This window comes from Theropithecus gelada, chromosome 7b (assembly GCF_003255815.1).
Source record: "Theropithecus gelada isolate Dixy chromosome 7b, Tgel_1.0, whole genome shotgun sequence".
Lineage (NCBI taxonomy): Eukaryota > Metazoa > Chordata > Mammalia > Primates > Cercopithecidae > Theropithecus > Theropithecus gelada.
The window spans coordinates 54,144,840-54,289,018 of NC_037675.1; the positions used below are offsets into that span (position 1 = coordinate 54,144,840).

The window sequence follows — 144,179 nt, forward strand, 5'->3', positions numbered from 1 at the left end:
TCACTGGCCTCCGTGATTTGTGACCTCGTATATAGAGACATCGCTCAATTATGTAATAAACATTTAGTTATTAAAACCCCCACCCCCTTTTTAAAGAATAGTTGCCTTAACAGATTGCAAAAGACTATGCCCCAGGCTTTTATGGAATCTATTTTGTTTTGCTTTTCAAATGCCCCTGGTTTGGCCGGGTGCGGTGGCTCATGCCTGTAATCCCAGCACGCTGGCGGGGGCAAGGCAGGTGGATCTGTTGCCCAGACTGGAGTGCAGTGGCATGACCTCTGCTCACTGCAACTTCTGCCTCCCTGGTTCAAGCGATTCTCTTGCCTCAGCCTCCTGAGTAGCTGGGATTATAGGCACACGCTACCACGCCTGGCTAATTTTTGTATTTTTAGAAGAGATGGGGTTTCACCATGTTGGTCAGGCTGGTCTCAACCTCCTGACCTAATGATCCACCCACCTCGGCTGCCCAAAGTGCTGGGATTACAGGCGTGAGCCACCACAACCAGCATTGTTTTTTTTTTTCCGAGATGAAGTTTTGCTCTTGTTGCCCAGGCTGGGGTGCAATGGCACCATCTCGGCTCACCGCAACTTCTGCCTCCCGGGTTCAGACGATTCTCCCGCCTCAGCCTCCCGAGTAGCTAGGATTACAGGCATGTACCACCATGCTTGGCTAATTTTGTATTTTTAGTAGAGATGGGGTTTCACCATGTTGGTCAGGCTGATCTTGAATTCCTGACCTCAGGTGACCCACCTTCCTTGTCCTCCCAAAGTGCTGGGATTACAGGCGTGATCTACCATGCCCGGCCTTTTTTTTTTGGACAGAGTTTTGCTCTTTCTCCCAGGCTGGAATGAAGTGGCGAGACCTTGGGTCACTGCAGCCTCTGCCTCCTGGGTTCAAGAGATCCTCCTGCACTCAGCCTCCCAAGTAGCTGGGATTACAGGTGCCCACTACCATGCCTGGCTAACTTTTGTATTTTTAGTAGAGATGGGGTTTCACCATGTTGTCCAGGCTGGTCTCGAACTCCTGACCTCAAATGATCCACCCGCCTTGGCCTCCCAAAGTGCTGGGATTACAGGCGTGAGCCACCGCATCCGGCCTCAAGAGCAAGTTTTACAATCAAATCTTACAGGTTTAGAAATCGTTTTTAAGGATCAACATAATTTGCTCTCAAGCAGTTCTTGGAAGTAGAGGAGACATTTTTCATTCATGTTGTTTGCCTCAAGAACAAAAACCAAAAACCCTCTAGAAGTTCGACATTGCATGAATTTGTCTTAACCAGAGAAGATTAAAGAAAACATCTGTCCAGTTTCCTCTGTAAAGATCTTCACAGGAGGAATTCTGGGCATGTGAAAGAGGTCAAGGTCACAGTGTAGGCTCCATCTGTAGCACCGCAAGGTCTGGAATGGGGCCTTGCAAGGAACTTAGTTCCGGCTTCCTGCTAAGAATAAGCAGAAGACATTTACTTTTCATTATGTGGTTGCTTTCCACAGAATCTATGAGAAAGTAGAAGGAAATGTCTAAAGTACTGCCAGATGGCGAGTACTTGGAGCCCAGAAGCTAGAGACTAAAGCCCAATCAGAAAGAAAAGTGACACGTAGGACAAGACAGGCTCTTTTGAGAATACCTGAAACTAAAGTATGATAAACCTTCCATGAAGACATTTAGGCTGATCATACAAAGATATTCCTTGGGTATGAGGTGTAGAAACAAAAGTCATATCTAAGTGACAAGGAGAATCTCAACATTAGCCTCCTATTAGCTACCGATTTGTTCTTGGCAAGTAAGTTTCTTCCTTGTTGAGGCTGTGTTTGAAGAGTTAGGGCTCCCTTTCCCCATCTTTGGTACAGATCAATTAGTATTGCCACTGCTGGTAAAAATTATGGCTTTTCATTCTAAATAAACCCTTGTAGACAAAGCTCAGGTGTGTCTCCTTTAGTCTATGATCCTCCTCTGCCTTTTCCATTTTCACTGAAGCTGCCCTGAGCTAGTTTTACCGAATATATGTGTATATCTTTAAGTGTCCTAATGGTTTTACGTACCTGTAATGACTGCTTCTGCTGGTCCGCTCTATATGAACCACGACCTTTTTTTTTTTTTTTTTTTTTTGTTGAGGCGGAGTCTTTTTTTGAGACAGAGACTTGCCTTTTACTCTCTACAGCAGCTTCATAGTTCTCACAGTTCCACTGGTGTGCAGTGGCACAATCTTGGTTCACCGCAACCTCTGCCTCCCAGGTTCAAGCGATTCTCCTGCCTTAGCCTCCCAAATAGCTAGGATTACAGGCGCCTGCCACCACGCCCAGCTAATTTTTTTTTTTCATTGTATTTTTAGTAGAGAAGAAGTTTCGCTATGTTGGCCAGGCGGGTCTTGAATTCTTGACCTCATGATCCACCTGCCTTGCCCCCGCCAGCGTGCTGGGATTACAGGCATGAGCCACCGCACCCGGCCAAACCAGGGGCATTTGAAAAGCAAAACAAAATAGACTCTAGGTGTTTTCAAGATTCTTTGCTATACGGCAGCAGTCTTTAACTTTCCTATACTGTTGTCTTCATGTTTATACATCTATAAAGCACTTTCAAATAGTGAAAGTGTAGGATGATTTCTTGAGAATCAACATCATTTTTAGAATTCCTATTTGATAAAGTTAGCATTTATGGAAGGCCTGGGTCTAGAGTACAGGAATGCCTTTAATATCCAGGCTGCAAGAGAAGGTGTCTGGTAAGCTCCTTGACTCCTCAGCCATGACTTGGGTCATTTAGTAACATTCGTATTGACCTTTTCTTTTCTTTTTTTTTTTTTTGAGACAGAGTCTCGCTCTGTCGCCCAGGCTGGAGTGCAGTGGCATGATCTCGACTCACTGCAAGCTCCGCCTCCCGGGTTCATGCCATTCTCCTGCCTCAGCCTCCTGTGTAGCTGGGACTACAGGCGCCCGCCACCATGCCCGGCTAATTTTTTTTTGTATTTTAGTGGAGACGGGGTTTCACCGTGTTAGTCAGGATGGTCTCGATCTCCTGACCTCATGATCCGCCCGTCTCGGCCTCCCAAAGTGCTGGGATTACGGGCGTGAGCCACCGCACCCGGCTGACCTTTTCATACAATGCATGACAATGCTGTGATCTGTATACTGACCAGATCTTTGAGCTTAGAGTTGATTTTCTAATAGAGCTGATAGGTCTGTTCTTGTCTATTGTCTCTTATGGGATTTACAGGATAGTGGTACAGCCTGTGAGTATGAAACAGAGAACAAAGCCAACTGGACCACAAGGGGACCGAACCCCTGACCCTGGGCTCATTACTCCATTCTTAAACCACGGCAGCTAAATAGTCAATTAGAAGTTCACTTGGCAGCAGAGGCCAGAGCCATGTGCTGATCTTATCCAAGCTCAGGAAAGCACATCAAAAGAGCAGAGTGGCAGCTGTCAAGAGCAAGACTCACGTCCATTAGGCTGCAGTGACTTTTAAAAGACACTAAGAGTCTTTTAAAATTACAGAACCACCAAGAGTCTTTTAAAAATACAGTAGTTTTCTACATAATAGAAAAAAATGTTTTTTTTAAGAAAAAATTTAAGAATCTTGGACATTAAAATAGTTTAATCATATTATGTATCTTCTGCATCTAGATGTTTTCGTTCAGCATCAGATTGAGATTCATCCGTGTTGTTTTGTGCATTGGCATTTTATTCATTGCTGTTTTGATTCCATCTTAGGACTGGATTATAATTTAGTCTATTGTTGAGACATTTGATTGTTCCTAGTTTCTTCCTGTTGTAACTTGTGTGCTTTGCATATTCTTGTGCTTGTCTCCTGGTGTGTATGGGCAGGAGTTTCCCCAGGGTGTTTGTAAACCTTGCAGTGGAATTTCATGGGGGTAGGATAAATATAATTTTACCAGATGATGTCAAAGTGTTTCTGAAGTGCTCTGTTCCAATTTGTACTCCCACCAACAATATGTATTCCAATGATTCCATACTTGATAGTCAGATTTAAAATATTTTACTAATATGGGTAGATCTGAAACTGTACTTTAATTGTACTTAAAATTTATTTCTCCCATATTTTCCAGAATACTAGTGAAGTTGAACAGGTTTTCATGTATTTATTGGCCATTTCAGGTTTCCTGTCTTGTGAAATAGCGAATGTTTTGTCCATTTCTCGTTTGATTGATCTGTGTGCGGGTTCATTTTCTGGATACCAATTCTTTGTCAATTATGTGTTGCAAATATCCTCTCAATTGGACTTGCCTTTTACTCTCTACAGCACCTTCATAGTTCTCATTAATGTAATCAGTTTGTGCTATTTGTGCCTCAACACAAAATATCTTTCCCCAATGTCATATAAATGATCTGTCATCTTTTAAAAGTTGTGTGGTTTTGCCGTTCACATCCAAGACTTTGACCCATTTGGAATCGATTTGGACTTCTACATACAGGTATGAGGTTGTAGTCCAAATTCTTGCTTCGTAAAGATAAGCACCAGCACCATTCACTGGGAAGCCCTTTTGTTTTGTCCCAATCTGCATGGCCAGCTCTGAGAAACCAAGTGTCTGTATGTGCGCAGATATATTCTGGAGTTTCTGTTTGAATTCTCTAGTTGTTTTATTGATTTCTGTGCCAACGCTACACTTTCAATATATTTTACACTACTTGTTATCTAGTAAGGCGAGTCCCCTCACCTATTGTTTAGGAATGTTTTGGCTATCCTGGCCCCTTGCTCTTCTGTTTTCCCAGTGTTCCTTCTAATTGGATTTATAATATGGCCAGCAAGACATAAACAAGGTTGTTTAAATACACCGACCCGTAAACCTGACAGTAAATGTGTTCACTTGAATCTCACTTGTCATAAAGGTCACAAAATTGAGATCTGAGATGAGAATTTTATGCTCAGACCTCCTCTTTATCATGCAGTATCTGCAAACCATATTAATACAGATACGATTTTAAACTTGTTTGGTTGGCTGTGCTGTTTTTAATCACAAATTTAATTAACATTGAACTTGGACCACTTCCCTGAGCAGTAAGACAGATAATGCCTGGCCAGTGAAGCCACATGAGACTATAATTAGATTTCATGAAACAATGGTCTCAAATTATTTTAAGCGCTTGTAATTTTTACTAATATGCAGGCCCATGAACAAACATCAAAAGGGAAACCCAATTGAGTGTGTGTGTGTGTGTGTGTGTGTGTGTGTGTGTCTGCTGATAACTGTTTCTTTAGGGAATTTTAATGTACACATTCAGCCTGGGAAACTTTGTACTGTTTATTAAATGAAGCAGAGAAAACAAGAGAGGATCAACACAGCAGGAAATAAGGTCACCAGATAAGGCTTTTTGGCTACTGCTTCCTGTTCTGGGTAGCTCTGCAATTCACTCTGAGAATTTTACTCCCTTTACCCAGATTGCAAATTTCCCATTTCCTGTCACTTATCTCTGCCACCTCCCTCATTCTTGAGCTGCCAGACCAAAACAGTTCAAACAGATAAAGGCACAGTTAATTTGTTGAAGAGAACAGAGCTCTCTAGTAAACAACTTTTTCCTGGATCTTACTTTGTAGAGATGACTGGAAATATATCAGCAGAGTAAGAGTTGGATCAGCTTATTGTACTGTGTTCATTAGGTCTACACCAATGTAGCAAGTCAACTCATCCTTGCCTTTCTTCCACCATTTATAGGACAAAAAGAGGTGACGATGCAATAGCTCCAAAAACATTTTGTGAGTGATGGATTTTTAACTCAGTGTCTATGTTTTTAGAATTAAGGAGAGATAAGATGGCAGCTGTGCAGGGTTATCCATTCAGTATCAGTGATGTGGTATGTCACAAAGGGATGGATTTCAGAAAGCCTTATGCTCAGACTTTCTGAATTATTGAAGTGATGAGTGAAGACGTTAACATGTTTTAAGTGATGAGTGTAAAACAGCTGTGTCATTTATCAAACTTAGTTATAAGGGTGGCTGTGCACAGTGGCTCATGCCTGTAATCCCAGTGCTTTGGGAGGCTGAAGAGGGAGGATCATCTGAGGTCAGGAGTTTGAGACCAGCCTGGCCAACAAGGCGAAACCCTGTCTCTACTAAAAATACAAAAATTAGCCAGGCGTGGTAGTGGGTGCCTGTAATCCCATGTACTCAGGAGGCTGAAGCAGGAGAACTGCTTGAACCCAGGAGGTGGAGGTTGCAGTGAGCTGAGATTGCACCACTGCACTCCAACCTGGGCGAGAGTGACACTCTGTTTCAAAAACAAGCCCAAAATGAAAAAACTTAGTTTTAAGGAATAGATATTATGATCTCACTGCATCACTAACTGATCATTAAAAGCATCTTAAATAAGATTCAACATTTTTTTAAAAAGTAGAAATACAGTATACAGAATAACAGTATAGTCTGTGACATACTTGCTTTTTGTCCTCTGTAAGAGTAGAGGGTCAAGAACGGCAAGTGGCTTTTCCTTGATAAAGTTCATGTCTCTAGCTCCTTGATTTTGAAAGTTCAAGGCATGTAAAATATAATTTGTACTGAGTTGAGATTACTGATTAACTACATCACCATCAGGGGCTTCCAGCAGGTTTTTTTTTTTTTTTAGATTTTTTTTTTTTAGATTTTTTTTTTTTTTTTTTGCACCACTGCACTCCAGCGGCACAATCTCAGTTCACTGCAACCTCCACCTCCTGGGTTCAAGCTATTCTCTTGCCTCAGCCTCCTGAGTAGTTGGGGCTAATTTTTGTATTTTTAGTAGAGACGGGGTTTCACCATGTTGGCCAGGATGGTCTCAATCTCTTGACCTCGGCCTCCCAAAGTGCTGGGATTACAGGCGTGAGCCACCGCGCCCAGCCAGGGGCTTCCAGCAGGTTTCTAACCTGCTGATTTAAGGTAAAAAGTTGGATGGGAGCTAGGTTGGGGTCCTGTCACCAGTGCTTTCATATCCACATGAGCTTGAGTCACATGGAGCAGAAAGCTGAACCTAGGTCTCTGAGTCCCAGCTGGTGTTCTCACAGACCTATGTTCTCTCTAGAGAGGTCACTACTAATGGTGTTCTCAGAATTCATGTAAGGTTTGTTTTTACTACTACTAGATAGGGAGATGATTGGCCTTGGCAGTAATCATAGATGTCTGACTTTAAACAGGTCAGTTGGCCTCCTCTAGCCTCATCTATAAAATGATGAGGCTGGACTGTATGCATCCTTGAGAGAATATGAGTACTTAGCATGCTTCCTATTGCATAGTTGGTGTCCAAAAAAAAGAGGTAGTTTGCTCTGTATTAAACTATACTGAGGCTACACAAACTCTTAGTTCTAATAATAATTCCTTTGGTTATTTGGTTTGGTTAATAATTTTGTTATTTCCAAAATAACCATCATTATATTCAATAAACCCATGTGTAAGTGATCCTAAGTAGGAACCATAGCACTGAGATCTAGTCCTCAAGGATGTAATGATTTGGATACTCTAGTTCCACAGAAGAACCAAATTCAACCAAATCCTCAAACATGTAATAAATTTGTTAGGGGCGACATGATATACTCAACCATAATAAGGATGATCACTCTTTAGTTCCACAGAAGGACCAAATTCAATGGCAGTTCAGAAGAGGAAGAGAGTTTTTTGGCTGCAAGGAAACTTGAAAGTGTTTATAGAAGAAAGAACACTTGAGTTTTTTTGTTTTTTTTTTGGGGGGATGGAGTCTCACTTTGTCACCCAGGCTGGAGTGCAGTGGTGAAATCTTGGCTCACTGTAACCTCCGCCTCCTGGGTTCAAGCGATACTCCTGCCTTAGCCTCCCAAGTAGCTGGGACTACAGGTGTGCACTACCATGCCCGACTAATTTTTCTACTTTTAGTAGAGACGGGGTTTCATCATGTTGGCCAGGATGGTCTCGATCTCTTGACCTCATGATCCTCCTGCCTCAGCCTCCCAAAGTGTTGGGATTACAGGCATAAGCCACTGTGCCTGGCTTTTTTTTTTTTTTTTTTTTTTTTTGAGATGGAGTGTTGCTCTGTTGCCCAGACTGGAGTGCAGTGGCACAATATCAACTCGCTGCAACCTCCACCTCCCAGGTTCAAGCAATTCTCCTGCCTCAGACTCCCCAGTAGCTGGGATTACAAGTGTGTGCTACCATGCCCAACTAATTTTTGTATTTCTAGTAGAGACGGGGTTTCACCATCTTGACCAGGATGGTCTTGAACTCCTGACCTCGTGACCCACCCACCTCAGGCTCCCAAAATGCTGGGATTACAGGTGTGAGCCACTGCGCCAGGCCCACTTGACCTTTTTCTAAAATGCTAGACAGATGAGGTGTAGACAGGTACAAACTGGACGAAGGTCCAGGACTAGACATTCCAGACTTGGGGAATGATAGGGAGATGGGATGAGTGCAAAGTGGAGAATGTGAGCTGCCCAGCTGGACTGCAATGCAGATTGTTGGGAGATAAGGATGAAAATGTGGGCTGGGAAACCATACAAAACCTCTGAGCACTTTACTTTGGCTTTTATCCTGTAGGCAATAAGAAGTCATTAGAGCTGAAATGCAGTCAGTGCTATGTTGGGGCTGGATTAATCTCAAAATCACTGGGAGGGCAGCAGGGCAAACTAGAGGTGGGGCAATCAGCACAGAGGCTATTCTCACTTGCGTGGAAGCCATGGGACTAGAAAGCACTTGAATAGGTGTGGTTTCAATGAATGTTTTGGGGCTTTCGGTAAGTGACATGCAAGTTGCTGAATATTCAAGTTGGTGACTTGCACAGTCACTTACTAAAGATGAGGAAAGGGAGTATATTTTAAAACGTTTAGTGGAAAGGTGCTCTTAAATTTTGGAGCAAGGCCTGTTATGGCTTTAGAGTGCAAAGAAAAGTCATGGAGAATGTGATCTCAGCCTTGTCTTAAGATGGTGCCACACTACAGCAGGCACAGGACAAAGAACTGAATTTGGATGATGGTGGCAGCAATGACAAGAGAAAAGATGCAAGGCTGTATGAGGGGAAAATCAGGAATTGGTCTACGTGCAAAGGGTAAAGGACTAAAAAGTCTTGAGTCTTGAATGATGACAGCAGTAATGACTGGCAGTAAATTCGTAAATGTATTTTTTTTTTTGTAAAACAAGAATAATTTTGTTATTTAAAACAAATTCTGCCACAGCCAACTTCTATTTATAAGTACATTTCTAACATTTAGGTATTACACATTCATTTTTAAGTGTTAAGAAAATGAGGGCTTTTCAATTGAGGGGAAAGACTATCTTTGAGATAAAGTGTGTCTATCTGGCGATGATGTGGAATACTAACCAGTTGTTCTCACAAAATAACAACATGTAGGCAAAGCATTTCCAAAAGGCAGAAGTTCATTTCTACTAAATTGATACTATGTAAACATTAAAAACAAGTACAAAAATAACTATTAAATAAAAGTTTTGCTTTTATTTAAAATAAAATGCATTTATACAGTCTTTGAACCATGGATTATTGAACAATACTGGTAACCCACCTCTCCCTCGCACCCTTTTGGGCTATGTGAGCTAGGAATTTTCTGACTAGCACCAATACAGATTGTAACAGCGCAACAGACTAGAACATGGCCAGTCCAGGCATTAGAGTTAAGGACATTGTGGCAAATCATCATAATGAAGTCATTCTTAATTTAGTAGATATTAAAACTGCACATTAATTATATCTCTTAAAGGCATTTAATTAATGCAGAGATGCTACATTTAAGCCATTTGCTAGTTGTGAGTAGTTTTTAAAAAACTGTACAATTTTATAAAATTTGTGTTTGTACATTAGTTACACAAAATGCATACTTCATAGAACTTTACTTCATATTGTAATGCAAAGAGTTGCATATTTTAGGCAGACAGTGATTATGCTGGTGAATACTAAAAGTGTAATACAATATGGTGTAAAAATAAAAACACAAGACAATATACATAACATGCTTATTCAAGGACAAAAACAAATCAAGCACGACAGACTAATAGCATTTTCCTTCAAGGTCAAACACAATGACATTATTAAACATCAGGCCTCCTGCAAGCCTGATTTATTTGGGGGTGGGGGGAAGGAATTAAATGGCTACCAGAAGTAGGATATTTTAAAACATGATATCAAATTAAACATACATTAAAACACATGCATTAGACATGATAAATAGAGTTCATATAGGTTAAGGCCTGGATAGCTTTAAAATAGATGGCTTGTTTCTTACAGTTTGGCTAGCTTAAATCAGTGATGGTCTGTTCCTGATTTGCCCACTATTTCAGTTTTAAATTCATGGCCCTAAGGAATGTGTGCCAAATTCAAGTTTATTATATCCTGATAGATTAATAGTCGTGCTTGTTTAGTGCACATATTAACTGGTCTGGTAAGGCAAAGAAGTTTTCATGATAAAATGATAAATTTCAAGCTTACTTTATTAAGCAGCATATAACAAACAGCTTTTAAAGTTAAATATTGTTATGGCCGTGGAGTTTCATTAAACAGTATTTCTATTCACACCCAACCACTGGTAAGTTTGTAGAACATCTCTTCATCTAAACTCTCATTTTGGTCTTTTGCACGTGTTGAGAGAAATATGTAGCCACCAATGAATTCATGAACCACTTTGCAATCTACTTCAGTACAAATGAAGGACAATCGTACTTCATCTGCAAACTCTACGGTGACCTGGAACAAAGACAAGAATCATCAGTGCTGTCCCGAATGCCAGGTGACGGGGTCCACACAAAACGACTCACACAACTACTGCGCTACTTAAAGCCTGTCCCATCACAAAACACTTGTTGATCCTCAAATAATTAGTCTGTTTAAAACCTAAACTAGTAATGCCTTTAAGTCCCAAAGAAGAAGTTAAGTTTATTGCCCTTCCCCTACCCTTTTTTAAGTTTTCATGTTCTGAAAAGGAAGACTAGGAATGCAAGGGTTTTAGGTCATTCAGTTCTCAAATGGTCTCTGGTGATTCAATTAACGAGAATGCCTCTCTTCAAGTCCTGGAGGAAAGCCTCCTTCCTGTGTTTTAATATTTGCTTCAGATATTTAAACTTTAGGTATCACGTTTGAGTATTTCAGAAATATAAGATTCTTTGAAGTAACATGAATTGATACAATAAATCCAATATGATCCTAAACCAAATGACTTATTAGTAAAAGATTGTTCAATTTAAATGATATTCGTGTACTCCAAGACCAGGGGCAACATGATGTACAGTGGTAAATGTGCCAGGTTTTTAAGCCTAAAGCATCTGAGTTTGAAATGACTCTGTAGTTACTTTGTGCGTGGTCACAGACAATGGTGGCCCTCAAGCCTCTATATTGCAGTGTCTTCATTTGTAACGTACGGTAATCCAACTACCTTAAAAGGCTGTGATGAGGCTTTGAGACGGGGTACTAATGTAAGCCTCCAGTATCATGTCTGGCACAGGGTAGGCATTCAACAAATAGTAGTTGCTATTTCGGAGTAGAAGGGCTTTATCCATTACAGAAAGACAAAAAGGGCAACATTCTAAACAAATTATATGCTTAGAATTTTAGTAACTGGGCTAATTATGAAATAGGCAAATTTAAGTGAGAAATGAATAGTCAACTATGGTCTGTCTGTACTTTAAGAGGTGGTGGTACAATCAATCATCAAAATTTATAGGCCTTTTTATTTCTAATGTGCTAATTTGTATCAGAAGAACTATATTCAAGTAACATTGTGACGAGTTTACCATTTTGATTTCCCAGTTGACATTCCACTGTTTCATGTTGCTGAAACGCCATGTTTTAATTGCATCTCCGGTGCTGGCATCCATCCGAATCAGTCTGTTGTATGCAATTCCAATAAGTTCTTCTTTTTTGCCCCCTTGGAACCTATAATATTTAAGAAAAGAACAGTTACAACATGTCGTGGGGGAACATGTTGGACTGCTTTTCTTCAAGGTAAGTGTTCTCTAACCCTAAAAGAGTGCTATTCCCTTAGTAGTAAAACAAACACAATTATCTTGAATTTTTAATGTAGAAATTAAAAGCTTACAAAATACATTCTAACAGTCTTTGAATTCTACTGTAATATGAGTTAATGGGTCTACATAGGTATGCTTTAAATGTTTAATATCTAATTACATGCCATAGATGAAGCAAAAATGCAGATTAAGGTTTACACATAGATGCTTAGAACCACTGACCTTGCAATGAAGTGTGTGATGCCAAATTCAGGTAATGACTGCCAAGCTTGAATAAATCTCATCTTGGCTTCAATTAGACTCATCTGAGCTACATTCTGATGGGCCTCCAAGATTCTCGCTGTTATCTAAACATGATTAAACATCACCTTTACCATTGAACATTATTCTCTCATGGGACAATCGAGACAAAAGATCAAAAGATTGAATTACGTACCCCGTACCCCAAAATCACATTGTAAGAGTTGAAATCAAAATATCTGAAGCTGGCCGGGCGCGGTGGCTCAAGCCTGTAATCCCAGCACTTTGGGAGGCCGAGACGGGCGGATCACGAGGTCAGGAGATCGAGACCATCCTGGCCGACACGGTGAAACCCCGTCTCTACTAAAAAATACAGAAAACTAGCCGGGCGAGGTGGCGGGCGCCTGTAGTCCCAGCTACTCGGGAGGCTGAGGCAGGAGAATGGCGTGAACCCGGGAGGCGGAGCTTGCAGTGAGCTGAGATCCGGCCACTGCACTCCAGCCTGGGCGGCAGAGCGAGACTCCGTCTCAAAAAAAAAAAAAAAAAATCTGAAGCTACATTTGGAAATTTTAATAATGTATTATATAATGATTTTTCAAAATAAGTCTTCATTTCAGTTTTCATATATCAACAAAAAGTACTATTAGGAGTACACAGTTGCCACACTTGAGACATATTTCAAATGCATACAGATAACGGTACTACTATTATAGAACAGCACATTCTAATCCACATATAGATGAGTTTTAATTAAATTTAGCACTATGTCTATAATCAGAATGAATACCTGGAATACAAGTTTCTAGCAGGATTATCTGTTAGCAGCTTTAAGGTACTTGAAATCACTGTAATCATTTTTATTTTAAATTTCACTACGGGAGTAAATTCTGAGGGAAGGTTGTGGCTATGAATTTTTTTTTATTCTTCTTTTTCTTTTTTGGTAAATATGGAGAACTTACCAAATCTCTTACATAGCCTGGCTGTAGATGGCAATGCGAGGAAAGAAAAAGGAAGCAGAAAGAAAAAAAAAGGCAATCAGAAAAAATGGCAATGAAGCAAAGAAAAAGTTGCGGTCACCTGCAAACCAAAATTCCAGCCAAAAGTCATGCAAAAAACTACTTTAGGTAGAAACCAAGCAAAGTAAATGCAAGAATGAAAAATGAAAATGAGGAAGCAGCAATTACTTTCCATTTAGAACACTGAGAAACACTCCACATTATTTTAGAATGTTAAATGTTACTAAAGAACCTAAGGGTAGAAATTTGTAGGGAGAAAATAAAAAGAACAAATATTTCTTTCCCCCTACATCATATACCCAGTTCTCACTGGTTAGGATAAAGCCAATTATTTTAGTAGCAAAATAAAAGTATTCAAAAGCCTTTAAAGTTTTCTCAGATTTAGTCAGATAATGATCCATGCACTGCTTTTCAGAAATAATAATTTGAAGGCATAAAATAAGTGCAGTGCCCATCTGTTTCTTTTCTTACACAAGAAAAGCAAACCCCTCAGTTACCATGTGTTTTTTGCATCCTTTTTCCTGGAAGGGAAAATAAAGAGATGCCGTATACTACATGAGGAATTTCGGCTTTATGGCATTAGTCATTTCCATTTAGATTAACATAAATCAACATATAGAATAATTCTTCAAAATTTAAAAAGCCAGTTTGAGAGTCATATTTGTTTAAAAATACCCATAGAGTATTTAGTTAATATATGTATAATTGAAGGGAATTAAAGTAGGTTAAATACAACAGGTTATTTTGATGGACCCAAAAGAAAACTACCAGTCGATATGCCCTGGAAGGGAAGAATGTCCTTGTGGCCTGCACATCTTCCTACAGACTCCAGAATGCAACTGGATATAGCTTAATAATTACTGAGCACTACGTCCAGTGTGACTAGTGTGGTGCCTGACACACAGTAGCAACTAAGCTTCTGAGGATCACTACTTACTAGGCGCCAGGGCAGTAATATCTGGAAACAATTTTCTCTTTTTCCTGAGACAGAGTTTCACTCTTATTGCCCAGGCTGGAGTGTGATGGCTCACTGCAACCTCTGCCTCCCAGGTACAGGCGATTCTCCTGCCTCAGCCTCCCCAGTAGCTGGCATTATAGGCATGCACACCACCATGCCTGGCTAATTTTTGTATTTTTAGTAAAGATGGGGTTTCACCATGTTGGCCAGGCTGGTCTCAAACTCTTGACCTCAAGTGATCCGCCTGCCTCGGCCTCTCAAAAAGTGCTGGGATTACAGGCGTGAGCCACTGTGCCTGGCCAACAATTTGTAAGTCTATTCCAGCAAAGTGTGGTGGCTCACGCCTGTAATCCCAGTGCTTTGGGAGGCCAAGGCAGGCGGATCACTTGAGCTCAAGAGTTTGAGACCAACCTAAGCAACATAGCGAGAGCTCGTCTCTACAAAAAATACAAAAATTAGCCTGGAGTGGCAGTGTGTGCCTGTGGTTCTAGTTACTAGGGAGGCTGAGGTAGGAGGATTGCTTGAGCCTGGGAGATGGAGGCTGCAGTGAGCTTGAGCTATGATGGTGCCACCGCACTCCAGCCTGGGAGACAGAGCAAGACTCTGCCTCAAAAATAACAAAATACACACCAAAAACCTAACCTATCACTCTGGTGAGAGAAAGTAGGGTTAAAAATGTGCATTTGATTAGATGGCAACATGAAAGGCAAGGCCAGAAGGATCTTTAACCATGGACCACACACAAACTGTCCTCCTGTCAGTTAAAAGATGAATCCTCATCTTTGTTCTCAGGAGAATTTTCAGTTGATAGTTTCTAGTCAAGAACTATCATTTAAAAGGCTTCTGAGAAAACAAATAGTTGACAGTGAAAACAATGTGTGGCAGTTCTCGTTTAAGCTCGTCTATCTCCCTGATACCTTACTGTGAAATGATAAAACTCGTCAGGTTTGAAATTGCTTATTGCCTTTGAAGGCAAATATATTCACTTTTAGAAACAAGATTCTGTATAAATAATTTTAAAATGAAATAACTACGAATATGAAAAATGAAATTAGCACTTGCTTTACTTTCCCTTTTTAACTTACAATCTACATTCCACACAGTTCCCCAGGGCAGCATTTCCTCCATTCCTTACTACTCCCACATCATATGACCATGGGATAAACAATTTCTAGGCTTACACAACCTCTGAGACTTAAAGACAAATACTCTGTGATTAAAACCTCTGAACATTCAGGTAGAAATAATTTCAGACCCATATAATCAATATTATATTTAAAGTTAAGGAATTAGTAAGTGTTCTGGGCATTTCATTGAGCCTTTTCAGTATGTTTTAAAATTACTCCTTAACAAAGATTAAAGCACAATTAGATAAAAACAAAATATTTATTTTAAAGGTCTTCATCTCCCCCCACCCCCAAATTGAAGCCTTTTCCTTTTATGGCATGATGTTCGGTGCAGAGAATACCAGGGCCTATCCCAAGTGAAATTCCCCTGTAAAGGACTTTTATGTTGTACCAAAGAACCGTTTTCCTAAGTAGCAACCCTTTTATGGTATTAATTTCCAAAGAAAAGAATTCTAAACAGAGTGGACAAAAGCAAATTTCAATGAAAATTTACCAAACTGTGTGACTATGTATAAAATTTTGGTTAGGTTCTGACTGATAATGTTAAGAAAAGACATGGCTAAAAATGTACTCTTGTAAAGTTTCATTCTAAAGTTGGAAAAGCCCATTTCAACAATAGTTGGTATTATGAATTTTGTTGGCAAATGCTGGCTGCACTTTACGTCACATTTACTTAATTATATAAGGAATAAAATTAAATAAATTAAGGAACACAAAGCATTGAGACCATATTCAATTCCTTAAAATGTCTGAAAGAACATCATCATGTTAACAGAATGATTTCTGCAAGTTGTTTAGAGTAAGTTCTCAACTATCCTGCCTCCTTATTAAAATGATAAAGATTTGTTTTAAATGACCAATTTAAACTTGACTAAAGGTTACTTTATTTCCTACAGGTTGAGTATCCATTATCCAAAATTTTTGGGACCAGAAGTGTTTTGGGTTTCAGATATTTTTGGATTTTGGAATATTTGCATTACACTTACCGGCTGAGGATCCCAAATCTGAAATCCAAAATGTGCCAATGAGCATTTGAGAGTCATGTTGGCACTCAAAAAGTTTCAGATTTTGTAGGATTTCAGAAGTTCCGATTAGGGATACTCTTATCTGTATTTTATATTCTAACCATCTGACATAATATTAAGACTAAAAAGTTTTGTTTAAGAGGGGAAAAACAAGGTCATGTATAAAATTATAAGAACCGACCAGCAGAAAACAGATGAAGTAAAATGAAGCAAGTACCTGCTTGTTCTTATACTTTTTTAGATAGCGGGGAGACACCAAACATTCAGGGTTTATATCAGTCGTGATCTGCTCTGGTATTAACTGAGGATCTGGGTTTAAATGCTGCATCTTCAGAAAGGAAAGAATATTTTGAACTTCTAAGTTGTAAGAACTGTCCGCCATGGTCTTGCCTTTGGAGGCTAATCTGCAGGCTGCCATCCAATGTGCATACTGTTTTTCCTGGAGAAAAGAAATAGTGATGTGTGCAATGTATCATGAGACAGGTCTTTCAAGTATAAAATATAAGGATGACTGGTCAACTCATTTAGAAATCCAAGAAAATTGAAGTGTATTTTTAACTGAAAGACTTACATTGTCACAACGAAGCCAGATTTCATTCATGCCCTCTGCAACTGGAATCAGGAGTTTAATGTTAAATTTTTGGCCCGAAATGTTTACATCTGGGGTAACTTCACATCCTGTAACAAAAAATTTTTAATTATCAAAATGGCTAAATTTACTTTTAAGAAATCTCAAGTCAATATAAGCAGCTCTCATTTTGTGGCATCTTAACATGTTGGATTTTGCCATAGTATTTTATGAAGGCATCTGCTGCAGAAGGTAATATATACATTTACTTGGGAAGCTGGAATGAAAATAAGCCGGGCATGGTGGCTCACGCCTGTAATCCCAGCCCTTTGGGAGGCCAAGGTGGGTGGATCACCTGAGGTCAGGAGTTTGAGACCAGCTGACCAAATGGTGAAACCATGTCTCCACTGAGTACAAAAAATGACTGAGGTCAGGAGATGGAGACCATCCTGGCTAACACACGATGAAACACCATTTTTACTAAAACTACAAAAAACTTAGCGGGCACCTGTAGTCCCAGCTACTTGGGAGGCTGAGGCAGAATGGCGTGAACCTGGGAGGGGGAGCCTGCAGTGAGTGGAGATGCGCCACTGCACTCCAGCCTGGGCGACAGAGCGAGACTCCGTCTCAAACAAAACAATACAAAAACAAAAAATTAGCCAGGCATGACGGTGGACACCTGTAATCCCAGCTACTTGGGAGGCTGAAGCAGGAGAATCGCTTGAACCCGGCAGGTGGAGGTTGCAGTGAGCTGAGATCGTGCCGTTGCACTCCAGCCTGGGCAACAAAAGCAAAACTGTGTCTCTTAAACAAACAAACAAACAAACAAAAAACTCTATTCAGAATTTCACTTTGTAGGAGGCTTTACGGAAGGCAGTGCAGATTTACTGAACTAGGTGTTAGATGATGGCATAACAGCTGGCATAAACAAGTAGTAACAGTATAATAAATACAGCAACGTAGAGCTCTGCAGAGACACGTGGGTTCCAGACTTTTCTTTGTCACTTATTAATAATTACGGGCCATTTAACTTACTTAAGTCTACATTTCCTGACCTTGAACTCTACCTCACAGGGATGATTTAAGGATAAATAACACACATGTCGAAGCTTCCTAAAGCTTATTCCAATTGTCTGAGAATGACATGAACAAAGCACAGTGTCATACGATCATGCAATAGGCTCGATGAGGAAAATTTTAAACTGTTAGTAGGGCTTGCCTTTTCAATTCCTCTTGGCACAGAACATAAGATCATACACACTCCATATCCAGAAGAATAAATGTTAAAATTGTCATTTTCCCCCTCTACATAAATATTTTAGTACTAAATAAAAACACTTTAAATAAAGGAGAGGCCCTCTTTATTCTCCTCCCTAGCAACTCGTACCATGAATTTGGTAGATTCCCCCCTGCCCTTTGTTTTCTTTTTAAAATATTTACTACACACAAATGTCTTCTTTTATATCTCCTTTTATACAGGCTTTAGAACGATGAGAATGTGTGTGACAAACTGTTAAACGTGCAAAGTTGAAACAGTTGTTTGAAAGTACACAATCTTTTGCACAAGTATCATTAATTCAAGAGGATTTACAGTATACAATTCCATAATAATTAGGCCTCTTTTAAGAAAACTAAACAGGGAGAGACAAAGTGGGTAGTAACTCAGGCACTAGTGTAGGCTCAGAGGCCTACACTGGGCCACATCTCAAACACCCATTCCATGCCACCTCAGCTACCTACTTCCACAGCAACCACTGGACTTCCTCAGTTACCCAATTAGTGTACTTCTGAAAGGTGAAATGCAAACAGCCGATTCTGATCACAATCTCTAATCCTAACTCTCATCAAACTCCTTCAGGAACCCTATCCTGCAACCCCTCCACTTTCTCCCCAACAGCGACAGAAGGAAGCAACAGCTCCCTCCTTCCCAATCCAGCCTGGACCACATTCACTGGACATCAACTCCAACGGCCGAGACTCACTGTCTTCACATTATACATTCTCCTAGTAAAATCTGCCCCCTAGGTAAATAAATCCCTCTATCTTTTCCTTGCCTATACTCAGGCTGCTTAGCACTGCAAGATGGGAAGGAGCAAGTAAAAAAGGTTTCACTAGAGATTCATGGATACCAACCTCAACTGGGCCCTTTATGCTTGCATCCTTCTGTGCTTATACAGACATTTTCAACAATGCCTACTTTAAATCTTCTCAGACATCCTACAATGTCACTTAGTCTCAAGGGACAACTCCACCTCTTATGTCTCCAAGAAAATGAAAGCCACCAGAAGTTAAGTCCATCCATTTCCTGCCACCCTAGAAGATAAACTGAGCTGTCCTTGCTTCCACACAGTGCGAGAGGCATCCCTCATCCTCCAGCTTTCCTATCCAAGTGGGCTGAGTTCATTACCATCCCAGGAACCCTGCTCCACCACCGAGATCCTCTCTCTCAGACACCAGATTTCCTTCTTCCTACTGCCACATTTCCATCAGCATTTAATTTCCTCGAATCTCTCCCATCTTATACCACAACATACCTCCCTTTTCTGTTACCCCTTTCCCCCTTCCTTGTCATAGATAAGGTTCATTAAAAAGCTTTGTCTCCTCTGTCTCTCTCTCTTTTTTTAAATAGAGACAGGGTTTCACCATGTTGCCCAGGCTGTTCTCAAACTCCTGGTCTCAAGCAATCCACCACCGGCCTTGGTCTCCCAAAATGTTGAGATTACCAGCATGAGCCACCGTGCCATCTCTTATCTACTTCTCAATGATTGTACTTTGGCTCCATACTCAATAAACCACTGAAGTCTACTCAGTTTGTTCTTATCAAGGTCACAAACCACATGGCTAGATACTATGCTGGCCTAACTACCTTACTTTACTACAGTATTGGACACTGTTGACTACTCTGTCCTTTTGAAATGACTTTTTTATGTTAGCTTTCATCATACCTCATTGCCACAGTCTTCCTATGCATTTTTTTTGTTTCCTTTGCAAGGTCCCGTTCTTCTAACCTGCCCTGTCTCTTAAACATGCGTGATCTGCAGGGTTCTGTTCTTCATCTTGTCTTCTCACATTTACAGACCACCATTCCAGTGGCTGCACTTAGCATTACTGCTAACTGCTATCCTATCAGCATCTGGAGCATGTGCATCTTTCCCCAACCCAATGTCTACAGGCTAGCTCCAAACAGATATCCCATAGGCACCTTAAATTCAAAATATCCCCACATTAAACTCATGTTTTCCCCCAAACCCAGCTCGCTCTTCTACATTCTTATCTCAGTATCACACTATCCACTCAATGCACAAGTCAGAAAAATGACCCCACTTCGACCTCCTCCCAAATAAATCACCCAGACTATTGACCAAACTTCCTCAGTATCTATTCAGTCTGCCCCTTTTCTCATCTCATGTTGATTATCTTAATTTGGATTACTATCATCTCTCTAAAATGACTCCTCTGCACCGTAACTGGTATAAATATGGATCTTGTCATTTTTGTGTTAATATTCTTTCAGTGACATGTCACTGCTGCCAGTTCAAAAAACAATCTCCTTACCATTTTTATCATCTAATGTCTGCCAGTTTCTTCTGCGACTATCTCTCATGTTAGCAGGAATCACATTCAATAGCTATTAAGGAAGTATTCATCCTTTCCCTTAAATTCTATATTCCAGCAGCACAAAACTCTCTGCAGTTGCTGGTGCTTTTCTTTAGGCTTTTTTTTTTTTTTGAGATGGGGTCTGGCTATGTTGCCCAGGTTGGTCTTTAACTCTTGGGCTCAAGTGATGCTCCCACCTCAGCCTCCTGAGTAGCTGGAATTACAGGCATGTGCCACTGTGCCTGGCTCTCTATCCCCAATGAAGTCTCTCCATCCTCATTGAAGGTTAAGTTATAGAGCACCCTTACCCCTTGCTCCTTTCCTTACTTTCCAAAGTACTATTTATTACGCCAATTGCAATTTTATCTCCCCAACATGCTCTAAACCATCTTGAGGATTGGGACTGTAAGTGGTTCTCCCTTGTATCTCTAGTACCCAGTAGTTTGTGGCACAGAAGTTCACTTAGTATTAGCTGAAATGAATTTTTAGAACTTTGCATTTTAGATCTCTATGAAGCCTTGGCATCCAGTCTAACACTCTCATTTCTCAGAAGAAGATATTATAGGCCCAGATATGCTATCTTTCCAAAATCACAGATCTAAACCAGGTGTAGTGGTGTACACCTCCAGTGTCAGCTACTCGGGAGGCTGAGGTGGAAGGATCACTTGAGCCCAAGAGTTGGAGATAAGCATGTACAACACAGTTTCAAAAAATGAAACAACAAAAATCACAGGGCTTGTTTAGTGGAAGAGCAGCATCTAGGCCATTTGATTCTTGGTCAAGGTGTTATCAGTGTGGTGGTGCCCGTGATGAGTGTGATGATCAGTGTGATGAGTCCTTTCAGAGGACTTGGGAACAGCGGGATGAAAACTGAGAACAACTTATAAACTTATTATTTCCATGCCAGGACTTGACCTCTCAGTTATACAGAAAGAAGGTTAAGAATGTAACAGGGACAGTGAGAACAGGGGCCAGAAGACAGATCTAGTCTCAAAGTCAACAGTGATCATTTATGCTGGTCCTGGGCCGCTGAAGAGGGAAGCAGGACAAGGCTGCGGTGGATCCTGAGGGCAGCAAAGAATGACTGACACCCAAAAGTGAAATGCCCGTGACTGAGGGAGGAAGGCAGTGAGCCTAATTAAGAGTTTCAGGTAAATTACAGAATTCCAACATGTGGGAACAGCAATTCTCTACCCAGGACTGAGTTTTTCTATTTTTTTTTTTTAATTTGTGTAACTTTAAAAGCAACAGTTTAAGTGACTACTAGGCAGAGCTCACGTACTAGGGTATAGATTTCAACACTGTGTTGAAATACAGTAAATCTATCCTAATGTACGATATACAGTCATACACTGCATAAAAGCATTTCAGTAAACAACAAACTGCATATATGACAGCGACAGTGCCTTCATAAGACTATAATGGAACTGAAAAATTCCTACTGCCTAGTGACACTGTAGCTGTCATAATATCATAGCTCACATCTGTGTAAAAACTATTCTGCTGCCAGTCACAGAAAAATGCAGCATGTACAATTACAAATAGTACATAATACCTGATAATGATAAATGACTGTGTTACTGGTTTATGTATTTACTATGCTATTCTTTTTATCATTATTTTACAATGTACTTCTACTTAAATAAAAAAGTTAACTGTAAAACAGCCTCAGACAGGTCTTCAGGGGGATTCCAGAAGAAGGCATTGTTACCAGAGGAAATGAGAGCTCCATGCTTGTTACTCCCCCTGAAGACCTTCCAGTGAGACAGGATGCGGAGGTGAAAGACAGTGATAATGATGAACCGGATCTCGTGGAGGTCTAGGCTAATGTGTGTGCCTGTGATTTAAGCTAACAAAAGGTTAAAAAAAATTAAAAATCTAAATATAAGGCCGGGCGCAGTGGCTCAAGCCTGTAATCCCAGCACTTTGGGAGGCCGAGACGGGCGGATCACGAGGTCAGGAGATCGAGACCATCCTGGCTGACATGGTGAAACCCCGTCTCTACTAAAAAATACAAAAACTTAGCCGGGCGAGGTGGCAGGCGCCTGTAGTCCCAGCTACTCGGGAGGCTGAGGCAGGAGAATGGCGTAAACCCAGGAGGTGGAGCTTGCAGTGAGCTGAGATCCGGCTACTGCACTCCAGCCCAGGCGACAGAGCGAGACTCCGTCTCAAAAAAAAAAAAAAAAAAAAAAATCTAAATATAAAAAAAGCATATAGAATAAGAATATAAAGAAAATATTTTTGTGTAGCTGTACAATGTTTAAGCTAAGTGTCATGAGAAAAGGGTCACGATGTTAAAAGTTGTTTCTAAAGTTACAGTAAGCAAAGGTTTGAAGAAAGAAAATTACTGAAGTTTTAAAATAAATTTCATGCAGCCTAAGAATACAGTATTTATAAAGTCTACAGTAATGTATAGTAATGTCCTAGGCCTTCACATTCACTCACCACCCACTCACACCCAGAGCAGCTTCCAGTCCTGCAAGCTCCATTCATGGAAACTACTTTATACAAGTGTACCTTTTTTTTTTTTTTTTTGAGACAGAATTTCACTCTTGTTGCCTAGGCTGGAGTGCAATGGCGTGATCTCGGCTCACTGCAACCTCTACCTCCCAGGTTCAAGGGATTCTCCTGCCTCAGCCTCCCAAGTAGCTGGGATTACTGGCACGTGCCACCATGCCCGGCTAATTTTGTATTTTTAGTAGAGACGGGTTGGTCAGGTTGGTCTCCAACTTCCGACCTCAGGTGATCGCCAGCCTCGGCCTCCCAAAGTGCTGGGATTACAGGCATGAGCCACCATGCTCACCCAAGTTGTACCTTTTCTAGATTTAAATATGTTTACATAACAAATACTACTGTGTTACAGTTGTCTACAGTATTCAGTACAGTAAAATGCTATACAGGTTGTAGCCTAGGAGCAATCAGCTAAACCATACGCCTAGGGTGCAGTCGGCTATACCCTACAGCCTAGGTGTGCAGTCAGCTATACCATCTTGGTTTGTGTAAGTACACATACTCCATAATACTCACACAATGACAAGATTGCCTGGTGACACAGTTCTCAGAATGTATCGCTACTGTTAAATGATACACGACGGTACCAAGTACAATTTAGAAATATGAATCAGGAAAAGCACCTTTGTGTTTTAAGTGTTAAATGAAATTGTTTTGGTAGTCATTTTTGTGAAATCAGTCTGAAGCCGTTTTCCTTGGTGCTGTTGTCCACATCTGAGTACTTCGAGTAAGGCATATACTGCCTTACCTACAAAAATATGTGTACGTACAATGTACCCAAAGAAGAGATGGGCTGGGCCACTAGAAATAACTCTGGACTGGCTTGCCAAGGGTGGTGCAACCTTTGCTATTATCAAGCTGGTGGGAAACCAGGAGGCTATGGCTGCAGGTGTTAGCTCCAGTGCCTAGAAATACCTCCTTCCTTTCATTTTCTTTGTCTTAACTCTATTCTGAATTCAAGTCTCCCATGAATGCATCTGACTAGGATCTAAGTCTCACTGGAAATGAGTCTAGAAAGTGTATTTTAGTTTTTTAGTCTTTGCTCTAAGGGAAGATACAGTAAGAGGACTATGGAACAGACAGTGAGGAGCCAGCCGATTGACTGCATCATCCAAAAGGCATGCCAGGTGCCAAGGGTGTGTGCTCACGGGAGAGTGGTCCTCAGGGGATACAGCTTTCTGGAGGAAGTGGTATCTAAACTGAAAGCGAACCAGGTGATTTTATTGAAAAGTATTACCCCAAGTGAGAGGCTCATTAACGCTCTGCAAAGAAATCACAGCAGCAGAATGCCATCTATCTGCAGAAGAACCAGACTAATCTGGAGAGGAAATTCGCCTACCATCTGAGCCAGGCCATCATCAGATGAAAAAAGTGAAGGAGAAGTACAAAGAACCAACAGAAGAAATCAATGAAATAGGAAATTAAGCTGTAGCTCATAGACCTTACTGAAGAAAAGGAAAAACAAAATCCAAAACAAAGCCAATAGCTTAGCCTTCATCCAGGCTTAGCCCAGGCTGTAGGAAGCAGGCCTGCCACAAATGCCCTGAGGGAAAGGAAATGAGCAACCCAAATACCAGCCCCTAGTTCTGAGATAGCTTTGGATTTGAAAAGACAGGACAAGAGGAAACCAAGGAGACTCAAGGTGTCAGCTAGAAGCCTCCGAGGAATATCCTGGAGTGGCCTCAGAAGCCAGGCTGAGAGCAAAGAAAAAACTGTGTGAGGAAGAGGTGTTGGGGAAGGGGAAGAGGAAGGGAAGGACTTGCCCAAACCCTGAAAGTGTCAGCGACCCTACTGGCGAGCCAGGAAAATTCAGAGGCTGAGGACCCTGAGTGTGACCAGCCTGTCATCAGGGAGGGTGAGGAAGAGCAGGATGTTGAAGATGAAAGCCCAGGGAGGACTACAACATGGCTGAAAATAAGGCAGAATCCAAAACAGACAAGGAGGCAGTCCCTGCAGAATAAGGAAACTCTAAATGTCCTTAATGCTGAAGCTGGAAAGACAACATACGCTTACTTGACAAGCTAGAAATGCAGAATCAGCTAGGTGTGGTGGCTCACACATGTAATCGCAGCACTCTGGGAGGCTAAGGTGGGCAGATCAATTGAAGCCAGGTGTTCGAGACCAGTCTGGCCAACATGATGAAACCTTGTAGCTGGGTGTGGTGGTGTACACCTGTAATCCCAGCTACTGGGGAGGCTGAGGCACGAAAATCGCTTGAACCCAGGAGGCAGAAGTAACAGTGAGCCAAGATCATGCCACTGCACTCCAGCCTGGGCAACAGAGCAAGACTCCCTCTCAAAAAACAAAAAGAAAAGTTGAGTCATACATTTCAGGTCAGGTCTGCACAAACAGATTACAACGAAATATTTATTGGAATTGAATACTTCAAAACTGTGAAAAGTACTATGTAAAAAAGACATATCTAAACATTTTTAAAGTACCCAAAGGAGTAAAGGAAATTGATTTTTAAAAAACCTGTTTATCCCAGCAAGTGGCTCATTGACTATTAGGCCAATGGGGATGCCACCATCAACAGCCGTGACAGGCTATCCTTACCCCTGAGGTTCATCTGATGAGCTGGTGTGCCACTGGATTCTTCTTTGCTCTTATAACAAGAAATGGATGTGTCTTTGAAGGTGCACCAATATTGCTTGTAACCTTTCAAAGTCAGCTTTTTTGGCCTATGTATCAAACAGAATTAACAACAAAATCACTTTGAAGTAACTTTATTGACGCTATATTAGCAAAGTTTCACAATATTAAGTCTGGGGTCAAGTTTTACACGTGCTGACATCGATCCCCCTTCGTCAGTGTCTTAGAGTCAGTGCTGCTGTAACTGGATGTGAGCCTCCCTTCTCAATCTACTCTAGAAGATCACACAAACAGCGTGCCTGTGTTCCAGTATTCTGCAGCCGTAGTCATCACATCTATCACTGACCAGGAGGTCACATGGGAAGGGCAGGAAAAGAAAGGTGAAGTAAATGTCAGTAATTGGAAGATTCCTAAATCCTGTAATTACCTGCAGGTTTATGGGTGTCTGCAGAGTTGCCTTGGGGCCTCTATAAAGATGCAAGTTTACCTGGCAGGACTGAAAGTGGGGGAAGTGCTGCTTTCTCCAGGGTAAATTCCAATGGTGACATTAACTTGCCACTCCAATGTCAAACACAGAAGGAAGATGACAGAGCAGTCATGAGGGTGTGTAAGGACCTTAAGGTGCAGGTAGATGAGAAATGTGTCAAGGGGGAAGGAGAAAGGGTAGGGTAGTGGCATCTGAAATCATGCCCTTATCTCAGAAATGTTCCATATTTTGAACTGTTGTTATGTTCAGCTACGGTAAATGTTTTATTCTAGAGTAGTTTTATCTTATATAGTAGAAAACAGTATTTTCCATGTCACCTCCTTTCCTTTTTCTCCTCTCTGCCTTAATGCCGAGCTCTCTTGATTCTGGGCAATGCAGCTGGATAGAGTGTTTACAAATCTTGATCAGATATACTAGAACTTCATATACAATGTTCCATGAACAAATGAACAGAGTTCAATAGAATCTTGCGCTCTGAACGAGGAAATAATCGCTGGCAGTAACACAGTTCGTTATGTACTGCTTCCAACTGAGGCCCAGAAGGGCTGTGCCACTGTATTACTGTTTCAGCATCTGTATGATGCAATCTAGGTTTCACAATCTTTTTTTAAAAGAAAAATGTTTATCTGATAAAAGAATGAGCATTGTGATTTTAATTTCGTAAAAGTGGTTATTTTCTCTCATGGTAATTTGGTGTTCACCTAACTGGTAAATCCGTTTACAGTAGATGTGTTAGTCAAACTTACAGTTAGTTTCAATGTGACTATGACTATAAAACTGACAGTCATTAATATTTGGAATCCCTCCTCTTTTTGTACTTACTTGAAAACTTTAATATAGTCAGCAAGTTCAGGAATGGAAGTAATGTCACCCTAGGAGAGAGTTAAATCCTTTTTTATTTTTTTTAAATATTTCAAATTCTTTCTAACATTTGGTATCTGATATCAAGAACTAGCTTACTTAATAAACAGAACGACATAAAATACAGATGATAAAGATTTTAACACAATCACATTACATGGTCTTATGGACCATATTCTTGGTACAAAGGCATTTTCAAATAGCATAAAAGGTTAACAAAATTTTCATCAAAATGGCGATTGATACAACTCATAAGAATATGTTATCTTTAATACCGCTGAAACTATAGCTGCATCTAAATCTGCACACTGTAAAAGGCCCAAAGTGTTTCTTCAGCAGTAACTAATCCCTATACTTAAAAACCAAACCCAGCATTTCACAATTTTCCCGAGATCTATTTTTTTCTTTTTGTAATATTTCAAATGTGCACATCACTAAGTGGATTTTTACCATGACTTGAGATTATTTTCCTCTGCAGAAATGTCTTCTCACCACTTGTAGAAGAATTTGCAGAGTATTAGAGTGTTAGATATATTCTAACTGTGTTGAATGCACTAGAGACGAATACATTATTACTTTAGAAACAAACAAACTTCCCAGCAGTGGCAGGAGCACTGCTTAAGGCCAGGACTTTGAGATCAGACTAGACAACACAGTCAGACCCCATCTCTAGAAAAATTAAAAATTTAGCCAGGTGTGGTGGTGCATGCTTGTAGTCTCAGCTACTCAGGAGGCTGAGGCAGGAAATGGCTTGAGCCCTGGAGTTTGAGGATGCAGTGACCACTGCACTCCAGCCTGAGCAACAGAGCAAGACCCTGTCTCAAAACAAAACCACCACTTTCCTCAAAGTTCCTGAAAAATTAACATCTGATTTCTCTCTCTAAAGCATTAAATATTTCTCTCCACCACCCCCCAAATACTTTGAACCTAAATCCACAAAATGGAATGCATCAATTCAAGCTAAATTAATAGGTAAAAAAAAGATTCATCCTACCAAAATTGTTGACGTTTTACCCCCTTCCAAAGTAATCTCCAGGTCTGAAAGGGCAGCATCAACTTCATCAACTTCTTTGTCACTGTTGTTCAAATGATTCTCTGACGTCATGATTGACAGCTTATTGATATGATACTGAAACCAGAATTATTTTATTAAAATAATTGCTATAACTGTAAAACTCTAAGATGAAATTACTATCTGAATCTATATTTAATGTTTTTCAGTACCTAATTGGAAAAGACAGAAGCGTCTGGGAATAGAATGAAAGGAAATAAAGGGCATGGCACCTGAAATCAATATCCTAAACCTGCTAATAAATATTTATCCAAAAGACGTAGGGTCTTTGGACACATACCAATGAATTCATCGTTTGGGGGCCCTTAGACTTAAGAGAGTTAACTGTCCTCAACTCTATTTCACATTAACAGAGATTTGACTTTTTTTTTTTTCATTGTAATCTTCCCTGTGTCTATAACAGGGCCTGTTATCAAGAAATATTGAATAGACATATAGAATATGCATAAGGTCTTTTGTAGAAATGGATGAACACTGAATGCTGTACATTGCTCCTATTACCCAGGAGAAAGTCATCATTACTATGTCAAAAGCTAAAGCTCCACCTTTTCCCCATCCTCGATTCAATGTTCTGTATTCTCATATGTAAGAATGTTTGTACATGAGTACGCACATGGATACCCACATATACGTGGGTGGGGAGGGGTGAAGAGAGAGCAGTCAGTAGTGGTGACTACTCGTATGTAGGCAGGAAAATTTTGGGATACAGAATAGTTATTGATTTTAAATATACTTCAGTAAGTGACTTAGAACCAATATTCATAATCTAATAGATTTTTATGTTAAACCTTAAGTCTTCTACAAAGGTCAGCAGAACCTTTAAATCTTAATCAGTTACCTTTCAAAGCAACAAATGGTGCTCCAAATGTCTGAAGTATTCATTTAATACATTCATTTCATGGGAGCATTTAGTGAACTAATCTGAGGCCACTTACCAATGTTCTTCTGTGTTTTAAGGTTTAGTGACTGGTAATGAATAGTCTCTGGCTACTTCAATTGTGCTGAAATGAGATCTTACAATGGTAGAAATGTCCATGTTCATAAATTACGGAAAATGAGGTAGAGGTTGAGGTCCTCAGGTCCCAAATGTCAGAGTATATTAAGAACCAGGTGAAGAACTGGTCAAAAATACAGATCCTTAGGTTTACTCCAGAGATCCTGATTCAGGAAGTCTGGGGTCCAGCCTGGAATCTGCATTTTTACTTACTGCTCTGGGTAATCCTGATGCAAAATGTCCTTATGAGTCATACTGGAGAAATCCTGGCTGTGAATGGCACTTAAAAAATCCAGCTTTGCTTTCAAAAGTGCAAGGGATATCTTAAATTTCTTAATACATACTCTGACCTAAATGCTTTAAAAACAATGTGACTAATTCATCTACTTTACTTTTTATCTCCACCTTCTTGTTTTTATTATTTTGCTTCTTTTTACTATCATAAATTTACTTTACACAATGATCCAGATGTCCCAAGGAGAGTATACTTCAGAGTACAGGCTCTGTCTGAAAGAAAAAATACTAGGCATCTCCTCCTCACCATACTTTCAGTTTCCTTATTCTGATACTAGATGGTTTCATACAACCTTAGGGTCAGTCTCTGAGAAAGCCTCTAACAACTCAAGGTATCTGTATGCCAAAATACTCTCATTAAATCTAGATTCTAAAATGGTCTTGGAGGGCTATGGTTTTGAGCCCATTCCACTTCCATGAACTGAAACCTATGGTCTTCTGAGGTGTTCTTTCTGTACTGATACAGAATGTCCACGATACATTCGGTGAGGTGGGCTGCAGAATCATGTCATTCTTGTGAGAACACAACTGTGTGTACTCTCATTTTACAAACATGTTTTGAGCACCGACTATGTGCCATGCATATAACAGGCATCTGTTGGTTTTAAAAACAACCATAAACATGACTATTTAATACAAAAATAAAGCAACAGTATATAATCTGTGGTCTTTCACACATATTTTACAGGTATTATTATTCTATCATTGGCAAAACCTCCACTAGAAAATCATGAGCCTGTATCAAAGTGAGAAGGATGCAGGAAGAAAGCCATAACCAGGTAAGGGAACTCCCAACAAACTGCTCCAGAATTTAATTCAAGAAATTCGCCAGAGAGTCAGAATTATCTGGAAACACAATACAGGATCCTAATTGGCTCATTAAGCAAGTTCCTAGAAAATAACTGAAAATATCTGTCACCTGGGATTTTCCTTGTCTACGCTTCTTTGCCACTCTTTTCATTACGTAAACTAAGGTGAAAATTAGCTGTTTTTGCTTTATTTTTTTTTTTGGCTAATCTCACTCCCCATTCTTGCTTTCTAATGGCAACTTTTTGAGTCACAACTGAAAACTTTTCTGGATGCATAAAAGAAGGCATCCAGAAGACTGAGAGCGTTTTTGTGTTCTAAGGAAAAACAAAATCCTTTCTACAGTGAAAAGTTCTTCAGCTGAATGTCAACTCTGCTTCCTGTACTTCTGTTATTTATAGAACACCAACTTCATCAGGACTTTAGGCTGAACCTAGAATCCCGTCATAACCAGGAATACTTGCCAAAGCATTACTCGGGTATCTGAAATTTAAGAAAGATGAATTAATTTGGTCACCAGACCTCAGTATCTGTAAGAATGTGGACGTGTGGATGCCACCTTAAAGTTATTAATGAAGTGGATAATTTTTAAATAAGCTCCCCTATAATTCTGAAGGAGGTGGCATGTAAGAACCACATATGAAAAAACTGGTTTAATCTAAGGAGGCTTGTCAGTTATCTACTTAAGAATTATCACTGTAGAAAAAGGTTTGGTTCCACTAGTCTCTCTAAATCTTATCACCTAAAAGTATTGCTGTGCTACAGCCCATTTTATCATGTGTTGTATCATCCCCAGCTATTTATGAAATCATGTAGGTAAGCTTCAGATTAGATTTCAGAAATCTGATTTTTAATAAATATTTTCTTTCCAAGGAAAAACTGAGGAGCTTTGAGCAGATATATATTTGGGGGTGAGAGGATAATTTTTTTCCTACAAAATAGAGAAAAGTACTTAAGTATACCACTAAACTCTTGGAAAAGATAAAAAAATCAAACTAAAATGTATTTGTTTTGCTTTCCTAAGTGTCTGCTCACTTTCTTAATGGCAAAAATTCTGTCTTGTGAAATGTTACTGGAATTACTATTCCACTTTACTGTTTAAAAATACCTCCCTACCCTTTACCCGAATAGGTCCCATTTCCTAGACCTTTCAACTACCTGCAGGGCTGCAAACATCATCATTTCTTCTTCTGTGCATTCAATTTCTTCCAGGAGAATGGCCCATTTGGCCTGCTCGTAAAGCTGATTGATTCTGATTGCATCATACTGCGGCAAGAGAAATAGTTATTTTGTAATATATAACCTTTACCATGGAAAAATTTCAAACTCTGAATATTCAATTGACAAGAAAAATTTAATACTTTTTTTTTCCTGGGATTTTAATTTACAACCAAGAATTTTTATTTACAATCAAGTATTATTAGAAGGATACCTATAGGGTCAGTCATGCATATATATGCCCACATCTAATTTTCTGTTAAAAATGACATTAAAGGCCAGGCACAGTGGCTCACGCCTGTAATCCCAGCACTTTGGGAGGCCGAGGCAGGGGGATCACGAGATCAGGAGATCAAGACCATTCTGGCTAACACGGTGAAACCCTGTCTCTAGTAAAACTACAAAAAAAAAATTAGCTGGGTGTGGTGGCGGGTGCCTATAGTCCCAGCTACTCGGGAGACTGAGGCAGGAGAATGGCGTGAACCTGGGAGGGGGAGCTGGCAGTGAGCCGAGATCGCACCACTGCACTCCAGCCTGGGTGACAGAGCAAGACTCTGTCTCACAAAAAAAAAAAAAGACATTAAAATATGACAGAGAATAATTGATTTTCCTGTATTAAAAGTAGATCCTGTATGTTATTTTTCAGGGAAATAACCACTAGACATTATAGCCTTTAACATAAGAAATCTAATTTGATGACATTAAAGTAAGGCAGAACTACCAATTATTTTTCAGGGTTGTTACTGCAACTTGCCATACTAAAATGTAATCAGAAAGCAAATTATTTTGGGGAACATTTTGTTCACTGTGGAGAAGCATACCCAGATAAAGTGGCAAGTCCGTGGAAACAGCAGTTATTTTAAGTATGCAAAATACAGGGCAAATATACTTGTGGAAAATGTTTACTTATATGTTATTCAATTATCCATTTAATTATATAAATAAAAGTCAACAGTAATGCCTTAAGAATACCATAGATTTGAGTATTCCTTATCCAGAATGCTTGAGACCTTCTGTTTTGAATTTAGAATTTGTATAGATGTTGGAATATTCCATTATACCAGTTGAGTGTGCCTAACATAGAAATCCAAAATGAGCATATCCTTTCAGCATCATGTCAGCCCTCACAAGTTTTAGCTTGTGGAGCACTCTACATTTTCAAATTAGGAATGCTCAACATGTGTTTTAGAATGTTGACAAAATACATCTCCACTCCCCTCACAAATGTTAACTATTCCCAAAGTAGCTTTGGCTTTACTAAAAGTAGATAAGATGTGGCCTGAAAATGAATTAAAATTATTTTCTATAATTTTATTATAGAGATTTTACTGTTGTATAAAGAATTACTTAAGCATATAATAAAAGATGATAAACATAACATTAAAATCTAGACTACAGTCTAAACATGAAAAGGATGAGAGGGTAGCCAAGATAGGTTTTTTCCCCCAGGCTGAAAGAGAAGTAGAAGATTCAAACCTCTGTGCCAAGTGTTTTCCACGGGGGAAAAAAGCTCCATATTTATAGCAAAGTTAAATCTTACCAGAAAAGTGAAGTACTATGGTAGCAGAGATAATACCAATCATAGTAAAGACAAATAACAGTGTTTGCCTGTTACAGAGGAAAAATATGTAGACCTAAGAAAAATTTGGCTGGGCATGGTGGCTCAGGCCGGTAGTCCCAGCACTTTGGGAGGCTGAGGCAGGAGGATGACTTCCGCCCAGGAGTTTTGAGACCGGCTTGGATGAAAAAGTGAGACTCTGTCTCTACAGAAAATAAAGTTAGCCAGGTATGGCTGGGTGAGCCTGCAGTCCCAGCTACTTGGGAGGCTGACGTGGGAGAATGGCTTGAGTCCAGGACTTTGAGGTTGCAGTGAGCCATGATCATGCCACTGCATCCAGCCTGGGGGACAGAATGAGACCCTGTCTCAAGAAAAAACCTTTTTTTTGAAGCAACATCTTTTGGCACGTAATTAGTAATCTAAAAGTAATTGAAAAGGTAATCTTTCTGAAACTTTTCTTTTACTTAAATAGAGTTGAAGAGAGGTCTTAAATTTTAAAAATGAACTTTGCCAATTCTTTTTTTGTTTGTTTGTTTGAGATGCAGTCTTGCCCTGTTGCCTAGGTGGGAGTGCAGTGGCACAATCTCGGCTCACTGCAAGCTCCACCTTCCAGGTTCAAGCGATTCTCCTTCCTCAGCCTCCCGAGTAGCTGGCATTACCAGCGCGCGCCACCATGTCTGGCTAATTTTTGTATTTTTAGTAGAGACGGGTGGGCTCTCAAAGTGCTAAGATTACAGGCGTGAGCCACCGCACCCGGCCTAAACTTTGTCAATTCTATAGTACCAAACGAGTACCTTTAAAATACAAATCATGCCACATTAAGAGCTTAGAGATTAAAAAAAACAAAAACAAAAACAAAAAAAACCAAAACCAAATCAACCAAAAGTTTCATTATCTTAATAACAACAATAAAAAAGGTTTAGTTATGCTGCCAACCTACTAAAATAGACGTACTTAAAATACAAATACCTTTGCCTAAAGGTTTGGGTTTTTAATAATTATTCAAGATTTCCTATATACAAATAATTCCTTATTCCACCAACTTCCAAAAACAAACATCCATATGAACAAAACAAATAAATGGGGGAAAAAAGATCCCTTTAAACCCTCGGTACCTTTGGATTCAAATCAAAAAAGCTGTAATACTTGAATCGGAGCAGTAAGGCCTCATTTTCCTTCACATCTTGTTCCATGAGAGATCTTGAGGAATCAAGCCATCTGGACAAATTAAGAATAGTGGAAGAAAACAACATAGAATTAAGACAACATTTCTACCTCTAGTTGGATAAAGAAATTCAATTTTATCTATATCTTAAAACTTACCCTTGGTTGATTTTTGCTTTATCAAGAAGAGCTTGAGGTTTGAACATTTTTGCCAAGATTTCTGGTGACGTGATTGGTTGACTGACAGCAAGTATACCAGGATTGCCTTCTGACAAAGCACTGTCACCAAACCAAGCAGAAGTTGGTGACAAAGGGCTTCCATCATGAGCATCGTAAGTGGGGGTCATTGTTTTACTATACAGTCCTGGGCTTGAATATATACTTCCTAATAAGTAACATGAAAAACAGGTAGTAAGTATGCAGTACAGAATCTTAGTTTTCAATAATAACACATACTATGACAAAAAGCACATTGTGAAACAAAAGTTTTATTCTGAAAGGAAAGCTTAGTATATTATTTTACCTGTTATGAGAACATGTGTAATTAATTCTCCTTTTATAACATTAAAATACGTATTAACAAAGCCTTAAGAATATAATTAAGTTGGCAGAAATTTTGGGGGAAAAAAATCAGTTCAAGAGAATTAGAAAATAAGGATATAGCTGAAGCAGACAGACCAACATTTTTTGTCTTTAAATTGTGGCAAGGCTCACCTTTCAGAGGGCCAATGTAAAGAACATCAGTGCCTACAGGAAAGGAAAGAAAGGAATTCAGAAGGTAAAGGAAAGGCAACAACAGAGGACAGAAACAAAAGAATGAAAAGAAAATGAGAAAAAGAAAAAACAGATTTTCCCTAATTGTGAATCATAAACTGAAATACACATTTCAAGTGGATTTCAGAGTACACATTTCAAGTGGATTTAAGAGAACCTTAGAAGCTACAACCTAAGTAAACCAGGTTTTTTTTTGTTCAACTTAAAAGAATGAAGTTGTGCTCTAGTCAAGCACATAGTGACAAACATGTCTACAACTTTTACCACCATTTGAAATCCATATAATTTTAAGGTAACACAATAGAACTGAATTCATTCATATAGATTAAAAATAATTTTATGGTAATGTCTTCTCAGTGAATAAACAGGTTTCAACAGATTTACGAATAAAGTATTTTTTTTAAGTTCTAGGATACAACAAATAAAGTATTAATGCAAAAGAGTAGATAAAAGTTTGCCCTAGAAAGAGTCTAACAGAGATATATTTAATAGTCAAATCCCAAAAGGAAGGGATTATTTATCTTCTGATTTCTTAGTATTAGGGCTAGGCATATAGTAGAGGCTACATAAATAACTATTTGTTACATTAGTCAACTGATGGTACGTGCTTAAACTACAAAAATTAAGGAGATGAATTTAAGGCATTTAAAAATGTTCAGAATGACATTAAGTACAAGCAGCTCCCCCAAGTCCTAGCTCTGTTAAATTATAATTCGTCCTGTAGTCATAATTTTTCAAAAGAAAATGTGTAATAGGTATAACACTGTTCAACAATGTACAGAAAATGGCTTTTCCATTCCCTAAATTTAGGGTTAAGCTTAGGAATCCATCTCCTTTACTACTATTTTTTTTTTTTTTTTTTTTTGAGACGGAGTCTCCCTCTGTTGCCCAGGCTGTAGTGCAGTGGCGCAATCTTGGCTCACTGCAAGCTCCGCCTCCCGGGTTCACACCATTCTCCTGCCTCAGCCTCCTGAGTAGCTGGGACTACAGGCGCCCGCCACCACGCCCGGCTACTTTTTTGTATTTTTAGTAGAGATGGGGTTTCACTATGGTCTTGATCTCCTGACCTTGTGATCCGCCTGCCTCGGCTTCGCAAAGTGCTGGGATTACAGGGGTGAGCCACCGCGCCTGGCCCTTTCTTACTATTTTATAACTCTTCTCCCCATGCAATGATAGAAACACTACCTGTGAAGAAGTGGTGCTAATGCTAGAGATTTTTGTAGCTGTCATGACCTAGTCTAGGAAGCAAAGGCAAAGTTAAAAAAAAAAAGTGTTTACTGAAAATATGTAATCTCTTGCTAGACACAGGATATTTGATTTGATGTCCCTGACATGTGTTCTTCCAATGTTAGTACTAAAAACACTTGTAAAATCCAGGCCGGGTGTGGTGGCTCACGCCTGTAATCTCAGCACCTTGGGAGGCCGAGGCGGGTGAATCACTTGAGGTCAGGAGTTCGAGACCAGCCTGGCCAACATGGTGAAAATAGGAAAATTAGCCAGGAGTGGTGGTGCATGCTATTCGGGAGGCGAGGGCTGCAGTGAGCCAAGATTGAGCCAATGCATTCCAGCCTAGGCAACAAAGAAAGACTCTATCTCAAATACAACAACAAAAAACCCTCTAAAATCCGAACACTGTTAATCCTAAAACACAAAGCAAAGCTGTGAACTCTTTATCAGCATTTAAAGAACACCGGGATCGTTAGTCCTGGGGCTTTAAAAGCTAGATCCTTAAACTAGACAGGTATTTTTCAAAATTAAAATTGTGTGACACCAGGCCGGGCGCGGTGGCTCAAGCCTGTAATCCCAGCACTTTGGGAGGCCGAGACGGGCGGATCACGAGGTCAGGAGATCGAGACCATCCTGGCTAACACGGTGAAACCCCGTCTCTACTAAAAAAAAATACAAAAAAACTAGCTGGGCGCAGTGGCGGGCGCCTGTAGTCCCAGCTACTCGGGAGGCTGAGGCAGGAGAATGGCGCGAACCCGGGAGGCGGAGCTTGCAGTGAGCTGAGATCCGGCCACTGCACTCCAGCCTGGGCGGCAGAGCGAGACTCCGTCTCAAAAAAAAAAAAAAAAAAAAAAAAAAAAATTGTGTGACACCTTTTGAAAGGATTAATTGGGCACCCCACACTTATAAATGGGTTCAACACATTACTCCAACTCAGTTGGGCAAAGGGTATTTCATGCTACAGTATATCTGCGCATGTAGATAAAGTGTGAAAAAACATTAACTTCTAGGCAAAGTCTTGTTTATTTCAAAGATCTGTTAAATAAATCTGTTACAAAGAATGTCAGAATACTGAAAATGTGCACCTGGTGTGCTTATAATTCCTATCCAAAACTGAGTCAAGTTAGAATGGACAATTTGCTTTATAAAGTTTCTAATATAGAAAAGATACTCCCCCTAAATCACTGATAATGGTTTGGATCTGTTTCCCTGCCCAAATCGCACCCCAATGTTGGAGGAGAGGCCTGGTGGGAGGTGACTGGCTCACAGGGGTGGAGTTCTCATAATGGTTTTGCACCATCCCCCCTTGGTACTGTATAGTGAGTGATTTCTCATGAGATCTGGTTGTTTAAAAGTACGTGGCACCTCCCCCCTCCCACCCCTACCTCCTGCTCCAGCCACGTGAAGTGCTGGCTCCTCCTCTGCCTTCCACTGTAATTGTAAGTTTCCTGAGGCCTCCCCAGGAACTGATGCCACTATGCTTCCTGGACAGCCTGCAGAACTGTGAGCCAATTAAACCTCTTTTCTTCTAAGTTACCAAGTCTCAGGTATTTCCTTATAGCAATTCGAGAAGGAATAAATACAGTCACACATTTAATAGAATCAGCCACCCACCCAAATCTCCCTTTCAACTTCCTACAGTTTGTATCTTCTTCAATTCATACTTAATCACTTCATTGTTCTTATTTGTTCTGTAGGCACTATGTGATAATAACTCATTTAGTGTTCACAACAACTCTATTATTCTCACTTCAGAGGAGGAAACTGAGGCAAAGCACGGTTAAATAAATTGTTCAAGGTCAAGAGCAAGTAGGGTGCAGCCAAGCTATAAATCAGCCGGTCTGGGCAGGCGCAGTGGCTCAAGCCTGTAATCCCAGCACTTTGGGAGGCCGAGATGGGCGGATTGCCTGATGTCAGGAGTTCGAGACCAGCCTGGCCAACGTGGTGAAGCCCCGCCTCTACTAAAAAAAAAAATTAGCCAGGCGCGGTGGCGGCATGCCTGTAATACCAGCTACTTGGGAGGCTGAGGCAGGAGAATCGCTTGAACTCGGTAGGCGGAGGTTGCAATAAGAGATTGCACCATTGCACTCCAGCCTGGGTGACAAGAGTGAAACTCTGTCTCAAAACAAACAAACCAACCAACCAACCAATCAACCAACCAACCCAGCCAGTCTGCCCGTAGGGCTACACACTGCCTCCATGTACTATAACGTATGTAAGCCATTCCCAATTCTGTTACTATTAAGGTGGCTCACGCCTGTAAATCCCAGCACTTTGGGAGGTTGAGGCGGGTGGATCACCTGAGGTCAGGAGTTCAAGACCAGCCTGGCCAACAAGGTGAAACTCTGTCTCTACTAAAAATATAAAAAATAAGCTGGGTGTGGTGGTGCATACCTATAGTCACAGCTACTTGGGAGGCTGAGGTAGGAGAATCGCTTGAACCCAGGAGACGGAGGTTGCAGTGAGCTGAGATCGCGCCACTGCACTCCAGCCTGGGTTACAGGGCGAGACTTTGTCTCAAAAAAAAAAAAAAAAAAAATTCTGTTACTAATGTCATTATTGCAAACCAATGCTTCAATAAACATTTGTGTAGTTATTTCCCAATTCTAGCAGCACTGCTGGGTCAGAGGGTATGGGTATTTTAAATTCCTCAGTCGCGGTTCAGAGAGAATCCCAACTAAGTTGTTTTCCTGAATGCCTGGTTTAAAATACATCTGAGGCAGAAAACTAGTAAAGACTCAGATAAAGTAGCAGATTTAGCAACAAAATATGAGCTTACTAAACAACATGGAAAGAGAACTTAAAAACTATGAGGAGGAGAAATAAAGAGTTCAAAAAGCACTACAGTCTGAGTCCACCTACTGTAGATATTTAAAACCCGATATATCAAACTCCTAAATATTGCTATATTTTAACACAGTAAAATTTACCTGATTATAAATTACATATTTTTAAAAAGAGTACTAAAGCAATAAATTTTACAAAATTTTCACCAAAATACCTATCTTATACCATATTTTATTAAAAGGATTTTTATGGTATTATTTTTATATTTTGAGAAAATTTTCCCAAGCAAGAGTAAACCTAGAACTATAAAGTAAATGGCTAACAGATATAAGACCACATAAAAATGTAAAACAATATGGTTTTTTTTTTAAAAAAAAGGCCACAAACGAAATGCCAGTATATAAAGGGAAGTAACACATTAAAATTTTAATATCGGTAAAAACAAAAATATAAATTAAACAAAAAATCTATCATTTGAAAATAGAATAGAAATGGCTAATAAACATATAAATTACTAAACTGTCCTAGTATTTATCAGGGAAATGCAAAATAACTGAGATACTACTTATTGTCAAACTGGCAAAAATACAGATTTACATTTCAATATTGAGCAGAATGTAGGAAACGAGGCATTTTCATATACTGCTGATGGAAGTACAAACCACAGAAACTTTCTGGAGAGAGAGAGAGAGAGAATGTGTGTGATATAGTATATAGATATATATGTATCTACACATACAGGTATTTTTTTAGAGATAGGGTCTCGCTCTGTTGCCCAGGCTGAAATGCAGTGGTGTGAGCACCCAGGTTGAACTCCTGGGCTCAGGAGATCCTCCTGTCTCAGCCTCCCAAGTAGATAGGACTACAGGTGCACACCACAATGCCCAGCTCTGGGATACATGTGACAGAAAAATTAGATACCACCTAGGTAGAAAAACAGATAAATACAGTTTTTATATAGGTAAAACTCTGAAGTCATTTATAAGAACTACGGAGACTTCTCTGCTTTGACACAAATCACCAAAACATTGAGCACCAAAAATCAAATTGCAGAGCATTAAATACATATTAGGATCTCATTTATGTTATTAAAATAAGACTAGATATGCAAATCTTACACCCGCATGTGTGTATAAACACACAGAAAGGGTATTGTTGAGTTGGACTCCAAACTTACAATCTCGTTATATGTAGTAATCAAGAAGTGGCTCCCTCTTGAGAAGGAGTAGCCAGGGAATAAGTTTAAAAGGAACTCACCTTAAGTTTAATAAATTTTTTATATTACTTGAGTTTATGATAAAAGAGACTGTATTAATGTATAAATTTTGTAATTAAAAAATATGAGGTCCAGCCAGGTGTGGTAGCTCATGCCTGTAATCCCAGCACTTTGGGAGGCCGAGGCGGGCGGATCACGAGGTCAGGAGATCAAGACCATCTTGGCTAACAAGGTGAAACCCCGTCTCTACTAAAATCACAAAAATTAGCCGGGTGTGGTGGCGGGCGCCTGTAGTCCCAGCCACTCGGGAGGCTGAGGCAGGAGAATGGCATGAACCCAGGAGGTGGAGCTTGCAGTGAGCCATGATTGCACCACTGCACTCCAGCCTGGGCAACAGAGCAAGACTCCATCTCAAAAAAAAAAAAAAAAAAAAAAAAAAAAAAAAAGAAGAGGTCCATCAGCATGTATCATTGAGTGAGAAAACACAATGTGTGTATAACACAGTCCCACTTTTGTTAGGAAAAAAATACGTAATTATGTAATATTTGAATATTTACTATAACCATGTGATACTTTTGTACTTAAAAGAATAGTTTTAAAAAAAATGTTTTGAGGCTAGGTGCAGTGGTCACACCTGTAATCCCAGCTTTTTTTTTTTTTTTTTTTTTTTTTGAGATGGAGTCTCATTCTGTCACCCAGGCTGGAGTGCACTGGTGCGATCTTGGCTCACTGCAAGCTCCGCCTCCTGGGTTCAACTGACTCTCCTGTCTCATCCTCCTGAATAGCTATCCCAGCACTTTTGAGAAACCAAGGCAGGAGGATTGCTTGAGACCAGCCTGGGAAACATGGCAAAACCCCATCTCTACAAAAAATACAAAAATTAGCTGGCCATGCTGGCACGCGCCTGTAGTCCCAGCTACTTGGGAGGCGGAGGGAGGAGGATCACTTGAGCCCAGAAGTCTGAGACCAGCCTGGGCAACATAGCAAGACCCTGTCCCTTAAAAAGAAAGAAAGAAAAAATTTAGCAAACATTCCTATTATAATTCATAAAATAAACATTATGGCCAGGCATAGTAGCTCACACCCATAATCTAGCACTTTGGGAGGCTGAGGTGAAAGGATCACTCGAGGCCAGGAGTTGATGACCAGCCTGGGCAACACAGGGTCTCTTAAAAAAAAAAAAATGAATTGGAGAGATGGTGTTACTTAATGGTTAGAGGCATGAGCATTGGAGCCTGGATGTGAATTCTAGCTCTATTCCTTATTAGCTTTGTGACCTTGGAAAATTACTTAACCCTTGTAGAAATATTTCCTCATAAGTAAAATGAAGACATCACCAAAACTGCTGGTATTTTGTTTTGTGGCGATCAAGTGAAAGATTATGTATTCAATAATACTTATAACTTATTTACTTTTTTTTTTTTTATTTTGAGATGGAGTTTTGCTCTTGCTGCCCAGACTGGAGTGACATGGCACGATCTCGGCTCACTGCAACCTCCACCTTCTGGGTTCAAGACAGCCTCCCGAGTAGCTGGGATTACAGGCATGCGCCACCACATCCGGCTAAGTTTTTGTGTTTTTAGTAGAGACGGGGTTTCTCCATGTTGGTCAGGCCCGTCTTGAACTAATGACCTCAGGTGATCTGCCTGCCTCGGCCTCCCAAAGTGCTGGGATTATAGGCATGGCTACCGCATCCAGCCCCTATAACTTATTTACTATTTTGAAATTGTTGACCATGGAGGAGGGAAAACCTGACATTATATAAGTTTATTTCTATGTGGCTAAATTTTCTCCTAGAATATAAATTCATATATTTATTCTGTTTATATCAACAGTATACACTACTCTCCAACCATTAAAAATCAGAGACAGCCAAGAGGAAAAACAAACCATAAGGCTTATTTGTGATTTTGGTTTGCAACCCACTTTACTACCAAAGTAATGGTAGTAAAAATTTTTTTTTTAAATATGGACTAGTATTCATATTAGCTGTGACTTCTAAAAGAAAAAGTATTAGTGGGTTGTTCAATCTAAATTACTATGTCTTAATCAAGGCAGCCCAGCTTAAGAATTCATTGAAAATACTGATGCTAACTCAATCATGATTATTCATTAGCTTAAGTTATATACTAATCAGCTTTCCTACATTTTGTCATTATCACCAAGCTGAAGAGAACAGAAGCAAAAATGAGTAAGTTCTGGAACTATTACAAAATTATCCAGTGCTTCCAATTCTACCAGTAGCTTCTTGTCGTTTTGTTTTGTAAGATCTAAGCTGATAATTTTATTTTTCACAGTCACAGGGTTTGCTTCTAGCCATTTCTGTATGATGTAAAAATTTTAAGATTTCCTGCTTCCTGGACCAGCATACTCTCAAGAATTTCTATGCATACTGGTGTTCACCCATGGTTTCTGGGCAACAAAACCTCCTCAGCTTTCCAAATTCTAACTCTAAGACTTATAGAAACATTCAGCATTATCACTTCTATTGATTTGGGATGATTCAGATTGCCACTACTCATGTAGAGTACAGTATTAAAGATTTGTTAGAGAATTTAAATTTTAACTTTTTTTTTCTTTAAGGTAAACAAGGCTACAAAAATTAAATAAAACCTAGATTGTGGCATCCGCGGCCACTGACATATTTGCTAAAATTATGGGTCTGTATGTACTCATGAGGGATAGAAGGGGGAAGGAGACGGGTGTGTGCATAGTGCAATGGTGTAAGCTCTAGCTTGGAAGCGGGATGAGCCTGGGCTTACAGCTCAGCTCTACCAGTTACCAGGGATCAGCTTCCAGACAAGTGATTTAGCCACTCCGGGTTTCTCTTCTCAGGCTACCGATTTTTCAGAATTACTCAATTAATATATTTAACTGTGTGGATTAAATATATTACATGTAGTGTTTTGGACAAGAAGTTGCTCAATAAATGTGGTTGTCAGTAATAGCAATGTTTTAATAAAAATATATTTTTTTTTTCTGAAAAGGATCTCTTACAAATAAAGAGGCCACAAATGTCCCTTAGGACATTCAAAGCTGTCCAAAGGTCAAGCATCTGAAAGGAAAGAACTGAGGAATGGTACACAGAGCAGAAATAAAAGCAGCTGCAGTCTGGGTGAAAAGGGAACTGGGTGAAAAAGAACAAGGGAGCCTAAGACTGGGGAGGGTAAGAATTGGTAAGGATGCTCTTCTTGGGCACAAGCTAGCCAAAAATTGGGCAGCACAGGAACAGCCCAATGATGCAATGACAAAGGTTAGTACAGTCATGAGTCTACTAACAACAGGGATAAGTTCTGCGAAATGCGTCATTAAGGGATTTCACTGTTGTATGAACATCACAGAGTGTACTCATACAGGCCCAGATGGTATAGCCTACTACACACCCAGGCTATATGGAAGGCACAGTCTATTGCTCAGAGGCTACAAACCTGTACAGCATGTTACTGTACTGAATGCTGCACGCAACTGTAACACAATGGTAAGTATCTGTATCTGTGTATCTACACATCTCTAAACATAGAAGAGGTAGAGTGAAAATACAGGGCCAGGTGCGGTGGCTCACGCCTGTAATCCCAACACTTTGGGAGGCCAAGGCGGGTAGATCACTTGAGGCCAGGAGTTCGAGACCAGTCTGGCCAACATGGTGAAACCCCTCTACTAAAAATACAAAAGTTAGCCGAGTGTGGTGGTGTGCACCTATAGTCTCAGCTACTTAGGAGGCAGAGGCAGGAGAATTGCCTGTATTTCAGCTGCAGAGAGCCAAGATAGTTCCACTGCACTCCAGCCTGGGTGACAGAGTAAGACTGCGTCTCAAAAAAAAAAAAACAAAACAAACACCGGGCGCAGTGGCTCACACCTGTAATCCCAGCACTTTGGGAGGCCGAGGTGGGTGGATTGATCACGAGGTCAGGAGTTCGAGACCATCCTGACCAACATGGTGAAACCTCATCTCTACTAAAAACACAAAAAATTAGCCAGGTGTGGTGGTGCACGCCTGTAATCCCAGCTACTCAGGAGGCTGAGGCAGGAGAATCGCTTGAACCCGGGAGGCGGAGGTTGCAGTGAGCCAAGATCACCGCCACTGCACTCCAGCCTGGGCGACAGAGAGAGACTCCGTCTAAAAAAAAAAACAGTATTATAATCTTATGGGACTACCGTCATACATGTGATCTGTTATTGACCAAAACATCACTATGTAGCACATGACTATATATATTTCTTACTATGTCACAATATCACATGAACATAATCTTTTATTCTCTTTTTTTTTTTTTTTTAAGACAGATTCTTGCTCTGTAGCCCAGGCTGGAGTGCAGTGGCGCAATCTCGGCTCACTGCAAACTCTGCCTCCTGGGTTCAAGCGATTCTCCTGCCTCAGCCTCCAGAGTAGCTGGGATTATACGTACCCGCCACCATGCCTGGCTAATTTTGTATATTTAGTAGAGATGGGGTTTCACCATGTTGGCCAGGCTGGTCTTGAACTCCTGAACTCACGTGATCCACCCACCTCAGCCTTCCAAAAGTGCTGGGATTACAGGCGTAAGCCACTGCGACCGGCCCCTTTTATTCTCTTTTACCTCTTCCTCAACCCACAGGCTTCCACCAGTATCAGCAACCCTTCCCCACATTCCCTACCGTACAAATTACTGACTGGAAGTAAATTTGATACTCTTTCTACAATAATGATTTGATAATTTTGTAAAATATTCAGAAACCAATGGTTCTACAATGCCCTAGCCTGAATTCCATCGTCTGCTGTTAAATATGTTCCAATGTTATCCTGAAGGAGCTGGGAGGTCTCTCCCCCATAAACTGGCTCAACTCATTTATTCACATCTTGCGTTTTTGCAAGGATGTTCTTTGTTAGGATCATTCTTTCTGCTTGGACTGCCTTTTCCCATCAAAAACCTGACCACTGGAACTTAAAAGCTGAATTCACAAACTTTGTTTGGAACTGTTTTCTGAATTTCAAAAACATTATCTTCTATAAAAGTCATTTAATAGTTACATATTACCTCCTTAAGTATAGTAACTGTTTTTCCACTAACCTATATAAACTACTTAAGAGTAAGGATTGTCTTATTTCTTTGTATCTTTCAAAATGCAATCAGTACATAAATACAGAAAAGTTACAAGATTTGTGACCTTAGAAGACTTTTTACTGTGCCATAATTTCTTATCCTTATCCTCAAAATGTGGGTATTAACAGAATCTACTGCAAAGAGCTGTAGTGAAAATTAGATGGGTTTCCATGGGTAAAGTGGGCACTGCACAGTAAGTGCTCTGTAAGTGTTGCTTTCATTACTAGTATCATCATCATCATCATCTCAGAATTTAAAAAACCAGAATGAACTAAATTAGTAAGATTAATTTAGATATTTGCTAAAGGGACCCATCCTAAGTAATGGATTTATAAATTGTGGCTGATGGAAACATGGGAAACTGCAATGTTCAGTCCAGGTATATGCCCACAATTAAAGAACAATATAACCTAATTAATTAGCCACCTAGCTTCCCAACAGATATTACCTGCATGCCTGCTGAATGCCATATGCTGAGTTAGATTCTGGTGACAAAAAGGTGAGACAGCCCCTTCATGCAGTGAGCTCACATTAGCAGGGAAGAACACAGGATAACAATACCAAACCCAGAAGTCTGCTGACTTATGACAGAAGGATTCCTAATTCAGATTGAAAAAGTAATGAAAGGGAATCTAAGAAAGCTCCTCAAAGGAGCAAAACCTTTAAGGAAAAAAGGTAGGAAGGCCAGAAAACCAGAATATGCGAAGCAGAGAGAAGGCTGTTGTGTGTGTGTGTGTTTTTTTTTTTGAGACGGAGTTGTCACCCAGGTTGGCTCACTTTAACTTCCGCCTCCTGGGTTCAAGCAATTCTCCTGCCTCAGCCTCCCAAGTAGCTGAGATTACAGGTGTCCACCATCACGCCCGGCTAATTTCTGTATTTTTACTCAAGATGGGGCTTCACCACATTGGCCAGGCTGGTCTCAAATACCTGACCTCAGGTGATCTGCCCGCCCTGGCCTCCCAAAGTGCTGGGATTACAGGTGTGAGCCACAGTGCCCGGCCTGCTGTTTTTTTTTTTTTTTTTTGAGATGGGAGTTTTGCTCTTCCTGCTCAGGCTGGAGTGCGGTGGCATGATCTCAGCTCACTGCAACCCCCACTTCTCAGGTTTAGGTGATTCTCCTGCATCACCCTCCCAAGTAGATGGGACTACAGGTGCGTGCTACCACATCCGGCTAATTTTTTTTGGTATTTTTAGCAGAGACGGGGTTTCACCGTGTTAGCCAGGATGGTCTCGCTCTCTGACCTCGTGCTCTGCCTGCCTCGGCTTCCCAAAGTGCTGGGATTACAGGCGTGAATCACCACGCCCGACCTTCAGTAAGGTTTTAAGGAATAATGCATTAATTAAATAGTGGTGGTTTTCATGATCTAAATACTAAAAAGTTTCCAATTTCTGCCTGAGTCCAATTCTGATACTATTCCTTTTTGACTCTCTGAACAAGAGAAGTGGGCTTGCTCTTTATTGATTCAACTATTAATACTGGACATGACGATTTGCACATGAGAGAAACCGACACTGGATAGCGATTTCAGGACAGAGAAAAATGCTGAAGGAGAGTTTTTGTTTTTTTTGAGACGGAGTCTCGCTCTGTCGCCCAGGCTGGAGTGCGGTGGCATGATCTTGGCTCACTGCAACTCTGACTCCCAGGTTCAAGCAATTCTTCTGCCTTAGCCTCCGAAGTAGCTGGGACTACAGGCACGTACCACCATGCCTGGCTAATTGAAGTTTTTGTTTTTTTAACTTGACCACTCTTCCTGACCTACATGATCCATTTACCTACCACCAGAAAGACAAAGGTACACAGTCCACAGTTCTTACTTTGAGCCCATTGCTTGGTAAAAGTCTTACCTGATCCAGGAGTGATAAGAGGCCCCTCTAATTCAAGTGCCTCATCTTCAGACTGGTCATCTAGCTTCTTCTTTTTTTTCTTTGTTGGATCTCTGGGTTTCTTTAAGAGAGAAAGTTCTTCGGGGTGTCTGATATCTGTTAAAAAAATAGATTGTTTTACTAGAACAAAGGAAAATTTAAACACTTTACACTTAGCAAATCTACTGTTTCAAGATAAGAATTTGTAACTTCCTTCTGTATGTCTGAGTTGTGTCAGACATTGATGTCATGCAAAATATTGATTATGACACGTAAACTACCCAAAGCATTCTTAATTCCTAACTATATAATAAATGTAATGACCTCAAAGTGGAGATAACAATCTACTAGGGTACAGAAAGAAAATATTAGAAGCCCTTATTTATATACTTATTTTTTATCTAAAACTGGAAGAAAAATTGAGATTTGTATGTCCTTCACTCATAACGTACACATGATAAATGAAGTAAATGTCATGATACTTTTAAATCATTACCAAATCCCAATATTTTTTTTTGAGATGAGTTTCACTCTCATTGCACAGGCTGGAGTGCAATAGAGTGATCTCGGCTCACGGCAACCTCCGCCTCCCAGGTTCAAGTGATTCTCCTGCCTCAGCCTCCCGAGTAGCTGGGATTACAGGCACGTGCCACCATGCCTGGCTAATTTTGTATTTTTAGTAGAGATGGGGATTCTCCGTGTTGATCAGGCTGGTCTCGAACTCCTGACCTCAGGTGATCCACCTGCCTCGGCCTCTCAAGTGCTGGGATTACAGGCATGAGCCAACGTGCCCGGCCCCAAATCCCACATTTTAATTGATTCAAATATTCTGCCCTGTATCAAACGGCTGCAAGTTTCTGATCTATTTTCATTTGAGGAGTCTGATAACAAGCAAAATGGTTAAATGAAAATAACAAAAGAAATTAAAAATGACCCAAGTAAACACACACACACGCATATAATATTACATATTGCACACCATGTTCACAAATTGCAAGACTCAATTTTGTTAAGAAGTCAATTCTCCTCAAATTAAGCTAAAGATTTAATGAGATGCCAGTCAAAATTCCAATTTGCTTTTCTGTAGAAATTGACAGATTGTAAAATTTATATGAAAATGAGAACAATCCTAGAATAGTCAAAGACATTCTTAAAAAGAACAAAATTGGATGACTTGCACTAATTGATTTTAAGACATCATAAAGCTGTATCAATCAAGATACTGCACTTACTGGCTTTATGATAAGACGTACAGATGAATGAAACAGAAGTGGGCCCCCAAAACAGGCCTACATATGGGTGATCAGAATTTTTTGACAAAGACACCAAGGCAATTCAAGGCGAAGGAAAAACCTTTTCAACAAAGTGCTGAACAATGATTCATATGTGTATTTTTAAAGACCATTAACCCTTATAACAATATGCGAAAATTAATTCTAAATGACCACTGATCTAAACACAACAGCCAAAATAATGAAACTAGAAGCATAAGACGACAAAGATTTCTTAGATAGGACACACACAAAAAAGGAACCACAAAAAAATTGCCCTTTATTTAAAAACAAAAAAAACCAACCTACCTACTCTTTAAAAGACACTGTTGAGAAAACAAAAAGACAAGCATATAATGGGACAACATATTTGCAGCACATATATCTGACAAAAGACTTGTATTCTGAATATATAGAGAGCCCAAACAACTCAAGAAGACAAATTAACTAAGGATCTGGACAATCACTTCATCAAAGAAATATGACCAAGCAGCACATGAAAAGATACTTGACATTATCAGCCATCAGGGAAATACAAATTAAAACCACAGTGAGATAGCGGTATCCACACATCAGAGAGGCCAGCATTAAAAAGACATACTACCCAGTGTCAGTGAGGATGTGAAGAGGAACTTGAACTCTTGTAAGCAGCTGGTGGGACTATTAAATGAGACAATTTTTTGAAAACAGCTCAGCAATTCTGTATAAACATACATGTACCACACAACTCAAGACATTCTACCCCTAATTATTTACCCAAGAAGATGAAAAGCACATTTGTAATAACTTGATTCATAAAAGCCAAAACTGAAAATAACCCAGATGGATAAACAAAAATGTGATATTTGCAAACCAATGGTATACTACTTAGACAATGGAACACAACTCATCAATCAGTAAAAAGAAACAAACTGTTGACACATGCAATAAAATGAATGACTCTCAAATTTATTATATTAAGTGGAAAACAAATTAGAAAAGAGTGTATGTGATTCCATTCATAAAATTCCAGAAAATGCCAACAAATCCGTAGTGACAGAGAGCAGATCAATTTGCTGGGAGCTGAAGTTTGACAGGTGACAGAAATATTCTGAATGTTGATTGTGGTGGTTTCAGAGGTATAAGTATCTGTCACAACTCAAATTTTACACTTTAAACAGATACAGTTTATTGTATCTATTATACCACAACAAAGTTAATTAAAAAACAGTGTGAAACGATGAAGAACCCAAAAATTAACAGTAAAAAAGAAAAGCCGCAGAAAGGAGAAGCAATAGGTCTACAGTCATGTGTCACTTAAGGATGGGGATGTGTTCTGAGAAATGTGTCCTTAGGCAATTTCATTTTATTTTTTGTAGAGATGGGGTCTTGTCATGATGCCAAGGCTCCATGAGTTTGGTCTCCAAACTCCTTGGCCTCCCAAAGTAATGGGATCTATTATAGATGTGAGCCACTGCACCTTTTTTTTTTTTTTTTAAGATGGAGTCTTGCCCTGTGGCCCAGGCTGGAGTGCAGTGGTGCGATCTGGGCTCACTGCAAGTTCCGCCTCCTGGGTTCACACCATTCTCCGGCCTCAGCCTCCCCAGTAGCTGGGACTACAGGCGCCCGCCACCACGCCCGGCTAATTTTTTGTATTTTTAGTAGAGGTGGGGTTTCACTGTTATTAGTCAGGATGGTCTCGATCTCCTGACCTTGTGATCCGCCTGCCTTGGCCTCCCAAAGTGCTGGAATTACAGGCGTGAGGCACTGCGCCCGGTCGCTGCATTTACTTTTAAAATTTATTTTAAAAATAAAGTAATTGCACTATGATGTTACAAAAGCTACACCATCACAAGGAGACAGAAAATTTTCAACTCCATTATAATCTTAAGGAGCTATCATTGGATATGTGGTTCATCGTTGGCCAAAATGTTGCTATGCAGCCCATGACTGAGTATCACAATGTCTGCAGCACTACACTATATGCCAGAGTATGAAGAAAACAGACAACACAATTCATATCACTACAAAACTTGTAAAGCTGTAGACTGCTAATTACTGGATCAAAAGTTTACATGTGGCAGTTTACAGCTTTAGGAGCCCATGACATCCACTAGATTCAACCCAGTATTATAAATTCAGAAAGCTTTTTGTTTGTAGGGGACCTGAAACTAGGATCCTACCATGCTGCCACAGAGTTGATGAGGCACAATTTAAGGTGGAAGCACACAGCCAAACTACCTAGCTTCAAATCCTAGTTCTACTATTTATTAGCTGTATGACTCTGGGCAAGCTACTCAGCCTGTCAGTGTCTGAGTTTCTTCATCTCAAATGAGAATAGTGCCTCAGGAGGTAGTTGTATAAATTAAATGATACATAACAAATGCTTTGTAAGTATTTGTGTCTTAATGTTTTTCCTCTAATTATAAAACGGCTAACAAGAGAGGCCGGGCAAGGTGTCTCACGCCTGTAATCGCAGCACTTTGGGAGGCCAAAGTGGGAGAACTGCTTGAGCTCAGGAGTTCAAGACCAGCCTGGGCAACATAGGAAGACCTTTTCTCTACAAAAAAAATGTTTTTTTAAAATTAACCAGGCATAGTGGTGCACACCTAGAGTCCCAGCTACTCGGGAGGCTGAGGTGGGAAGACTGCCTGGGCCTGGGTGTCCAGGCTGCAGTGAGCCGTGACTGGGCCACTGCTCTCCAGCCTGGATGACAGAGCAAGACCATCTCCAAAACAAATAACACACACACACACACACACACACACACACCATGGTAGAAATTTGGAAGTTACCCCCCCGCCCCGCAAAAAAATATAAATAACTGAATCATTTAAAATGTGTTCTTTCAGTACCGTAAGACAGGGCAAAAAATAAAATGTGCTTATAAAAGATGAAATATGATTAGTAAATGATCATTTTAACAACTGTGTAATATTCTATGTAAATAAATCATAATTTAATCATTCTTCTAATATTGAGCCCATTATAAATAATATTTAACAATTTTACAAACATCTATGTCCATCTTTGTCCATATTTTATTTCAGAATTCACTGGAGTAGAATTACTGGAGTAAAGGTTATAATATAATTTTAAGGCAAAGATGGAACAAGATGGATATATGTTCTTGTTTTATGTATTTGATTAGTAGTAACGTACATCTTTTCATGTGTTTTTAATAATTTATATATATTTTCTTTTCTCATTTTTCTGTAAGATTTCTTCAAATCAAAGTTAATTTGCACGTAAAAAACTTTCTTCTTTTTTTTGTCCATGTTTAAATAACAAGCCCAAATAAATTATTTTAATAAGTATATGGGTTTTGGTCTGGTTTTCTGTTAGAAACACTCGGTCAGGCACGACAGCTCACGCCTGTAAACCCAGCACTTTGGGAGGCTGAGACGGGTAGAGCACCTAAGGTCAAGAATTTGAAACCAGCCTGGTCAACACAGTGAAACCCTGTATCTACTAAAAATACAAAATTAGCTGGGTATGGTAGCGCATGCCTGTAATCCCAGCTACTCCGGAGGCTGAGGCAGGGGAATCACTGGAACCCAAGAGGCGGAGGTGAGTTTGAGATCATGCCATTGCACTCCAGCCTGGGCAACGAGAGTGAAACTCCATCTCAAAAAATAAGAAAGAAAGACAGAAAGAAAGACAGAAAGAAAGACAGAAAGAAAGACAGAAAGAAAGACAGAAAGAAAGACAGAAAGAAAGAAAGAAAGAAAGAAAGACAGACAGACTCTGGGACATAACTAGGTTTTCATTTTGTTCTGTATTTTACAGGCTATTTTCTGATGGGTTTTCTGAAACCTGAAAATGGAATTAACAGAAGAACTATCCTGAATGAATATGTGACCACAGAGTAGGTGACTATAACTGCTCTTTAATTATTAATAAATTTGGGGTAAGTATATCTAGTAAAGAGCAGAAATCATGTTAACAAGTAAATACTTGCTCCTTAAATTCTGCCACTTTCTTGAAAGCATCTAGGCATATCTGATTTTTTTTTTTTTTTAAAACATACTACAGCATTTTTCAGCTAAAGTTACACAATTAAAAATCAAATATTTTCTTCGTTCTTGTATATTTAGGTTATAAAGTTAACCCGCTTATCCTCAAATGTAATTCTTGGGGTTTCATGGATTAGCAATGATTGCTGTAATTAGGTAGGTTCAGAAACTCAGAAGTGATTTCAAGTGTATCTTTTGAACCTAAGATTTATCTAATACAGCTGCATCATGATTTCCTGGAGTTATTTTTAAAGGAATAAGATTTAACACGTGAAGAGATCTAATGGTTTATGAATTCTACTTTTAATTCACAATGATTCCTCAGCTTTAAATGCCAATGGGGTCATATGGGGATAAGATAAAGGCATCAGAAAATTCCAAGCCTCTGAATAAGCACTTGTCTATACTGCTTCAACATTAAGTGGAGGTAGGGTGGTGGTGGGGTAATCTAGCTCTCCACCCATTCATTTCTCCAAAGTAAATGAAGTACTAGTATGTGATGAAATATCTAAAAAGTATTGAAGTATAAATAACATATCCTTATATAACAAATCTCATGCCTTAGATATTATATGCTTCTATCAAAGTCACCACAGGCACTATTTAGTGGGAGACAGTAAAGCAAGCATTACATTTCGAAAAGTTCTCCCAAATGTTTCCGGCATATCCCCGAGGTTTGAGAGTCACCGTACTCCATGATTCAAATGTATTTTTGTTCCTAGGTCATTTTCTGTCTGGCTCACAAACCAGGTAGTATTAAATGTATAATAATATGCATATTTACATTAGTAAAAGATTATTAAGTAGCTTTTTCATCAGTCTTAAGTAGATAAAGCAGTTCTTAACTAGATGGGCCCATGAGAATTGCTTGTAAAATCAATAATAACAATATTAAAAATACATGCTGGGGCCATATCCCCAGATTTTTGCAGTAGCTCAGGGCTCCAGCAGCTTGTTTTATAGAAGTTCTGTAGGCAATTCTGATTCCAGCTTTTTTTCTTTTTTTTTTTTTTGAGACGGAGTCTTGCTCTGTCGCCCAGGCTGGAGAGTGCAGTGGCGTGATCTCAGCTCACTGCAACCTCCGCCTCCCGGGTTCAAGCAATTCCCCTGCCTCAGCCTTCTGAGTAGCTGGGATTGCGGGTGCCTGCCACCACACCCAGCTAAGTTTTTGTATTTTTAGTAGAGATGGGGTTTCACAGTATTAGCCAGGATGGTCTCGATCTCCTGACCTAATGATCAGCCAGCCTTGGCCTCCCAAAGTGCTGGGATTACAGGTGTAAGCCACTGCACCCAGCCTCGAGCTTCTTGATAATCACTAGCTTAGGGAAGGGAGAGAATGAAGGGTAGGAAGAATGACTTCTTATTTTTCTAATGGTAGGTAGTTCCATATCGCAAGTGGGTAGCCACTGGCTGCATATGAAGTGTGAATAAGTGGTTTTCATTTCATTACAACAATAACGAAGTAAACCTAACTCTCCACATTAAGATACTGATTATTTCATTGACATGAGAATTTAGGACTTACTGATTTACTGTATGCCTTGTCTCAAGAAGTAATGAATAGATTTAGAAATCTGTATAAGATTTCTAAATGTGTAAGAGTGGGGCTGGAAAAGAGAATAAATAATTAAACAGAATTTGTATCAAAATAAAACATACCCAGAGGACTGTGAGACATGAAAACTTTAAAATGGCCATACCAAAATACTATACAAATTTATGCTCAATTTTACATTTCAATAAGGATAAGCTAGCATTTATGAGGCACTATGCAAAGCAGTGCTCTAGAACCTCTATAACAGAATATACAGAAATGAATTGACAGGGGTTCACTGTCACGCAGCCTGGAATGAAGTAGTGTTAGTGTGATCACAGCTCACTGCAGCCTCGACTTCCTGGACTCAGGCAATCTTCTGGCCTCAGCCTCCCAAAATACTGGGAATGCAGGCCTGAGCCACTACACCCAGCCACAGCAATGAAATTTAATGTTTATTATAATTAGCATGTTACCAAACAGAAGACAAATCTAGTCTAATCTATACAGGCTATATAAATACTATACATATAAAAAAGCATGAGGGTGAGGAATTGAGAAACTGAGATAAAGAAGGGGTTCTCAGGGAAGATAAAGCTTTCTGGTTAAAAAAGCATATTGAATATGTGCATTTATTTTCACTCCTTTTTAAAAACACGTAAACAATAAAGAAAACATAAACCTATAAGGGCCCCCAAAATGGAAGAAAATATTGGATAATAAATCTCAGAAAAGTTTTCGGAGGCAGAAGTCAGATGGAACAGTAACTTTGTAAACTGGATAAATATAAAACCAAGGTGTTTGTAGAAGGAGGTACCAATGGGAAACACCCTGATTCACTGTTCTAATCTTCAAACCGAGGCACAGAAAACAGAGAGACTACCTGAAAAAATTTAGTCCGCCCCAACGTCCCTTTCCTGTTCCATTACTGAATTAAACTCAGGTAACCTACTGCACAGACACACACCCTTTAGGATCCTTTACAAGCAGAACCTGAGTAGCCCTAGGGAAAAGATCTTTTAGATACTGATGTTTGAAAAAGCTTGCTCAATTTGTCGAAATACCTTACAGAGGGATGATGAGCTAAAATCCATACAATATAGAGCTTCCTATAAGGCAATGATAATGCCCCAGGCGGGCGTGGCTCCTGCCTGTAATCTCAGCACTTTGGGAGGCTGAGGTGGGCAGATCATGAGGTCAGGAGATGGAGACAATCCTGGCTAACATGGTGAAACCCCGTTTCTACTAAAGATACAAAAAAAAAAAAAAAATTTAGCTGGGTGTGGTGCCGGGCGCCTGTAGTCCCAGCTACTCAGGAGGCTGAGGCAGGAGAACGGCATGAACCCGGGAGGCGGAGCTTGCAGTGAGCCGAGATTGCGCCACTGCACTCCAGCCTGGGTGACAGAGCGAGACTCCGTCTGAAAAAAAAGTGCCCCAGCATTAAACATATGAACAGACAGCCAATGATTACTAGACACTTGAGAAAGGCTTCTGCGGTGGGCAGAATACTAAAGGTTTAAGATCCCTACCCATGGTTACACAAGCACCAATCTAGGTACTGCTGTGAGGAGTTTTTGCAAATGAATTAAGATTACTTATCAACTCATTTTAGGCAGATTATCCTGGGTTATCTGGGTGAACCCAATGTAATGACATGAGGCCTCAGGAACAGAAGAGGCAGGCAGAAGAGAGCTGAGACAGGAGTGGTCAGATAAATTCGGAGAGAAGACCTTGACTTGCTGTTACTGGCTTTGAAGATAGAGGAAGGGGGCCACAAGCAATGTGGAGAGCCTTTAGGAGTTGAGAATGACCCCTGGCAGACAAGCCAGAGGGAACCTTAGTCTTACAATCACACAGAACCAAATTCTACCACGCAAAATTCATTATCAGAGCCTCCAGGAAGGAATGCAGCCTTGCTGACACCTTAACTTCAGCCACTCAAGAGTCTACAGAGGACATGAGTGAGCCACTGTGTATACATATACCTTTAACCTACAGCGACTGTGAGATAAATTCGTGCTGTTTCGGGCTGCTAAACTTATGGTAATTTGTTATGGCAGCAATGCAACACTAACAAACCTTCCAACAGGAAAGACAAGAGACCAAACAAAAAGAAAAATAACTTATGAGAAACAGACACGACGCAGACTACAGAGAACAAAACACAACATGCTTAATGAAGAGGCTGAGAAAAAGACAATGACATCTAGAAGAGATAAACAGGATAATATAAAAAACAATGAGAGGTGGTGTTCACACCTGTAATCCCAGCACTTTGGGAGGCCGAGGTGGGTGGATCACCTGAGGTCAGGAGTTCAAGACCAGCCTGGCCAACCTGGTGAAACCCTGTCTCTACTAAAAATACAAAAAATTAGCTGAGCGTGGTGGAGTGCGCCTGTAGTCCCAGTTATTCAGGAGGCTGAGGCAGGAGAATTGCTTGAACCCAGGAGGCGGAGGTTGCAGTGAACCCAGATCGCACCACTGCACTCCAGCCTGGGCAACAACAGCAAAACTCTGTCTCAAAAAAAAAAAAAAAAAAAAAAGAGATTGAGAAAGAGACTTTAGATATTAACAATGGAGGGGGAAGGGTCCTTTCCATTTATTTTCACTATTCTGTTGAAGTACAACTTATATAAAGTCCACAAATCTTAAATATATTTAAGAATACCTGTGTAACAAACATCCAGATAGAAATACAAAACACTGAAAACTGGCCAGGCGCAGTGGCTCATGCTTGTAATCCCAGCACTTTAGGAGGCCGAGGCGGGTGGATTACCCAAAGTCAGGAGTTCAAGACCAGCCTAGGCAACATGGTGAAACCCTGTCTCTATTAAAAATACAAAAACTAGCCAGGCATGGTTGTGAGTGCCTGTAATCCCAGCTACTTGGGAGGCTGAGGCAGGAGAATCACTTGAACCCGGGAGATGGAGGTTGCAGTGAGCTGAGGTCACACCACTGTACTCTAGCCTGGGTGGCAGAGTAAGACTCTGTCTCAAAACAACAACAACAACAACAACAACAAACAACAAAAAAAACAAAAAACAAAAACCCAAAACACTGAAAATTAAAATGTGATAGTCACCAAAAAAAAAAAAAAAGGTCAAGCAAGTGGATCCATCCAACAACAATGTCTGACTAACAGTAACAGAGAGAACAGAGAAAACAAAGAGGAGGAAATTATCAAGGAAATAATATTATGAAACAACTCCCCATAAATACAAGCAATATCCCCTAGTCAGAAGTCTCCAGCACAATGAATGAAAATAAAACCCTAACCAGGCAGGGCATGTTGTTTCAAAATTTCAAAATGGCAGGGAAAAGAACAGATCCCAAAAGTTTCCAGTGAGAAAAGGCAGTCTACAAAAAAGATTAAAAATAAAACTCAAGCTTTTTTTGCTGCGTCTACTGCAAGAATGAAGACCATTCTCAGCAATCAGACTGTCGACATTACAGAAAATGTTGACATTACTCTGAAGGGACGCACAGTTATCGTGAAGGGCCCCAGAGGAACCCTGGGGAGGGACTTCAATCACATCAATGTAGAACTCAAGTCTTCTTGGAAAGAAAAAAAAAAAAAAAAGAGGCTTCGGGTTGACAAATGGTGAGGTAACAGAAAGGAACTGGCTACCGTTCGGACTATTTGTAGTCAGGTACAGAACATGATCAAGGGTGTTACACTGGGCTTCTGTTACAAGGTGAGGTCTGTGTATGCTCACTTCCCCATCAACGTCGTTATCCAGGAGAATGGGTCTCTTGTTGAAATCCGAAATTTCTTGGGTGAAAAATACATCCGCAGGGTTTGGATGAGACCAGGTATTGCTTGTTCGGTATCTCAAGCCCAGAAAGATGAATTAATCTTTGAAGGAAATGACATTAAGCTTGTTTCAAATTCAGCGGCTTTGATTCAGCAAGTCACAACAGTTAAAAACAAGGATATCAGGAAATTTTTGGATGGTATCTATGTCTCTGAAAAAGGAACTGTTCAGTAGGCTGATGAATAAGATCTAAGAGTTATCCAGCTACAGAAAGAAGATATCAGATGACTCCTAAGACCTACTTGTGATATTTAAATGATGCAATAAAAGACCTGTTGATTTGGAAAAAATAAAAAATAAAACAAACAAACAAACTCAAGAACATTATTAGGAGGCCAGGCATGGTGGTCATGCCTGTAATCTCAGCACTTTGGGAGATGAAGGTGGGAGGGCTGCTTGAGGTCAGGAGCTCAAGACAAGTCTAGGCAACATAGTGATACCCCGTCTTTACAAAAAATTAAAAGATTAGGCAGGCATGGTGGTACACGCCTGTAGTCCCAGCTACTTGAGAAGCTGAAGCAGGAAGATTGCTTGAGCCCAGGAGTTAGAGATTAGAGTAAGCTGTGATTGTGCCACTGCAGTCCAGCCTGGGCAACAGAGCAAGACCATGTCTCTTAAGGGAAAAAAAAAAAAAAAGAAAAAAAAAAAGAAAACTATCAGGACTATTAATAGCAACATTGGAAGCCAAAACATAATTTAACAATGACTTCCAAATTCTGAGGGAAAAGTAATTTTTGATCCAACAATTCTATTAAAGGGCAGAATAAAGACAAACACAGTATCTCAAAAATTTACATCCCATTCACCTTTTTCTTACTATCCTGATGGAGAATTCCACCAACATGAGAGAGCAAATTAACACTGAGGAAAACTCAAAAGATAAAATACAAGAGAGAAGAGAAGATAATGCTGAAGGTAAGTCCTAGGGCTGTGACTTTCCACCTTGGCCAAGAAAATATCCACCCCAGAGTGCAAGAGGATGTCTAGGAAGAAAAAAAGAAAAGTGGGGAGATTGACTATAATCTGAAAATGTATTTGATCATGTTGAAAATTAAGGAGAATAACAGGAAGTAAACAAATCAGCAACCTATACATGTTGCAAAAGCAGCAAATAGTAAAAAGACATAGGACACTTTGGGAAGCAAAGATGGAAAAACTGCTTGAGACCCCAGGAGTTAGAAACCAGCCTGGCGCCTGAAATCCCAGCACTTTGGGAGGCCGAGGTGGGTGGATCACCTGCAGTCAGGAGTCTGAGACCAGCCTGGCCAACATAGTGAAACCCCATCTCTACTAAAAATACAAAAACTAAGCTGGGCACAGTGGCTCATGCCTGTAATCTCAGCACTTTGGGAGGCCAAGGTGGGCAGATCACCTAAGGTCAGGAGTTCAAGACCAGCCTGGCCAACGTGGTGAAACCCCACATCCACTAAAAATAAAAACATTAGCTGGGCATGGTGGCACGCACCTATAACCCCAGCTACTAAAGAGGCTGAGACAGGAGAATTGCTTGAACCTGGGAGGTGGAGGTTGCAGTGAGCCAAGATCGCGCCATCACACTCCAGCCTGGGTGACAGATAAAGACTCTGTCAAAGGAAAAAAAACACACAAAAAAACAAAAATTAGCCAGGCGTGGTGGCATGTGCCTGTAATCCCAGCTACTCGGCAGGCTGAGGAATAAGAATCTCTTGAACCCAGGAGGTGGAGGTTGCAGTGAGCCGAGACTGCACCACTGCACTCTAGCCTAGGTGACAGAGCAGGACTCTTCCCAAAAAAAAAAAAAAAAGAAAAGAAAAGAAAAGAAAAGAAAAGAAAAGAAAAGAAACCAGCCTGGGAAATATGGTGAGACCCCATCTCTAAAAGGAGGGAAAAAAAAAAAGGCATACGAGATAGGAAAGGTAAAAATACACATTTTGGCTCGGAAAGTAAGAATGTCTGCTTTGTTAATGTCAACAATGACAGTGATTCAGCCAAAAATTATAACAGTTATAATAAAGAAGAAAGGGTTGAAGCCAGGTGAGGTGGCTCATGCCTGCAATCCCCAGCACTTTGGGAGGCCAGGGCAGGTGGATCACTTGAGATCAGGTGTTCAAGATCAGCCTGACCAACATGGTGAAACCTCGCCGCTACTAAAAATACAAAATTAGCTGGGTGTAGTGGAGTGCGCTTGTAATCCCAGCTACTCAGGAGGTTGAGGCAGGAGAATCGCTTGAACCAGGAAGGTGGAAGTTTCAGTGAGCCGAGATTGCGCTACTGCACTCCAGCCTGGGGGACAGAGCGAGACTTAATCTCAAAAAAAAAAAAAAAAAGGGGATTGAGTAGAAAAACATCAACAGATATCTAAAATTGATAAGAAGTAACAGTATAAGCACATATTTAGAATTATGAAAATAAAAGCCAGAAACAGTAAAATAGTAGAAAGTGGTAGGGAATGCAACCAGGCACTGGGGAGAAATCAGGCAGGAAAGTAGTTTCATGGTACAAGCCTTTTTTACTTTAATTCTGCATTTATTGCTTTGATTAAAAAATAATTTTAAAAAATCTTTCTGCTTACTGAATAAAGAATGCATTGGAAAGAACAAGAATGGATAAACGAGACTGCTTAGGAGGCTCCTGGAGCAGGAAGAGGTGGTGGCTGGAATACCGGAGGAGTGGAGGGTGGAGATGGAGAGAAGTGGAAAGACTGAAGACATACCCTCGAGGCAAAACAAACATTTGGAGGTGATAATGAGATGTGTAGGTGAGGAAGAGGGCAATGCTAAGGATGACTCCCATGTGTCTGGTATGTGTACCTGGGATGGAGAAGCCTTTTACTACTATGGTGATTGCTTGGGGGAAGGCGGACAAGAGGGAGGAGGGAGCACAGAGATTTGGAAAGGAATACCATGAGTTCAGCCTTGAGTGTGTTTCAGTTTAAAATTTTGGTTAAAGAAATGGTTTTGTTATTATACGTAATGCTTCAATGAGCATATGATGGCTTTCTAAGAAAGATGCAAGGCTAGAAGAATATCTAGGAAGAATTAAGAATGGAGGATTTCAAGTAAGTTGGGGTAACAGGAACTTGATTTACTCTCCTGTTTTATTTAAACAATAAGAAATAAAGGAAAAGAAAAACACTTTCAGACATTAGGCAACAAGATATACAAAAGAAAGACTAAAAGGATGAACTGAGTGCACCAGCTTACTGCCTATGGGCAGGGGAGGGGCGCATGGGCCCTGGTCTTGCAGAGTTGAGATCTGGAATGGCATTCAGGTATGACAAGGTGGCTAGAACGTGTGGGGCAGGGGACAGGAGAGAAGGGAGCTCCACGGAGAATGCTCTGGAGGTCTGCAGAGGTGTTTCCTGGAGTCCAGCTGAATCCTATTTGTGCATTTGTTAAGAGGAAGCTACCAGAGACTGCAGAAAGAACCAAGGCTAAAAGAGTTAATGTTCCCATCAAGGAGAGCAGAAAGACCTCTACACAGAGTACTGAGAACCACCCTCAGAAGACTATGATCTCAGTAATGAGGCTAAATTAGTCCTAAGGCTAATGTTGCCTCTGGTCTACCCTAATAAAGCTTCAAAGCAAAAGAATCCAACTAATTCCAAGTAATTTGGTGACCAGAAAAAAAAGTCAAGACTACTCAATACAAAAAAATCCAGCCACTATGACGCATAATGACACACAGCCAGGAGTAAAGAGTGGGGGCGGGGAAGCACAAATAACTCAGATGATAGATAAAAAATACTGAAATAGCTATATAAAGATATTCCATGTTTAAGAAACTAGAAGAAAACAAACATAATAAAGAAAAAAATGAAAAATCTATATAAAAATGAAGCCAAAATCAAACTTCTAGTGATGAAAAATACATCTCAAATGAAAAAGGCACTGGATGGGATTAACAGCAGATTAGCAGCAGAAAGATCAATAGACTCGAAGATATGAATAAACCTTAAAAACATGATTTCAGGACACATCATAATCAAATTGCTGATAACCAGGGTAAAGATAAAATCTTTCAAGGCAGACACAAAACATAGAGGAACAATAATAGACTTCTCTGAAATTATGCAAACCAGAAGACAACTGAGGGACATCAATTACTGGGGGGTGAGGGGAAGTTTAGAATTCTTCTCCCAGCTGCAGTATCTTTCAAAAATGAAGGCAAAATCGAAACTTTTTTTTTTTTTTTTTGAGACAGGGTCTAACTCGGTTGCCCAATTTGGGGTGCAGTGACACAATCTCAACTCACTACAACATTTGCCTTCCAGGCTCAAGCGACCCTCCCTGCTTAACCTCCCGAGCAGCTGGAACTACAGGTGCATGCCACCATGCCCAGCTAATTTCTTGGTATTTTTTGGAGATGGGGTTTCGCCATGTTGCCCAGGCTGGTCTCGAACTGCTGGGCTCAAGTGATCTTTGGCCTCCCAAAGTGCTGGGACTACATGTAGGCATGAGCCACTGTGCCTGGACCAAATCAAAACTTTTATAAACAAAAGGTCAAAACTTCATCACCAGTAGACTTGCACTATAAAAAGAGAGGCATATGAAGTTCTTCAGGTAGAAGAAAAAGGAGACCACATGGAAAGGATACTTATAAAGAGCATTGAAAAACGGGAAGTATGTGGTATGAAAGACCATTTTGCTCATTTTTAAATACTTTACTGCTTTAGGGGAAAATAACATTGTAGGGTTTAGCATATATAGGAGTAAAATACATGACACAAAAAGGACACGAAGGAAGAAATGAAACTAAACGGCTGTAAGGTTATTATACTATGTGTGAAGTAGTATATTATTTGAAGGTAGACTGTGAATAAGTTAAAGTCATATACTGTAAACCCTAGAACAACCACTAAAATGGCAAAATGAAGGTCGTAATAGCTAGTAATTCACAAGTGGAGATCAATGTAATCAAAACACCTCCCCCCCCCAAAAAACCCCACCAAAAACCCCTTAATCTACCAGAAAGGAAGGAAACAGAAAAGAAATGGGACAACAGAGATCACAAATTGGTCTTCACTAACATGAAAACTTTTGCTCTTAGAAAACACTGTTAATGAAATGGTAAGCCACAGATTGTGAGAAAGTATTTGCAAAACATATCCAAAAAATTTCCATATCTGGGATATGCAAAGAATGCTTACAACACAATCAGATGGCAGCCTAATTTAAAAGACAGGCAGGCAAAGGATTCAAACAGACACCTCACCATTATATGGGTGGCAACTAAGCACATGAATAGATGCTCAACAACATTAGTCACTAGGGTAATGTGAATTAAAGCCACAAGGAGACAGGCTCTGACACCTGCTAGAATACCCCAAACTGAAAAATGTTTCAAGGAACAGAGCAACTGAAACTCTCAAGTACTGCCAGGCAGAATGCAAAATAGTACAGTCACTTTGGAAAAGAATTTGGCTATTTATTACAAGGTGAAACATCCACTTATCATATGACCCAGAAACCTACTCATAGCTTTTACTGCTCTTGAGTAAATACCTATGTTCACAAAGACCTGTAAGTGAATGGTCACAGAAGCTTTTTAAAAAATTAAAAGCCCCAGCCCTTCCACTGGTGAATGGATAAACAAATTATGGTATATCCATACAACAAAGTACTATTCAGTAACAAAATGGCGTTGATAACACACAGTAATATGGATGAAGGTCAGAAGCATTATGCTGAGTAGAAAAAGCCATACAGAAAAGACCAAATACTGTAGGATTCCATTTATATGACATTTTAGAAAAGGCAAGACTATAGTGGTAGAAGGCAGATAAGTGGTTGGCAGAGGTCAGAAGGGTAAAGAGGATTGCCAGCAGAGGGGCATGAGGGGACTATCCTATATCTTGCTGGTGGTCCATTAGTCAAAATGCACTGAATTTTGCCATTACGATTATTTTACCTTAAATTATACCTTAACAAAACTGATCAAAAGGATAAATAAAATTAAAGGACACAGCTTATAAGATGTTCCTTGGGTCCTCTCCTTAATAAAAATTTCATTTTTTATTTCTTTAAACTCCTGGCTCTATTGCTCAGTTCGACTGACTATATACTAAAAAGGGCATTTGGCAGGTCTGCTGATCGGCTAACTGACTTGCCATTTCTCAGCCCTCTTGCTTGCGGTTAGTATAAGGAAACTGGAAAAGTTAAGTGATATTCATGTTTTCCCAGTCTCCCTTGCAGCTAAGGGCAGTCATATGACCTAAGGTGGGCCAGTAGCACGTGAGGGGGGCTTCTGGGATGTTTTGCTTTGCTGTTAGGACACAGGTGTGGAAGAGAGAGAGGTGGATACTCCACCTCCTGAATGTAGCTATAGGTTGAGCACCCCTAACCTGACTAAAATGCTCCAATGAGCATTTCCGTTGAATGTCACACTGGCAGTCATAAAGTTTCGAATTTTGGAGCATTTCAAATTTCAGATGAGGGCTACTCAATCCATGTATGCCTGGAGCTCTAGGAAGCATCTTACAATCATGAGGCCAACCTGACATGCTGAGGGGTGAGGAACTGAGGGATGGAAAGAGTTTGTCCTTGAAGACACAATTGAACGATGAATCCAGTTCCAGCAACCACTTCATTTTCTCAAGTAACTTCTTCTGTGAAAAAGAAGGCTCTTAATAGTTTAACGCACTGTTAAATCTAGATTTCTGGCCGGGCATGATGGCTAATGCCTGTAATCCCAGCACTTTGGGAGACTGAGGCAGATGGATCACTTGAGGTCAGGAGTCCAGGACCAGCCTGGCCAACATGGCGAAATTCCACCTCTGCTAAAAATACAAAAATTAGCCGGGTGTGGTGGTGGGCACCTGTAATCCCAGCTACTCAGGAGGCTGTGGCAGAACTGCTTGAACCTGGGAGGTGGAGGCTACAGTACAAAAAAGCAGCTTAAGTGACTCGTTCCATCTTTATTTAAAAATCCCCTCATGCCTGTAATCCCAGCACTTTGGGAGGCCAAGGTGGGCAGATCGTGAGGGCAAGGGATCGAGACCATCCTGGCAAACACGGTGAAACCCTGTCTCTACTAAAAATACAAAAATTAGCTGGGTGTGGTGGCGCATGCCTGTAGTCCTAGCTACCTGGGAGGCTGAGGCAGGAGAACCGCTTAAGCCCAGGAGGCAGTGATTGCAGTGAGCCGAGATTGCACTACTGTACTCCAGCCTGGCAACACAGAAAGACTCCATCTCAAAAAAAAATAAAGGGCCAGGTGCGGGGGCTCACGCCTGTAATCCCAACACTTTGCGAGGCTGAGGCGGGCGGATCACGAGGTCAGGAGATTGAGACCATCCTGGCTAACACAGTGAAACCCCGTCTCTATTAAAGATACAAAAAATTAGCCGGGCATGGTGGTGGGAGTCTGCAGTCCCAGCTACTTGGGAGGCTGAGGCAGTAGAATGGTGTGAACTCGGGAGGCAGAGCTTGCAGTGAGCCGAGATTGCGCCACTGCACTCCAGCCTGGGTGACAGAGCAAGACTCTGTCTAAAAAAAACCACCACCAACAAAAATCCAATCTTTATTGTTACCACTAAGACAAACCTTTTGTACAGAGTTCTTACGTACAGCTTATTTACCTAAACCACTTTAATAATTACAAAAAATTTTAAAGCCCATTTGAGCTTCAGTCAGTCTGAATTCTATTCCACTAGCATTTTGTGCTTCTCTATCCCTATCAGATAGATTCTTCTTCACAAGGCTAGAACAGAAAGAGAAAAAATAGGAAAGAATTAGCATGTATCTAATGCAGAAAGACCCAAATGACATGCCCTATTGATAATATAGAATGGTCACAAGCTCTAAACACAAAATATGTTCTTTTATAGTAGTTCTCTGTCGATTGTCAGATTTTGGGAGAAAAAGTTTCATTTCCTCTCAATAAGGCTCTTCATTTGTGAAGCCTGCGTGCCAGAATACATGACATTAAAAAAAAGACTTTCTTTGCCAACAGTCTTTCTGTCCAAAAGAAAAGGAAAATGCAACAAAAACTTCATTTAATTATTACACAGAAGCACTGATCTGAAAGTACGTTTTTGGAAGAAAAAAATTATTATACAGAAGCATTTTCTCAAGAGTTAAATTATAAAAGATAATTTTTACCAAATTAAAAGCTTGGAAATGTCAGTGTTCAGCAAAAGTAGGTATTTCCCTTTAAATGGTGTTCTGCTGGTCTTGCATCACTGTCCTTTTTCAGTGGTTGGCACACCTTTCACATTTACTTGGTGATCTTAGGTAACAATGTATTTTGGTAGCAATGGAAATGTCCTCATCTTTCTTAGTTTTAATTCTACTGCTCATACAGTAAGTAAGCAAAAGTCACAAAAGTAGACACAAGGGAGTTAAATTAAGTCACAATGACCACTACTTAGTGACTTCATTTTAATTTGGGGGAAATATTTAATAACGGGTTGAAAATTAAGTAATCTAAAATAATTAATAGAAAGAAACCCTAATTATTCCTGGGAAGAGGTATACACTGTCACTTCAGTGTTTCCGTTTCAGTGGTGAAAAAAAAAATAAACCGCTAGAGTAATGTTTCCCATAATGTAATTCGGGAGTTGGCAAACTTTTTCCATAAAGATAGTAAATATTTTAGGGTATGCAGCTCTACTCAACACTGCTGCTGTAATGCAAAAGCAACCACAGACAATACCTAAGCCAATGAATGTAGTTGTATTCCAACACAACTTTATTTATGAACACGGGAATTTGAATTTTTATAATTCTCACAGCATAAAAAATATTATTTTAATTTTTCTTAACCATTAAAAAAATGTAAAAGCCTAATGATAATTAGTTCCTGAGCTACACAAAAGCAGGCTGCAGGCCAGAGTTTGCCAACACAATTTAATCACTTGGCAAATCAACTACCCTTCCCTCTTTCCTAACACACATAGGAAAATTTTATAGACTTCCAAGGAATATTTTATAGCAATAACAGTGTTAAATTATGTATTAAATATGCATTTATTAAATATATATTACATTATTATCTAAGGCCAATTAGCTGTTTTCTTATTTATTTCTGTAGCCAAACCTCAACTGTATAACTATTTGACTGGATCCTTACGCCCTAGTTTTTCTCCCGGTTTCCTCCAAATGGGGACCCCATCTTAGGAACCCTGCTCTGTGATACTGACCCCAACCCTACCCCCAATTCTTCATGATGTTAAGCAGACTGCAGCATAGAGCCTGCTATCAGATAACCCTCTTCCCTGTCGTGCTGCCAGCATGTGAAGACATCTATATATTCACACATGTCAAGTACTTGGACTCTCACCGAACACTGTGATCATCTAAATTTTATGTATCTCCTAGATTTCTGAAATCTGTGTCCTTGGTATCTGCTCTTTCATGTAAACATGACTAGTCTGTAAAGCACAATCCCTTTTGTTTTGGACAATTTCATAATCAAGTGCCTTAGTTCTTGGAGTATTCTCTAATATATCCACAAATAAAATTACCACTCATTAAGACCCTCTCTTTTCTGCAGAAAAGACTTTAGTCTTATAACTTATCAAAATCTTATGTAAATTTCTACCCATTAATACTGATAGTGCACAGACCCTTAACAGCTTGTTAAGACTGTTCAGAGGAAATATAATGTAACTACCCAATGGAGCAGAAATTCCCTGAACATCCTGTAACAGATCACTACTTTTTTTTTGAGACAGAGTCTTACTTTGTTGCCCAGGCTGGAGAGCAGTGGTGTGATCTTGGCTCACTGCGACCTCCACCTCCCGGGTTCAAGTGATTCTCTTGCCTCGGCCTCTCAAGTAGCTGGGACCACACGTGCCACCACGCCCGGCTACTTTTTGTATTTTTAGTAGAGACGGGGTTTCACCATGTTGGCCAAGCTGGTCTTGAACTCCTGGCCTCAAGTGATCTGCTCTCCTCGGCCCAAAGTGCTGGGATTATAGGTGTGAGCCACCATGCCAGGTCATAGATCCTTACTTTCCATTCGATCCCAGTGATAGGATTAACTGATCCTTATTTCTTTATTCCATCATTTTTTCCTCTTATTCATTCAATTAATGTTCTCTAAGGCCATGCCCTATGCTGAGAATACAAAGATGGAAAGGCATGTTTCTGACTTTAGAAGTTTACATTCTAGAGAAAAACAAAAACATAAAAAGCTAAAAGTGGTTTTGATCCTTGAATGAAAAATAGCTTTCTTGTTTATACAAATATTACATATTAAATTGTTAAAAACAGCAACAACAAGAAAACAACTGGGGATAAAAAGCACATACTTGATATATCACCCTGAGATAACCTCTGTCAACATTCTAGTGAAATACTTCCAAGTATATCTCTAGGTGAATATTTAAACATAAATGGGATAAAGTAGATATGCTTACTATATAGTATCTTTTTGTAATCTAAATTTAAAACATTGCAAACGCAAAATTCTAACACTATGAGATCCCCCAGGAGTAAATGGGCCAATATACTCAATGCATGGATGAGTGCTCTCACTGGATATGGCTTCTCTGTCCTTAGAAGCTGGATGTTGCGGCCATGTATGCCACTAGAATGAAGTATTTGCCATCCTGGCTTGAGTCACGAGTTCCTGACTCAAAGTTCTAGGAGACATTTCTGATGTGCATGTAACCTAGACCTGACCAACTGCCTGCACTCTATCTATGAGGAGGGTTGGGAAACAACTATCTGGACTTCATGGTTTCTCTAGGAGGGAGGTGGGCTTTGTCTCACACAACTCATAAGGTATGACATTTCCAAAACACAGAACCAGAAGTTCAGATGCCATGCAGCCAAAAACAGTAGTAGTAGTAGTAGGAGGAGGAGGAGTAATAATAATGGAAGACCAACCACCCACTACAGATATATTTAGGAAGGTGGAGCAATATTAGTGTAACAACCTGAAAATCTTCTCAACATCTAACTTCATTCTATACAGCAGAGAGTGGAATGAAGAATGAACGCATAAAACATTTTATAGGAAAAAATCTATGAGATTTGATGACAGCATGAGGCCAGTGAAGATAGGCATAATGAAGTAAGGTATAAGGAGCTCTAGATTCTTGTCACAGAGAGTGACAAGAACCACTTAGGTGACAAGAACCACTTAGGTGGGTTCTTGTCACCCTCTGTGTGATCTTGGTCAAGTCACTCCCTAAGCTCCATTTGGTTACATGCATTCTTGAGTTAAAGGCACTAACAATTAAAACAAAAAACAGGCTAGGTGTGGTGGGGCTCCTGCCTGTAATCCTACCGCTTTGGGAGGCAGAGGCAGGTGGGCTGCTTGAGCACAGAAGTTAAAGACCAGCCTGGGTAACATAGCAAGACCCTGTCTCTACAAAAAAATATGAAAATTAGCCAGGCATGGTGGTGCATGCCTGTGGTCCCAGCAACTTGGGAGGCTGAGGCAGGAGGACTGCTTGAGCCCAGGAGGTCAAGGATGCAATGAGCTGTGTTCACACCACTGCACTCCAGCCTGGGTGACAGAGCAAGACACTATCTCAAAAAGCAAAAAACAAAACAAAACAAAACAAAACAGGAAAAGATCTCCCCCCCAAACAACAACCAATATTAAACTCAATGTCAAATGTTAAAAGCATTTCCATTTAAGTCAGGAACAACACAACAATAGTCATCATTACTGCTATTATGCAATACTGTGCTAGAGGTTTAATCGAATACCATAAGATAAATAAGATGTATAAAAATGGGAAAGGAAGAGAGAAAAGTTATTATTTAGAAGAGATATGATTGTTTACATAGAAAATTCAAGAGAAGGCCAGGCGTGGTGGCTCATGCCTGCAACCCCAGCACTTTGGGAGGCCAAGGCAGGCGGATTCCCCGTGGTCAAAAGTTCCAGACCAGCCTGGCCAACACGGCAAAACCCCGTCTCTACTAAAAATACAAAAATTAGCCAAGTATGGTAGTGCGCAACTGTAGTCCCAGCTACTTGGGAGGCTGAGGCAGAAGAACTAGTAGAACCCAGGAGCTGGAGGTTGCAGTGAGCCGAGATATTACCATTGCACTCCAGACTGGGTGATGGAGGGAGACTCTGTCTCAAAATAAATAAATAAATAACAAAAAATAAATAAAAAGTAAAAAATAAGCAAATCCAAGGGAATCAATAAATTATCAGAATTTATCAGAGTTCAGCAAGGTATCAGATATTAGATTATAAGAAAAAAATATACAGCATTCCTAATAGCAGTATCCAATTAGAAAAAGTATAAAGCCCCTAGAAGAAACCTTTTTTTAAAAAGTACAATATCTTTCCAGATAAAATGTTATTTAAGGACAAAAAACGTAACTTCAACAAAAGGAGGTTTTATTCATGAATGGAAAGACCTACATAAAATTAATGCATGCATTTCCAATCAATTACTATGGAATTTTCCCTGGAAATTAACAAACTATTTCAAATTTCATATAGAAACATATAATTCCAAAATCAACTCACGTAATTCTGAAAAACAGCAAAGAAGGGGTACTTGCCCTACCAGATACAGAGATTTATTATGAAGCTACAGAAATTCAAACAGTGTACTATCCATGTAAGGACATATAAATGGATCGATGGAAAAGAATAGAGCATACAAAAACAGATCCACACAACATGGAATTTTGGTTTATGACAGAGCTGACATTATGCTTATGTGGAGAAATAACAGACAATTCAATAAACAGTGTTGGCTAGCATTTTCTCCTAAAATACGCTATACTACATCTCTATTTCACAAAACACACAAAAGTAAATTCTAAGTAGATAAAAGTGGTAAACGTGAAAAACAAAACTCTAAGAGTACTAGCAGAAAATACAGACACCTGTAATTCAAAATAGGAACAGCTTTTTTAAATACCCCAAAAACACAAACCAGCGTTAACTTCTACATGACCAAAAAAGACAAAAATAAAAAGTAAATAAAATTAATCATGAACAAAGGTTTAAGATATTAAACAGACCAGGAGAAATTATTTGCAGCACATATTAGAATTTATAAAGAACTACAAATCAATGGTGAAAGATAAAAGAAGAATGGATGAACAGACACATGTCCACTTGAAAGCCTGCATACAGATGTTTACAGCAGCTTTATTCAAAACAAAGCAACCAAGATATCCTTCGGTAAGTGAGGGGATAAATAAGCTGTGACACATCCAAAAGATGGAATATTATTTAGCACTAAAAAGAAATGAGCTGGCCTGGCGTGGTGGTTCATGCTTGTAATCCCAGCACTTTGGGAGTTGGAGGTGGGTGGATCGCCTGCGGTCAGAAGTTCGAGACCAGCCTGGCCAACATGGTGAAATCCCATCTCTACTAAAAATACAAAAATTAGCCCAGCTTGCTGGCAGACGCCTATAATCCCAGCTACTTGGGAGGCTGAGGCAGAAGAACTGCTTGAAGACGGGAGGCAGAGGTTGCAGTGAGCCAAGATCGTGCCACTGCATTCCAGCCTGGGCAACAGAGCGAGATTCTGTCTCAAAAAAAGAAAAAAAGCAGCAGCAGCAGCAGCAGAAACAAAAAGAAATAAGCTATCAAGCCACAAAAAAACACGGAGGAAAGTTAAATGCCTATTACGAAGTGAAAGAAACCAATATGAAAAGGCTACATACTGTATGAGTCCAAGCATATGATATTCCGGAAAGGGCAAAATTAGGTAAAAGGATCAGTGGTGGCGATGAGGAGAGAGGGATGAATAGGCAGAGCACGGGAAGATTTTTTGGACAGTCAAACTATTCTGTATAATACTACAATAGTAGATACATATGAGTACGTATTTTTCCAAGCCCAAAGCATGTACAACACCAGAAGCGAACCCTAACATAAACTACTGTCACTGAGTGATAATGATACGTCAATGTAGGTGCACCAGTTATAATAAATGTACCATCTGGTACAGATTTTGAGAGTGGGGAAGGTTGTGCATGTGTGAGGATAGAGGGTATGTGGGAACTCTCTGTACTTTTGCTCAACTTTGCCGTGAACCTACAACTCCTGCAAAAACTAAAGTTTATTAATTTCTCAAAAATGGACAAATGACATAAACAATTAAAAAAAGGAACTTAGATGTCCAATAACGATTTAAAAACATACTTAGCTTTGTAAACTAAAACAAAATACTGTCTTTTTCTCTTGGAAACAAAAACAATAAAACAGACCATAATCAAGGGTTAGTGAGGATTTGAGGTAATGGGTTTTCATACATTGCTGGTTGGAATATAAACTGGTATAACCAACTGGAAGACAATTTGATAGTACTTTGAAATGAATTATGTATATATTTAAAACACAGCAATTTTACTTCTACTTCTAGGTGGATACTCGAGAGAAATTCTTGCACACACATACAAAACTGAGTAAGAAAATACCTACATGGTAATGGCAATAACACATACCATTTATGGATATATACACACAGAGATACGTGTCTGTGTGTGTGCGTCTGTGTATTTTACTAGATACACATTGAACTTATGATAGTAGTTGCTTTGTAAAGGGAAGTTAGGAGAATGAGACTCAAGAATTTTACCAGTATTACTTTGACTTCAAGTCCTATTTGTCATTTGGCAAAATGACAAAATATCAACAATCATTAATTCTTGATAACGGGAATCTGGTATTCTTTGTACTTTTCTCTATTTTAATAATAATAATAAACCTGTTTCACATATAAAAAATTTCAAAGGCATTAGATCAAAAAGGCAATGTGAATCTACCTGTATCTCCCCTCCTATATCCCAAATCCCCTGAAATGACAGCAAAAGATCTTTAAAAATTGTAGGAGAGGGAAGATGAACATTTGTAACGTTGCTAGGAGACAGGAAACTACATAAAAGGGTAAAAAAATGAGTGATTCTTGAAAGACAGAAAAAAAGTTGGTATTAGTTTAAGGGAAGCCACAGCCCAAACTAACACAACAAATGGGTGAGGATTCAGACTCCTCCAAGCTCCAAGCCTACAGGCATAAGCAGCAGTCAGGGCTCTGGGTTAAGAGGCAGGCAGTCCTGGCACCTCCATATTGTCCCCAGGCCAGTGTTTGAGACATTGTACAGGAGCAGCATTTGCCCACAGGCTCTAGCAGTGGGTGTGGGTGCTGACACCAGCAAGGAAGACTGGGTACGCTGGCGCTAGCCCAACTAAAATATTTTCAAATGTTTTCGGCAACATTTAAAACATTTGAAAATGTTACAGCATTTGCCCTAAGAGTGAAGCAACCTAACTGATCATTAACAGGGAAATGTGGTTATAAATTATACTTGATCTTAGCCAAAAAGGCCAAGAGGTGATTGGATGTAAATTAATAGTACGTCTATACTCTGAATTACAGCTTAAAAGAATGTATAACACATAGAAAAATCTCTAAGACATTACTGAGTTTAAAAAATACACATAAAATGCTCCTATTTATTAAAAAACAATCCGGTATGTATGGATAAATAAATGCATAGAAAATCACCAAACTGTCAAGAATGATTACTTAGGGGAAAGGGGAGCTTACTATGTATGTCTATATTCACTGATTCTTTTACAACAGAATATATTTATAAATTACTAGTATAATTTAAAAATTTAACATGAATAAAAAACTGTAGTTCTTTATTGGAATTAAAATACGAAGTCACTAAATGTATCTTTAACCAAGAACTTCTCAAATAGGAAAAAATACAATAGAGTTCTGCACTAGTGGTAGTGACAGCAGTTCACATTTTCTCAGATGGTTGAATACTTCCTGTCATATGACATAACTGGGTCAGCCAAAGTAACCCACATCTCATTTCAGAATGCATAAATAGAAATACTACAGGGATGTTCAAATTGTAGACTGGTGAAGGAAGACAACACTCATAGTCATTTCCTTAGGAGCTGTGTCAGGCCTTCAATGGAGGAAGTGACACAACTGCCTGAATCACTAAAATCAAATAGTGCCTTATGTGAAGGAAACATTGCAAAGTCATGTATGTTCCCCTGAAAACAGTGCCTGTTTCCTTACCCTCCCCACAAAAACAAAGTATTAAATAACAAATATCAGATATAATTCTAGTAAGGAAAGAATCTCTACTAGGTTCTTCCTGTTCCACCTTCACCCAGCATTTATCTTAATAGAAAAACTTGAATGAAGTAGAAATTTCACACACATACATGTATACATAGACAGTTCAGCCCTACACCCCATTCCTTGGGATAAGCTATGTCAGTCATTGGTCATATGTACGTCACATAATTCGTATTTTAAGAATTTATGTAATACTTACTAAAAGTCTTACAGATGTCAGAAACAGCTTTGAAGACTCTATCAGAGAAATTCACTTTCACCTTCACATACTTCATGTTGGGAAGCTGCAGGCGGAGCAGTTTGTGCTGAGGGGTGAACTGAAGCTTAGCATCTGCCTGAATACCATACTTATCTAAGGTCCAATGTGTCTTCAGAAGCCAAGTTCTCTTCTTTTCCCACCAGAGAGCATGGTCAGACCAATCTTTTTTTACATCTATAAAAAACAAACAATAAAGAAACAAATCACTTAAAAACCACCAAGGTTACTTTGAGAAATTAAAAGCAGAAAACTAGATAATTGGGTATTTAACAGAAATAATTAACTACTAAGTTACTGTTATGTGACAGGTACAAAAGAAACACTAACAGCTGAGAAAACATGCTCTGTCCTGAAAAGCCAGTACACAAGGTGGCTGAGGCAGAATATATAGGGCATCTAAGAATGTTCGAGTCAAGTACAAAATGGGACACATGGATGACGGAGAAAGTACTCTCTTGTTCTCAGAAAACAAACAGAACCCTGAGGGCTAGAATAGGAAGGATTAATAAAGACAAGGAGTTGGTGGGCTTGGAACTTGTCCTACAGGAATGGACAATACTATTCTGATGAGAAACTGAACAGACTGTGGTTTATGTAGTTGCAGAAGTATGTCAAGGTGAATAAGGGGTGGTGAAAAGATGGGGAACCAAAGTGAACAGAAACCAATATCCTAGGTGAAGAGGAGGAACAGGGAAAACACCCATGAGAAACACTATAACTTAAGAGAAAGCTCCAAAAATAAAAAAACTACATTCTGGCCACATACACTCTCCCAAATAGATCCCCGAAAATGGATCTAAAGTCACACTGTCCAACATTTTTCTCTGAGCACGTTCTGGTACAAGTATAACAGGAAACATTAATATCTGCTCAACTATTTAACAGCCTTATGCAACTAAATGAAACCAAATAAAGAAAAGAATGTAATTTACACAAGATTTAGTTACCCCCAGATAAGGCAGGTCATAACAATAAGCTTGTAGCAGTAAAATCCAACTTCAGCTAGTTATTTATTTACTTCTGACTAGGATAGGAAGTTGGTTTTTAAAGCCGCAATCAAAGTAAAGGCTTTTGGGATCAACTGTATGTTAAACTTACTAAGTGCCAACAAAAGGGAAAGTGATGTTTCAGAAAACAAAACAAAACACACACAAAAAGAACAGGCCCAGCATGGTGGCTCGTGCCTGTAATTCCAGAACTTTGGGAGGCCGAGGCTGGAGGATCGCTTGAGCCCATGAGTTCGAGACCAGTCAGGGCAACATGGTGAAGTCCCATCTCTACAAAAAAAAATTTTTTTTAATTAGCCAGGTATAGTGGCATGTGCCTGCAGTCCCACCTACTTAGGATGCTGAGGTAGGAGGATCACTTGAGCCCAGAAGGTCAAGGTTGCAGTGAGTTGTGATGTGACACTACAATCCAGTCTGGGCAAGGGAGGGAGACTCTGTCTCAAGGAAAACAACAACTTCCAGGGGAAGGAAAAACATGTGAATGCTGGGCACAGTGGCTCACGCCTATAATCCCAGAACTTTGGGAGGCTGAGGTGGGCAGATTGCCTAAGCCCAGGAATTCAAGACCAGCCTGGACAATGTGGTGAAACCCCATCTCTAGAAAAAATTAGCTGGGCATGGTGGCATGTGCCTGTAGTCCCAGCTACTCAGGTGGCTGAGGTGGGAAGATTGCCTGAACCTAGGAGGTAGATCGAGGCTGCAGGGAGCTGTGATTGCACCACTGTACTCCAGCCTGGGTGGCAGAGTGAGACCCTACCTCAAGAAAAACGAAAAAAGTGAGTAACTTTTTGCAAATAAAAATTAAAAACCATCATGCTTCTGAGATAAAGCTCATTTTAATATAGTCATACCTTTAAAAAGAGTTCAACTTAAAGACAATTAAAAGTATGTATTAATCTAGAACCTGAAACACACACACACACATAACTAGTCTATCCCCAAATAAAAACCAAATTCCCACACTGATTATATGGCCGAAACACCTTCTACAATGGTGAAATTTACTTGATACAACTGAAGTTCTCATTATGGAAGAAACATGCCACAGGTAGAAAAAGACTCAATTCTCCAGACATTAAAAACTTATTTTAATCAGTAAGTACTTTAATGGGAGAAGTGCGGCTACAGCTCCTTGTGATCGTATTACCATTTTGAAATTTTAACATCTGTGGTTTTCGCAAAGTCCTGCCAATCATGTTATATGAAGTTTGGCAAAAGAAATGCATGTAACTGCTATTTTATGACCACTCGCTTAATTGTGATACTTAATTGTATGTAGTACCCTACACCCTACTTTCTAGCACAGAATCTGCCAACTAACTTTTGGAAACAGAAAATTCTGATCTACCTCATGGAAGACAACCAAGGTCACATATTACTTTTCTTTCCAGAAATAGAAAACTAAGGGCAGAAAAAGGTAACCTGCAAAGAACGCTGGTAACCCAGCAGAGTTACCGCTGAGCTGAACTGAATGATCAGCAGGTGGTATATACCAGTTGAGCCTCCCTAATCTGAAACTCTGAAATCCAAAATGCTCAGAAACTAGGTGGTGGAGGGGGGGGGGGGAGTTTTAGACTTTGGAACATTTCAGACTTCAGATTTTTGGATTAGGAATGCTCAACTGGTAAGTACAATACAGATATTTCAAAATTCAAGATCAGAAACACTCTGGTCTCAAGCTTTCAGATAAGGAATATTCAACCTGTAATACTTCCTTTCCCACAACTAGTGTCAATGTCAACCACTAAGGAAGCTACTTCATATACTCCCAGTGGGGAGGAAAGGAGGAAAAGAGCTGTAAGAGTAATAGGAGTCCACCAGCACATGTCATTTGGGTTCCTCCAGAAGGCATCCCTGACCTAAGAACTTGGGTGCAAGCAGCTTATTTGTGGGAAGGAAATCCCAGGAAGCACACTTGAGGGGATCAGTGAAAGTGAGACGGGGAGAAAAGCCGACTGGAGGTTCCTCACTGCTGTGAGCACCTGGAGTCCAGTCCTTCAGGGCATGCCTCAGAACTCTCCCACAGGAGAAAGATCAGGTATCTCTCCACTTCCTTGTTAAGGGTTACTCCTGTGGCCATGACATTAAAAACTCTTAACGCTTCTTGGCTGCCAGCATGGGGCTGGCTGCCCTGCACTTAGGCAGAGCAAGCTCAATCCCTGCACCTAAGGAAAAGAGCTTGTCAGCATGTTGGGGATCTGGCCACCAGGAGTGCAGGTGAACTGTGTGAAAGAGGGGGGCCTCCATAGCACCTGTATACAGCCTGAAAGGAATGTTTATTAAATTAAAAAAAAACAGCTGTTTTATTGTAGAAGCAGAGCAGAAGCAAAGCTGCAAAGACATAATAAAAGGCTCAAATATTGTGGCCCAGGAGTAGGTGCTAAAACATAGGAGGCAAAGACACCAACGTGATAAGGAGCTTTTGGGGACAAAATTTACATATGGATACTAATAAAGAGGTCATGTGCCAACAACCACAAAATATAAAGAGTTTTTATAATGTGAGGTATGAAAAGGACTACTGGTCAAGAACTCGACTTTCCAAGTCAAAACTACATAAATGTGAAGCTGGAGGTTAGCAAACTATGAATGGCCCAAGGACCCAATCCTGCCTTCTGCCTTTTTATGGCTCACTAGCTAAGAACAGCTTTTGTACAGTCATGAGTCACTTAACAAGGGGGATAAGATCTGAGAAATGTGATGTTAGGCAAGTTCACTGTTGTATGAACATCAAAGAGTGTATTCACAAACCTAGACAGTATAGCCTACTACACACCTAGGCTATATGGTATAGCCTCTTGATCCTAGGATACAAATCTGTACATATGTTACTGTACTGAATGCTATAGGCAACTGTAACACAGTGATAAATATTTGTGTAGCTAAGTATAGAAAAGGTATAGTAAACATAAGGTATTATTAATCTTATGGTACCAGAGATGTATAAACAGTCTGCTGTAGTTGACTGAAATATTGTTACATGGCTCCTATTTTTAACTGGTGGTGGTGGTGGTGGTGGTGGTGGTGGTGGTGAGAGGGGAAATCCAAAGAACAGTATTTTACATAATTTTATATAAAGTTGAAATTTCAATGCCCATAAACAGTTTTATGAAACACAGCCACACTACTGTGTTCACACACTGTCTATGACTACTTCTGCACTACAACATTAGACTAGAGTTATTGGGACAAAGACTGCATGGCCCACAAAGACCAAAAGCCCAAAAGACCTACTATCTATATTTAAAAAAAGAAAACTTTGCAGGCCCCTGCTGTAAGCAGGGTTAACAGTGTAATAAAACGTCAATTTTCCATCAATTAGGCTTCCAACTGTGGCCTCAGAAACATGTATCTCCCCTGATACCCATTCTTCCCTTTAAAACCTGACCCTCCCCCATCAATTCCACCTTGGCTTCTCATCAAAGGAGCTACCTACCTGCACCTAGCAAGAGAAAGGGACAGGATCCAAAGATTACGTACTGGACATCCTATGAGTGGTCTGTTTACCCACAGAAAAAAATAAGCTCTCTTACTGACTGGCAATGCTGGTAAAACTAGTCTTTTTCACCCAGAGAAACTAGTGGATGAATAACAATATGGGGAAAAAAAATTAGACAAAATAAAAGCAGAAATAGGAGACCAGAAAAAAATCAGTATCAATACCACTCATGGCAAGAGATAAAAACAGAAAAGTAGGTGTTCTGACAGCAAAGTAGAAGACAGTGTTAGAAGACAGATAAGCTGGACTGTGGGGGCTTGTGACTTATGTTCACATAGCGGGCTTTCGGTAGCATTCCTAAAGACTCAACACACTACCAACCTAGACAGCATTACTTGCAGAGTAATCACTACTACAGAATAAGAACATCAAACAGTGTTATAAAAATATTTGTGGATTCAACAAATATCTGTTGAACATATACTGTGTGCAAGAAGGCACTACTTTAGTGCTAGAGATATAATGATGAACAAAACAAAGTTCCAGCATCACTGAGGGAGACCAAGGTGGCTAGAGGAGAGGAAATGGAGATCAGTAGGAGGTGGCATCAGAGAGCCAGGCAGGAGCCTTGTAGGTCACACTACATGGTTTAGGTGTTATTATGTATGAGATAAGCTCCTAGAGCAGTAGTTTTCTGCCTGATTGGCATTAGAATCATCTGAGCAGCTTTTTAAAACTACTGATGCCTGGCCCCACCCTAAACTAGGGCTATTTTGGTTTGTGAACAGCTGTCTGTTATTTTTTTATGGGCAGATGAAGGCCGGTACTTCCTACTCCACCATCTTGGTGACATCTCTCAAACCAAATATATCAGAATCTCTGTGGGTCTAGGAAATGGTTTTAAGTAGGAGTCATCTGTTTCATAATCATTACTGATAATTTTGAAGAAGTGTGTAATGGGGGTATGCAAGACTTCACTCTTGCAAGAGGGTGTGCAAGAAGTTAATGTGAGAGTGGAAATGACAACCATTTCAGTTATAATGGATGGGAGGTGAGGAAGCACAAATAAGAAATACAGGCAACTTTTTCTGGATATTTTACTGTAGCAAGGCGAATAATAGCAATAGAATAATAGCTGGTAGAATCGCAGAATAATAGCTAGTAGATAGATAAAAAGGAAATGGCAGACCCAAGGAGCATTTTTAGCTTCGTTTTTAAAAAGGGAAAGCTATTACAGCATTATTTTAAAAGCAGCTGAAATGATTTCATATTTCAGATCATTTATAATTCTAATTATCATTCATTAATTTGCCCTTCAGCAGAATATCACTTCAAAACTCTCTAAAGACCTGACTGAGCCCTCTCGAACAGGTAAAGCAATATTTTCCCAACTTCCAGAAAATCAGCTCTTTCTTTGGTGCTGGCTTTATATTACACTACCTATCTTATTTTGAAAATAACAGTATCTCCACATCAAGTCACACAATTGGCTCTACTCAGAATATCACAAGAACATACCTATTCTATTCATCAGTAGCAAAAACAAATTTTATACACTGATGAAAATCCTGGGAAAAATGATGGTACACCAACTGAGAAGCATTTGCCCAGGCAAGCATAAAAGCTAACTGCACATCAAAAAGCACTTAAAGGCCGGGAGCGGTGGCTAACTCCTGTAATCCCAGTATGTTGGGAGGCCAAGGTGGGAAAATTACTTGAGGTCAGAAGTTGGAGTTTGAGACCAGCCTGGCCAATATGGCGAAACCCCATCTGTACTAAAAATACAAAAATACAAAAATTAGCTGGGCCTGTTGGTGCACACCTGCAATTCCAGCTACTTGGGAAGGCTGAGGCAGGAGAATGGCTCACACTCGGGAGGCAGAGGTTGCAGTGAGCCAAGGTTGTGCCATTGCACTCCAGCCTGGGCAACACAGCAAGACTCTGTCTCAAAAAAAAAAAAAAAAAAAAGCACTTAATGGCACAAATTGTGTGTACAGGTGTGTGTGTGTGTGTGTGTGTGTGTGTGAAGTAGTATATCTCGATGCAGTAAGTCTTCTTTCGTTTGAGATGGAGTTTTGCTCTGTTGCCCAGGCTGGAGAGCAGTGGTGTGATCTCAGCTCACTGCAACCTCCACTTCCCGGGTTCAAGTGATTCTCCCGCCTCAGCCTCTGGAGTAGCTGGGACTACAGAGAGGTACCACCATACCCAGTCTAGCAAATTTTTGTATTTTTAGTAGAGGTGGGGTTTCACTATGTTGGCCAGGCTGGTCTTGAATTCCTGACCTCAAGTGATCCACCCGCCTTGGCCTCCCAAAGTGCTGTACAGGCGTGAGCCACCGCACCCGGCACGGATGCAGTAACTCTTGAAAGCACTTAGTTATCAAGTGTATTACAGCACAGCTTATCTCTAAAGTGGCCAGTTAAATCATAACAGACTATGCAACTCTAACTTGAAAAACCCACTGTGTGCAGAACAGATTTCAGACATCAACACACATTTAAGTTTTCCTCTAGCTGAAGACTGAATAGAAGCATGAACACATTATGATGACTTTAAAAGGAAAATGGTTATCAACAAATACTTATAAATAACTGCAAGCAAATGAACATACTACTGGATCACTAAAGTAGCGGTTTAGTTTCCTGTGTGACATCAAAATCCATAAGGAAATAACATTGAAATTCCCTGAATTTGCATAAACTAAAGCTTTGGAAAACTTTCCATACATGAACTCCCTTACACGTTCTAAACTAGACTCTGGACTATGTTCTAAATAAACATTTCTGCTGTCCAGAATGGCAGGCTTGGTATTTCAAACATTTATATTACACTACCTATCTTATTTTGAAAATAACAGCGCACACACACACACACACAATCAGCCTGGCACTTGGCCAGAAGTTAGCAAACATCATCGGAGTAGATTCATTCATCTGCATTATAAAACCATTCAAGGCGTAGACCATGCTCAAAAACTTGCTCTGACAGTCCATTTCCCCAAGGTCATAATTTTCAGTTATCCTCCAGGTATAGGTCAACTTTTATTCGGTAAATCTTACATTTCAAATTTTGATTTTAAACTTTCAGAAGTAACCCATCACAAATACAAGCTTTCGCAGAAAGGCTCGGGGGTGGGGAGTTGGGTAAAAAGTTATACTATTATGAAGCCATCACTTGTTTTCCTTCTCTGGGAAAGAAAAGGGATTTTATGATTTACTCATAAATTTGGCTTGTTTAGTAATTCTTTTAAGTCAAGAACTACTTATAGTTTACTATACCTAGCAAAATTCTTACTTCTATAATAAATTTTAGTAAAATACGTTAATTCTTCAAAACACTTCGCCAGCATTCTGGAAAGAATTATTTCTGTGTCCCTCCCTTATTTAACAGATCCCATCACCACTGTATCACGTGCACATAACAGTATCTGACAGACACTCAAACTCCTATCATTAACACTGCAAACTGCTACAACATTGACTGAATCAACAAAAATATCCTCCCTCAACTGTAACAGAATGCTCCTCAAATTCAGGAAGTGGTCATACACTTGCTTTACAAATATAACATCTGTGTATTCTAAGGAACAGAAGGCTTGGGTTTCTCATCATTAGAGGCTGAGAAATATTGCTTAGTCTACCAAACAGCTTTTGGTATCACAGTGCTCTCCCACTCCATGAGTCACCAAAAAAAAAAAGAAGAAAGAAAGAAAAAAATACATATTTCTTTTTTTTTTTTTTGGAGACGGAGTCTCGCTCTGTCGCCCAGGCTGGAGTGCAGTGGCCGGATCTCAGCTCACTGCAAGCTCCGCCTCCTGGGTTTACGCCATTCTCCTGCCTCAGCCTCCCGACTAGCTGGGACTACAGGCGCCCGCCACCGCGCCCGGCTAGTTTTTTTGTATTTTTTAGTAGAGACGGGGTTTCACCGTGTTAGCCAGGATGGTCTCGATCTCCTGACCTCGTGATTCGCCCGTCTCGGCCTCCCAAAGTGCTGGGATTACAGGTTTGAGCCACCCCGCCCGGCCAAAAAATATATATTTCAAAGTTTTTTGCTAGAGAATATTATGCCCCACTTTATGCAATTCCAGCTTGCTTACACTCTAGAAAATATGAGCGCAGAGAAGGGAGACATTATTGAAAACATCCTATTTAATGTTTTCCTAATAAGATTACGAATTCCTACTTGACTGTTTTGATACAGGCTACTAAGATGCAATTATTGGCCAGGCTCACGCCTGTAATCCCAACACTTTGGGAGGCTGAGGTGGGTGAGTGGCTTGAGCCCAAGCATTCAAGGCCAGCCTGGGCAACATAGCAAAACCTCATCTCTACCAAAAAAAAAAAAAAAAAAAAAAAAAAAAAAAAACCGGGCATGGTGGCCTGTGCCTGGGGTCCTAGCTACCTGGAGGCTGAGGTGGGATGATCCCTTGACGCTGGGTGGTCAAGGATGCACAGAAAGTTGATCAAATCTCACTCCTGTTGTTTCTGCACGAGAGTTGGAACCTATGCCTTACCACACATCCATGCACATGCCCAGGATTTGACTTGGGCTTTCAAACTTTGCACAGTAGCTGTTACTAACTTTTTGAGATAATATTCACATTCCTGGAGACTCAGTTCTGCCTCATCTAAATTACCAGAGACCAAACAAGGACCAGCCCAATGCCTCCTGGACTTTATTTAATGCCATAATGTTGTCAGACTAAAGAGAAAAATGAAAGTTGATCAAATAACTTATTTTTTCTTACCTTAAGTAACCACATCTTAAAAGTAAGTAAGCAACTTAGAGTTTGGAATGAAGAGGAGGTTAAGATGTTACTTTTGGGGGGCATAAATTTCTAGTTGCATATTTTTAAAGTATTAGTTCAGGAAAGAAATGCAAAATTTGTTTAATATTCTCATATGTCCATAAACTAGAAGCAAAGCTTACATTAGATAATCTTTGCTAAGGCAACATGTCATTGTGACTTATAAGTACAGATAACGTTTTTGGGCACGTGACTTGTTTCTGATAAATATATATTTTTGTATTCTGCTAATACTGTAATACTCTGTGCTGTTTCCTTTTGTTTTAGGACCCTCTTGAGACTCAAATGAGATACAACTATTACCATAATAAAGAGCTGACTGGAGGTAAAGAACACTACAATCCCAGTGTGCTAGTGACAAAGCCACTAAAGAAGCTGGTTCTGACCTGCTGTAAGCAAGCCATGCAGACTAAGCAGACCAGAAAACGTCCTTCTCCTGCTTTTCAGGTTACTTGCTCATACCATTTACCTACATCACTTAGTCGTTCATCTATTAAACTTACAAGACTTTTCCCTCTTTCATTTCACAGCCAGGCAGACTGAAACAATTACTGTACGTTTGCCCAAGACACCCTTGGAGAATCCTACTATGTTTTTTTCTGTCTACCACTGTATCTCAAACTTCTCACATTTCTGAGAATCCTTCTCCTTTGCAGTAGACAACCATGGATTCTACTGCAGAAAACTCAGAAGCCACAGATTCAAACTCTTTCACCTTCACGCCAACCCAATCTATAAGCCTTCTTACATTTGGACTCAGATGGGCCTCCTGTCTTTGTGTTAACATGAAAAGGTGCCTTTTCCTGTCTATCTAAAGCTAATCCCACCTCCTATGCTCCGCTGCCCTTCCTGTCATCTAGGAACCATGTGCTTCTCTCCTTACATTGGTTCTCCAGGGGTCTCATCCATTCTCATGGCTTTAAAAGACATTTACTTTCATCATTGGTGTCAGCAGCCCAACCTTCTGCTCAGACCGCCAGCCTATACACCCTACTGCCTATCTCACATCTCTTCTTGATGTCCCTCAGATAACTCAATTTGTCTAAAATGTAACCCAATTTTTTCTTATCCCTACTATTATTATACTAATTAGCACCAACTGTCAACCCAGTTGCTCAAGCTAGGAATCTGAAAGTCATTGATACTCTTTCCCTCTTTCCTTACATTTGACAGTAAACTGTCAGATCCACTTCCAAAAACCTCCACTCCAGTCTTGACTGGCACCACCCTACTTCAGGCTGCCATCATCTCTTGCACTGACTACTGCCACAGCCTCCTAACTGGTCTCCTGCATTCCACTCAGCACTTTCCACACAACAGCCAGAGTCATCTGTTCAGCACTTTCATGCCATTCCCCTGCTGAAAATCCTTTGCAACTGCTTCTAACTGGATAAAATCCAAATGCCTTATCAGGTCTACAAAGCTCCACACAATACGGCCTATCTACTCCTCCAAATGTATCCTGTGCTACTCTTCCTTTGCTCCAGCCACACTGGCCTTTTTTAGTTCTAAGAATCATGTAACTAAGTTCTTTCCTGCCTCAGTGCCCTTGCACATGCTACTCCACTCCTGGAATGTCTAACTCTCTCTCATCTTCCAGATTTTAGCATTAATTCCAAATTCTCAGAGAAGCCTTTTTGAGCTACCCTAGCCCTCCAATGTTCTATGTCCCTCCATACTGTTCTATTTCTGTATCCTGTGATATCACTGATCAAAACTGATATTTATTTTGTTTGTTGTTGGACAGATTGGGGAGGAGAGTGCCAGCTTTCTTTCCTAATAGATTATAAACTGTCTAAGAAGACAAAGGCAATGCCTATTTTGATCACCATTATATTTTCAGCACCTAGCACAGTGCTGGGCAGGCAAGAAATATTTGACAAATTGAATGAATCCTCATTTTGAAAATTTTAAAGATCTCTCATTACTCAAAACAAGTTCAACAAGAAGCTTAGTTTTAAGCCATCAATAAAAGTAAATACAAGTTTTACTAATTTAGCTGTATGTCTGAAAAATCCATTTTATCTTCAACTTCAGAAAACATACTTCAATCCTAACTAGAAGAGTGGCAGAGATTCCCCTAGAAAAAGGAAATAAAACTGAACAGACATTCTGTTCTCTCTCACCATCTTCTAAAAAGAATGAATTTCTTTGCTCAAGACAATCCCTATTGTACAAAATGATTATATTCCAAAAGGCCACTCGTAAGTCTGAGAATTCAGATTCATCATAGAAAAACACTATAAATAGTTAGGTTCCAAATCATATGGTAAGTTACCCAACCAAAAATAATGTGACCTATACGACTAGCAATACTCTACCACACCAATTGTATCATAAAGCCTTTTGCAGAATGTATGGTCGGTGTTTCAACTTGAGAAGTAAGAAAAACTGCAAGCAATGGCACCTGCAGAGTGTGTGTTGGATGGGGGAAGAAAGGAAATGCTGCTGCCCAACTGTGAGGGAGACAATGGCTTCCTGAGGAATATAAAATTGCAGGGTACCTGGCTACTCCCTAGTCATCTTTTCCAGAATGCCAAGAATTAACCTGTTTCCCAGATACAATTTGTTGTCTTAAGCCAGGGTTTCTTTTCTCTACTAAACGAATGACAATGAAGAGTTTTTAACTTGCTTTCCTTTCCAATGCCTCAAATAAACAGACAACTCCAACTCTTCTGATGTTTCTACTGAGATTATATTGCCAATAATGTGTAAAGACAGGGCCTACAAGTAAAATTAATGCTTAAGTTTGTAAAAACAACATCTGTAATATTTTTTTTTTTTTTTTTTTTTGAGACGGAGTCTCGCTCTGCCGCCCAGGCTGGAGTGCAGTGGCCGGATCTCAGCTCACTGCAAGCTCCGCCTCCCGGGTTCACGCCATTCTCCTGCCTCAGCCTCCCGAGTAGTTGGGACTACAGGCGCCCGCCACCGCGCCCGGCTAGTTTTTTGTATTTTTTTTAGTAGAGACGGGGTTTCACCGTGTTAGCCAGGATGGTCTCGATCTCCTGACCTCGTGATCCGCCCGTCTCGGCCTCCCAAAGTGCTGGGATTACAGGCTTGAGCCACCGCGCCCGGCCAACATCTGTAATATTATCCCTAATATTGACTGAAATGTAAAGGACACTAGGCATTAATCTCAGTATTCTATCACATACTCTCCTTACTCTCGACCCCTTTAGGTCTTTCTCCTCCCAAATTTCTCTTTCAATTTTAGAGTTGAGGACGATGGGGCATCCTGCTTTAGGATGTGCCCTCCTGTTCTGATCTCTTTAGTCACTCAGACCTTCAAAAAAGGGAAAGATGAGGCAAATGGATGAAGAGTGTGGCTCTTCAGGTGTATAATCAATGCACTAATTAATAAATATTTTCCAAGTAACTATCATGACAGGCACTAAGTTGGGCAATGGAATATAAAAATTAGTAAGAATTACCATCCCAGTGGCACTTACACTCCAAGTGAGAGACACAGACAAATGAGCTAAAAAGATAAACAAAATGTCACAGAGGCAACCAACGTTACATGTGAAAGATTAATTAGCTTAGCCTGGCATTTTCACCTGGGTCTTAAAAGATGTGAGAGTTCAAACGTGCTGAGAGAAACCGTCCTGTAGGCAACGGAGGCTCTCAGATTGTTTCATTAACATGACTTTGATTTGATTATGAGGCACAAATTAAGAGTCTGGCAGCAAATTTACCTCAATATTCTATGGAGCAGTGCCTGACATACAGCAGACGGTGAAGAGGAGGCAAATGTGAGGGAGTTGTCTAAGCTAGAATCATGGGTCTCGAGGATACTGATCTCAGATGAGACAGGACAGCTGGAAGGTGAAGAGGGGAAGCCAGAAAGCTCCTAACTTGATAATTAAATGGATGATAATAATAGCAGTAAGATTTGTTAAAAGGGACAGGCACGGTGGCTCACGCCTGTAATCCCAGCACTTTGGGAGGCCAAAGCTGGCGGATCACGAGGTCAGGAGATAGAGACCATCCTGGCTAACATGGCGAAACCCTGTCTCTACTAAAAATACAAAAAATTTGCTGGGTGTAGTGGTGGGCGCCTGTAGTCTCAGCTACTTGGGAGGCTGAGGCAGGAGAATCGCTTCAACCTGGGAGGCAGAGGTTGCAGTGAGCCCAGATTGCACCACTCCAGCCCAGGCGACAGAGCAAGACTCCGTCTCAAAAAAAAAAAAAAAAAAACAGAAAAAGAAAAAAATAAATGTTAAAAGATAAATACCATTATAATCTCTTTGTTTTATAGATGAGAAAATGAAAGGAGAGAGAAGTTCCATAACTTGGCCAAAGTTCATAAAGTTAGCATATGTAGGAATTAGGATTTGACTCCAGATCAGTGTGATTTCAGAGGTGGCACTCTTAAATAACACTCCATTAGCCAAGATAAAGTTACGCAGAAGAGAAGCAAGTCTGGGTATGTTGCATATGAGGACAAAAGACTAATGTCAGGACTCATTTACATTTCACAGTAAAATCCTGATGATTATCCTGCTCGTCTCTTATAGGAAATAGGTATTTAGGAGAAAGAAGATAGAACATCCACAAGGAGGCAAAGAGATTATTAAATACAGGAATTTTTTTTTTTTTTTTTTTTTTTTTTTTTTTTGAGACGGAGTCTCGCTCTGTCACCCAGGCTGGAGTGCAGTGGCCGGATCTCTGCTCACTGCAAGCTCCGCCTCCCGGGTTTTTACGCCATTCTCCTGGCTCAGCCTCCGAGTAGCTGGGACTACAGGCGCTCGCCACCTCGCCCGGCTAGTTTTTTGTACTTTTTAGTAGAGATGGGGTTTCACCGTGTTAGCCAGGATGGTCTCGATCTCCTGACCTCGTGATCCGCCCATCTCGGCCTCCCAAAGTGCTAGGATTACAGGCTTGAGCCACCGCGCCCGGCATAAAGGAATATTTTTATTACGCATGTCTTTCACTGATTTAACAATGGCAACCACAGACAATAAAACTCAAAAAGGTTATGGTTAGTAGCCATATAACTACTTGAAGAATGCATATACTAATATGCAAAATTAAACTGATTTTGAAACAACCAAAGAACACAAATGGCTATGAATGCAAAGAAGCAATTAATAATAATAATAATAATAATAATGTACTCACTTTTGGTTTTATACTAGAAATTAAGACTTCTACTGTCCAAAAATAATTGGAATAACTTCTGAGTCATTCCTCTCTTCCTTAAGACTGTTCATTGGTAATTAGATTATTCTAGAAAGACCAGAATCGAATTCCTAAATTACTCTTTAATCTACTTCTAGAGGGACAATCCTCCCTTCCAGAACTACTCTGTATTCTAGAGGAACAGAATTCTCAACAGTGCAATCTACAACACTATCATCCAGGACCTAACTTAAGTTTTTATAATGAGTTTCCACAACCATGAAAAACAGGAAAAGAAAGCTTTAAAAAAAGCCCCAACTCTAACTTACCCAACATATACTTTTGAACTCTGCTGAATCTTATTCTCTCGTATGGAGTTATTATTAATCAACAAAATGTAAAACAACAAACAAAAAACACTGGCAATGAAGCATGTAAATATTTCCTCCCTACATTTCTGCCTCATCCCATCTAGCAAAGTAAGGAAAGACCTACACCAAGATCACACAACAGTCATTATAGTAATCTAATCTTTATATCTTTGAAATTAGATACTATTTATCTCTACAAGTTGTATTTTACTTTTTCCTCTCCCTCAGCTTTTCTTTCCATCCAAGTAATATGGAGTCTATCCCTTAAGTAGCTGCTAATGTGTCCCTTCCTTTCCTTCTACATCGCCTTAGTTCAGGTCCCCAACATCTCTATCCTGAACTACTATAACCCCATTTTCTACAACACTATCCAGAGTTATCTCTTAAAATGCAAACTTGATCAGTTTATTTGTCCACTTAAAAATTTTCCAAGTCTGAGCCAGGTGTGGTAGCACCTGCCTATAATCCCCAGCACTTAGGGAGGCCGAGGTGGGCGGATCACCTGAGGTCGGGAGTTCGAGACTACCCTGACCAACATGGAGAAACCCCGTCTCTACTAAAAATACAAAATTAGCCGAGCGTGGTGGTGCATGCCTGTAATCCCAGCTACTTGGGAGGCTGAGGCAGGAGAATCGCTTGAACCCAGGAGGCGGAGGTTGCGGTGAGCCAAGATCGTGCCACTGCACTCCAGCCCAGGCAACAAGAGTGAAACTCCATTTCAGAAAAACAAAAAACAAAAAAACAAAAACCTTTCCAAGTCTGTTTACTGAATGAAGTATCTTACAATCCGTTAACAGGTTCCACAAATCTGTGCCCCACACTGCCTTTTTCTAGGGCTCTTACCACACCCAGATGCAGCTTTTGTTCTGGCCTGGTTTGTGGAACAAGCTGGTGTTTCAGATCTCCTTGATTGGCACCTTTTCCTTTCCCCCTTTATCAAACTGGCAAAATCAGACACCAGTACCAGCTCAAATATTACCACCTCTGAATCTTCAATGACCCACCTGTCAAAGCAGCAAAGTATACCTTAGCACTTTGAATGATATAATTCATTGTAATTTATTTTATGTAACTAATTTCCCCACTAGATTAAGAGTCTTTGATTTTATCCTGTGTCTCAAAAGCAGAGACCAGAGCCAATAAACATTTATAAACTACTTGTAATATACAAATATTTGTAATATACAGGCAGCATGTAAAGCATTCTTAATAATCTACTGAAAAACTGTAACTGTTCCAAGACAAAAGTTCATGTCAAACATTAAAAACTCTGTTGATTATAAATGTACATATGGAAATGGAAAAAATAGCAAAACTAATGTTTATTTAGTGTACTGTAATTAAAACATTAAAAACATTGAGAAGTGTTACATTTCTTTGTGAAAATTTAAGAATAGCTTAAATAGTGCTTGTCTTCTCCTCATATAACTTATGAAGTGGAGCAAGTATCTTTTATGCCTTTGCAAGCTATCACACTCCTTTCTGAGTCTGGATCAACTTATAACATTTTATCCTTTGCTCTTTCAGTATCATGAAGTATCTCTGACAGCTCCTTCAGTATGCAAAGTTTTTGCTAGTGTCAATACCTCTGGGACATCTTCATCCTTTTTATCATACCACTTGTATCATGTATGTAAGTTTACCTTCACCAAATTCCTTTGGCTGTATATCTATAGTCTTTCAACTTGTGAAAGCATCCACATTTCCAGGGTGAGCCATTTCTTCTTTAACTCCATTTATATTTGATTCAACTATCACTTCTAGCATTTCATGATCACTTTTGTTAATTCACTGCAGTTTTATCTTTGCTGGTCAACTCTTTCAATTACCCATTTTTGTAAAACATCATGAGTTTCTCATGGGGGACAAAGAGGCAACACTACACACTACTGTTCTGTGTGTGAACCGTATGCACAGTGGCCAATGACAGATAGACTTTGAAATAAGTGACATGACTTGTCACTGATCATGATGGGCTTCTGTTATTTACATAGTGTTTGTGGACTGAAAAGATAGCCAGCAAAAGTTTTGTACTTTATGCAGTTACATTTTAGTTAATATATAAAACTAAAAGATAAAGTATGGTAGCAACTGAAATGTGAGCCATGTTGTCAGACAACTAGTGTTATTTAAAAATTGCAACTGTCCAAAGTGCAACTGTCTGGTATGTCATATTTCAAAAAGAAAGTTTTTAATCTGCTACCAGAAGCTGTAAACTGCTTCAAAGTTTACATATCATCTAAACTGCAAACACATTTCAATTGAAGTACCCCATTCCATTTTAGGTTAAGAAAATTATTTTACATTAAGGCTCCAATGGCTAACTGAGGCAGTGTCCAATTATGGGAAACATTTAGAAACTGCTATGGACTAAATGTTTGTGTCCCCCCAAATTCATATGTTGAAACCCTAATCCCCAATATGATGGTATCTGAAGATGGGGCCTTGAGGAGGTAAATCAAGCCATGGAGGTGGAGTGCTTCTGGTGGAACTGGTATCCTTAGAAGAGGAGACAGGAGACAGCTGGTTTCCCATCTCTCCTCCTTTCCCTCCCCCGTGTGAGGAAACCAGGAATAGAGTCCTCACCAGAAACCAATCATGCTGACACTCTTATCTTAGATTTGGCAACCTCCAGAACTGTGAGAAATAAGTGCTTATTGTTTAGGCCACCCAGGATATGATATTTGTTATGGCAGCTCAAGCAGACTAAGAAACTAAACCTCTAATGAAAAATGACAAACTGCAATTCTTCTACATAGCTAGTTGAAAACTGGGGAATTTATTCTTCAAAATAAAGAGATCAACTAAGTTTACAGATAGCCTTTTGAAATTACAAATCCGAAATAATGTCTATCAATTTCAATTTATTTTCTGATACTACAAGACATACTAACTCAAAGCAGTTAAGAAGCTTTTTCAGATCACATAAGCCATGCAAGCAGTTACAGAGTGCACAAACAGAAAGCATGCCAATTATTCATTTCCAGAGGGTGGGTAACTTTCTATCCAATCCTGAAGGCTGGCTTATTGCTAATTTGGTTCAACCTGGCTTCATTTCTAGAAGACAGGACTCGGAGTCCATGCAATGAAAATGTCTGACAAATTCTAAGAGTAACATCAGGGCAAAACTCACCAGTGAGTATTGGACTTATGGAAGTATTAGTTGCGTTTGTCTCTTAAATGTGATCAATGACACTAGCTATCCTAAAGTTCAAAAGAAAAGCAATTTAGTAAGAATATTTAATTGGCTTTTACACTGTAAGTTTATCTCAGAAAATACTAACAAATTCTAATACAAAACTTCAGTGTATACTGGAAAAATTATTTCTTGAAATCCAAGAGGATTATCATTGCTTATACCTTACATGCAAGTTATTTTATATGAAACTGATGAATTTCCAGTTTGTAAAAATCTGATGTCTCCTCCTATTTAAAGTCTCTTACAGGCATCTCACAGCTCTGGGGATAATGCTAAATCTTTTAAACCTGGTTCAGAAAGCACTTTAGCATTATTTCTTCTTAAGCCTCATGTCAAGCCACTGGTTCCCTAGGATTGCTCCCCCATCATCACTAGACTTCTTTCAGTTCAACTGGCCAACCTCCCTTCCCCAACTTCCCATGCTGGGAATTCTCATCCTCTCCCCAGCCTGTTGTTCTGTCATCCTATCCCTTAACCACATTTCCCCATTTTTCACCTAGGTAATTCCTACTCTCAGGTCTCAGCTTAAAAGTCATTTCCCTCCACAAATACTATCCTATATGCTTGGTGCCAGTTCTCCAGTACAGAATCCTGTAAGTATTTCAATCACCATACTACTCACTACATTATAGTAATTACTATTTAAGGATTGTCTTTAGGTCAAGAGCGGTGGCTCATGCCTGTAATCCAACACTTTATGAGGCTGAGGTGGGCGGATCACCTGAGGTCAGGAGTTGGAGACCAGCCTGGTCAACATGGTGAAACCCCGACTCTACTAAAAAAAGAAATACAAAAAAATTAGCCAGGCATGGTGGTACATGCCTGTAATCCCAGCTACTCGGGAGGCTGAGGCACGAGAATTGCTTGAACCCTGGAGATGGAGGGTGCAGTGAGCTTAGATCGTGCCACTGCACTCTAACCTGGGCAACAAAGCAAGACTCTGTTTTTTAAAAAAAAAAAATAATAATAATAATAAAGACTGTCTTTACCTTAAGACTGCAAGTAGAATGAGGGTAAGGAATGAGTTAATTTTGTTCATACTAGTTTGTAGTAGAGTCTCTGGCATTCAGTAGGCTCTCATTTAAAAATATTAACTGGGTAAGTTAAGGAATAATAGAGTATCATTTCACAGTTAACTATGTCTTTCTTCCCTATAAGCTTTTCTTCTATTTCTCTAAGCTAGTCTAAAATACACCATAAACACTGCAATCCCCAACCTGGAATGCCTTTCTTCCTAACTATCCACTCTATCTCCCCTTAAATAAGGCCGATTATTACTTATGACTCTAAATCTCTGTCTTCCTGTATTCAAGGGCTACTTATTTGGCACTTCTCAATCAGATCATCGACTTAAAGTAATTTTCTTTTTTCACTTTGTTACTAGCAAGCTGCTCATATTGAGAGCCAAGACTATGCCTCGCTATATAATAGTTGGCTATCCATAAATGTTTGCTGCTGCTACTACAGTCCAGTTTATGTTTCTCACATTCCTACACACGTCTCATGCTATATACCTCTATAACCTACCAAAAACAGAGCATGAGTATATAGATTTATCTCTATGCAGGAATGTTTACATATCAATGTCCTCTCTCACCTAAGGCCCTTCTTTGCTATTTTAAGTTCTTTAAGGAATTACTGCCTAAACTCATTGAGGATCCTCAACAAATTTACTGGTCAAACTCCAAAAGGATCCTCAATAAAACAATTATTAGTCTAACTACTACTTACTATGTGCCGAGAACTGCTCTAAGTGCTTTACACATGTATATGCATTTAATCCTTACAACAACCCTAAGTGGTAAGATTACAACCCCATTTTGCTTATAAGGAAACTAAGTCACAAAGATGTTAAATAACTTGGCACAGTGTCACAAAGCTTGTAAGTAGTGAAGCTAGTATTTAAATCCAGACAGTCGGACTTCAAGGAATGTATTCAGACACTTCACAACCATTAAACAGAATTTACAAAGGCAAGAAAAACTGTTAAAATGGTTTCAACAAGAGATTAAATAAGAAGGGGTTTATGGTTAACTACTACATAAATAAAATGAAAACAAGTAGAATACTGAAAACCACAGTTGAAATTTATATTTTAAGTTTACATAGTATTTGAAGGATAACTGGAGATTACATTTTATTGAGCTCTTAGTACAGTCATTCTACTAATTATCAGGAATTGTTAATCCTTTAAATACCATATTTAGTCAATACATTAGCCCCCCCCAACAAATAAACTACAGCTAAGTGAGATTAAATAATCAGAAGTTAAAATAACTTGCCCAAGGTCATATGTAACTAATAAGTTGGCCACATCTTACAGTAAGTTGTTAGCCACTAACAAAGTTCACTTATTTATTTATTTATTTTTGAGACAGAGTCTCACTCTGTCGCCCAGGCTGGAGTGCAGTGGTGCGATCTCCGCTCACTGCAACCTCTACCTCCCAGGTTCAAGCGATTCTCTTGCCTCAGCCTCCCGAGTAGCTGAGACTATAGGCATGAACCACCATGCCCGGCTAATTTTTGTATTTTTAGTAGAGACAGGGTTTTGCCATGTTGGTTGGGCTGGTCTTAAACTCTGGCCTCAAGTGATCTACCCACCTCGGCCGCCCTAAGTGCTATAAAATTCACCTTTTAAAGAAGGTATTTGTCTAACCAGAATATTGAAGTTATGGAAACACTCCCTATCTTAGCATAGTGAGTCTGTAATTTCGTGTATGTGGAAGAATAACATCTGCTTCTAGATGATCTTCATACTTAATTCTTTATAGTATTACTAATAATGACGCAAAGTGGCACAATAAACTTAAAATCAATTTCTAACATGGTAGAGAATAAGTCAGAACTATTTGGCTTCCGGCTAGGCATGGTGGCTCACGCCTGTAGTCCCAGCATTTAGGGAGGCAGAGGTGGGTGTTCAAGATCAGCCTGGCCAACACGGTGAAACCCCATCTCTACTAAAAAAAAATAATAATACAACAATTAGCAGGGTGTGGTGGTGTGTGCCTGTAATCCCAGCTACTCGGGAGGCTGAGGCACTAGAATCGCTTGAACCTGGGAAGTGAAGGTTGCAGTGAGCTGAGATTGCACCACCGCACTCCAGCCTGGATGACAGAGTGAGACTCTAGTCTCAAAAAAAAAAAAAAAAAGAGCTATATGGCTTCCTTTTAAAAGATACATTCTCAATCTTTTATAAAATGCTGTTATTTATCTGGCTCAGTATAAGGAGAAAATCTACAAACAGTAAAAGAGCTGGGACTGTAATCGTCATCATCATAGCTACATTTACAAAAGCTAAACACTTCATGTGTATTAACATAATCCTTATAATAATCCAAATATACTATTATCCCCATTTTCCAGATGAGGAACCGGAGACACAGACAGGTCACACAGCCCAAGGTCACACAGCTAGTATATGGTCAAGTCAGGATTCTGACAGGGAGGGCTGCCTCTCAGTCTATGCTCTGTAACAAGGGCATTCCATCTTGGCAACAGAAGTCACTGCCACCTTGCATAAGACTTTATAAGACTTTTAAAATTATACAGGAATCACTTGCTTTTTTCAAGTTATTTTTAATTTCAAAGGTTATAAAATTCTTAGATCTGAACCCAGGAACTACATTAAGGAACACTAAGCTGGGAAGCACTTATCCAGTAGACAACTTCATCTACAATCAATAATGCTAGCACTTTACTGGTGTTTTATTCATAACCCTGAGTGTTCCATTAAGAAAAAGATATCAAAAACATCATTACACTGATGCTTTGAAATTACAATTGATTTTTAAAATACCTAATGTATTTTTTAGTTACAACATGATGTAAAAAATAAGACAGTTAAATATCTGAGAAAAGACTCCCTTCCGATTCTAAAGTAGATGTCACCTTCTCTGGGCTGGAGGTTATCAGTCCAAAAACCTTGATATGTGTAGAAAGGTCACCCCAAGGACCTTTCTGACTGCACTGACACTGGCTGGTCCTTATGTATCTAAATGACAGATAACTGAGTCTGAAACCTGAATCATGGAAGGAAATCAAAACGTAAACTTCAAATTGTAATCATTGACTGCTTATCTCTTTTTCTCAAATACACGAATTCACTTCCAAGCAGAATTAATGAAGTTGAGAGAAAATACCATAAGACATCACTTTCAATTAACGTTCAAAACGTTCTACTGTGTAACCCTAGGTGAGTTACTATGAACAATTATTTGTAATATTCTCAAAGGGAAATAGACCAGGATTTGTATACTGACCCTTTAATCCACAAGAGTATGGCTGTAGATATCTTATATTTAAAGACATTTAGATATCTTTAGATACTGTTTATGTATCTTTTAGTTTAGAGTTATCACATTTGAAGAACCATTTTCAAAGAATCCTAACACATTACACATTCCAAAGACACGGGAACAAACTTAAAGGATAGTTTACTCTGTGTTATCTATACTGAGATTCTAGAAATTGAAAAACCGACTTAGCCAGTAGGTTAGTCATTAGGGAAATGCAAATTAAAATCACAATGAGATAGCACTACTTACTTATTAGAATGGCTAAAATTAAAACAAACCACACTAAATTCTGACAGTAACAAGGGCAGGGGAGACCTGAGAGCAACTGGAACTCTCATACAATACTGACAGGAAGGTAAAGTGAAGGTATTTGTTTAACCAGAATATTAAATTTATGGAATATTAAATTTAAAGGTAAAGTGACATGGCCACTATGGAAAAGTTTGGCAGTTTCTTCTAACATTAAGCATATCCTTACTATACTACCCAGCAATCCCACGCCTAGGTAGTTACCCCAGAAAAATGAAAATATGCATTCAAACAGATGTTTATAGCAGCCTTATTCATAATCTCCCCAAACTGGAAGTAACTCAAATGCCCTTCAATTGCTAAATGGATAAAATGTGAAATACATCCATTCAATGGACTGCTACTCAGCAATAAAAAACTATTGATACAAACACATGAACGAAGCTAACATGTATTATGCTAAGTGAAAGAAAACAGATTCAAAGAGCTAGACAGATACTGAATGGTTCCATTTACAGGCCATTCTAGAAAAGGCAAATTATCGGTGGTTTTTAGGATCTGGGTTTGAGGAGATGAGATGATTACAAAGAACACAAGGGAACTTTTGGGAGTACTGTAAAAGTTTTCTATCTTGACTGTGGTACTTTTACATGTCAAAACTCAGAATATTATACTAAGAAGGATAAATTTTACTATATGTCAATCAGACCTCAATAAGCCTGACATTAAGAAAAAAAATTAACAGGAAAAACAATTATATAATAATTATGCAAGTAATCTGTTAAAGAATGAATTATAACAAATTATATTTGTAACAAATATAATTACATTTTGTAACGTCATATTCATATACATATACATATTTGTAATGCCATATTCATAACGAATATGAATTTGTAATCACAAATCCAAGTGCAGAAGTCACACTTCTTAATTACGAAATAAAAGAATTATTTAAAAATATAGTTTCAGATGTATCTGTTTACCTCTCACTGGGCATATATCCCATTTTTAAATGTTCCATGGCATAAGCATTAATTTTTCAGTAAAATAATTATTTAAATAGAAATACTGCATACATCAGCTTTTTTCTGAAACTACTTTCATTAGTTTCTAAACAGGCCCAATGTTTTCATGTGCCCTTGCTATAAATGAACTAAAAACACTGCTCTTATAGAATATATGAAATAGAGAATTAATATACTACTGACGCTTTCGTGGTTTTAAATTTTTCAAATCCCTGGAATACCATCATCCACTTATTGGTCCACTGCATTTCAGAAATCTTACAAAAATGGTACTTAAACAGTTCTCTGTTACACTGCAGAGGCAGGTGTGTGTTTGGAAGTTGGCGGGAAAGCAAAACGATAGCTGTTTTTTCTTGTTGTTTAGAGGGTGGGAACAGAAAGCAATCGCGAACTAAGCTTTTTTTGAGGAGTGCAATTCCCCACTAGCAAAGCTGGAACTTACTAAATATACTAGATTATATTTTAACCTACTTTTCCTTTTTTTCCTTCCTACTTTCATATACTCAGAGACTCAATGCCACAGAGAAAGTGGCCACTCTCATTTGTATAACACAAATAGTTTATATAAAGTATATATATGTAGTATCAATATATATATATTATCTCACGTAATTCTCACCAAAACCTATGAGAAAACCTTTTTCTGTTTGTATTTTATAGAAGTCAAAACCCACTCAGGTTGGATTCATTGTCCAAGGGTCATACAAACCAGTAAAGTAGCAGACAGAGCCAGAAGTTAAATCCAGATCTTCCAACACACTAGGCAACCTGTTATTTTTTAATAATCTGTGCCTCCATTAGCAACCACTACAGTCTGAGAAGAGCTGACATTATGGGAAATCTACATCCAATGATGTCTAAAACTATTATTAACAGTTTATTTAATAGTAAGCTAAGAAGTAAACTAAATTTTAAAAATAAACTATGTGAAAAAGAAATTACAAAAATATCACTCTTGGCCAGGCGTGGTGGCTGATGCCTGTAATTCCAGCACTTTGGGAGGCCGAGGTGGGTGGATCATCTGAGGTCAGGAGTTCAAGACCAGCCTTGCCAACACAGTGAAATCCCATCTCTACTAAAAATACAAAAATTAGCGTGGTGGCAGATGTCTGTAATCCCAGCTACTTGGAAAGCTGAGGCAGGAGAATCACTTGAACTTGGGAGGCGGAGGTTGCAGTGGGCTGAAATCGTGCCACTGCACTCCAGCCTGGGTGACAGAGCAAAACTCTTATCTCAAAAGAAAAAAAAAATCACTCTGAAGTGAAATTTGCACTGATACTAAGAACCTTATTTTAAAAAGGTTAAACAATGTCTTTAAAGACCAAGGCTGAGGAACTGTTCTACAGGGTGGCCATAAAGTTTACAAACAGACACTATCATTTTACGTCTATCTTAATGTAATATCAATAAGGCATTTATTATATACTCCCCTGTAGTTCCACACTTGGTGGCTGTTCTGTATATCAAAGGAGATTAAGAAGCCCTTTCAACTAAATGTGAAATGAGATTCTAGATGGAAAAAAACAAAGGCCATTATTGGGACAACTGGCAAAATTTGAAAATGGATGCGTATCAGATGACAGTATTGAATCAATGTTAAATTTCCTGAATGTGATCACTATACTGTAATTATGCAAGAGAAGTGCCTTGTTCTTAGGTGATACATATTTAAGTATTTAGGAATCAAAGGTTATAACTCTGAAACTACATTCAGCTGCTCCCCAACATGTATATGTCTGTATAAAGAATTCAAATGGCAAAATACTAACTGGTGTCTAGATGAAGATTACAGTGTTCACTGAATTACTCTTGAACTTAGATGTTTGAAATTTTTAAAAATTAAGAGCCAAAGATAACAGGTAAAATTTTAAATATTTTCTTTCCATTCTCTTCAATAGCGATTAGACATTTCCAACAAGGCCTTTTATAAGTAATCGAATAAACATATTTTTAGCATCTCTATAAATAAGTTAACTCTAGTTGGAAACAAACAGTACTTTTTTTACTTTAAAAAACTGGGTATAAAACATAGCAGCAAAACAAAAACAAAAGGCAGCAAATAGCACATACTCTAAGGAATAGCTCATACTTTATTAGCTGCCACAGGATTATAGTAAAATTTGAGTACTATCCTCCACTTTTAAAGAGCTTAAAATTTGCTAAGAAACAGATACAATTTAATTCACTTCCTATGGATCATGAACAGTGTTTTAAACACTGAGTAAACTTACTATCAGATTTAACCAAAACTTAATTCACTTGTAAGATTTTAACATTGTTTCCTCCGCCCCAAAGATTTAAAAAATTATCTTATAATCTTAATATATTTCACTATGAATGCAATGAGGTTGCATCATGTAGGCATTAATTTCCATGAATTCAATTGTGAGCCCTCAAGGGGAAACACTGAGGATTTCAACTGCATAGGCACCATTCCACCAAATAAGCACACACCTTCCCCAGGGAGCATTAAACCAGGATATAAGGGAGCTGTCTAGTTACATATACCTCTTTCCCAGTGTGCATCTTGCCAAGCTCTAATCCTAGTGTTTAAAGTATTTTTTTTGTGTAATGAAGCCCGTAATGTAAGCCAGCTTCTTCATCTGGTGCTCAACTAATGAAACTCATTTTTGGAGTTCCTAGAGGAAAAACTAGCTATTTTCCACTTCTGTGAGATGCAACGATCACTTTAAGGGAGTTTTAGTGGTAACTTTATTAAAATATATTTCTTTTTTTGGTCACATGTGCTAACTTCACAATCTAACTTGATCCTAACATGCAACTCCAACATAAATGAACTTTCTTCATTATTATATAGCAAGAACATGACACACTTTTAAAGCAAGGACTTCTTTCTAAAGGCCACATTCAGAAACATAATCCTCAAATTTTCTTTTTCTTTTTTTTTGGAGACAGAGTCTTGCTCTGTTGCCCAGGCATGGAGTGCAGGGGTGCAATCATGGCTCACTGCAGCCACAAACTCCCAGGCTCAGGCAATCCTCCTGGCTCAGCCTCCACAGTAGCTGGGACTACAGGTGCACACCATCATGCCTGGCTAATTTTTGTATTTTCTGTTTTTCTGTAGAGATGGGATTTCACCATGTTGCCTGGCTGGTCTCAAACTCCTAGCTTAAGCAAACTCCTGGGCCTCGGCCTCCCAAAGTGCTAGGATTACAGGCGTAAGTTATTGTGCCCAGCCAATCCTCAATTTTTCTTTCTTTTTTTTTTTTTGGCAGGTTGGGGGCGGGTGGGACAGAGTCTCACTCTTGTAGCCCAGGCTGGAGTGCAGTGGCATGATCTCAGCTCATTGCAACCTCTGCCACCCGGGTTCAAGTGATTCTCCTGGCTCAGCCTGAGTAGCTGGGATTACAGGCACCTGCTACCACGCCTGGCTAATTTTTTGTAATTTTAGTAGAGACAGGGTTTCACCATATTGGCCAGGCTGGTCTCGAACTTCGACCTCAGGTGATCCACCCACCTCAGCCTCCCAAAGTGCTAGTATTTCAGGCGTGAGCCACCACTCCAGGCCTAATTCTCAATTTTTCTAAAGCAACTTCATATGTTTCTTTTTAGTTGCTCCTGAGTCCTCCAATTTGCATTTTTTCCCCTGTAGATTATGTGACTTGATCTAACCCAACTGCTACATTCTCCCTACTCATAGAATCAGAGCTAGAGGAAACTTAGAGATCACCTATTTTTTCCTCTCTGCTCACAGAGCTGGTGGCTGGAGATTTCCATTCAGTGAACTCCAAATTATAATAAATTCCTTATTCTCCATTTAAAATGAATTTTTACAGAAAGGTGGAAATTTAATTGTATACGTAAGTTTTAAAAAGACATTTTAAAAAGTGATACTAAAACTCAGTGAACAGATCTACTTGCTATTTCGAGTCCGCCAGGCTGGCGTGCAGTGGTGTTAGCTCAGCTCATTACAACCTCCGCCTCCTGGGTTCAAACGATTCTCCTGTCTCAGCCTCCTGAGTAGCTGGGACTACAGGTGCCCATCACCACGCCTGGCTAATTTTTGTATTTTTAGTAGAGAGAGAGTTTCACCATATTGGCCAAGTTGGTCTCGAGTTCCTAACCTTCTGATCCGCCCGCCTCGGCCTCCCTAAGTGCTGGGATTACAGGCGTGAGCCACCATACCCGGCCTAAACTGGATTTTAAAAAAATAAAAGGGTGTTTTTCACTTTCTGGATGAAGTATAAACACTGAGGGGATCAATTATGAAGTATCAGCCTAGACTGAGTCGCAAATGCAAAAACTTTGTCACATTAGGATATAATTCCCTAAAGCCCACTTCATGGCATATGCTTTTGCTTTCTTTTAAAAGATTAATAGCGAATGACAAATGTGTTTTATATTAAGATTTAAAAGAGACCACGGCCGGGCATGGTGGCTCACGTCTGTAATCCCAATACTTTGGGAGGCCAAGGCAGGCGGATCATGAGGTCAGGAGATCAAGACCATCCTGGTTAACACAGTGAAACTCCGTCTCTACTAAAAATACAAAAATTAGCCGGGCATGGTGGCAGGCGCCTGTAATACCAGTTACTCAGGAGGCTGAGGCAGGAGAATGGCATGAACCCGGAAGGCGGAGCTTGCAGTGAGCCAGGATCGTGAGCCTGCAATCCAGTCTGGGAGACAGAGTGAGACTCCCATCTCAAAAGGTTAAAAAATAAAAAATAAATAAATAAATGAGATCTTTCAGATATTTGAATTAAAGTCAAAATTCTAAAAATTGTGTTTTAATGGCCTTAAGTGTCCACGTTATTTATAATAAAAGTCTAAATACAAACATATTGCTGACATATACTAAGGAAGCATTATTTACATTTATGTCTTGCTTAATTAAAATGCCTCACTCTGGGATGAACACTAGCTTCAAGATGAACCTGACATGCAAGGGCCAAACCATAAAATTGTATCATGACTTATTTTTGTTACAGACCTCTTTGAGAAATTAAAGTGAAGAAGCCTCTTCCTAGAAACTTCCACATGTGCATACACACAATTTTAATACAATGTTGAGGGAATAGGTCATCCTGAGATCTACTGACTTCAGGGAAATAATTGCCACTACTGAAAGTTATCTGGGAAAATCACCTTAATATAATGCTTTTGGTATTCATATACCCTCCAAGAGATTAAAAAGGATATCGGAGAGTCTGGAGTTTGAAAATATAAGTGAATGCTCTGGTGCCTTCTGTTCATAACTGCTTCAAGGCCACAGTAGCCTGAGTCTGCTAATTGTCCATCATTGCTCTGCAAACCTGAGATAACAGACTCTGTACCATCCCATCCCTACCACCATCTCCACCTTTTATCTAGACTCTGCAAGCTGCTTTGATCCTCTCTAGCCACTGTTGGCAAGTCAGTCATCCAGTCTGCCCTTTAATACCTTCAGTGACCTAAGTCAGGGCTTCAGAAGGCAGGTCATTCCAGTTTTAGGCAACTCTGAAAAATTACAAAGTTCTTTTCTAATTTGACTAGACTGATTTCTGGATGTTTTAAACGTTGCCCTAACGAATCTCTCCTCTATTTACTTGCTGACAGACAACAAAATAGCTTACCATTCAAAGTATCTAATCCTAAAAACCAGGGGCATCACTTAGCTCTACATTTACCAAACAGGAAAGTCAGAGGCACTTTCTATTTGGAATTCAAAATACAAGAGGAATCAGTATTAGTTCAGTTCAAAAAAGATGTAAGGTTTCCATATGCACAGCATTTCCTATCTTGTTAGGCTTCTTTTCTCTGCATAAAAAATTAAAAATGCATCAGCATTAAAGGATTAAGATTATAGTCACTTAACATCATTTCTGTCTGCATATTCTCTGTATTTCTATTTATTACTGTAATTCTATAATAAACAGTCCTAAGCAATGCAAAATAAATATAGAAACCATTATTTATTCATTAGCTACAGCCTGGCTTTCGAGAACTACAAGTTGTCTCAGTCACCTTCAACAGCTCCTTTTCTTGCAATATAAAAAAATCTCCTATTGAAACCAATGTATTAATAAGGTCCATTTACCATAAATTAGAAAAGCTATAATACAAATGCTTGTTTTCTTTGAAAACAAAATATAATATCCAAATATTTGCTATTTTCATTCTTAAATAATCTCATACCAGTGCTGGACAAAAAAGGTTCATAAATATTTTGCAAACAGTGACTGATTTATTCAAATCAGATAAAAATACAGTTAACTGCCAGTTAAATGGTTAATCAATACAGCAAAATCTAATTTTCACTGGGCTACCTACCTGGGAGGATTTTCTTTCCTGAGCTGTATCTCAGGGAGACAAACAATACACAGTCTTAAGGAAGAGACTACCTTGTAAGGAGCTTCTCTTTGGTCCTTCAATAATAAAACTTCCTGAAGGGGTACAAAGCAGGTCCACCCAAATGAATTCTGCCTTATTTTGCAAACTGCATCAGAGTGCTATTTCAGTATCTTTACATACAATAATCCTTAGATTTCCTGACAAATAAGCACTTCTCTACTTTCCCAGTGTAGCTTGAAAATGAATGCTGTATCAAAAAAAAAAAAAAAAAAGACAAAAAAAAACCCCCAGAAAGTCCCCAACCCCCCTTCATTAAAACAAAAAATTCTAGACTGAAAAGACAATGCCACACATATATTACCTTATCACAACTGCATTATGTACAAATGGCACTTTAAAGTTCAGGAAGATAGTTTTCCGAGCATTTCTCTTATGATCAAACCATCTATTTAGCTGATTCTTCCAAATGAAAATGCTTTAATTCATCACAAACCAAATGTGTACTGCACACTCTTCATACTGTAAGATACCTTATTATTTCAAATCGGGTATCAGTCCAGTATATATTTGTACTCAAGCAAATACTGTCAACCTCAAATTGGCTTAACAAAGTCTGCTTTTTAACACAAAGTTCTTTCATTGGCTTGTTATTAATATAAAACCCAACGCTCGAAATGGCTTACATCGAGCATGGACTACGGATACCAAGTTTGTCAAGTACTGCCCCACCCCTTGTAAGAGTGGATGACTGGAACATTTTAATGCACTCCACCACGTAGAACAGCCACAGAAACTTCACACTGGCGCCAGTAGTTGCACATTTTCCAGCACAAATTTTTCTTAAATGGATTTTGCATCATTCTCTATACCAAACGTCACTAACATTCAGGTATGCTGAAGAAATAACCACTGACACTAATATCACCCTCCCCAACACACTTTTCTCATTCTTCTATCGTTCTGTCACTAAATGTTAAGAATTAACGAGTTCCCTGGCACACATCCCCCGTCCCCCGTAACTACGCAATTAAGGTTATAATTGGGAGGTTCGAATCACTACATATGAAAATTCAGAGTCACAAAACAAAGTAAGACGCAAAGGGCAACAAGTCTATCTGCTTAAATACTTAAAGATTTTACATTTCTAAAAAGCATTTGCGAGATGCCAAGATTTCTCAAATGGGCCCCTCCCCCGCCGTGAGCCTCTTTCCTCCCCCCACCAATTCTGGGAAATCGTTAGTTGGACGCGGCTGGGATGCTACTCACCGAGTTTCTCTACCAGCTTAAGCATCACCCCTCCAATGTGCACCTCGCCAGTCACTCTCAGGGTGACATCGCGGTTCAGGTCCGTCACATGGACACTCAGTTCCCACGTCCCGTCCGCGTAGCAGCCATCTGGCATCCTTATCCCGTCCAGAGCCATGGCTCCTTCCTGCGAGCGTGGAGGAAATGGCTCTCGTAAGCGTCACTCCCCCAAAGGAAGGCGAATCCCACCGAATTCGCAGCGCCGGCCACGGGCTGGGTGGTGGTGGAGGACTCGAGGCTTTCCGCGCGAACTCGGGAGGGCGGTGACGGCGGCCGGGGCTGCGGGAGGACCCTGCGCCCCGCTCGCCCCGCAGCGCTCCTCGGCCCTGGCGCCGCCCGCCCCACACCGTCCTCGCCTAGCGGACCGCGGCGGGCTTCACCTGCCGGCCGGCCCCGAGACACGGCGCGGGATAACTCCCTGTTCCCCTCCCCGCCGCGCCCCCTCGGGTCCCGGCAGGGTCCCGCTCCCTCACCGCGCGCTCCTCGCGCTCCGGGCCCGGGGCTCGCGCGGCAACAGGCGAGGGGCTGGAGGCTCGCGGGGCGGCGGTGTCCGCGTCCTGCTCCTCGAAGGGCGAAGCGCTGCCTGCGGCCGGAGCGGCTAATGGAGTCCCGTCGTCGCGGCCCCTCGCCTGGCTCCCCGCGCTCCACCCTCTCCCCGCCCCCTCTGTCCGAGCCCGGCTGGGCTGGGCGCGCTGGCTCCCTCCTTCGCCGCCCGCAGAGCCGCCCCGAGCGGGTCCGGCCGGCCTCGCCCCTGCCCCCGCCCTCCCGGCGCCGCGCTCGGGGGAGGGGGCTGCGGGTCCGGGGCGGGGCGGGGCGGCGCGGGGGTGGCTGGGGGCGCGGCGGGGCGGCAATCTCGGCCCAGCTGAGCGCTGCCCTTTTATGGAAATGAAGGACCCGGCTCAGGGATTGAATCCAACATCCGGGCTTTAGGCGGCGGGCCCTGAGGAGGGGGAGCGGGGGAGCGAGGGCTGCCTTTCCCGGGGCGCTGGTGGCCGGCAGGGCGTCCAGAGCTCAGGCTGGACTGAGGCCCCCGCGGCTTGTGTCGGCGCTGGCAGCCGTGGGAGGGGGCTTCTCTGTGAGTAACGGCCCCAGGAAATTCCCAGGGCAAGATCGTTTTCGGAGAACAAAGTCCTCCCGCCCCCTCTCCACGCCTGGAGCGAGACAAAAAGCCTCAGGGCGGTGAGAGGTGCCGCACCCCGGGAGCTGGAGAGAGGAGTCCGGGATGGAGAAACTTTAAAAAGTAAATGCCCAAACCAGCTCCCTGAATGTCCAACAAAAGAATGAGAAAACCCAGAGGGAGGTGAACCACAAAAATTGCTTTGCAAGCAATGTCCGGCACCATCAGCAACTCCTGCTGGACTCCCAGGAGTTTGCAAGCGTTCTTAACCCCTTCGGACGCTCCAGCCAGATGCCAGTCAAACAGATGATGCTCTTGCTTGAGGGGAAAGGAAAGACACAACTTAGTGCCACCAGTTTTACTCGGAAACCGTTTCCCCAGCTTCTCCAGCTCTTTGTACTTATTTGCGTGTTTTTACACGCAATTTAGAACTAACAAGTCTATTAAAGCTGTTAGATGGAGATACATGCTCCACCCCACCCTCAGCCGCACCTTGGATTTTAATACTGCTGGAACGGTGCCTACAGGTACCAGGAAGAGCCAAACAACTTCACCTGTTGAAGACTGACTAGTGATGGGGAACGGTCCTCCTGCTTCCCGCTTTTGTTTCCACTTCCCCCATTAACTGTTGTACTCTGTGGAGGGGACTCCTTTCGGAAACAGCAAACCAGGGGAAAACTGCCTTGCTAGCAAATTCACGGACTCAAAAAATAAATGTCAAGAAGGCTCAGATTAAAATACCTTTTAATGATAAAAGACTCCAGTTCGCAGTCTCATCGTCTTGTCGAACTGTCTCAAACGCTTAGAAAAGGAACTCACTAGGCAGATAACCTTTTGTTCGTTAAACATTACGGGGAAACAAGATGAGAGGCCTCAAGAAAGGGGTGGAACTGAGAAAGGAGTGAAAGCAGCAAAATCTAGTCAGATGCCAAAGGCTTGGCAGAAAAAAAAAAAACCAGGGGAAACCACTACAGTGTTTTTAGCTAGTTATCGTGGAGAAATTGATGCCTTGAGTCTCTCATCTGTCTACTCTCCAATATTTCTACTCATGGACATTCCAAATAGTTCACTTGGAAGCAATATGAATGTCCGGAGATGAGGGAGTTTATGTAAATTATGGTGTTGAAAATATACAGTAAAATGTTTTTAATAAAATAAGCAATTGCTTGTTAGGGCACAAAACTGGAGAACTGGATATGCAGCTATAAAATTACGAACTTAATTATGTTAAATGTTCAGAGAAAAAGACTGTAAGGAAATACAACAAAATGTTAAGAAGTTCTCTGAGTCTTGAGATTATGGGAGTTTTTTCTTTCTTCTATTCTTTATTTTCTACAAACTCGAAAACTACACCACTATCTAGAATTGCATCCAGCATTTCAGTTTCTCTTTACATGCCATTGCATTCATGATGATAGACACTGGATAGAGCAACTACTGACTGAACTATGGGCAGGATTTTTCAGAGGTTTCCTTTGGTGTTTTTAAAATATTTCCAGATAAAACTTGAGTTCTTTAAGAGCAGAGACTTCAAATTATTTTCATTGTCCACAAATTCACAATAGCTTGACACAGAGAAAATGGAAAACATGCTGGTGTCAAACCAACACAAATGTCAAAGAAACAGTGGGTCTGTTCCGTGGAGAAATCTCAGGGGCCAGGTACAGTGGCTCATGCCTGTAATCCCAGCACTTTGGGAGGCTGAGGCAGGAGGATTGCTTGAGCCCAGGAGGTGGAGGCTGCAGTGAGCTGTGTTCACACCACTGACCTCCAGCCTGGATGACAGAGTGAAACTCTGTTTCACTGTATCTCAGAAAAACAAAAAACAAATCTCAATGGGAAAATCTCCACTTTAAAAATGTACTTATTTATTTCCCCCACCTTATCCCCCAAAAGATTTATGGCAATGTATAAGGATGCATAAACTGTGAGATAGGATATGTTATAAGTGGCACAAAACAAGAAAAAAAAGGTGGGTGGGGGTTGGGAGACTTAGAGGGGTGGAGTAGAGATTTATTTATTTATTTTAGAGTAGAGGTTTAAAATGGAGCTGGGAATGAAGCTAAGAATTGTATCTTATGACCTTTGCACATGCTCCAGTAAGCTACAAAAAAATTATGGCTTCCTAAACATGCCATTCTAGAACCTAAAATATCTATGCCCTTTCTGAATATTCCCTTTCCTTCAGACAAAATTGTTGAAGCCGACTGTCATGGTTTAGAAACTCTTTTAATACAGATGGTCCCTGACTTGTGATCTTTTGAGTTTATGATGGTGTGAAAGTGATATGCATTCAGTAGAAACCGTACTTTGAATACCCCTAGGACCATTCTGTTTTTCACATTCAGTACAGTATTCAATAAATTACATGAGATAGTGAACACTTTACTATAACATGGACTTCATGTTGGATCATTTTGCCCAACTGGAAGCTAACATAAATGTTCTGGGTACATTTAAGATAGGCTAAGTTAAGCTGTGATGTTCGGTAGGTTAGGTATATGAAATGCATTTTTGACTTACGATATTTTCAATTTACAGAATGTAACCTCATCCTAAGTTGCAGAGTGTCTGTACTCGGTTTCCACATTCTAGTTATTTTCCCGCTTTCCAGTAAGAGTTACTTTCTGAACAACCCCCAGCACAGCACCGACTGCTCTAACTACCATGCTTTCCTGAATCCACTTCTACACATGTTCTCTACATTTAGTGACAGAGAGTGCGGCGGGGAATTTTAATATTGTGAATAACTGCCCTGTTTCTTAACATTTGAAATTGCTTAAGTATAGCTTCATAAGACACTTTACTAGCTTTAGAAAGTCAGCAGTATTTGTTTGAGCAATTAATGCACAGGAAGGCAAGGACCTTCTGTTAAGTACCAGTGGAAGAATAATTAGATTAGGATGGGTGCAGCTGGTCCCTTCAGGCCTTCTTTTTGACTATTTCAAGCTGTCGTTTGCTTTGAAGATTAAAGAGGAGTCAGCCTCACCTCTCTGAAACTGGGATTTTTTTTTTTCCAGTTTATCAAGTGAGGCTTTCAAGTGCATTTCTTAAATATTTACTTCTACCTAAGATTTAGAATGTATTCAAATATAGAATCTTATCTGAAATCCCCTGCTAGAATCATTAGGACAATGCAATGCTTGTGGTACTTACATCATACTGAAAAGTAGCTGAGTACGCCAGTGTTTGGAAGAACAGCTCAAGCATTGAAAGCAGCAATATCCAAATAAGGTACCAAGCACTGGACTTAGATTTAGACCAAGCGATGCCTCACAGATCTGCCGTCAAATGCAGCCCTCGGGCTTGGTAATGCTCAGGTTGACTTTAGCTTTTTCTTTGTGCCTACTTAACACTGTGCTTTATATTTCTCAAAGGTCAATTCAAAATATAACCACTGGGTTTAAAAGAAGGAGAGAGGATGGGGGTAGGAGAAAATAAGAGAGGGTTTATATGAGTGTGAATGTGTAAGGGGGGACTTGAAAATGTGACATGAGGCCAGCAAGATGAAATGTAATGAATTATTCTTGTCAAATACCAGGTGGGTAGAATTCTTTCTTTGTCTTGGGGATTGCCAAAAATGGCACACACCAATAACGTTACTAAAGAGGTAGAAATTCAGGGGTATGGAGTGTGATCTAAATGGGAAGGGAGGTTGCAAAAGCCACGTTTTTTATAGAAATGGGCAGTCACTGTAATTAGCAAGAAAAGGACTGGCAAACTGAGAAACAAGGAAGATTTGCCAGGAATATGGCTGTTTTCACAGACCAAAGAAGGGCTCTGAGATAACAGTGAAATCTTTAAGGGGAAAGAAATGTACTGCTTACATTTATTGCTCTAGTTACAGAAAGTTTTATGTAGAAAACCATGCTCAGGGATACCTTCCCCCCGCCCTGACTTAAGTTTGAACACCAGGACACCTTGTCAAATATTCCTCACCTCAACAAAAATATCAAATGTTCACACATCCAAACACAGTAACTATGTGTCTAGCACAGTGTAGGACACTGAGACAGTCATGTAAATGTATAACACATTCTTAGGGAACATCTATCTAATCCAGGAGGCTTATATTTAACACATCAGAAAGGACACTCACACACAATATATACCAAAATTAACTAAAAATAGAGCGTAGGCTTAAATGTAAGGTCTAAAACTATAAAATTCCTAGAAGAAAACATAGGACTAAACCTTTATGACCTTGGATTAAGCAATGGCTTCCTAGATGAGACATCAAGGCATAAGCACCAAAGGAAAATATAGTTAAATTGGATTTTATCAAAGTTTAAAATAGTTATGTTTTAAAGGACAGCAACCAAAATGTGAAAAAGCAACTTATAGAATGGGAAGAATATTTGCAAATCATATATATTTTCAGTGACTTGTATAAAAAGTAAATAAAGAGCTATTACAATTCAATAATAACCCCAGACAAATAACCTAACTAAAAATGGGCAAAGAATATGAATAGACAGTTGTCCAAAGAAGACACACAAATGGCCACACAGAATATTCTCAACATCATTTATCAGCAGGGAAATACAAATTAAGGTACAATGAGATAACACTTCACATCCTACTAGAAGGACTATAATAAAAAGATGATAACAACAAGTGTTGGTTAGGATGTGGAAAAATTGCAACCTTTATAGGTTGCTGATGGAAAAGCAAATGGTAAGTTGCTTTGAAAAACAGTTCAGCAGTTCCTCAAAAAGTCAAACATAGAGTTACCATGTATATGGTTACCACATATATATAGTTATAGTATATATAGTTAGCATATATATAGTTACCATGGTCTGAATGTTTGTGTCCTCCTGAAATTCATATGTTGAAATCTAAACCCCCAATGTGATGATATTAAGAGATGGGGAAGGCCTGGCACAGTGGCTCATGCCTATAACCTCAGCACTTTGGGAGGCCTAGGTGGGAGGATCACTTGAGCCCAGACATTTGAGACTAGCCTGGGAAAAATGGTGAGATCATGTCTTTGCAAAAATAAAAGTAAAAAAAATTATCTGGGCATCGAGGTGGACACCTGTAGTCCCAGCTACTCAGGAGGCTGAGGTGGGAGGATTGCTGGAGCCCAGGATTTTTTTTTCTTTTTTTTTCTTTTCAAGACAAGGTCTCACTCTGTCACCTGGACTGGAGTGCAGTGGCATGATCTTGGCTCACTGCAGCCTCCACCTCCTGGGCTCAAGTGATTCTCCCACCTCAGCCTCCCAAGTAGCTGAGACTACAGGCACATGCCACCATGTCTGGATAATTTTTGTATTTTTAGTAAAGAAAGGGCTTCACCGTGTTGCCCGGCTGGTCTTGAACTCCTGACCTCAAGTGACCTGCCTTCCTCAGCCTCTCAGAGTGCTGGGATTGCAGGCATGAGCCATTGCGCCTAGCCAAGCCCAGGAGTTTGAGGCTGCATTGAGCAGTGATCATGCCACTGCACTCCAGCCTAAGTGACAGAGTGAGGCCCTAAAAACGAATTAAAAAAATTTTTTTTTGTTCTTTTTATTTGTCTCTAAAAATAAACTTTAACAAATTTTTAATTAAAAATAAAGAGGTGGAGACTTGATTAGATCATTAATCCCCTTAATAAGGGAGTAGCACACTTACAAAAGAGGCCTAAAGGAGCTTGTTCGCCCCTTCCACCATGTAAGGACACAGCGAGAAGGTGCCAGCTATGAACTAGAAAGCAGCCCTCACCAGACACAAATCTGCTGGCCTCTTGATCTTGGACTTTCCAGCCTCTAGAAGTGTGGGAAGCAGATTTCTATTGTTTATAAGCTACCCAGTTTGTGGTACTTTGTTGTAGCAGCACAAATAAATTAAGACATCACATAACCCACCAGTTCTACTGTTAGGTATATACGCAAGAGAAGTGAAAACATATGACCACATAAAAACTTGAACATACATGAATATTCATAATGTCTAAAGGATGAAAACAGCCCAAACGTCTTTCAAGTAATGAATGGATAAACAAAATGTGGTATATTTATACAATGAAATATACATTGTCTGGCCGGGCATGGTGGCTCACACTTGTAATCCCAGCACTTTGGGAGGCCCAGGTGGGCAGATCACCTGAGGTCAGGAGTTGGAGACCAGCCTGACCAACATGGTGAAACCCCGTCTCTACTGAAAATACAAAAATTAGATGGGCGTGGCAGCACATATCTGTAATCCCAGCTACTCGGGAGGCTGAGACAGGAGAATCCCTTGAACCCAGGAGGTGGAGGTTGCAGTGAGCTGAGATCGCGCCACTGCACTCCAGCCTGGGCAACAAGAGTTAAACTTTGTCTGGAAAAGAAAAAAAGAAAATAAAGAAAGAAAGAAAGATTGTTCAGCCTAAGAACAATCAGTACCAATACATGCCACAAAATGGATAAACTTGAAATCGTGCCAAGTGAATGATACCAGACACAAAGTTAGGTATTGTATGATTCCACTTATGTGAAATATCCAGAATAGGCAAAACAATAGAGATAGAAAGTAGATTAGTGTTCTTGGGAACTGGGGGCAGTGGGGAGGGTGGTGAGGAAAGAATGGGAAGTACTACTAATAGGTGCAATGTTTATTTTGAGGGTGATAAAAATGATCTGAAATTAGATAGTGGTGATGTTTGCACAACTCTATGAATATACTATAAACCTGGGGTCCCCAACTCCTGGGCCACAGACCGGTAGCAGTATGTGGCCTGTTAGGAACTGGGCCGCATAGCAGGAGGGGAATGGCGGGTGAATGAACATTACTGCCTGAGCTCCACCTCCTGTCAGATCAGCAGCAGCATTAGATTCTTATAGGTGCGCACACCCTATTGTGAACAGCACATGCAAGGGATCTAGATTGCACGCTTGTTATGAGAATCTAATGCCTGATGATCTGAGATGGAACAGTTTCATCCCTTAATCATCCCCCCACCCCACCCTGCTGCACCTCAGTCTGTGGAAAAATTGTCATCATCTACGAAACGGTCCCTGATGCCAAAATGGTTGGGGACTGCTGCTATAAACTACTGACATATATCCTTGAAAATGTTGAATTTTATGGTATGTGAATTATATAATAATAAAGTAATAAAGAAATCAGAAGGGAGAAAAGGGAGCAAAAATAAAAGGCTACATTGTGAAGTACAGATCCATTTTGAGGACTGTGATAGTCTAGACTCTGTAAGAAGCTGATTAACGAAGTCATGATACGTTTTCTGGAGACGATAAAGCTAAGCAAAGGAGTAGATGGAGTAGGCCTATCAGAAGTGAGTATGGAATGCTCACCAGCCAGGAGAAGAAAGGAATAAATGCCAAGGAGATGCTCGGGATTGGTGAGCACAGAGTGAAACCAGACCAGGAAGGACAGAAGTTTAGACTCTGAGGTTTAAAAAAAAAAAAAAAGAGGAGCCATTTAAAAATTGGTTTGTGGGCCAGGCACAATGGCTCATGCAATCCTAGCACTTTGGGAGGCTGAGGCGGGTGGATCACGAGGTCAGGAGTTCGAGACCAACCTGGCCAACATGGTGAAACCCCGTCTCTACGAAATATACAAAAATTAGCCTGGCGTGGTGGTGTGCACCTGTAATCCCAGCCACTGGGGAGGCTGAGGCAGGAAAATCCCTTGAACCCGGGAGGCGGAGGTTGCAGTGAGCCAAGATCGTGCCACTGCACTCCAGCCTGGGTAACAGAGCAAGACTCTATCTCAAAAAAAAAAAAAAAAAAAAAAGTTGATGTGTGGTAGTAATATTATGAAAGCAATGTTCAAGTAAGATTAATCTGGTAAAAACATGCATGATGGTTTGAAAGAGCTAGGGACTAGAATCTGAAAGGTTGGTTTGGAACCTGTTTACAACCTTAGATGTAAGGAAAAAACCTTTGGTTGGTAAGAAAAATAATAGGGGGTAGAAGATGCAGGGGATTTCAAAAATAGTATTAACAAAAAGTTTCTGAGCATTTTTGATGTTCCAAGCACTGTCAAGTTACTTTAAATGTTCCTTATGATAACCCTTAGTTTTTATTACTATCCTTATTTAATGTGAGTTCACTGATGGACAGATTGGTTATCTGGTTATACAACTTCTCCTAAGCCACACAGTTGGTATGTGGAAGATCTGGGACTAAAACCTAGGTCTAAAAACAGATGATCATAAATGCTTCAAAGTGTTTACGCTGAGGTGACTGGAATAACAGGGGTACTCCTGGACAGGGAAATGGAAGTTTAAAGGAGATGATTTCAGGGAGCCAGGTAAAGATGAAGAGCTTTTAAAAAGAAATATTGAACTTGGGGTGAAAGCATCACATTCAGTGGAAATGTTTAGAGGACAATTAGATAAGAAGGCTGGCAGTCTTGTGAGAGGATCAGATCACACAGAGAAGTCATTAACATAGAGGTGAGCCCTAATGGATGGCTCAGAGTCCCCAAATGAGGCTGCCCCGTGGGTCACTGTTCCCCACAGGCAAAAGTAGGAAGAAGAGTTATCTAAGGTAATAGAGAAGAAAGGATCAGAGCTGAGAAAGGAATTGGATTAGTTAGGCAAGCCAAAAAAAAAAAAAAGAAGAAAGAAAGAAACTATTTCAAGAAAGAAAGGTTGGTCAACAGTATCAAATGACACAGAAACGTTCAGGAAAATAGTGACTGGCAAAAATTACTCTTAACCTTGCAGAGGACAATTCTAGAGCTGATGGAAAACAGATTTCCAAGAGTTAAAGAAGAAAAAGGGAGGTTTGCCAGGCAAAGGAAAGCAAGAAATAAGATGGTAATTTGGAGGTGCACCAGAAACAAAGACACTTCTCAAAGCAAAGGAGACCTAAGCATGAGTAAAGACTATGAAAAATGTAAGGGGCATTTAGATTGATTCATGATTATCAGGAAGAACAAAGAAAGAACAAAAGAAAATATAAGGGGAAACATTTGTTTAAAAGATTCCTCATCGGGATAATTCCAAAGATTCAGGAGGAAATAGGAAAAGCCCTTGCCAAGCTAGAAGAAATACACATCAGTTTTCAAGAATAGAATTGGGTTGTTGGAAGGCTGTAACCATCTTATAAAAGTGGAAAGGCACAAGAGGCTAGAGTAAGTCGGTCACAAATGTATTTAAACAAATACTGTCAATATTAGTCAACGAGAGGGTGGGGCTGCTTGAGTTATTGTGCTGATCGGATGGAAGCCCTTCCCAGGTCAGATCTGGGCCAGGATGTAAGAAAGGAAGGATGTGATTGAGATTAGTTTCAGTACAACTGGGGCGGAGAGAGTCAGAGGCCGTAGAGAAATCAGCGGTGACAGCACAGAGGTGCATTTGCCAGCTAGAGGTGCTGCTGCCACTTGTGAGAGTCACTGGAAATCCACAGGCCAAGAAGCCAGTCCTCACAGCTGCCTTCATCCTACAATGCTTGATCAGTGTTTCCTTATTAATAAACATGCTAGGCTTCTCCCTGATTTTTAGTGTTATTTATTGTCTAGCTGGTTCCTCCTAGTTTTGGGTGGCAGGTAAACTGCTGACTCTCAAACCCATTCTGAGAAATGTTCCCTACCGTTTGTCCTTTGTAACACAATGTTCTCTTTAAATGCATAAACCCTCTATTCTTTCCCAGGAGTTGCAATTCCACTAAAAGAGCCAAACCAGAAAGTCATCTAAAATTTCAACTGCCCTAGGGCCAACTCAGTCCACCTTGGAAGGACAGAAGTGCATTTTATCTACTAGCTCTTAAGAGGGTGCTGTCAGGTGACAGAGAACAGAATAGCAGCTGAACATTGCCATCTGGTGCCTGGGAGGTGTCACTGTGTAAACCTTTCCTCTTTCTTGAACTAAATTCAACAAATAATTCATTAAGAATTTAGGCCCAGTGCAGTGGCTCTCAAGCCTGTAATCCCAGCACTTTAGGAGGCCAGGCGGGGGACGAGGGGCTGTGGCGGATCACTGGCATCCAGGAGTTTGAGATCAGCTTGGCCAACATGGTAAGACTCTGTCTCCACCCAAAATACAGAAAATTAGCTGGGCATGGTGGTGTTCCGCTGTAGTCCCAGCTACCTGAGAGGCCGAGGTGGGAGGATGACTTGAGCCCAGGAGGTGAAAGCTGCAGTGAGCTGTGATCGTGTCACTGTACTCTAGCCTGGGCAACAGAGTGAGACTCTGTATCAAAAAAAAAAAAAAAAAAAAAAAAAAAAAGGAAAAGAAAGAAGAAAATGAAAGAAAGAATTTAGGCTGGGTGTGGTGGCTCATGCGTCTATCCCAGTACTATGGTTTGGGAGGCCAAGGTGCAAGGATCACTTGAGGCCAGGAGTTCAGACCAGCCTGGGCCACAGAGTGAGATACTATCTCTAAAATAAAGCAAAATAAATACAAGAATTTAGTAAGCAAATGAAAATGTGTCCCTACACCTATTAAAAGATAAACTCTTGACCAGGGGTGGTGGCTCAGGCCTGTAATCCCTTGGAGGGATTACTTGGAGCACTTGGAGAAGCCAAGTCAAGTGGATTGCTTGAGCCCAGGAGTTCAAAACCAGCCTAGGCAACATGAGGAGACCCCCCCTCGCTCTAAAAAAATTTTAAAACTTAGCCGGGCATGGTAGCATGCACCCATTGTCCTAGCTACTTGGGATGCTGCAGTGGGAGGATCACTTGAGTCTGAGTCTGGGAGGTCGAGGCTGCAGTGAGCCATAATCGCACCACTGTACTCCAGCCTGGGTGACAGAGTGAGACCCTGTCTCAAAAAAAAAAGATAACTCTTCATTTTTAAGTTCTGTATCATTTCCATCACCATATAAACAGATTCTACTATCTCCCATTTAAATACATAAAGAAACGAATCTCTTGATCACATATCTCCCTATATTTTTACTTCTGTGGTTCCCGTAAACACAAAACCACTCAAATGAATGGCCTATATATATTTTTACTTTCTCAATTTTTGATTACTTTAAAACTCACCCCCAAATTTGCATCTGAAGAAAACATGTCACCTCAAAATATGCTTCTTTTTTTTCACATCTGCATGAATCAAAACTGGCTCTTTGACATAAAAATTGTTTTTGAGTTGAAGGCAATTAAGATGCAGCAGAGGAAAAGCTCTCTCTATCCAACCTCCTTTTCTGCCTAAAGACAGGGTATAAATTCTCCTTTGCTGGAGACCACTCGAGACTCTTACCAACCAAACATGGCACCAGAGGGATCTGCAAACAAACTTTATTCTGTTAGTTTCTTCCAATATATTTACCTTTCCTTAGAAGTCTAAAATTGCTTTTCTTTGTCCATTCTCTACAAATGTATTGTTCTTTGTTGAAGATGCTGTATATGCTGTATAAACCATCGATTTGAGTTACTTTTCATTGAAATTTCTCCCAGATGATGTGTGCTGTATGCATTAATCAAATTGTTAGCTTTCCTTTTGTTAATCTGTCTTTTGTTATAGGTATCCCAGCTAAGAACTACGAGGGGTTGAGGGAAAATTATTTTTCCTCCCCAATACCTCTTTCTGTCACTCCACTGAGTCAGTTTTTTAATATCACCAATAATCTTCATGTTGCAAAAGAAATCGTGCCCTTTCCATCCTTTTCTTCGAATTCTCTCAGCCCCTTGCCCACTCTCTCTTTCTAAACACACACTCATCTTGGAGTCTGGACATTGCCATCTCTGAGCTTTTCCTCTACCTCTCTGTCCTCGTTTTTCAGACTTCCTTGCTGGCTCCTCCTCTAGCTGATCTCTGAAGTCGTCTTGCTGTAGTACTCTGTCCAGGACCTCTTTTCTTCTCTACGTACATTCTCTCTCCAGCTGATCTCCTCATACCTTGAGGCTTAAAATACTATCTCTCTGTTGATGATTTCCAAACCTCGAGCCCAGACCTGTCCTTGAAGCTCCAGACCTGTAGATCCATGTGTAGTAGTAGGCACTTCAAACTAAAATGTGCAGTGTGAGACTCTGGACTTTTCCTCCAATATCTACTTCTGCCCCAGTATTTTTCATCTCATCAGATAATATCACCATTCAACCCATTTGCTCAACTTACAAACTGGGAGTCAACATTGATTTTCCACTTTCCTTTGCTGCCCGTCTGCAATGACTAGTTTAACACTACATCCTGTTGATCTGTCTCTAAAACAGACCCCAAATTGATCCACTTTTCTCCACCTCCACCACCCCACCCTAATCTTAGCTACTGTCTTCTCACTTATATTATTTATTCAGTAACCTCCTAATTGGCCTCTCTGATCTTTCCCCCTCCAATCCATTTCTCTACACAGCAGCCAGAGTGATCCTTTAAATCTGTAACTCACAACGTTTACTCTTCTCTTAATAACATCAGTAGCTTTCCATCACACTTAGAATAAAATCCAAACTCCTTTATCACGGCTTGAAAGGCCTCACAGGATCTGGCCAGTCTACCTTGCTGACCTCTTGCTCACTGTATCCAGTCATTCAGGACTCCTTACTTTTCCATCTTAGCATATACCATTCCCTTAGCCCCGAGGCTTTTCCCTGCCTCTTCCTGTGGCTCCATGTTTCTCAGCCCCAGTATCATCCCTCAGCAAGGCTTTTCCTGGCCAGGTAGTCTGTAGTAGCCTTTACCACACTGCATCCCCACTGCCCCATTACTTTCTATTTCCTCATTTGCTTGTTTTCTCCTATAAAACTTATCAAGAATTGAAAATTATCACATTTGTTTGTTAGCTTATGATATTGTCTGGCTCTGTGTCCCCACCCAAATCTCATCTCAAATTGTAATCCCCATGTGTCAAGGGAGGGAAGTGATTGGATCAAGGGGGTGGTCTTCCCCTGCTGTTCTCGTGATGAGGAATGAGTTTTCATGAGATCTGATGGTATTATAAGTATCTGGCATTCCCCTGCTTGTACTCACTCTCCTGCCACCATGTGAAGAAGGATGTGTTTGCTTCCCCTTCTGCCATGATTGTAAGTTTCCTGAGGCTTCTCAGCCAAGTGGAACTATGAGTTAATTGAAGCTCTTTTCTTTATAAATTACCCAGTCTCAAGTATTTCTTTATAGCAGTGTGAAAACAGACTAATACAGCATATTTGTCTTCATCCCAGTCAGCCTTCCTTTCTACCATTATAAGAGCTCCTTGAAGGAAGAGACTTTCCAGTTCCATGCACTGGCACCGTTCCAGCTCCGTGGGCACAATTCATGTCATGATCATGTAAATAGAGGTCCCTAAGGCTCCCAGCGTTGGTCTACTTTGTTCACAGCCATATCTCCCAAGCACTTAGCATAGTACCTGGCACATGGCTGGTGCTCAAAAAAATTTGATGGATGAGTGAAAGAATGAAAGGGTGCTTATCTTGGATTCTATACCACTAAGAAAATTAAACTCTTAAAGACTATTAGAACCAAGAGCATCAGCGGGACATATAAATATTGATGTGCTTCTCAGCCCCACATGCTTATTTTGTAGTGTGCTCTGATCTTTGAGCTGTAACCAAATATATCAATGTGCATAGACCCTGTCCTCATCTTCCTCATAGACACTGTCCTTCAATCTTGTCTACTATCTTTGATTAGTCAGCCCTGGCCCTTTGCAACCTAGCCTCACTCCTCATTCTCCTATGACTTCATCTCCTATTTCCTATTGAAATTGAAGCCACCAGGGAATAACTCCCTTGATTTACTTTACCAAACCTTCTGGCCTGTCAAAATCCACACAAGATGGTCTCTCCTCCTTTCCTGCTATTAGGCAGAAGAGGTGTTCATGTTCTTATCAAAGATTAATCCATCTGTGCCCACATCCCATTTCCTCCTATTCTCAATAGATTCTCCCGTGTTTTCTTCTGCGTCTTTAAACTCTCTCCTTGACCCAGAGGCTTCTTATCTGCACTTAAATGCGCTCAAGTCTTTCCCATCATTTGAGAGGCTAGAGAAGAACTCAGAAAGCCCTCCTTAGACTTTACTGTCTCCTTTCCTGTTGTTCTTCCCTTCATAGTCAAACTTCTCCAAAAAATTTTAAGCATTGTTTATACTCACTGTCTCCCTTTCCTCTTACTGTCTTACTATATTTAATTTTTTTATTTTTAATTTTTGTGAGTACAGAGTAGGTGTATATATTTATGGAGTACATGAGATATTTTGATACAGGCATGCAGTGCGTAATGATAACATAGAAAATGAGGTATCCATCTCCTCAAGCATTTATCCTTTGTGTTACAAACAATCCAATTATACTCTTTTAGCTATTTTTAAAATGTACAATTATTGTTGACTTTAGTCATGCTGTTGTGCTGTCAAATAGTAGGTCTCATTCATTCATCCTTTTTTTTTCTTCTGAGATGGGGTCTCACTCTGTTGCCCAGGCTGGAGGGCAGTGGAACAATTCCGGCTCACTGCAACCTCAGCCTCCTGGGCTCAAGCCATGCTGCCACCCATGCTTCACCTAAGTAGCTGGGACCACAGGTGCACACCATCATGCCTGGATAATTTTTTGTAGAAATGCAGTTTCACCACGTTGCCCAGGTTTGTCTTGAACCCCTCGGCTCAAGTAATCTGCCCATCTTGGCCTCCCAAAGTGCTGAGATTTTAGGTGTGAGCCACCGCTCCTGGACTTCTCCTTTCTTTCAATTTTTTTGTGTGTCCATTAACTGTCTCCACCTCCCCTGTCACCACCCCCCACCAACCCCAGCCACTACCCTTTCCAGTCTCTGATAACAAACCTTCTATTCATGGACTCGGTGCCCATGAGTTCACTTGTTTTGATTTTTATATCTCACAAGTAAGTGAGAACATGCAATGTTTGTCTTTCTGTGCCTGGTTTATTTCACTTAACACAATGACCTCCAGTTCCATCCATGTTATTGCAAATGACAGGCTCTCCTTTTTTTTTTTTTTTTAAATGGTTGAATAGTACTCCATTGTGCATATGTACCACATTTTCTTTATCCATGCATTTGTTGATGGACACTTAGGTTGCTTCCAAATCTTGGCTATTGTGAACAGTGCTGCAACAAACAGGATTCTGCAGACATCTATTCAATATACTGATTGGCTTCCTTTTGGGTGTATACCCAGCAGTGGGATTACTGGATCATATGGTAGCTCTATTTTTAGTTTTTCGAGGAACCTCCAAGCTGTTCTCCATAGTGGTTGTACTAACTTACATTCCTACCGACAGCGTACGAGGGTTCCCTTTTCTCCACATTTCATCAGCGTTTGTTATTGCCTGTCTTTTGGATATAAGCCATTTTAACTGGGGTGAGATGATATCTCATCATGGTTTTGATTTGTATTTCTCTGATGCTCAATGATATTGAGCACCTTTTCATATGCCTGTTTGACATTTGTACATCTTCTTTTGAGAAATATCTACTCAAATTTTTTGCCCGTTTTTTGATTGGATTGTTAGATTTTTTCCTATAGAGTTGTTTGAGCTGCTTTTATATTCTAGTTATTAATCCCTTGTCAGAAGGGTAGTTTGCAAATATTTTCTCCTATTCAATGAGTTGTCTCTTCACTTTGTTGATTGTTTCCTTTGCTGTGCAGAAGCTTTTGAACTTGATGTGACACCATTTGTGCATTTTTGCTCTGGGTCGCTTGTGCCTGTGGGGTATTTCTCAAAAAATTTTTGCCCAGACCATTGTCCTGGAGAGTTTACACAATGTTTTCTTGTCATAGTTTCATAGTATGAGGCCTTATATGTAAGTCTTTTTTTTTTTTGAGACAGAGTCTTGCTCTGTCACCCAAGCTGGAGTACAGTGGTACAATCTTGGCTTACTGCAACATCTACCTCCTGGATTCAAGTGATTCTTGTGTCTCAGCCTCCTGAATAGCTGGGATTACAGGTGTGCACCACCACAATTGGCTAATTTTTGTATTTTTGATAGAGATGGGGTTTTGCTATGTTGGTCAGGCTGGTCTCAAACTTCTGGCCTCAGGCAATCCTCCTGCCTTGGCCTCCCAAAGTGCTGGGATTACTGGTGTGAGCCACCACACCTGACCAGATTTAAGTCTTTAATCCATTTTGAATTGATTTTTATATATGGTGAGAGACAGGGGTTTAGTTTTTCTGCATATGGATATCCACTTTTCCAAGGATTACTGAAGAGACTATCTTTTCCCCAGTGTATGTTCTTGGCACCTCTGTCAAAAATGAGTTCACTGTAATGTGTGAATTTGTTTCTGGGTTCTGTATTCTGTTCCATTGGTCTATGTGTCTGTTTTTATGCCAGTACCCTGCCATTTTGGTTACTGTAGCTCTGTATAATAATTTGAAGTCAGGCAATGTGACTCCTCCAGTTTTGTTCTTTTTGCTTAGGATAGTTTTGGCTATTCTGTGTCTGTTCTGGTTCCATATAAGTTTTAGGATTTTTTAAATTTTCTATTTCTGTGAAGAACGTCATTGGTATTTTGATAGGGATTGCATTAAATTTGTAGGTTGCTTTGGGTAGTATGGACATTTTATTTTATTTATTTTTTTGAGATGGAGTCTTGCTCTGTCACCCAGACTGAAGTGCAGTGGCATGATGTTGGCTCACTGCAACCTCCGCCTCCTGGGTTCAAGTAATTCTCCTGTCTCAGCCTCCCGAGTAGCTGGGACTACAGGTGACTGCCACCACGCCCAGCTAATTTTTGTAGTTTTAGTAGAGACGGGGTTTCACCGTATTGGTCAGGTTGGTCTTGAACTCCCATCCTTAGGTGATCTACCCGCCTTGGCCTCCCAAAGTGTTGGGATTACAGGCCTAAGCCACCGTGCCTGGCCAGACATTTTAACAATATTGTTTCTTCCAATCCATGAACATGCACACCATTTTTTGGTGTCCTCTTTAATTTCTTTCATTCAGTGTTTTATAGTTTTCATTATAGAGATCTTTCACTTGTTTGGTCAAGTTAATTTCTAGGTATTTAATTTCATTTGTGGCTATTGTAAATGGGACTTCTTGATTTCTTTTTCAGATTGTTCACTGTTGGCATATAGAAATGCTCCTGATTTTTGTGTGTTCATGTTGTATCCTATAACTTTACTGAATTTATCATTTCTAATAGTTTTTTGGTAGAGTCTTTAGGTTTTTCCAAATATGAGATTATATTATCTGCAAACAAGGATAATATGACTTCTCCCATACCAATTTGGATGACTTTTATTTCTTCTCTTATTGGATTGCTCTAGCTAGGACTTCCAGTATGATGTTGAATAACAGTGGTGACAGTGGGCATTCTTGTTGTGTTCCACATCTTAGGGGAAAGGCTTTCAGTTGTTCCCCATTCAGTGTGATACTAGCTGTGGGTCTATTGTATATGGCTTTTATTATGTTGAGGCATGTTTCTTCTATATACAGCTTTTTAAGGGTTTTTATCAGGAAGGGATGTTAAATTTTATCAAATGCTTTTTCAGCATCAATTGAAATGATCATATAGTTTTTGTCCTTCATTCTGTTGATGTGTTGAATCACATTTATTGATTTGTATATGCTGAATCATCGTTGCAGCCCATGGATAAATTCTAGTTAGTCATGATGAATGATTTTTAAAATGTATTGGTTGAATTCTCTTTGCTAGTATTTTGTTGAGGATTTTGCATCAATGTCCATCAGAGATACTGGCCTGTAGTTTTCTTTTTTTGTTGTGTCTTTGTCTGGTTTTGGTATCAGGGTAACACTGGCCTCATAGAATGAGTCTGGAAGTATTCCCTCCTCTTCTATTTTTCAGAATACTTAGAGTAGGATTGAGTAGTTTTTCTTTAAATGTTTGGTAGAATTTAGGTGTGAAGTCATTGGGTCCCAGGCTTTTCTTTACTGAGATACTTTTTATTACGGCTTTGATCTTGTTACTTGTTATTGGTCTGTTCAAGTTTTGGATTTCTTTATGGTTCAATCCTGGTAGGTTGTGTGTATCTAGATTTGTCCATTTCTTCTAGCTTTTTCAATTTATTGGCATATAGTTTCTCAAAATAGCCACTCATGATCCTTGGAAATTCTGTAGTATCAGTTGTAATGTCTCGTTTTTCATCTCTGATGTGGGTCTTCTCTCTGTTTTTCTTAGTCTGGCTAAAGGTTTGTCAACTTACTTTAACTTTTCAAAAAACCAGCTTTTTGTTTCATCGATCCTTTGCAGTGTTTTCTTCATTTAAAAATTATTTATTTCTGCTCTGATCTTTATTTTCTTCTACTAGTTTTGGGTTTGTTTTGTTCTTGCTTTCCTAATTCTTTGAGGTGCATTGCTAGATTGTTTATCTGAAGTTTTTCTTTTTTTCATATATACACTAATAGGTACAAACTTCCCTCTTAGTACTGCTTTTGCTATATTCTGTAAGTTTTGGTATGTTGTGTTTCCATTACCATTTGTTTCCAGAAAATTTTCAATTTTCTTAATTTCTTCATTGACCCACTTGTAATTCTGGAGCATATTGTTTAATTTTCATGTGTTTGCATAGTTTCCAAAATTCTTCTTGTTATTGATTTCTAGTTTTATTCCTTTGTGGTCAGAGAATATTCTTGATATTATTTTAATGTTTTGAATGTTTTAAGACTTGTTTTTATGTTTGAGACAGAGTCTCACTCTGTCACCCATGCTGGAGTGCAGTGGCATGATCTTGGCTCACTGCAACCTCTGCCTCCTGGGTTGAAGCGATTCTCCTGCTTCAGCTCCCAAGTAGTGAGATTATAGGCATGCACCACCATGCCCAGCTAATTTTTTTTGTATTTTTAGTAGAGACGGGGTTTCACCATGTTGGCCAGACTGGTCTTGAACTCCTGACCTCAAGTAATCCACCTGCTTCGGACTCCCAAAGTGCTGGGATTACAGGCGTGAGGCACCGCACCCAGCTCAAGACTTGTTTTTTTGATCTAATATATGGTCTATCTTTGAGAATGATTAATGTGCTGAGGAAAACAATATGTATTCTGCAGCCATTGGATGAAATGCTCCATGAATATCTATTTGATCCATTTGGTCTATAGTGCAGATTAAGCCTTATGTTTCCTTTGTTGATTTTCGGCTGGGATGATCTAGCCAATGCTGAAGGCGAGGTATTGAAGTCCAGCTATTATTGTATCGGGGTTTATCTCTCTTTTTAGCTTTGATAATATTTCCTTTTTATATGAATACTCTAGTATTGGGTGCATAGATATTTACACTTGTTATATTCTCTTGCTGAATTGACCTCTTTATTATTGTATAGTGACCTCATTTGTGTCTTCATATAGTTTTTGTCTTGAAATCTATTTTGTCTGATATAACTATAGGTACTCCTGCTCTTTTTGGTTTCCATTGGCATGGAATATCTTTTTCCCTTTCTTCAGCAGTCTATGTGTGCCTTTATAGGTAAAGTGTGTTTCTTGTAGGCAACAGATCAATTAGTCTTTTAAAAAATTTTTTTATTTTTATTTTTTTTATTCAGCTACTCTGTGTCTTCTGATTGGAGAGTTTAGTCCATTTACATTCCCTGTTATTACCGATAAGTAAAACTTACTCCTGCCATTTTGTTATTTGTTTTCCGGTTGTTTCGTGGTCTCCTGTTCCTTCTTTCCTTCCTTCTTGTCTTTCTTTAGTGAAAGTAATTTTCTCTGGAGATATGATTTAGTTTCTTGATTTTTATTTTTTGTATATTTGTTGTATCCTTTTTGGTTTGAGGTTACCATGAGGCTTGCAAATACTATCTGATAACCCATGATTTTCAGCTGATAACAACCTAACACTGTTAGCATAAGCAAACAAACAAGCAAAAAGGCAACTAATAAAAACTCTATCCCTTAATTTCATCCACTCACTTTTTAATTTTTGTTGTTTCTATTTATATCTTATTGTACTGTCTATGCCTTGAAACGTTGTAGTTCTTGTTTTTAACTAGTTCATTATTTGGTCTTTCTACTTAGGATAAGAATAGTTTATGTATCACAGTTACAGTGTTATAACTTTCTGTGTTTTTCTATGTGCTTACTATTACCAGTGAGTTTTGTACCTTCTGTTGATTTCATATTGCTCATTAATGTCTTTTTGTTTTTGATTGAAGAACTCCCTTTAACATTTCTTGTAGAACAGGTTTAGTGTTGATGAAACCCCTCAGCTTTGTTTGTCTGGGAAAGTCTTTATTTCTCCTTCATGCTTGAAGGATATTTTCACTGGATATACTATTCTAAGGTAAAGTTTTATTCCTTCAGCACTTTAAACATGTCATACCATTCTATCCTGGCCTGTAATATTTCCACTGAAAGTCTGCTGCCAGATGTATTGGAATTCCATTGTATGTTATTTGTTTCTCTTCTCTTGCTGCTTTTAGAATACTTTCTCTATCCTTGGTCTGTGGAATTTTGATTATTAAATGATTTGAAGTAATCTTCTTTAGGGTAAATCTGCTTGGTGTTCTAGAACCTCTTATACTTGCATATTGATATCTTTCTCTGGGTTTAGGAAATTCTCTGTTATTATCCCTTTGAATACACTTTCGACCTCTGTCTTTTTGTCTACCTCCTCTTTAAGGCCAATAACTCTTAGATTTGCCCCTTTGAGGCTATTTTCTAGACCTTGTGGGTGGGCTTCATTATTCTTTATTCTTTTATCTCTTCTGACCATATATTTTCAAATAGCCTGTTTTTAGGCTTACTAATTCTTTCTTCTGCTTGATCAATTCTACTATTAAAAGACTCTAATGCATTCTTCAGGATGCCAATTGCATTTTTCAGCTCCAGAATTTCTGCTTGATTGTTTTTAATTATTTCAATCTCTGTACATTTATCTGATAGAATTCTGAATTCCTTCTCTGTGTTATATTGAATTTATTTGAGTTTCCTCAAAATAGCTATTTTGAATTTTCTGTCTGAAATGCCATATGTTTATTTCTGCTTCTCCAGGGTCAGTCCCTGGTGACTTATTTAGTTTATTTGGTAAGATCATGTTTCCCTGGAATATTTTGATCCTTGTAAATGTTCATCTGTGCCTAGGCATTGAAAAATTAGGTATTTATTGTAGTCTTCACTGTCTGGACTTGTTTGTACCCATCCTTCCTGAGAAAGCTTTCCAGATATTTGAAAAGACTTGTGTGTTGTGATCTCAGCTGTATCTGCTTTAGGGGCAACCCAAGGTCAGTAATGGTGTGGTTCTTGCAGACTTGTACACATACCATGTTGATGGTCTTTGATAAGATCTGGGAGAATTATCTGGATTTCCAGGCATAGACTCTGGTTCTCTTCCCTTATTTTCTCCCAAACAAATGGAGTCTCTCTCTCTCTGTCCTGAGACACCTGATGCTGGAGGTGGAGTTACACAAGCATCCCTGCGGCCACCATCACTATGACTGTTTGGGTCAGACCTAAAGCTTGCAATGCACTTAGTCTTACCCAAGGCCTGCTGTAATCACTCCCTGACTACTGACTATGTTTGTTCAAGACCTCGGGGCTCTACAATAAGCAGGCTGCAAAGCTAACTAGGCATGTGTCCTTCCCTTCATGGTGAGTTAGCCCAGTCCCAGGGCAGGTCCAGTGGTGCCATCTGGGAACCAGAGATTAGAGTCAAAAACCTTGGAAGTCTACCTGGTGTTCTATTACACCGTAGTTCAGCTGACACTCAAGCCACAGATGCAGTCCTTCCCACTCTTCCCTCCCCTTTTCCAAAGGCAGAGGAGCCTCACCCTGTGGCCACCACCACCACAGGCCCACGAGGAGTACTGCCAGACTACTGCGGGTATTCTCTTAAGGTACAAGGGCTCTTTAGTTATCTTGTGGTGAAAACTACCTGGCCTGGGGCTCATCATTCAGGACAGTGAGCTCCCCTCTGGCCCAGGGCAGGTCCAGAAATGATTTCCAAAAGCCAAGTTTTAGAATCGGGGACCCCAAGAACCTACTTGGTGCCCTACTGTACTGTGGCCGAGCTGGTACCTGAGATGCAAGACCAAGTCCCCTTTACTTTTCCCCTCTGTTTTTGTCAAGCAGGAGTCTCGCCCATAACCACCACAGCCAGGAACGTCCTGAGTCTCACCTGAAGCCAGCAAATCTCAGAGGCTCACTCAAGGCTCTCAACATAGTACTTGGGTAGTGCTGCTGGTTATCCAGGGCTCAAGGGCTCTTCAGTTAGCAGGTGATGAATTCTGTCAGGACTGGGTCCTTTCCTTCAAGGCAGCAGGTTCTCTTCTGGCCCAGGGCAATGTCTAGAAATGTCATCTGGGAACTAAGTCCTAGAAAGAGGGTTTCACAACTCTGACTGGTTCCTTCTCCTGCTGTGGCTGAGCTGGTATTCAAGATGCAAGACAAAATCCTCAACACTCTTCCCTCTCCTCTCCTCTCCTTTCCTCTCCTCTCCTCAAGTGGAAGGAAGGTGCCTCTTTTGGAGCTGTGAACCGTGCAGCCTGGGGTGAGGGGAGGGGTGATGCCAGCATTCCACTAGATGCCCGGGCTGGTGTCTCAGTAGGTTGCATCACCCCATCTAGTGGTTCTGAGCCCAGTTTAGCACTAGCACTCGTGTAAAAGTTGCAGTTCTTGTGGCCTAGACTGCATTTCCAGTTTATTAAGAGCCCCAGAACACTTTAGCTTGTGGTGGTGATTGCAGGGATTGGCAATTCCCCTCCAACTAAGGCTGATTTAAATGCTCCCTCTGCAGGTGGGCATCAGCTGAGTTTGGTCCAGTTTTCCTTTCTGAATTTTGGTCTTTATAAAAGTGTTTTCTTGTATAAATAGTTGTTCAATTGGTGTCCTTGTGGGGTTGAAGGGGGCAGGGAGGATAAGTGGAGACATTTATTCTACCATCTTGCTCCACTGTCTTATGATTGAACTCATTTCTTCATTGTTTACACTTCCTTACTCCACTGAAATGACTCATGTTGTGGTTTGAATTGTCTCCATGTCACTGAATTCAAAGGACATTTTAAACCCCCATCTTTATTGATTTCTTGGCAGTTTTTGATACTGGTAACCACTTCCTCCTTGTAACATTTCTCTTGCTTTCTGTGTCACCATATTTTCCTGTTTCTACTTTGCTTCTTCTCAGACTCCTTTGCTGGGTTATCTTTATCATCATGATCTTGATTAGGTAGAGTCTTTGAGGCTATATCTGAACACCCTTCTCTTATTCAAGGATCTCCTTCTAGGAGTTCCGTCCATCACAAAATCCCATTGTTACACTGAAGAAACAGTGTCTGTCCCATTCACCACCCTACTCTTGTTTTTTATTTGTTTGTTTGTTTTTGTTTTGAGGCAGGGTCTCACTCTATTGCCCAGGCTAGAGTGCAATGGTGTGATCACAACTCACTGCAGCCTCAACCTCCTAAGCCCAAGAAATCCTCCTACCTCAGCCTCCAAAGTATCTGGGACCACAGGCCTGTGCCACCATACCCAGCTAATTTTTAAATTTTTTGTAGAGATGGGATCTCCTATGTTGCCCAGGCTTGTCTCAAACTCCTGGGCTCAAGCAATCCTCCCCAGTCAGCCTCCCAAAGTGTTGGGATTACAGATGTGAGCCACTGTGCCCAGTGGCTCGTTTTATCCTTAAGACTTACCAGTGTGTGGCACAAAATTAGACACCTGATAAATGTGTGTTGAATGATTGACTGAATGAACGGCTAGTACCCTTTCATTTATGACTTGATCAAGGATTATCTGATAAATTCTCAGATTTTCAATCATCTTTGTGCCATCTACTTTTGACATATTTTTATTTTACATTCCTTCTAGTCTTCTTCCTTTCATAAAGTTTACTTTTTTCATTTCATCTTTGGGACAATGGCATTCTCCATGTAATACCACAGACTACTCTCCCTTAATTTTGTCTGAGTTTAGCTTTTAAAGTCTATTCCTTCCTACCAAAACATTCATCTTAATATTCTAACTATAGGAAAGTCTCCTTTTATAATAGGGCTTTGTATTTTCAAGTCACAATATTCCTTGATATCCATCCTTGAAGCCTATAAAGGCTTTTAATTGCAGGCTTCCATTGCCCTTTCACTTTTGAAGAAGGTGAACATATGAAAACATACTCAATAACTGTGCATTTCTGAAATTTAATCGCTCCTCATAAATTTATTTTTAGTGTGTGAGAAAATGGTAAAGAAGGCACTTCCTCTCTTTCTCTATAACTTAAAGTCTCTGTCCATTCGTTGACTACACCGATGGGGGAGTCACTAATTTTATTGCTTAGAGCCCAGATTATTAGTTGGGATAGTGCTGCTAATCGGCAACCTAAAGTGTGTGCCTATAGTGTGTGCCTATAGTACCCTAAAGTGTGTGCCTATAGACAGTCTGTTGTCTTGTGGTAAGTATCCTATACCTGGGGCAGGCTCAACACCTTCCTCCCTTCCACGCCATGTGGCTTCCAGGGTCTCAGGACCCTTTTATTTGGGCAAGAGAAATGAGATCTTGCCTGCACTTTCAGCAGAAACTACATTCTCCAATCCAGGTAGGGACCACTTCCCTCTTTGTGGGAGTATCAAGCGCTTGCTCAGCTATTAATGAAGTAGAACATTGTTTTGCATTTTGAGTTTTCTTTTCATGTGGCCAGAGCCAATTGAGTAGGAAGGATGCTTGGCAGTGCAGGATCTGGGCATTTCTGGGTCTCTTGTTTAATATGCTCAAAATAAGAGTATAAACTTTTACCTCCAACCTCTAATAACACACTTGTTTCTTTAGGAACTCTGAATTATAATTTCAGGGCTTATGCCATAAGGGTTTCACTTCTTGGCAGAATCTTTAAAATGAATAATAGAAAAGTCTCAATAAGTCTTCCAGTCTGTCTCCCCCAAACCAGAACAGGATCATTTCCTACATTAGGTCCAGCTAATGTTTTATCTGATTTAATTTTTAATATTTTGGATGATGACTTTCACAATTTCCCTGAGGAGGCCCTTTCATAATTTAATATTTATCTTCCAGACAGGGAGTGTTTCCAGTAATCAGCCTAAATTTTTAAATTTCATTTTGTTCTCTTGGAGATTAAATATTTCCTCTCTGTGAAAAGTTAACATTTTCAAATATGGTATTAATATACCAAACAGTTCCCCAGTATGCAATCTATTTCTTAATCTCTTCAAAGAAATTAATAGTTCTAACCATTCGTTGTTGTTCTTCAGAGATGGGGTCTTGTGATTTTGTCCAGGCTGGTCTTGAACCTTTGGGCACAAGCTCAAGCAATCACCTAACCTTGGCCTCCTGGGTATCTGAGGTTGCAGGTGGAAACCACTGTGCCTGTTCCTAGCCATTTATTTCTGTTGCTTTTCTGAATACAGATCATTTTCTTCTATCCTTTTATCATCTATATGAACTAAATTTTCTACTGTAGTCTCCTTTTTTTTTTTTTAAAGTGTCTTTTATGTGGTGTTTTTTGTGATAAAATGTACACAACATAAAATTTACCATTTTAACTTTCTTTTTGTTTTAGCTTTTTAGAATTGAAATTTTAAACATTTACAAAAGCTGAAAAATACTGTATTATTCAACTTGAATAATTATTAATATGTGGTCAGTCTTTTAAAATTATTTTAACCTTCTTTGTTTTATTTTTTGAGGCAGGGTCTTGCTGTGTTGCCCAGGATGGAGTACAGAAGCACAATTACAGCTCACTGCAGCCTCAACCTCCCTGAGCTCAAGCGATTCTCCTACCTTAGCCTCCCAAGTAGCTGAAACTACAGGCCCATGCCACCACGCTTGGCTGACTTTTGTACTTTCTAAAGAGGGAGGATTTTGCCATGTTGCCCAGGCTGGTCTCGAACTCCTGAGTTTAAACAAACCACCTGCCTCGGCCTCCCAAAGTGCTGGGATTACAGGCATGAGCCACCATGCCCAGGCAATAAGCATTTTAACCATTTTTAAATGTACATTTCAGTGGCATTAAGTACATTCACATTATTGTACGACCATCACCAGTCTCCATCTCCAGAGTCTTTCATCTTCCCAAACTGAAACTTTATTCTAGTAAACTCTATTCTAGTAAAGTCCTCATTCTCCCAACCCCAGTTCCAGTGGAAAGTAGAATCACTATTCTATTTTCTGTTGCTATGAATTTGACTATTTTAGGTACTTTGTCTAAGTTCATTCTTGGTTTTTCAAAAGAAATAACACTTCTGAACTCTAACATGTAGTAATTTTAGATGACAAAAATAACAATAACCTTATTACAGCCATATTGATTCAAGGATGATATGAAAAATATTAAATAACTGGCATGACAGGGGCACTGGGCAATTGGAACGAAGCCCAGCCCAGTCAGAGTGGATGACTGATGGACCAGACCAGAGCGCACAGCTGCACAGCAACCCTTTATCTATTACATAACTCACCCTAATGCTGCTATTTGCTTTGTGGCATTTTTAGATATTTTCTTTTCATTTAGTAGTTACACAGCTGGCTTTATTGGCTCACTGGATTTTTTGCAGACCTAGTGAAATTATAAATTCCTTAAAGTACTTGGGGGAGAGAAATACAATATATGTATCTCTATATATGTATACATATATCTCAAGGAGAGTGCTGTCGTGACCAGCCACAGAAAACTCCACTGGAGTAGTCCCGTGGATGACAGAATTGAAAACTTGGAGTAAAAAAGCATTTTGATTTGTAAATTCTAACAGGAGTTAAGAGTTAGAATTTATGGTGATAAGCAAAAGAAACACATTTTTACAAAGGCTCCTAAGAGATAGTAGCCTGGGGAAAAGTCAAATCACGACTTTCATATAAATATATAGTGGACACATGTTAAAAATTTATTTAACTCATTAATGAGTAAAGCAGCAGAATGGTTCAGTTGATTCAAAGAGAATCTAGAAAGCTGATCTATAGGATTGGTGGGGGGGGAAAAAAAAAAGGCTCCTGGAGGAAGATGGCAGAATGAGACACAAAACTGGTAAATGTCCTACAGGGCAATAAAGTCATAACCTTTGAGGTTATCTTATTAACGGGACAAAAATCATTATCAGTTTTTTACAAGGTAATATTGAACTTTACAGAGTCCAGGCTCTAATCATCAGTAAATGGTAAATCAAACAAGATTATATCTTCTAGAGAATCTAGAGTCTTAGGCAGGCATGTTAGATAATGATCTATTATGATATTGAAAGGCCATATAGTACTTTCTGTTTTATTTGCAAGTTTTGGACTTTTAAAAAAAAAAAAGGTGTATAGAGGCCAGGTGCAGCGGCTCACACCTGTAATCCCAGCACTTTGGGAGGCCGAGATGGGCGGATCACCTGAGATCAGGAGTTCGAGACCAGCCTGGCCAACATGGTGAAACCCTGTCTCTACTAAAAATACAAAAATTAGCCAGCTGTGGTGGCAGCCGCCTGTAATCCCAACTACTCGGGAGGCTGAGGTAAGAGAATTACTTGAACCTGAGAGGCGGAGGTTGCAGTGAGCCAAGATGGGGCCATTGCATTCCAGCCTGGGGGCCGAGAGAGAGACTTCGCCTCAAAAAAAAAAAAAAAGTATATAAAACATGATTCCTCAAATTTCCCCACTATCATTACTGAAGACATGTTGACTTGGTGGAAAATTCTTCCTACCAGAATGAAGTCCCTATAGATAGGGAGAAGACCTGAATGGAGGCTGACCAAATTTTTGGATCTCTAATCATGTTGGCCAGAAACTCCAGCATTAGATAGTTACAAAACCTAACCTTAGACAGTTATACTATCTGCCTTTAATGAGTCATAGTATCTAGATCTGACATTTGGGTACCAGATATAATTTCTTTTTATGCTACCAGTGCCATGGAAATACCACAAAAACAGTGCTACAAACACCCATGTATCCTTGACTTAGATTCACTAATTGTTAACATTTTATACATTTGTTTTATCACTTTTTTCACACTCCCATAAATATATTTTCTTCTTGAATCATTTGAACATTACAGTATATATCATGAAATTTCACTTCTAAACACTATACTGTATACTAAAAACAAGGACTTTGTTTTGTAGTGGATACTACAAAACTCTATCCAGATCCCTATTCAGGAATGAAGAGCTCATTCTCTCATAGTTTTTGGAGTATCACCGGCAGACTGCCCTTAGCTTCTTTGGAAATTGTCTTGGCTGAAGAGACTCTGAGCTCAAGCTCACACCCCACCACCCCATTAGGGCCATCTGCATCCTATGACTGATATGCAGGTCTAAGGCCTGGGTTGCTTTCTTACTCCGGAAACCTGAAGGGCCAGACCAGCTTCAGCTCCCCAAGGTGCCAGCTGAGGCCTTTCTTGAGTCTGCTTTGCAGCTCAAACTTTCTCTCTGCCCAGTTCTGCCTGGCTTTCTTCCAGTCTCTTGCACAGGTATTGATCCCAAGAACATTTCCTCATAAAATTCATGCACAACAATCTCCACTTTACACTCTGCTTCTTAGGAATCTCACCTGTGCATTTGGTGCCAGAAGGAGCTTGAAAGAGCTGAAACTGTTATTGGTTTTAGTGAGTCATTCCAGAATCTTAGCATCATGACAATTAAAAAGATTTTCTCATGCTAGACTCAAAACTCTCCTGTTTCAACAGACTCCCAGATATGTTAAATGACAAAAGCAAGATACAGAATGTTGTATATCATGAGGTTCCATTTTCAAAAAGCAAAATGGAGCAATACAGTTACAGACATGCTTACTTTTAATAGAATATCTTTGTAAGGAAATAAAAGAAATATGTGACAGAGGTTGCCTCTGGGAGAGAAGGCTAGGGGCTTGGGAATAGAGGAAATAGAGGACTTTTTTTTAATTGTAAGTCCTTCAATAATATTGTAATTTCTATCATGCACTGTAAGACTGCCTTTTTTTTTTAAAGGAATGTAGGAAACACAGTAAAACAAAATGGTAGTGGTTGTTAATTCTGGGTGGTAGAAATGTAGGTTTTGTTATTTTTTCTTTTGTAGTTTATAAAATTAAAATTTCAAAAACCAAAAGGCTATGAAACAAAATTTTTTTTAGAGGCAGGGTCTTGCTCTGCTACCCAGGCTGAAGTGCAGCGGTGCAATCATACCTCACTGCAGCCTCGAACTCCTGGGCTCAAGCAACCTCCTGCCTCAGCCTCCCAAGTAGCTAGATCTATGGGTGTGCACCACCATGCCTGGCTAATTTTTAATTTTTTTTTTTTTTTGTAGAGACAGGGATCTCGATACATTGCCCAGGCTGGTCTCAAGTGATCCTCCCATCTTGGCCTCCCAAAGTGCCGGGATTACAGGCATAAGCCACCAGGCCCAGCCCCATCTGTTTAAACTTAATTAATTAATTCATTAATTTTTTTTTTTTAGATGGAGTCTCGCTCTGTTGCCCAGGCTGGAGTGCAGTGGCACAATCTTGGCTCTCTGCAAGCTCCGCCTCCTGGGTTCACACCATTCTCCTGCCTCAGCCTCCCAAGTAGCTGGGACTACAGGCGCCCACCACTACGCCTGGCTAATTTTTTGTATTTTCAGTAGAGATGGGGTTTCACCGTGTTAGCCAGGATGGTCTCGATCTCCTGACCTCGTGATCCACCCGCCTCGGCCTCCCACAGTGCTGGGATTACAGGTGTGAGCCACTGCGCCCACCCAGAGGGTAGGTTGTTTCTTATCCACTCCTTTGGTTTCTATGACAAAGGATTTTCCCAACAAACTCAGCCTCTGTTGGTGCCTCTTATTCCTCCCTATGGATGGAGATGGAGTGGGCCACTCAGCTAGTGAACATGGGAAAGGATCTTGAGGCTGGTGGTGGTAGAGGCATAGCCTGGCCCCACTGTCTTCTCCTCCCTTGGAAACACATTCTGTTCTTCCTCTTGAGGTGACTTCCATGGGGGCCCGTCCAGTGGGCCAGAATTCTACTGTGTGTAGAATTTCCAGCACAGTGGAGACTGAGTCAATGAGGCTGCCTGATTTGGGTTTTTACTGGGGATACCCATGTTTCTGCACATCTAAGCCTCATTTTTCAAAAACTGTGTTGATTGTAAAACTGACATTTTGATCTCCATCTGATTCCTTCCGGCATATCTTAACTCTCAGTTGGTTCTAAACCCAGTCAGGGAAAAGAGAAGTCTTACTTCTGGGTCCCCCACCTCAAACCTGAACATCATTTAACAAATCTTTTTGTGGCACGTGTTGTGGAAAAGACAGTTGAGATCTGAAGCATGAAGCAGAGTAAATGCCAAGAAGAAGATATGGTAAGAATTTCCAGGTTGAAGGAGGAAGGCCCTGTGGTGGGGGGACATGCAGATGTGAGATCTTGAAGGCAGGCTGGGGAGCTGGATGCAGAGAGGGAGGAGGCTATGTGTCCAGTGGGGGCTGATGTAGGCAGGCAGGGGCCACATTTATCCTAAGGCCAGTGGAAAAGCCATGGGAGAACTCTGCATTGTGAATGATCACTTCGGCTGTTCTGAAGGAGACCAAAATGAAAGTGGATAGGCGAGTCAAATCTAGAGGATTTATGATCTCTGTGTGGCTTGAAGTGACAGCAGTGGATGTGAAGAGGACAGATTTGAGAGATATTTAGGAGGCCAACTGATCCAAACTTTGTGATGGATTGGATGTGGGCAATAAGAAAGATGGAAACGTTACAGTAAGTCCTGGGTTTTCAGCTTGCATAACTGAGAGAATGGGAAGCACCGTTCAATGACTTCAGGAGCAAAGGAAGACCCCAGGTATTGAGAGAGAAAGAACATGTGTTCAGTTCGGATATGTTGAGTCTGTGGTGCCTTTGAAACGTCCAAGTGGAGAGAGGGAGAGAGATGATATATATATATATGATGTGATATATATAGTAATGTATCATATATATTACTATATATAGTATAAACTATATATATGCTAATTATACTATATTATTTATACCATATATAATATATAATATACTATAGATAGTGTAAATTAAAGACCAGGATGTAGGGAGATGACCTCGGGAGAAAATATAGCTAGATGGAGATGAGAAGGTGACCTAAGACTGAGCCATGGAGTTCTCTAACAAGTAGAGGTCAGATAGGGAGAAGTAACCTGTAAGACAGACTGAATAGAAGCAGCCAGAGAGGCGAGAAGAAAGCAGGAGAGTGTGAAAGGCAAAACAAAGGATGTTTCCAGAGAATGTCTGTTGTACTGAACTGGATAGCTAACAAAATGTCTCTGCACCATCCATCCTAATTGTTATCCCTGTTTATGCAGGTTCTCGGAAATTGCTTTAATTTTTGCTTCCTACCTGTTTCAGTCTGTTCAGACTGCCATAGCAAAATCCCTTAGACTGGGTAATTTACAAACTAGAGAAATTTATTGCTCACAGTTCTAGAGGCTGGGAAGTCCAGGATCAACTTGCTAGCAGATTTGGTGTCTGGTGAGGGCCCATTTCTCATAGATGGTGCCTTCTTGTTGTGTCCTCAAGAGGACAGAAGGGGTAAACAGTCTCCCTTGGTCCTCTTTTATAAGGGCACTAATCCCATTTGAGGAGGCAGAGTCCTCATGACCTTATCACCTCCCAAAAGCCCCACCTCTTAATACTAGCACATTGAGGATTAAGTTTCAACATGTGGATTTGGGAAGGACACGAACATTCAGACCACAGCACTACCTATGCTAGAAAATAACTTGCTTCACATTCTGTGTGCTCAATGCTCACTAATGATAACTCCATCCAAATATTCTGGAAGTTTTTGGCATTACTTCCTCCACTTTAGGAAAGAGAATGAACTTCTGAGGCTTGTAGGCAGGGCCTCTCAGGGGCAAATAATAGGTGGAAAAGCAATGCAAGCTCCAAAGCTCTGGAAACCTGGTGGGCTGCACTAACTGACAGGCTAGAAAGGATAAAAGGAAATGGTTTGAAAACACTTTGTTTTGCATTTAAGAGTCTGAATTTTGTGAGCTGATGCAGCCCTGATATGATTTGGCTCTGTGTCCCCACACAAATCTCATGTTGAATTGTAATCCCCTATGTTGGAGGTGGGGCCTGGTGGGAAGTTATTGGATCATGGAGGTGGATTTCTTATGAATGGTTCAGCACCATCCCCTTGGTGCTGTTCTCATGATAGTGAGTGAGTGAGTCCTCAAAAGATCTGGTTGTTTAAAAGTGTGTAGCACCTGCCCCCAGCCTTGCTCCTACTTCTCCTGACATGTAAGACGTGCCTGCTTCCCCTTCATCTTCTGCCACCATTGTATGTTTCCCAAGGCCTTTCCAGATGCCAAGCAGATCCCAGCATCATGCTTCCTTCACAGCCTGTGGAACTGTGAGCCAATTAAACCTCTTTTCTTTATAAATTACTCAGTCTCAGGTATTTCTTTATAGCGATGCTAAATGGACTAATACATGTCCCAAATGCTATAATAATGACAACCTGGAGTACTTACTGTGGATTTCCCATTACCAACAGTTTATGACTCAGAACAACAGGGTGTCATCATTTGAGGGAAGGCATGAAACATGAGGGGTTGTTATGGTGTGACAGGGGCCTGGAGTGACAGGGCAGGTAGAGTGACATCTACTCACCTTTCTCAGTATGTCTAGATGACACTTGCTGGGAATATGAATGAGAATTGGTACAGCCCCTGTTTTCTCCCTTGTGCTCATTTTTGGTTCAGGGCTTTTTGGGGGTGGAAAAAGTGTCAGCCATCAATACTCTTTTGTATTTATTTGTTGCTATTAGAGCAAGAATTGTAAAAACTGGGTAGCACAATCAGTTGTAAACTTCCCGAGTTTTGGAACTTTTGTTTTGTTCACTGCTATAACCACAGTGCCTTCTGAGGCATTGTGGACTCAGTAAGTATGTATTCTGTAAATGAAAGAATAAAGGATACTCTTCATCAATTACATAAATAGAGAAATATGCTATCAACTGAAACAGAACCACTGAAATTATGCCCCCTGCCAAGGACGCAAAGTGAACTAAAATGAAGAGCTTGCTATAGCCAGTTGGATCCTTGCCATTCTGCCTGCTGTGCAAATGGCAGAGCTTGATTAGATTAACTCCTCAGTTGATGTCATGCATACTAATAAGGCAGAAAACCACACAGAGGGAACAACTAGCACAGGCTGTGTACTCAGGAGACACTCAGCAATTTTTTTTCTCATTTTTCTCTTTTTAGAGACAGGGTCTCACTCTGTCACCCAGGCTGTAGTGCAGTGGCATGATCATAGCTCACCACAGCCTCGAACCCCTGGGTTCAAGTGATTCTCTGGCCTCAGCCTCTCTAGTAGCTGGGACTGCAGGAGTGTGCCATTGGCTAATTTTTCTTTTATCTTTTTTAAGAGACAGGGTCTTGCTATATTGCCCAGGGTGGTCTCAAACTCTTGGCCTCAAGTGATTCTCCTGCCTCGGCCTGCCAAAATGCTGGGATTACAGGTGTGAATAATCACATTTGACCCTCAGTTTTGGCTCACTGATGACTACTTGAATCCTTACCAAAGTATTTAAATCTAAATGCCTGATGTTTTATCTTCTGGGATACATCATGAATTAGCCTTGCTTGCAGCAGCTTCTGAGGACTAATATATTCTTGAAAACTGGAAAAAGGCCAACTTAATGTCTTACTGAATGAAGGATGAAAGGGACGACCTTGAAAATTATTAAGCTTGCAGCAATACCTTGAAAAGTAGTGCAGTAAATCAGCAGATGTCAATTTAGAAATGCTGAGAAGGGAACAAAGCATAAGGCATGGCTTTGTAATAAACGATTCTTGTCTGACTTATCCAATTTCCTTCTGGGCAGATGTTTAAGACTGGTTGAAGGAAAGGGAGCAATAAATAAAACAATTTTTTAAACCTATCAAGAATGTTCATTTTGTCTTGTATAGTAATTTTAAATGAGAAAAACATATTCTAGGCAGATATATTGGTAGGAGAGTTAAATTCTGAGAAAAATCATTGTCAACCGCATAGAAATGGGTTGACAATGGGACTTCAAAAGTATTGAGTTCTACTGACTCTACCTTCAATTATGCAAGGCATATTCATTGAAAACTTACTTTTTTTGCAGGCACTATTCTAGATGCTGGGGACATAACGCTGAACAAAACAGATTACAATCCTTGCTCCCATGGAGCTTACATTCTAGAGGGAGAATGGCAAATATACATACGATATATTAGATAATGTTAAGTGTTAAGAAGGGGAAAATAGGCAGGTAAGTGAGATAGAAAATGTAGGCACATTAATTTTGTATCCTGAGACTTTGCTGAAGTTGCTTATCAGCTTAAGGAGATTTTGGGCTGAGACAATGGGGTTTTCTAAATATACAATCATGTCATCTGCAAACAGGGACAATTTGACTTCTTCTTTTCCTAACTGAATACCCTTGATTTCTTTCTCTTGCCTAATTGCCCTAGCCAGAACTTCCAACACTATGTTGAATAGGAGTGGTGAGAGAGGGCATCCCTGTCTTGTGCCAGTTTTCAAAGGGAATTTTTCCAGTTTTTGCCCATTCAGTATGATATTGGCTGTGGGTTTGTCATAAATAGCTCTTATTATTTTGAGGTACGTTCCATCAATACCGAATTTATTGAGCGTTTTTAGCATGAAGGGCTGTTGAATTTTGTCAAAAGCCTTTTCTGCATCTATTGAAATAATCATGTGGTTCTTGTCTTTGGTTCTGTTTATATGCTGGATGATGTTTATTGATTTGCGAATGTTGAACCAGCCTTGCATCCCAGGGATGAAGCCCACTTGATCATGGTGGATAAGCTTTTTGATGTGTTGTTGAATCCGGTTTGCCAGTATTTTATTGAGGATTTTTGCATCGATGTTCATCAGGGATATTGGTCTAAAATTCTCTTTTTTTGTTGTGTCTCTGCCAGGCTTTGGTATCAGGATGATGTTGGCCTCATAAAATGAGTTAGGGAGGATTCCCTCTTTTTCTATTGATTGGAATAGTTTCAGAAGGAATGGTACCAACTCCTCCTTATACCTCTGGTAGAATTCAGCTGTGAATCCATCTGGTCCTGGACTTTTTTTGGTTGGTAGGCTATTAATTATTGCCTCAATTTCAGAGCCTACTATTGGTCTATTCAGGGATTCAACTTCTTCCTGGTTTAGTCTTGGAAGAGTGTAAGTGTCCAGGAAATTATCCATTTCTTCTAGGTTTTCCAGTTTATTTGCGTAGAGGTGTTTATAGTATTCTCTGATGGTAGTTTGTATTTCTGTGGGGTCGGTGGTGATATCCCCTTTATCATTTTTAATTGTGTCGATTTGATTCTTCTCTCTTTTCTTCTTTATTAGTCTTGCTAGTGGTCTGTCAATTTTGTTGATCTTTTCAAAAAACCAACTCCTGGATTCATTGATCTTTTGGAGGGTTTTTTGTGTCTCTATCTCCTTCAGTTCTGCTCTGATCTTAGTTATTTCTTGCCTTCTGCTAGCTTTCGAATGTGTTTGCTCTTGCTTCTCTAGTTCTTTTAATTGCGATGTTAGAGTGTCAATTTTTGATCTTTCCTGCTTTCTCTTGTGGGCATTTAGTGCTATAAATTTCCCTCTACACACTGCTTTAAATGTGTCCCAGAGATTCTGGTATGTTGTATCTTTGTTCTCATTGGTTTCAAAGAACATCTTGATTTCTGCCTTCATTTCGTTATGTACCCAGTAGTCATTCAGGAGCAGGTTGTTCAGTTTCCATGTAGTGGAGCGGTTTTGATTGAGTTTCTTAGTCCTGAGTTCTAGTTTGATTGCACTGTGGTCTGAGAGACAGTTTGTTATAATTTCTGTTCTTGTACATTTGCTGAGGAGTGCTTTACTTCCAATTATATGGTCAATTTTGGAGTAAGTACGATGTGGTGCTGAGAAGAATGTATATTCTGTTGATTTGGGGTGGAGAGTTCTATAGATGTCTATTAGGTCTGCTTGCTGCAGAGACAAGCATTCTTATACACCAATAACAGACAAACACAGAGCCAAATCAGGAATGAACTTCCATTCACAATTGCTACAAAGAGAATAAAATACCTAGGAATCCAACTTACAAGGGATGTAAAGGACCTCTTCAAGGAGTACTACAAACCACTGCTCAGTGAAATAAAAGAGGACACAAACAAATGGAAGAACATACCATGCTCATGGATAGGAAGAATCAATATCGTGAAAATGGCCATACTGCCCAAGGTAATTTATAGATTCAATGCCATCCCCATCAAGCTACCAATGAGTTTCTTCACAGAATTGGAAAAAACTGCTTTAAAGTTCATATGGAACCAAAAAAGAGCCCGCATCTCCAAGACAATCCTAAGTCAAAAGAACAAAGCTGGAGGCATCACGCTACCTGACTTCAAACTATACTACAAGGCTACAGTAACCAAAACAGCATGGTACTGGTACCAAAACAGAGATATAGACCAATGGAACAGAACAGAGTCCTCAGAAATAATACCACACATCTACAGCCATCTGATCTTTGACAAACCTGAGAGAAACAAGAAATGGGGAAAGGATTCCCTATTTAATAAATGGTGCTGGGAAAATTGGCTAGCCATAAGTAGAAAGCTGAAACTGGATCCTTTCCTTACTCCTTATACGAAAATTAATTCAAGATGGATTAGAGACTTAAATGTTAGACCTAATACCATAAAAATCCTAGAGGAAAACCTAGGTAGTACCATTCAGGACATAGGCATGGGCAAAGACTTCATGTCTAAAACACCAAAAGCAACGGCAGCAAAAGCTAAAATTGACAAATGGGATCTAATTAAACTAAAGAGCTTCTGCACAGCAAAAGAAACTACCATCAGAGTGAACAGGCAACCTACAGAATGGGAGAAAATTTTTGCAATCTACTCATCTGACAAAGGGCTAATATCCAGAACCTACAAAGAACTCAAACAAATTTACAAGAAAAAAACAAACAACCCCATCAAAAAGTGGGCAAAGGATATGAACAGACATTTCTCAAAAGAAGACATTCATACAGCCAACAGACATATGAAAAAATGCTCATCATCACTGGCCATCAGAGAAATGCAAATCAAAACCACAATGAGATACCATCTCACACCAGTTAGAATGGCGATCATTCAAAAGTCAGGAAACAACAGGTGCTGGAGAGGATGTGGAGAAATAGGAACACTTTTACACTGTTGGTGGGATTGTAAACTAGTTCAACCATTATGGAAAACAGTATGGCGATTCCTCAAGGATCTAGAACTAGATGTACCATATGACCCAGCCATCCCATTACTGGGTATATACCCAAAGGATTATAAATTATGCTGCTATAAAGACACATGCACACGTATGTTTATTGCAGCACTATTCACAATAGCAAAGACTTGGAATCAACCCAAATGTCCATCAGTGACAGATTGGATTAAGAAAATGTGGCACATATACACCATGGAATACTATGCAGCCATAAAAAGGGATGAGTTTGCGTCCTTTGTAGGGACATGGATGCAGCTGGAAACCATCATTCTTAGCAAACTATCACAAGAACAGAAAACCAAACACCGCATGTTCTCACTCATAGGTGGGAACTGAACAATGAGATCACTTGGACTCAGGAAGGGGAACATCACACACCGGGGCCTATCATGGGGAGGGGGGAGGGGGGAGGGATTGCATTGGGAGTTATACCTGATGTAAATGACGAGTTGATGGGTGCAGTAGACCAACATGGCACAAGTATACATATGTAACAAACCTGCACGTTATGCACATGTACCCTACAACTTAAAGTATAATAATAATAAATAAATTAAAAAAAAAAAAGAAAAAAAAAAAAGAGAAAGAAAAGAAGAATATGATGGATTTTCAAGAGAAAAAAAAAAAAAGTTATTGCCGTTTATATATTTACTAGTTTAAGTTAGTTAATTAATTCTCTTATTTTATCAAGCACCCAGTATATGGTCAGGCATTGTGCTAGATATTGAGGTTTATAGACTAATAAGACAAAGTACATATCCTCAAAAATCTAACAGTCTATATAAATAAAACAATGCATAATGATTTTATAAAAGTGCAACTTAATTCAAAAAAAAAAAAAAAAAAAGAAATTGTCAGAAACATGATTTTGCCAGTTTTGCTCACTGATCCATGCCCAGTGACTGAAACTGGGCCTACCTCATAGGTAGTCACTGAAAACTTATGGCAGAAAATAAACACAAAGGCAAACAGCAATATACTTTAAAATGTTTACCTAATAAATATCAGAAGTGTAATAGAGGTCATCCAACTTAGGGTTTCCAAACTGACGACTGGTTAGATCAGAAGAGGTGGAGTGAGTTGATGGAAGAGCATTCCAGAAACCTGTAAAATAGATACATATCGTTACCAGAAACTCAAAAAGGGTTAGGAAGGCTAGCA

The 144,179-nt window shown here is 40.0% G+C and overlaps 1 protein-coding gene and 1 pseudogene across 5 annotated transcripts; one reads left to right on the plus strand and one right to left on the minus strand.

Annotated features, from left to right (window-relative positions):
- Positions 1 to 9,377: 9,377 nt before the first annotated feature.
- On the minus strand, positions 9,378 to 105,651 carry FERMT2 (fermitin family member 2). Of its 4 annotated transcripts, none has more exons than XM_025392207.1 (16): positions 105,430 to 105,651; positions 104,918 to 105,083; positions 73,785 to 74,018; positions 46,938 to 47,072; positions 34,167 to 34,392; positions 33,959 to 34,061; positions 31,226 to 31,333; positions 27,895 to 28,029; positions 26,862 to 26,911; positions 25,517 to 25,641; positions 16,856 to 16,962; positions 16,502 to 16,723; positions 13,118 to 13,138; positions 12,141 to 12,265; positions 11,685 to 11,826; positions 9,378 to 10,641 (listed from the first exon to the last, which is right to left on the minus strand). In XM_025392207.1, exons 2-16 carry the CDS (start codon positions 105,072 to 105,074, stop codon positions 10,468 to 10,470), a joined length of 2,064 nt encoding a protein of 687 aa, XP_025247992.1. In that variant the 5' UTR covers positions 105,075 to 105,083; positions 105,430 to 105,651; the 3' UTR covers positions 9,378 to 10,467. The 4 variants fall into 4 exon arrangements, with proteins under 4 accessions (XP_025247992.1, XP_025247995.1, XP_025247993.1 ...); XM_025392209.1 differs by having other exon boundaries at positions 10,371 to 10,641; positions 105,337 to 105,650; XM_025392210.1 differs by lacking the exon at positions 13,118 to 13,138 and having other exon boundaries at positions 105,337 to 105,649.
- Positions 57,148 to 57,854, plus strand: LOC112628889 (annotated as a pseudogene). Its single transcript, XR_003120495.1, has one exon. The product of XR_003120495.1 is annotated as a 60S ribosomal protein L9 pseudogene (transcript).
- Positions 105,652 to 144,179: the final 38,528 nt, after the last annotated feature.

Excerpts from the sequence above, each read along its gene's own strand:
- FERMT2 (XM_025392207.1), bottom strand. The coding sequence starts at position 105,074 with ATGGCTCTGGACGGGATAAGGATGCCAGATGGCTGCTACGCGGACGGG. Across the intron at positions 34,393-46,937 it reads TCTTATCACTCCTGGATCAG|GAAGTATATATTCAAGCCCA; the intron begins GTAAGACTTTTA and ends GTTACTTATTAG. Across the intron at positions 28,030-31,225 it reads TGATGTTTGCAGCCCTGCAG|TATCATATCAATAAGCTGTC; the intron begins GTAGTTGAAAGG and ends TTCTGGTTTCAG.